This window comes from Podarcis muralis, chromosome 11, assembly GCF_964188315.1.
Source record: "Podarcis muralis chromosome 11, rPodMur119.hap1.1, whole genome shotgun sequence".
Taxonomy (NCBI): Eukaryota; Metazoa; Chordata; class Lepidosauria; order Squamata; family Lacertidae; genus Podarcis; species Podarcis muralis.
In genome coordinates, this window is record NC_135665.1 from 33,580,666 (window position 1) to 33,724,844 (window position 144,179).

Here is a 144,179-nt window from a genome sequence, read left to right on the forward strand (position 1 = left end):
GGATTCCTCAAATGGATCTAAAGCCTTCGGCTGGTGGAAAGAATCTGGATCCAGCCGCATGCCTCCAGTCTTACAGTAAGATTTCGTGGTAATTTAAGTGATAGAAATGAATATGTAAACTGAGAAAGCTGCCAACTAAACAACCTTTCAATCTTTTCACTCCACATACACTCTGTGGATATGTGGCTGAAGCTCCGTAATGCGAATTGGGTTGTCTTGATTAGCATGAATGGATCTTTCTGATGGTTTTGACTTAGAAATCTGATGAGTGATGAAGGATACAGCAAAATCACTTTAGTGAACCCTGGTGCTCACAAATCTCACTTTATCCTCTTGAACGTGACACCCATCAGAACTGAGAGAAGGTCAGTGATAAAGCTAGAAGTAGTGGCAGCTTAAATTTGGCTGCAGACCAAGGCAGGAAGAGCTGAGAGGTTTCAGTTGAGGTTATCTGGATGGGAAGCAGGCTTTCTATAGTTTGGGGGGTCCTGGTGGAGGACCAGTGGTTTTGCTGCCTGTTTTTAGGCATCTCCTTGATTCCAATAGGTTATATTTGCAGATAGGTTGCAAAACATCACCTTAAGTCTCCAGTTTTCGGTGTCTTATCCTATGGAGTCTGAATACATAACCCTACACATGGACCTCTTACCACTCAAAGAAGTGGGGAACACTTAGGTCCAGCTTCCTCTAAAGTCTCTTGAACACAACCCCCCCTCCCATCTTATATGTGCTTAATACATTACGCAGGTGAGCGGGCAAGGGGAGATCCCTGTTGAGAAAGCAAGTTGAGGACATAACCATGGCAACAACTACAGCACCAGCGAGGACGCAGGTACACGTGAATCCCATTGTAATGAAGGCTACAGGGAAAATAAACAAGAACCGCTTTCCAGAGAGCATGGCTCTTCAGAGGCAAGAGAGGGGAAGCCATTCCAGATAAGACAACCTAATTCTTCTGCATTGCTAACATGTCAGTTTGTTCACTCCTAATACAAACCAGGGGAATATTTACAAGCTAGCCCCAGAATGTTAAAGTGAGAACTTTAATTTGGAAGAGAAAAGACGTGCTGCTGTTCGTTGTGACACTAACACCTTATTTTATTTAGTGCAGTGGTACCTCGGGTTAAGTACTTAATTCGTTCCAGAGGTCCATTCTTAACCTGAAACTGTTCTTAACCTGAAGCACCACTTTAGCTAATGGGGCCTCCTGCTGCCGCAATGCTGCCAGAGCACGATTTCTGTTCTCATCCTGAAGCAAAGTTCTTAACCCAAGGTAATATTTCTGGATTAGCGGAGTCTGTAACCTGAAGTGTATGTAACCCGAAGCATATGTAACCCGAGGTACCACTGTACTATTTATACACCAGTTATCATTTCCAAGTGATCTCAAAGTGGTTCTTCTGTACAGAGCTAAGAGACAAAAAGGAGCGAGGAGGGGAAAAGCACAAATGTACAGAGAGGGAACAGGGAGCCTGGAAGTGCCAAGGGGGCTTTCTTCCTGACCCTCAACATAGACTCCAGTTGCACCCGCTACCTTTGAATTAGCAGAGATGGCCGAAGATATTTTGCTGCCTGAGGCAAAAGACAATATGGCACCTTCCCTTCCATTGTTCAGAAAGTGACTGGCCTCAGAGATTACTGAAACGTCATTGCTAGCAACAGGATAATACCACCCCCCCCCCAGCACCCATGAGGGCTGCTGGCTAGTTTACGGGGTGTAATGCAGGCCACCTGACACACCTACGTCTGCCCTCCAACACAGGGCAACAGCCAAGGAAGCAGTGCTGTTGTCACCCCTCAGCAAATGTCACCTGAGGTGGCTGCCCCCCTCTGCCACCTTGTTGTGCTGGCCCTGGTAATTCAAGGTAAGTACACTGTGTTTTGATTCTGGATTATTTTAACTGCTGAGCCTGCTCTCATAATGCTACACGATACCCTTTTCTTTCTAGATGTGTGTGGGGGGGTGGACAGGCACTAAACTAGAAGTCTAGAAGTTTCTGTACACTTTTTAGGAAATAGCTAAGCAAAACCCTCATTGGCTGTCAGTTATTGAAATAACTCAGGTAGCACATTTTAAAGGCATAAGTAATTGGATCATTTTCATTATCTCCCAAGTTTGCTTTCCACTTTCAGTATTCTGTAATTCCAGCCAAATATTCCAGCACATGTAATGCTTAATGGCAAAATAAAACATCTTCATAGACTACGAACTTTTACACATGATTGGTCAGAGCAATTGATTAATAACTTTTACAGCTAGTTATGAAAATGAGATTACAATACTTGTAAAATTAACACTGCATTTCTAATTCTCCTGCCTGTGGACAATTTGCACAACAAGCAATTCAGCCGTTCATAATTAACTAGCACATTTCAGTTTCCAGTTTAATTTTCAGTGGTGCATCTTTCTGATTCATACATTAAAACTGTGCTATTAAACCAAGCACTGAAGTTTTATTTATTTGTATTATTCCCCCTCCCCCCTTTTAATGGACTGGCACACTTTTTAAAAACAATTTTTGCTTCTGCTACTTCTAAAACTAAGAAGAGGATAACCATTGCTTTTTACAGCACTTTCATCCTAATGTGTTGAAATTGTACTTTTAGAGGCACAGATCATATGATATTTTATGATTCAATGTTATGAATCTACAATTTCAGATTCTCTTATAAGGCTGGTTCAGATAGTTGGCATATGTAACCTACAGTCATTAGACCAGTTGCTTTTGGCTCTCCCCAGCTGTCATCAACCATTCCATCAGGTTTCAGAGCAGGGCTGTTCCATTTCCTATGGCTGCCTTTGCCACTCTCAGTATTAGCAGCTGCCATTCCATCCAGCTACCTGCACTGTTTTTTTCCAGCTGACAGTTATAACTACTTTTAGCTTTAGGAAGTGGTTTCTGAGCTTGCTTCCTGCCCCCTCCTCTCTCATGGCCTTTTTTCCTTATGTGTTGTGTCTCTTAAGTTGTAAGGCTGACTTATTACTGATTTTGGTAAGCTGCTCTGGAAGCCTTTTTGGCTAGAGATCAGGGTAAAAAAACCCAAAAAAACCAAATCCCCACCCACTTCATGGCTTTGTTCCATTAGTATTCAGCCCACATTTTTATATGTGCCTTCTCAGAAACAAGCCCCACTGATTTCACTGGAATTGAATTCACTGGTACCAATTGAGGAGTCATTGGTGGTTGCCTATGGCTGAAACTATTCTGTAGTCCATAAATATAATCAGTGCTTTTTTCCTGGGGGGACACAGTGGTACGCATACCCCTAAACATTTTGTGAATCTTTGTACTTTTGTCCATTTACTGTATTTATTTCCCCCGATTTGAACTATAAAATGGTGATTTTCTTGATTCAAAATAAGAGTACCCCTAAACATTTTTTTAAAGAAAAAAGCACTGAATATAATAGTTTCTGCATGTGTGCTGAGGGACATTTCAGTATTAACTATGGATTGTAACAGATGAAACCTATATACTCAGTTTGCTCACATCTAAAAGCTGCATCATCTTTTAGCGTTTTCTGTCACATATATATTAGTTTCAGTATTTGACGGAGAGGACCATTCAAGATCTTTTCTTCATCATTTAATTAACACCAAATGGTTTATAATCTGAGATGCAAAGCATATTTTTGCATGGGAGTTTTTATGATCTCTAACCACGGAGCAAGGAAGTGACTTGGGTCGGTGGCCACACAAAGGCAATTGTGCCACAGGGATCCTAATTTTTTTGTCCAAAATTTATCCATATCCAATGGTCATTTTTACAAGCAGATTATACACAAAACTGGGCTCCAGAAGGATGGTTTTGATCTAATCCCAGAGCTAAAATGGGTACTCCAAAAGCTGGCAGTGGCACTACAACCTCAGAAAGTATTAGTTCTCAAGTAATAAAAATCCATTATAACACCTTGCCTACTCACCCCTTAAGCATCTTTTGTCCCTTGCAGATACAGAAGGCAAAAAGGAGAAGAGGAGCAAAGGACCTACACAAAATCCTTGCCTAGTTTCAAGCAACACTTTTCTTTCTTTTACTGTTTCTGTCATAGGTCAAAAAACTTGTATTTTTCAAACAGAGAGCAAGAGAGCGTTGTGTGCACTGGTGGAGATGCCAACAACAGATCTCAGGTTTTTGGAACTTATAGTGGGCAGGAAGATTCTAATTGAGAAGAGGAGACAACAGCACAGCACAAATGCATCCCAAGAAGCGCAGTTCATTGAGATAGATTTCAGAGGCATTAAACTGAAAGTGCTCATGTGTGGACAAAGGCACACAAATCTGCCCACTGGGCAACAACTCTAATCTGAATGAATGCCCTACTGTGAACACAGCCTAAGACAGCTATGTTCCTATAAATGAACTCTGATGGGATGGTAAAATGGGGCAGCTTCAAGAGATGATGGGGGCTGCACAAAAGTAGGTCAGGGTCTCCCCATCTGTGATAAAAATTAAAATACATTTAGAGTTTTGACACCAGGCCTCTTGCCCCAAGAAAACTAATGTCCGTTCAACAGTTGCACAAGGAGAAAACCACAAAGTGAAGCTTGTCCCATTACTAAAGCCATATGCATTCCATGGCTTGTCACTTTGACAGACAAGAGCTCTATCAGAAAAGAAATTTGCAAGATGGAAATTAACAGGCTGTTAACCTCTATTATTTAAACTTCCTATTTCTATAGAATTAGCACATTTACAGATACAATCTCATACAAGTCCCATTGTATTGTGTTATTTTATGCACTGTGACTTACTGTTATTTTTATTGATTATAGTTTAGCAATTATTTATTGAAATTATTAATAGTAAATTTATCTTTAATTATTGCTTGCTGATATTTAATTTTGTTGTGTACTATTATATTCTAATGGATTACAGAATATTACTTGATTTGATATAAATTGTTCATTTTAAAGTTACAGTATGTTTCTATTATGACATTTCTGCATTGGATCAGACTGTTACAAGGTGTGCGATCTTTGTTGTTTCTTCAGCTTGCAAACTGCCTTGTGCAAAGTAATATGGAAAGGCAATACAATTTAAAAGTGAAATGAACTTCCGACTCTGAGCAGACGTGCATAGGATTGTGCTATGCGTACATACTTGTCCCTGCTGAACTGTCGCTATTCTGCGCAGCTGTTCTCCTATTGCACTTTGAGATGTAACAAGAACAACATATTTTTTTTAAGGCATGGATTCTAGCGTGTTTGCTCACCGCAACATCTGTTTGAAGGGTCGGAGGAGGGTTAACCACAGCTGCAAACATATATTTAATTACCTGGGAGTAAACTGACAAAGGTCCGTATAGTTAAAGCTATGGTTTTCCCAGTAGTGATGTATGAAAGTGAGAGCTGGACCATAAAGAAGGCTGATCGCCGAAGAATGGATGCTTTTGAATGATGGTGCTGGAGGAGACACTTGAAAGTCCCATGGACTGCAAGAAGATCAAACCTCTCCATTCTTAAGGAAATCAGCCCTGGGTGCTCACTGGAGGGACAGATCCTGAAGCTGAGGCTCCAATACTTTGGCCATCTCATGAGAAGAGAAGACTCCCTGGAAAAGACCCTGATGTTGGGAAAGATGGAGGGCACAAGGAGAAGGGGACGACAGAGGACGAGATGGTTGGACAGTGTTCTCGAAGCTACCAGCATGAGTCTGACCAAACTGCGGGAGGCAGTGGAAGACAGAAGTGCCTGGCGTGCTCTGGTCCATGGGGTCACGAAGAGTTGTACACGACTAAACAACAACAAACCTCTTTGAACCTAATGGAGCTTGCTTCGGATTAAGCACATAGAAATGAGCTGTGCAGCGCCACGAAGTTAAAACGTGTGTGTGTGTGTGTGTGTGAGAGAGAGAGAGAGAGAGAGAGAGAGAGAGAGAGAGAGAGAAATCAGCGTTAACATTTATTGTCTTTGGAAAAGAGAGTGGGCAAGACTGGCAACTCTTTCTTTGCCTTACTTTGCTGTGCGAACAAGGATCGAATTGCTAAGAGAAAAGAGGAGGAAGAAGGTTCTTTTCCTCGCCTTCCAGAGAGAGAGATTACAGCCCAATCCTCTGCAGGTTTACTCAAAAGTAACCCCTACGGAGATCTACGTGGGGCTTACTCTCCCCACTAAGCATCCCCAGAGCCACGCCTCTTTCACACTGTCTAAATTCCCTCTGGCTCCCGCTACTAGCACTCCAACAAGGCACTCCTACTTTCCCCCCACTGTCGAAAGGCGGGATGCAACGCCGCTTTGCGCCCACACATAATCATGGCCAAATGATGAGCCGCTCTCGAGTGTACCCGGAAGTTCTCGGCGCGCGTTACTCTACATTTCTATCTCTGTGGTATTCTTTGTCGTTGACGCAGCAGCAAATGCCTACTCGCCATTCTTATTAACTACAATTCCCATAATTCCTCCCCCTATTGGTAAAGCGCACGCACCACCCCCCCAGGAGAGTGCGAGGCTCAAGAGACCCGGTGCAATTGTCAAAATACTCAGGTTGCGAACTGAACGGGCTGGGAAGTCGGTGTAAATAAACAGAAGATGCGCGGAGCAGAGGCGAGGTGTTTAGAGCGGCTGCTCTTTGTTCTTGCCTCGCCGATGGCAGAGCTGAAATGGAAGGGCCACCATTGGGGGGGGGGGGCTGCGCGCAAATGTCAGCTTACTATCGCGATTGGGGCGTTGCTCCGCTCTGCGCCCGAGAATTAAGAACAACTAGCCACTCAGTAATGGGACTCAACTGAATGTAGCCATCAGGGCTGGCCCGCCCTTGGAGACAAGCCAAAGTGAGGCAACCGCCTCGGACAGCAGATTTGGCTTCCAAGGAATGCACTGCCTGTTGCAGCTATTTATTTCAATGGGAGAAACAGTAGGAGCCTGTTCACTCAACGTTCAGAAATCGAGAGGACTTGAAGTTCGAATTGTTCGAATCCACTTGTTTCAAACCTTCGAGACACGGCCCGAGTTACCCGGCCACCCAGTTTTAAATCAAGTTGGGTTTCTTTTGTGCGCTCCTGCCCCGCACATGGCGGTTCCGGAAGTGTGGAGGCAAGAGTTTCTCGTACCCCTTTGGGCAAAAAGCGCTTTCCGACGCTTCTGAGGGAGAGGCGCATGCCGGGAAAAAGCCGCGGAGGTGGCCTTGGCGCGGGGCACGCCGGGAGTATCACGGAAGGGAGTTTCGCGGCGGCGGCGCCGACGGAGGAAGCGGGAAGCGGCCGTCTGTCGCTACCTCAGCGGCGCTTAGTCGGGCGCCTGGGCTCAGTCGGGTGCGGTGTCCTTGCCGCGGCCATGTACCACAGCAGCACGCAGCGGCGGCGCTGGACCTTCCGCAGCGAAGAGGAGCTGGTCCGGCGCCGGGCCGACGCCAACCGCAAGTTCCGGTGCAAAGCTGTAGCCAATAGGAAGGTAGGGCGCGGGCTGCCCAAACGCCGAGTCCTCCTGCGTGTGATTTGTATTTGTTATTTTGTTGTTGTTTAGTCATGTCCGACGCTTCGTGACCCTGCTTTTAAAGATGCTTTTGTCATTGCCTTTCTCCCAAGAAGCAGGCGTCTTTTAATTTTGTGGCTGCTGTCACCATCTGCAGTGATCATGGAGCCCAAGAAAGTAAAATCTCTCACTGCCTCCATTTCTTCCCCTTCTATTTGCCAGGAGGTGATGGGCCCACTGGCCATGATCTCCGGGTTTTTTTTTGATGTTGAGCTTCAGACCATATTTTGCGCTCTTCTCTTTCACCCTCATTAAAAGGTTCTTTAATTCTGACTACAACTTGTAACCTTTGTATGTTGGTGGCGGCGGCTCTGATTAGAGCCGTGGTTTCCAACGTGGGGCACACGACCCATGGGGGGAAATTTGATTTTTATGGGGGCAATCAAGAATGAGGTATTAACAGTTAATGGCCTTTTAGGCTTCCTCCTCTGAATAGGAGTTCACTTTTTGAATAATAGGAATTATATGTCACGGGGGCAGGGTGGCAATCAGGATTTGAGAGATGCTTAGGTGGGGCATGGCCCAAAAAAGGTTGGGAACCACTGGATTAGAGTTAAGATAATTTTTGTTCTCCCACAAGGTTCAACAGACTGACCCGTTTCTTCTTGAGCCGCACGAAGAGTTGACCATTTGTAAATACTATGAAAAAAGGCTATTGGATTTCTGCTCTGTTTTCAAGCCAGCGATGCCTAGATCTGTGGTGGTGAGTTTCTAGCATTCTCTTTGAGAAAGCAGTATTTGTTTTGGTTTTTAAGCTCTATTTTTGTAAAAATATTTAGGATTAACGACACTTTTTAACCAGGCATTTGGTTGATTTGATTGACATCCTATGCCCTTTTAAAATGTGGTTCTTTTGGGGGGGGGTATTGGTTTTTAAAAAATCATTATTATATATATATTGTGGTTTTATATTTTAATTTTGTTCTGTAAACCACCGAGACCTCCGGGTATCATACACACACACTTCATTCTTCTCAACCCACTCCCCATTTTCCCCCTAAACTTTCCCCACCTACTTTGGGGCCATTCCTCCTGCATCTAAAGTCCCTGAACTGTTATTTGTCACCAAGTAATGTTTAACATTGTTTATTCACACTAGACACAGGGAAACACTCCCTCCAGATATTCTTGTATTGTAGTTCCCATCAGCCCCAGTCAGCCTTGTCACTGGTCATGTATGATTGGAATTGTAGTCCAGTAACATCTGGAGGGCTGCATATTTCCCACCCTTCATTTATAATGCCCACGATGCCCATGCCTTCATAGCAATGCCTGTCTGCCTCTAGACACACATATTAAGGGGCAAATATGAGCATTGTAAGGAATTTTTTCACCTGGATCGCTACTGAGATGGTGCGAACAAGGAAAAACTTCCTTCAAGATTTCAATCATGTTACTGGGGTTGCCATATATACTTGCTATTCCTGGCCAGACTTTTGTTAGATAGAATGCCTACAAGGGAGGCATTTTAAAAAAACATGAGGTAGTGGGACCCAGCCTGCATGGGGACAATGACACCTCCCTTGGAGTCTTGTTCTTGGATTCCTAAGAGTAGGAGAAGCAAAAGCCAGAACTGATAAGAGCCGGTTGGATTAGCCCTTCCACTGCTGATAGCTGCTCAACCACCCAACATTTCTGTAATAATTTTCAGAGTATTATTGCAAATAGCTGGGAGAATAATGTAGCAACTGTGCTTGCCACAGCAATAATTCAACTTTCCATTCCAACTTTGTTCCCATTGCAACAAAGGGAAATATGCTTCTTGCAGCAAAAGCCCAGGGAGGTAGCATTGGAGAGGGGCATAGGGATCAGAAAAGCTGTCTTGTCATCCACTTGATCTCCACCGAAGGCCATGTTTCATTGCAGCCAGGATCCAGTGATGTGCACAAGCCAACAAAGTACCAACCCTGAATATTTGAAGAATGTAGCACATGTGAGGGCACTATAAAAGTTGTGGGCGTTATGACACTTGTGGAGACTTTCTCAGGAGTACTCTTCTTTTGAGTCAAAGAGGGACAGGAACACTAATGCAAACGAGCTTTTTAGAAGGGAATTCTAGTGACTCTGTTCAAACTGCTCCTAATAGCATCTTGAGTTTTTATAGACATGAGGTAGATTAGTCAGCACACCAATTGGAACTGGCAGTGGCCTTTGTCTTCTGCTTATCCCCTGCTTCTGGCTCTTCTAAACTTGGATTTTCTGCTGCATAAATACACATTGGGTCAACCTGTGCACTACTTTGTTTTTCAGTTGACTTGCCCAGCATATCTTGTATTTATTTGATCACGATGTGTTCTATGTGGCAGCACAGAACAACAGCCATGCTATTTGCGTGAATGAACTTTCTGATTATAGTTTCCTTTTAGGGATCAGCTTGCATGTACTTCAAGCGTTTTTACCTCAATAACTCAGTGATGGAATATCATCCTCGGATTATTATGTAAGTAATGGATACCCTTGTGGTTTAATTATTTTGCCCAAACAGAAATTCTATTATGTTGTCTAAGGATATTGTTGCCTGAACTGTTGTAAACTATGTCTCAACATTTCAACCACTTAACATTTACAGTTGTCATGTACACAAAATGTCATAGACAGAAAAAATCCTATGAAAACAAACTGAATCATAAAAATGGAGTATTTTTCAATCCCAAATATTTAAGTTACTGTATCACATGAAAAAGCAGGGCTGAAATCCACTCTGGGGTGCACTTGCAGAATTTACACAGAAGTAGAACAGCAATGTTTTTCTCCTAGTTTATTATCATCTAAATGATAGTAAACAATGTCCCCAAACAGAATTTATCAAATAGTTTTAGTTTAGTTTAGGTAAATGAATCAGGGCAAAAACAGTCTCACTTTTTTCATGCTAAAATTTGCACTGAGAAGCAGTTAGATGCCTTTCTTCTGATACATCACACATAGCTTCATTTTGGGACATTTGACCACACATTTTCCCCAAAGCTTTCTATGCCAGATTCTTTTTAAAAAAAAAAAATTTAATGTATTGGGTTAGGATAAAAACCACAGGCTTTTCCAGCAATAAGTAACACAGGGAAGCAGACAAAAGTTATCTTCTGACAGAACCCACATGGTTTTGTCTGAGACATTCTATTACCCCAGTATACAATGCAGGTCAGCTCGAGGTAAAACAACTGCTCCATAAAACTGTCTCTGTCCACTTTTTTTCTTTGGATGTTTGCTGATAGTTTGCAAGTTCTAAAAGTTTTCCAAGGATTTGGGGCTGGATTTTATATTAGAGGGAGCCTACTATTTAGGCTAGGCTGTTCAAAATACTTCCTGACTTCATATATAATGGTCTTCCTTAGAACCAAATGTGTTTGCTGTTTGTTTTTAAGGTTAACATGTGCATTCTTGGCATGTAAAGTAGACGAATTTAATGTGTCCAGTACACAGTTCGTGGGCAACCTTCGTGAAAGTGCAGTAGGACAGGAAAAGGCCCTGGAACAGATCTTGGAATATGAGCTGCTACTTATACAGCAACTGAACTTCCACCTCATAGTGCACAACCCTTACAGACCATTTGAAGGCTTCTTGATCGATCTAAAGGTAATCATTTTTGTTGCTTAACAAATGTACCTTAGATGGTAACTATTGTAAAATGTTGAAGCATTAATAGTACCAAGCACTGTACTAGAGCAGATTAGTTCTTAAGTATCCCAGCATGCCTGTTTGACGCTAAAATACTTGAGCTAGAAAAAGGAACTCAGCAATTCTGCATATTTTTCTAGACTCGTTACCCGTTGCTTGAGAATCCTGAGACACTGAGGAAGACTGCTGATGACTTTCTCAATCGGGTTGCTTTAACAGATGCCTGCCTTCTTTATACACCGTCTCAGATTGCTCTCACTGCCATCTTGTCCAGCGCATCGAGGGCAGGAATTAATATGGAAAGGTAGATAATATTCCAAGCATTGGACTTACAGATTAAGTTAGTAGGTTTTTGTGCTAACGCTGTACATCCTTCCAAAGCTCTATCTGTGGTGTTTGTTAAGACTTTGCGTCAACATGGATTAAGAGTTTATTGTTCAAGAATCATCCACACAGATTCAAACACTGATGGCCAACCTGATCAGCTGCTTAACCTGTAAATGTGTGGTGGAGGGAAGAAAAATAGCTTACTGAATCCTACCATTTCTCTATTTAAATTACTATGTTGGGTCCCCCCGCCAAGCAATAAAGGTTGTATCAACTAAATGACTCTGTGGAATGATGCATTGCAGGGGTTTGGAATAGATGGTCCTTGGGGTCCCTTCCAACTCTATGATTCTATGTATGTGAGTATAGTGAAACGTCTCTTGTCTCTCCCTGCCCCCCGGTGCACCCACAAACCTGCTCTGGGGGCTCCCCCAACTCTCTCACACAGAGAGCGTGGTGCAGGGTGGGGGTAGAGGGGAACCTTCCCTGTCAATTGTGGAAGTCTATTATCTGCACACAATGATTTAGTTGCATACAACCCTAAATCTTTTGTTCCTCCAACTTGTCATATGTCAGCTGCCTGTAAAATACTTTTACAGCTTTTTAAAACATCTATCTTACACTATCAAAAGAAGCTCATGTTTCCAGACTACTACTTCATGTTAGAATACCATTGTTTTGCTTTTGGAAGGTTATCTTTGATTCCTGGAGGGGTGTGGGGTTTTTTGAGAATGAAAGAAATTGCTGTAGAGTATTCTAATCATCATTAACTTTTAGCATTTTTGACATTGGCTTTGTATTGTTACTCTTTATAATGTGTGCTAAGTTTTTGTTTTTTTAATTTATTTTGAAAAATTCCTTCCCATCACCTAACATTTAGCTAAATGTCATTCTCTTTATGGGGTGTATGTTAATGTAAGTGTTCTTCATAGCTGTTCACTTTTCTCTGCATCCAAACAGTGGTACTGAGATCTAATTTTCACAATCTTTTGACAGTTACTTGTCAGAATGCTTAATGCTGAAAGAGAACAAAGCTTCCCTCTCCCAGTTACTGGATGGGATGAAATGTAAGTAAAGATTCTGAGAATGAGGTACCATACACATATTTATTTTAAAGTATTCTTTAAAAGTATAGAAGAGGGTTGCAAAAGCCTTTATCCGAGGGTTGCAAAAGCCTTTATCCGTTTGAAAGATTTATTTTATTTTATTTACTTTTCTGAATAATTGGGACACATATTTAAACTTGTATCCAACTGGTAATAAAAAGGAATTTAAGTGGGCATTCTTGTCCCTTCTACTCCCCCAGAAATGGTATAAAGTGACAGGAGAAAAGAAATACGGCTTAGTTCAGGTATGTTAACTAGTGACTCTCCATGTTGCTGGAATATGAGACTCATTATCCCTGAACAGTGACCATGCTGGTTGGGGCTAAATGTGAATTGGAGTCCAAAAAAACATGGAGAGCCATTGCCCATTTTTTTCTTAGCACAGTTGTATCCTCACTGCTTGTAAAACAGACTCTTAACTTCAAAGGAGGTTGCTGTAACCACCAATCAGCTGACTGTTGGGTTACAGCAACATCCTTTGAAGACTCATTCCCATTGCCAATCAGCAAACTTCACTGTTTCATCCTTCTCCCTTGAGCCTCTAAAATCTGCTCTAGGGGGTTTGGGGATTCTCTGGAACAACTTGAGTGCTGGCGCAGGAATGGGAAAATATGCAAAAATTGTCTCCATCCATGTTCCATTTATGGAAGCCCCTCTGGATCAAAGATAGTGAATGGAGATAGTGATGGATGCAATTCAATGTCTTCTAGGTCAAATGAGACCAGAATTTTCAGCAAAGCAAGGGGAATGTTTCAAATGAAGAACAAAACTTGGTAGCTGTCTTTAGCATAAGCAAGTAAAAGGGGATATTTGATAACTTCTTCTGCCTTTGACGGTGTTCATAGCCTCTAACCTGTAGTCCAGGGCACATAAAAATGTGTATTCAGTCTTTCAGTAGACTGGTGCTTGCAAGACTGTCCTTGATACTGCTTTTATGCTTGCATCAAACACAACACAGCCTTCAGTTGATCTGTATTTTGAAGACTTGAATGCAAAATGTGCCTGCGTCTGAAGGTTTCCCTGGGACAGTAGTGCTAACACTGCATTATCCATTAGCCTCCAGGAAATAAAAAAAAACCCATAATGTGAACAACTAGTTTAGTAGAGTTCTTTACTTCACACTTTTGCTGTGTCTTGACATTCCTTAGCATAAATCCTCTGATATAAGATGACAGCTAAGAGTCTTACAAATGTAATCTGAGCTTCTGTAAAGGGGGAAATAGTGTTATGTGGCAAATTTAAGCTAAGACTTTGTCTGTGGAACTTATTTCAAAGAAATCTGGAGCACATCTCAATTGTCTTTAACACTTGTTCTACAAGAGGACTTGCTTTTCATAGAAAATCTGCAAAGTATTTTACACTGTAGTCTGGCTTTTTGAGAGCTGGGTGTACTTTTTGTTAGAATGCCCCCCCTCCCCCCCCCCCACCTTTGCACAATTAATCCTGTGTGTTCATGGCTACAACTGGTCAAAATATACTATAGCTTGGCTATAGTGTTCCTCAGCTTCATGTACAACTCACAGCAATTAGATCATACTTAAACATTCCCTGTTGTGCTGTAACCTTACATACACACACAAAGCTTTATAGCCAGGTCTGTAGAATCAAAACTAGTTGGAATGTGCCATATCTAATCAGTTGGGTTTGAGTGTGAAGATGAGAGTGTGATTAGGCTACCTATATCACTAGAATTCATTTGGATCTACTTTTGATAATGTACATATCTTATTGGGGTTCAGATTAATTGGTATATAGTACACTTAATTAAAGCGTTTTGAAAGTGTTTTATTGCTCCTTTGTAGGCATGAAAAATCTGGTAAAGAAATATGAGCTACCGCATCCAGAAGGAGTTGCTCTTCTGAAACAGAAGTTAGAGAAATGCCACAGCCCAGAACTTGCTCTTAATACAAATGTGTAAGTAACAATTTAAAGCTACATCGTACCTCAGTGCTAGCTTTCCTAAAAATGATTATGACAGCATATACTGTATGAGGACCAATAAGCTAATTTTGAAAAATTTGATTACCAGGAAATCCTGTGCAAATGTTAGGATATAATCTTACTTTATCAGAGATTTGAAGCCAGGGTCTGTTCCAGTCATTGGTCAGTAATTTCTTCTCAGACAAGTATTGACTTGGATTCAAAGAAATGTGGGTGAAAGGGGGGGAAAGTAGCAATAGAAAATATATATAATGCTGTTCCACAAGCTCTTTTGGAAGCTAGCAGATGACTTCTTGCAATGTATTGGGGGCTGGATTGCAGTATAGTAGACTGCAAATAGCATATAAATTCCAGTTGAACAAAGTATTGAAGGCGTTTGTGCAAAGTCTTATATAAATAGAACTTCACTGGATTTGGAGTTATTCATGCAGCACTCTTCCACTGGATCTAAGTTAGCACATCTGTGAGTGGAAGAGCACCTGTTTGGATCATAGCTATAGCTATTGCCCATACCTGAAGTTTATTTCATCATAAGTTACAACATATATCCATGGGTGTGGAGAACAAATGTGAACCACGAGGTCAGTGGGAAATGAAAGGGGGGAAGAGCCTGCAAAGTTTAGTTGTATTCACTGTGTTTGTTTTCCATAACGTAAGCTTTAACGTAACTGTCACTAATGTGGCATACTGAACATTTTTCATCTGACCTCACTGTTCAGAATTTTATTCTACAGCATATGGATATATATGAAACAACTGAATATAATCTGTTTAAGAAGCTGCAAGACTTGGTTCTTGTAAAACAGTGTTTTATCAATAGCTCTAAGGAGCCTCTAGTGCTGAATAGTCAGTTCACTTCAAATACCAGTAAAAGGTTTCAATCGTTTATTAGATGTCATACCAATTTCTCCAATATAAAATATGAAGTTGAAGAAAAGATCTTCTTATTGGAACTGGAACATACTATCTAATATTAGTATTATGGGGTTGGTTTTAGAAAGAAGAGAAAAGGTTATGAAGATGAAGACTACGTAACAAAGAAACCAAAAATGGAGGAGGTTAGTGGATTTGTGTACTTTGAGTAACTGGACAAATCTGTATATGTTTGAGAACATAAAACTTATTTCTATATGCAAATTTAAGATAATGCCAATTAACAGGGAGCACACTTTAATCTATTTTAAAATTATTATGAAAATCTAATCAATTAACCAGCAGAATCTTCTAGGTGTACTTTTATTCCCCTTATCCACAGTTGGCCAAATCCAGTTACCTGCCTTGCTGGTTCATAGGAACCGGAGTAAAGATTGTATCACTGACAGAGTTGATAAGTAGCCTTGGTGGTTCATCAGTACTACTGTACTTCCTTGACCGCAACACAGCACTGTACTGATAGTGCTGTTTAAGACTTAGGATCCTGTAAAGACTTATTTGGTTCATGGGCACAATAAAGGGTGATGCAGAAATGTTTCACTAACCTCTAACCTGTCAAATGCAGTGATCAAGGTTTAGCTTCATTTGTGGAAGTCGCTGCTTACACTACAGCAAACAGTACATTTTCATAGGATTGGGCTGGGTTTTTTTTTAAAAAAAGTACATAATCTTACATCATCTGCTATTCATACAACAGGCAGCTGAATGTTTTAGGAGTCACCAGATAACGCTAAACTAGGTTGATACTTTCTTCTAAACATTGTTTTATTTGTTTTCTGCCTTACATCAAAGAGGACCTTAATCCTCAATAAAGGCAAGCATAGAAGCTGAGATTGTATATTTGTAATTTTGCAGTTGTTAATTTTCCCATCAGCCATACTTGATTCATACGGTGGGTTTTGTTTTTTTGCACATCTTCTAACAAGTTAAAGGATTGGAGTTCCTTTTTCTTTCGTTTAGGATGAATGGACAGATGATGATTTCATTGACTGACTGGATGTCTCCACTGATGAAATCCTAAATACTTAAATGGAACTTTAATGCCTGAGAACATGTTGCACATTCCACTACTGCAGTGAAAAAATATGACAAATGTAAATAAAGCAGTTATTTTACAGTGTGAGTGGAATATTTGAAATTACCTAAATGGTATTGCTAAAAACTGTCACTGTTCTTTTGGATTTTAATTGGCTGTTACCTGTTTTCTGGTAGCGTGTTTTGGATACCAGCCAAAAGCTGAAAAGCAATGTCAAAATATCTAAAATATAAGCACCACATATTCATAGGTATTACTTGAGATACATTGGAATTTTTTTGAAATGCACTAGTTTCTGATATTTGTGGTGATTAGGAAAACAAACTTTCAGGTGGCAATAGTTCATCCTTGGGTCTGTTGAAGGTACTACTGGCTTAATCCTTTTGGCAGAAAAGAACATCGGGGGACAGTAGAGTACTTGCTTCATGGGTTCCTCCTGCTAGTGCTGTTTTCGCATTGTATGTAACAGGCTTAACCCCTGAAAAGGTTTGGTTTGTTGACAGGGTGGGTTAGGTTTGGGGATCTTAGTCTAGCCTCTTCCTTTCCACACAAAAAAGAGCTTTATTGTTCATACTGACAAGCACTGAGACTGGATCAGAACTGATCACTGACCAAACAAAAAATAGGAAAATGCAGGCAAGACAAATCGTTTTCTAATCACCTAGAGGCACTGTATTTTTCTTCTTTGGAAATATCCAAATATTGAATCACTAGGCAGAAAAAGCAGCCAGATGTATGCTATAAAACTGTTTAATAATGCATGCATGCCTAATACAATGATCAACAAATTTACTGAGTTCAAATTATTTACTGTTGTAAACATTTTTTAAAAAGCATCATGATTTATCTGGATATACAGTCCTTGATGGAAAATTATTCAAAACAATGTGGCACATTAAAAAAAAAAGCTGACAAAATCCAGTCTGCATATTCTTTCAGCACAACTCTAAACGAGAGAAGTAGAATGGTATAAAAAGTGTACAGCAAAGATTTCCTATCAAACTCTGGAAGCTGTAAATACAAATTAAAGTGTTTGAACAGTCCTAATATAGTTGTAACCAATCAAATTACAGTAAGACGTGTGTTCTATCCAGTTATACTTTGCTGTCAAAACATTTCCTTGGCAGTTGACTCTAATTTTATCCAAAACACAGCAAGACTTTGGCAATTGGAGGTGTTGAAATAACTTTAAAGTTCAAAGAGACAGTCACAGTATTTTCTTTGTGGAAGGTGATCTGTACACCAAGGCTCAGAGGTTGTGAAAATTGGTTCCAAGTGGAAGAAAGTGCAAGTGTCCTGCACACATAGCTTAAAGCTGTTGTTATGGTCAGTCACCAACAGGTTCTTTGTTTTGTTTTTTGCATAGTTCACACATCACTGGAAATGTGAAATGTGTGTGCTATTTTTGGCAAGAGCAAAAAAGGAAGTGATATTGGTGAAAGTTGTCATGTTGGACATGCTGGAACATGCAGAAAGCTGCTACCTGATGCTGTTAGACACTGAATACTGATTTTGCTTTTGTTGAAGAAGTTCTGTAATTGCCAGCAGCTTCTTTAGCACATGCTGTTTTAAAAAGGGAGATAATTAGCACAGCAGCAATTTTTTTCTGTATGATTTAAAATAACTATACTTGTTCCTGATTGGTTCATACATTTTTTCTTGAAATGTAAACTTATTTTATTTCCCCCCTTTGTCCTTATGAATTGCATCTATGGAAAGGAAATCCTAAGTCCTGTAGCCCAGCTGAATAGCTAAATATGTTAATTAACTATTAACATATTTAGCTATTCAACTGGGCTACAGGACTTAGGAGTTACTGAATGGTAAAATGTGTTTATTTTACCATGCTGGAACTGGCTCTATAGCTTTTAATGAATCCAAGGAAAACTAGTTACTGTTTGCTATTATGTAAACATTTAAATAAGTAGGTCAGGCAGCATAACTTATGCATAAATAATAATTGGAATAATTGCACTCAAAATGCACCACCACTGCAAATACTTTTCTACTAAACTGTTTCAAAGTAGCTCCTTCATGTCTAGCACTTTGATTGCATCCTTAACATACATTCACACTTTGTGCATTCAACTGCAGCCCTATATTTTAGTGTTTATAAGTCCTCAGGGCCCTCTAATGTTGGACTCCATGAGCCCCAGTCAGCATGGCCAATAGTCAAGAGATGATGGGAGCTATAATCCAACAGCATAGGGAGGGCTGCAGCTTAAACCAACATTGCTGTAACTATCAGGAAAACCCTCTTTCTATAACAGCTCTTACCTGCATTGCCCCTCGCTCATTACTGAGTGTTCGAAGCTCATCTGAATGTGCCACACAAATTTCATGGAGGGCTGCTAGATCACGTGACAAGTCAGTTCTAGAGGGCTCTGTAGTGTCTGGAAGTTCAGGTACATTCTAGAGCAAGAATTATAACAATGTTTAGAACCATATTTCATAAAACAGTACCATGGTAGCTGAAAAAAACCTTACACTGTTTACCATTCAGAGAAGGAGTGCAGCCACTACTACTCTACTTGCAGGGAATATAACACCTAAAGAGCAATGGGAATGCTTGTTTCAAATACACAAGTAGTCCATAGGTGAAAATAAAACTGAACTTTGCAAGCCCTGCATGATGTGTTGATGATTATCACCTGACATCTTCATGGCCCCACCCACCTGTCAGTTTTGGCTTGCAAGGGATAGGGGAGTATGTCTGCAATTTCCAGTAAAGCAGGAGTATAGCTTCTTAAGCATAGAGGCCCAGCTATGCTTACTTGAGAAATGAACTAGTTTTTGGTTAGCTATTATAGCTCAGTGGCAAGGATGAGCAACATCCAGGCTTGGTTGGACTACAGTTTCTATCAATCCCAGCCAGCATGGTTAATGAGCAGGGTTGAAGGGAGCTGCAGCCAAGCAACATCTGGCAGGTTACAGGTACTCCAGATGTTTCTCCTTGACAAACATTGGAGAAAGGAGTGGAGCCATACCTCCTGTCTCTGCTCTGAGATCTTTGGGCAGGCCATTCTCTCAGTCCTGCCACCAACATAGGCATACATGGGAAGCCCTTCTCAGTGGCTGCTCCTAGACTTTGGAACTCCCTAGAGAGATACATACTGGCTCCTTCCACCAGCAGGTAAAGACTGTTTTATCTGTTTCTCAAGGAAAGGGCTTTTTAATAGTGCTGTGCTAATTATCTGTATTTTAATAGATTTGTTTTTTATATTGTTTCAATTTTATTATATTTTTTACACTGATATCTGTCTTGCTTTATTTGTGGAAGCCACCTTAAATCCTGGTCCAGAAATGGTTGAGATATGGTTCCCAAAGCCCTCTTTTTAACAGGGTCCTCCCCCTGTATTTTCTGAAGCAGATACTTACAGTCTCTATATTTACAAAATTAAGAAAGAAGTGTTCTTACCCCAAGTTCATCTAAAAACATGATCATCTGGTGCTTGTTACTCTTGATAAAAGGATTTACACCTTCCATATATGGCTCCTAAAATAAAACCATAAAATTTGTATCACTTTAATCCTACATGTGATGGCTTCTGAATTATTCTTAATGTATTTTACACCACTTTCCACAGTGCTCAAGTTGGTGTATGCTAAAACACAAATATAATTTAGACACCATGGAAAACCACAATAAAAAGCGTCACATAAGATAAAGCTGCTACAGAAAATTTAAATCCTTTTAAAGATCTGACAAAGCAGGATGTTTTACAGCTTTTATAAACTGATGACAATGTTGATATCTTCCTAACCCTGGGATAGCCAGCATGGAGTGCCCTACAGATCATTGACCATGTTGGCTGAGGCTGGTGGAAGTTACAGTCCAATAGTATATAGAGAAAACCACACTGGCTACCCCAGTCCTAACCTTTTTTAGGAGGAGGTTCCAAAGTTTTGAGATGATAGCAGAAAGGACCCTAACCCTGGCATCACCTTAAAAATCTGTCCTGGAGGAAAAGCAGACAAGAGAAGCCAGTCTGCCCCTACTGGTGAGTCGTTTAATTGAGGAGAAATGGGCCTTAAGGTAGAAAGACTTCAGGCTATGCAAGGCCTTCAAGGTTAAAAATCAGGATTTTAAATTGGGCATGGAAGCAAACTGGCAATTAGTTTATTTGTATTTCTAACTGTATTTGCACTAGCTGCACTATGTTACTGCTGACCAAGGCAAGGTGTGGCATTTTGCACCTACTTCCACGTCATCTTCAAGTAAAGTCCATTGAAGAGCATCTTCCAACAGTCAAGCCTGGATGTTACTGCTGAACTATTGCACAATTGTCACCCTAACACATTATTTCCACAATCTCCTTGATGGCTGTGGCTTTTCAGGATGAAGAAGAGCAACCACATATGGAAAGAACAAAAGCTGATATTTAAACGAGCTGCGGTAGCCTCTCTCAAACACCTTGCTAAGAATGGAGATAACTTGAGAGTTTTAAATGCTCTTTCCAAATGCTGCTGTCTGTACCGACAATATTATGTACTATATACAAAGCTGACTCTACTGTCCTATTGTATTGAAAGGGAGCCTATTCTATGTGAACAAATGAAGCTCTCCCATACTAAGTCAGTCAATGGTTTACTTAGTCCAGTCCTGTTAACTCCAACTAACAGTGACTCTACAGGGTCTCAAGCAGTCTCTTTCCTGCCTAGCTACCAAAGATCCTTTTCAGTGGTAATGCCAAGGAGTAAATTTAGGATCTCTTGTGCGCACTCTGCTATAGCCCCTCCTGTCATTCCAGACTCATACTGACTTGTACAGGCAGAGGGGGCATGATTACACATGTTCTTTCACTGAGAGCAAAGAACATGTGTGTGGGGGGGGAATTAACTTCTAAGATTTATATTTACCTTAGCTCCAAACTCAACTAAATTTGCCAAATTCTGCACAGACTTGGCGACCAGCGTCAGTGTTCTTGCAGCAGTGGGAGAAGGAGAATCTGAGATAAACAATTTGAAAATCACAATTGATGCCAACTGAGATTATAGTCTAGTACAGCAGTTGATAACCAGACTCACTGGCAGGACAATGAAGTGCAAAATACAGATGCAAGCAGCTAAAGCACTTCCTCTCTCCCTCCTAAGGCCAATTCAAGCTCCTCACCACAACCTCAAGTGATGCACTCATAGCTGATTAAGCACAGTCCCCAAACCAGAGCACTTCCTCTTCTAAGAGAGATGAAGAAAGATAATAGGGAGCATTATTCCCCATGCTCGAGGGGGTTTAGATGGAGGGGCATCATTCTGCCCAACCCTGCCCAGATCTGTTGGTCTCCACCACTGGGGGAGCAGCAGGGAATTAAAAGTTCAGTTGCTGTAAACAAGGGACTCAGGAAGGTTCAAAGTAGTGGTCTGAAGTTGATAGCTGATGGTTCATATGCAGACCAACCCACCACAAAATATTTAATACAAGCCCATTATCTTTCCCCATCCTTCCAATGGTTAGAGTCATGCCACATTAGCAATGCTTCTTTCTATACCAGAAGTGGGCAACCTGTGGCTTGGATGCTGGTTGTCAGGCACAGGGTGAACCTCTGGAACTCCTCAATAGTTCTGTACCCTCACATGTGGAGTAATGCCTGTCTGCCATTTTTACCTTCAGTGGCAGCAGGACCAACTGTGGCAGCTGCAGCAGGAAGGAATGAATTCAGCGAAGAGAGGATGGCAGCAGTGGAGGGGGCTGGCAAAGGAAATGTGTGTGTGCATGTGCAGGAAAGGTAATGAGTGGGTGATGGTTGAATGAAGGGAGTTAGTAGGGGTCCCAAAGGAAATTTAGCAAGCAAGCTGGCTGGGGGAAGCAGGTTCTGCCTGTGTGAATGTGCATCCTTGCCCACTTTAGGCTTTGATGGCCCACCACCATTATGCAGCCCTCAACCTCAAAAAGGCTACCCATCCCAGTTCTATACTAAGCAGCCAGAATTTATTCTCTCTACAGTGTATAAAGAACTAAATACAGTCAACTTGCTATCTTAACATTATAGATGGTTTTATCAATATCTAAAGAACTTACCTGAGATGATATTAAACATCCTTGGATTCAGAATGGCAGGGCAGATCAGCCGAAGGAAAACAAAACCACTGAAAGAGGGAAGCAAAAGCATGTCTTGACTTGATACTTGATCACAAACATCACTAAAATATATTTGAAAATACTACTAAGGATACCAACGATTAATAAGAACTCTATTCGAAACTCATGGTTGCCTTTTCTCATATAGTGGGTCATGGCAATTCCAATCCAAAATATTAGAGAAATAGAGGACTTTTCACCACAGCCCTGTACCTGGTATGCAATAAAATTCTCTACTACTTGGCAGGATAATACAAAAGTCCAAAAAGATGTTCAATAGGGGAGATCTTTCACACTATCGCCTTGCCAAGGTAACAATTTATCAAGTGTGAATTGATAGTAAAATTGTAATTTGTATCCACTTAGACAGCCATTTTACTAAGTAGCTACAAGCACTCATGGTAATTTACCACTTTGCAAAGGTATCCTTCCAGAGTCTTGTGGAGTAAGTAGATAGAACCTGCCCAATTTAATAACCTCCAATATGAATCTTCATGGTCTTAAGGACTTTAGATTCCATCAGGTCTTTTTTGTTTTTGCTCTCCCTGATGCAATGTAACTCCTTTACAAGGGAAGCTTGCACCACTTTCTCCTTGTTGGTATTTTGAAGGCAAGGGCATTTAATTATTTTTTTTTAATGATCTCTGAGAACCAACTGCTGAATTCTTTTCTTTACACTGGTTTGCAAGCACTGCTTGTCTTGCTGGCTTGTAGTATTACATACTGCTTATTGCTGCCGTGTTTCTTTTCAGGTTTGGTGTGGTATTTATGAGCAACAGTATGTCTCTAGCAGTAACTACGAAACAACAATGTTCTAAACATAGTTGTGAGATGCTGAAATCAGCTTTGAAAATATGTTACCACTCTGCAGCATAACGTTCTGAGCTGCACCATCTGAAGAAAAACGACAGTAAAAAATAGAACACCTTACCTAACCACTCTTGTTCTCATGGTTGTATTGGCTGGCCACTTGTTTTGAACAGACTTCTGTAAACAGCCATAAATATACCTCAATGTCCTGTCAAAATAATGCAATTAAGAACCTTAGCATATCAAATTACTTTAGATTACAATACTAAACTGTGCATTTACAGTTATGGTTTCCCATTTGTGGAATGCCTTAAAATTGGGTTACACACTGAAAATCGCTGTGGTTGGTAGAATTGTGACTCTCAGTCAATTTAAGCCTTTGATCTTGCAAGCCTGCAAAAGTTACAATTGCTAAAATAGCAAATCGCTATTCAAGTGCTACAATTCTGCAGACACTCACACCTGTAAATGGCAAATGAACAGTCTCAAGCTCGCAAATCGGCAACAAAACATTTGTTGTTGTTGTTCTGTTTTACCGTATGTCTGTTTCAGCAGTGATATTGTAAAAGCCAATTCTTGTAAGGTTGCAAATTTAAGCCACATTTTCAGTCGGAATTTGGAAAAAAGTGAGGCTTATATTCAGGCCAATACGGTACTATGAAGATTTTAGCCAAACAATAAAACTTTTTAAAAGCAGTTTTATCACAACAAAGGATGGTATAGGACTGAAATGGGAAGTTCTAAAGAGGCTTTAAAAAAAAATGTTGGTGAACTTACGGAGGCAATATTTCTGCAGCCATGAATATTTTCTCCACCAGCTCCGAAAGGATACTCAGCAGATGTGCTAAATTAGTATTTACATCTTCATTTTTTTCTAACTTTGAAGGATTTAACTGAAATGTAGAGCCGTAAGACATAAATGAAATATATCTTCAAAAGATAACCAGCAAAGTTTACTCAACGTAAAAACAAACAAACTTCTTGAAAAAGTTAGACTGATTGGTGGCATCTAGGACTCCTAACTTCAGCAGCCACCACACAGGTTGTAGATCGCAAGGAATCTCTTTGATATCACCTCAAAGCCTCAAGTAGCATGCCTATTATTTGCAAGATATATGAAATGCTGACAAAAGATAAAACCATCATTGACTACACAGTTCAAAGGCAAAATATAGCAATTGCTAGATGTGCAATGGGAAGTCAGGTTTAAAACCACTCTCAGCCACAAAGCTTACTGCACAGCCTTGGGTGATTCAGCAGTCCACACTGCACGTTGCTAAATGATATTTTAGTCTGATATGCAAGAGCAGGAACAAGTTGCAGTGAATGCAGGGCTCACGCTCCTTTCCCATGGCAAGGCAGAGGAGTGCAGAAGCTTCTGCTCCCACTTTTAGTTAGCCATAGTGTGCCACGTTCTCAGGACCTCGAAATGCAGCTGATACTAGATCCAGCCAGTTTAAATACGCCAGCTTCAAAGCATGGTTTCTGAAGATCTGTTTTAAAATTGCCATCATTAGGTCAGGATGACGTGACAAACTGCAGTTAGCAAAACCTCATTCCAGCTGTGTGGGAGGAAAAAGGGTAGTATGCAACCTGAGACTTGTTGCAACTCATCCTTCTCCATGTTTATCATATTAAACAGTGGTTTGGTGTGACCTGCAAATGCCTGACCTACATCGCAAGGTTTCTCTGTGGCTAAAATGTTGCTCTAAGCATTCTGGAGGGATCCAAGTTATACCTATTTTTCAAACATTTCAAAGATTTCTAAACTGTTTGTGGTTTAGTTCATTAGTCATAACTTCTTACCTCACAAGACTGCTTGCTCTCCATTATCTTTAAAATAGAGTCCTTTAGTGCATGGTGAACAAAACGTGTGGCTGTAGCTTTCATATACTGCTCCATAAGTGTACTTGCCAGTGTGGTGGCACGGAATAAGGTAGTAGCTTCATCTGAACAAACAAACAAAACCACCAGATATAAATATTAAATTTTCAGCTCTGTTGAATTTAAATGAGGAAATAGATTATTGAGAAGCAAATGCTTCTGGATAGTAGAAATGGAGGAGGGGAATGACCTGAAAAATTATTTTCAGTAACATACTTATACTGTACCTTCCACACATATTTCCCTGTCATTTAGTGTTCGCAACAATAATGCCTCCAGTTTTTCATGAAGAAAAATCTTCAGTAAAATGCTAGCAAGCAGTGTTCGATCCTGTCCACATACGATTGATAAAGCGTAGACCACATGCAGCTCTTTTTGCAGGACCAACTGAAAAACAGAGATGGCGAAGTACTAAGTAAACAGTAACTATGAACTTACTCCAAGAGTGTACCACAAAATAAAGAGTGTAATTATTTCCTGAAATAAATAAGTTCTCCTTTCAAAGGCTATGTAATTTATGAGGGGCCCAAATCTACCTCGAACACCGTCTGGGCAAGCTATAAAAGAGCATATATTCTTTGGAACCGCCCTTGCCCTCAGGCACTGACAGGCAACTTTTAAAGTGTTTTAATATTTATTTCAAGCCACTTTCAAATTAAAATGCAGGGACTCAATACCTCCTTAAATTCACTGTACTCTTCTTCTGGCATTATTTTCTCCATAGAATATCGTGCACGGACACGCAGAGAGCCTGGTTCAATACCTTTCAGAGGTATGTGTGAACTGAGCTGAAACCATTCATCTGTTGCCTGCCCTTTCTGTAGTCGGCTCAGTTGGCATCGCATAAACACTTGAAAGAAATATTCAGAGAGAAGTTAGTCTTTGGAGAAAATGGCATATATGAGAGTAGAAGCAAAAATGAGCTTATAAAATCCACTGGCCTTGAAGATTTTTTTTAAAAAAACAACAACTCTCATGCTGTAAGTTCTCTCAGAATAATAAGAAATGAATTGCAATGATAATTTTCATATATAAAAAGGAGCACCAGGAAAATACCATTCACTTTCTCTGGTTTCTTAGAACACGGTATTCGCCAACAAGAGCCATTATAATTTTAAAAGGAGTTTCTAAACTACATTACATTAATTAAAGTGAGAAGAAAAAGATAACAAATGATAGTACATCAGGGAAATCAATGATACAGAAAATGCAGAAATAGCTAAATGGGTAATTCTGTCAAGTTATTTATACTAATGAGAAACCTTAAGGGTTCTTGAGCACCCCATGAAATATTTTATTGCATACTTGGGCCTTCTCTTTGGCCATGCTGGATAGAAGGGCAGTGCAAGTAAACTGCAGGTAGTGAACCACCCTCAAATGAAAGAATTCAGTACATGCTTAGAAGGTTAAGGGAAGTGCCCTTAAAAACACACATAAGTTTACAGCAGTGAAAAGCTGTCATGTTCCAACAATGTGGATAGGAAAGAGATACAAACAATGACTGTTTCAACAAGTAGGATAAATATGTAAAAGAGAAATACGCTTGCACTACAACTGTAAAAACTTTTTTCAAAAATAACAGAACTTACATATATCTGGATCTTTACTCTTCTTTGTTTTGTTACTAAGAGTTATTTCAAATCTATTGATGTCAGATGAAAGATCGCTAGGAAAAAATACAGAAAAATACAATTCACATTTGTACTCCTGCTCTCACATTCTAAATTAAAATAATGATATTTTATTTAGATTTAATTTCATTATATAAAGTTACAACCAAAAGTCAGCCATTTGCTTTTCGACTGTACGATTACACATTTGTGACAAAATAAGTCATTAAAAATATTCAGTTACTGTTGCCAAAAGCAAAGAAAATAAAATTATATTATACCGTCAGCAAGAAGGACTTTAGAATTTTTCGTTTTAAATGCAACAAATTTAAGTAGCAGAAGACTTACTCAAACACAAATTCTTCTGACCACACAGGGTTCTGTCCTTCTCGTACATGCGTTTTTGCTACCTGTACACTATTCAGGTAGATATTACAGTAAGGATTAGTAAAATGTTTTGCTGGAAGTGTATGGGCTTCTTCAACATGTAGTATAAGACTGCTGACCTAGAGAAAGTATACAAAATGGAATTCAAAACTTTGTTTTATGTAGTGAGACCATGCCCAGAAGTAAATAGGTGTGGGTACTTAATTAAGTGAGAAACGCAAACCACTGGATGAAGTTAAATAAAAAGTGATTAAAGAACTAATTAGTATAGGAGGGCCTTGAATTTAAATTCTCTTTACTATCAAATTCCTTGCTTCTATATAAGGAAGGCAGAATAGCATCCACTATTTTAATACCACCAATACAAAAACAGACCATGAACCTGTGACCAAAGTCACATGTGCAGTTACACATATGGTTCTGCACCTACATACAGTTTTTTGGATAACTTATTGAAGGTACATGGTGGGAAGGCAAGCTTGGCCCACCCATGAAGCAGGATGAAGCAGCCTCCTCAGATAGCGGAAGCCCCCAAGAAAGTGCCTCTACAGGCGCTCCCCGCCCCCCTGCCCCCAGTGCTGATTTCTGGTGAGATCTCATGAAGCATGAGAGGTCTCATGAGATTTTGATGAAATCTCGCCAACAATCAGCACTGATACTGGCTCCACTTCTCTGCCAGCAGTGCAGTGGGCAACACCAGCAGGAAGAAGTGCCAGCGGACGTGGGTGGTGTGACAGCGGCAAGCCATTTCCTGTTTCACCTCCTGCAGCAAAATGAAATGCACCATCCCTGCAAAATGCCAAACTATGCTGACCCGAAAGGAGGCGGCCCTATGGGAAAAGGAAAGTAACTACTAAGCTTGCTGTGAAGGGACAAACTTTCGCAGTGTTTTCTGAGTGGCTGGTATTAGATTCAGTGAATAGCTCTATTGCTTTGGGCCCTACAGAACTACTAACTGAAGCTGTATGGTACATTTAATGTTAAAAGTGGTAAAATCTATAAGCTCATTTTGGGCAAAAAATAAAAATAAAGTAACATTATTTTATAGCATGTTTAACAAAGTAATATTTTTATCAAAGAATGCTTGATTACATGTTATCTCAGCCAACATAGAAAACAAATCCCACAATAGCCAAAATGCATTACTCTACCTGACGTAGACGTTTATTCGATGTTCCTGGACTAGTTTTTCGTAAATTGCAAAATGTTTGCAAAGCTTTCATCCAGTCCTAATAAATAATAAATTAACTTATCAATACTGTTTTGGCTAATGAAATAGCAATTATTAAACAATTATTAAACAAATTTGACCCAGTTAAAAAAACAACCACCCACATTCATTTTCATTCTTCTCTATGTATCTCCTCCCCTAACTCCCCCAGTCATCAGTCATTGGAATAATGATCTACCAATAAACACAATCTGAGTTAATAGTTAAAAGCTATTTCACTGAATATCCTGACTAAAAACACAAAAGAATAATTTGGGCTTATTAACAGATGAATCATAGAGTGACTCTGTGCCTGAGTCTGTGATTCAAGAACAGTTCAAGCAGCCCTTGTTTGTTCTCATTTATGCTGCCAATACCAAAGTGGCCTATGCAAGTTGTCCCATGTGTGATGATTGCCCCCAACTCTTGGCAATGAAATCTCCCAGCAGGAATAGGTGTTCACAGGCTGGGACCCTCCCGACAACCTGGTCTAGTTCCTCACAGAACTGGTCCTTGGTCTTTATGTCAGAGTGCATAGTGGATGCTCAAGATGTTAACCGGACCACAGATGGTTGAGAAGAGGGAGGAAAGCAAGCATTCTGAGCCTTTGATCCATGAACACATGGCTCTTCTGGATGCCATCTTTGTCAGAAAACAGTGTAACTCTTCTCTTGGATCTTGCCACTCAAAGCGAGTCTGGTATCCTGTACAGCAGCAGCTCTGTTGAGCATTTTCAGCTCACAGTCAATGATGGCTGTCTTCTGTGAGTTGTTGACCCACAGCAGGTCAACGGACAAGCCAGGACAAATGGTCCTGATGTTCTAGGTTTCTAGGGACTAGAGGGTTTGTTTCTTTTTTTTTCTTGCTGCAGTAGTTTGGTCTGAATGATACTCTAAGTTCCAAGCACTCATTGAAGCAGACAGACTGTGGCAGATCAGCACTTTATTGACCAGGGGCTGTCCAGCTTAAGGTGGGCGGTAGCTGACCAGTAAGTATGGAGACAGGAAACTATCATGGTGCAGCTTTCAGTTGCATTTCATGGCTTTCCATTGAAATCTTGGAATTGTACTTTTCGGTGAGAACACCCTAGCAAACTACAAAGGTTCAGGATTCCCAGGCGGAAAGTAGTAGCAAATCAGTTTAATTGATTATATACAATGGGACCACAACTTGAAAGAATTTTATTTATGCAATTGCAGCTTTATGCAGATTGTCAATAAATAAATAATTGGAAATGGGGCAGGAAAGCCTTGTTTGGAGGCTCTTGTGGGATCTTGTGGGAACCTTCCAGAGCCCGGTAAGCAAGGCAGAGAGCTTGAAAGCTCTTTCCACTTTAATTTTCCTGGTGTGGGAAGTTTTTTATCCCTCTGCCTTGCTTACCAGACTCTGTGATGGCCGTACATGGGGTCTGGAGGCCTTCACAATATCTTGAGGGAGCCTCCTAGAGGCTGGTAAGCAAGGTGAAAGGCATAAAAGTCCTCCACCTTGCTTATTTATGGGGCTTTGGAAGGCTTCCATAAGATTTTGCGATATTTCATACAGTCCCAATCTTACAAGATCTTGGAAGGTGGGGGCAGTTCTGGGGGTTGCTCTGACTTTGCATGTGCAACCCCCACAAAGCTAGCTATTGCGTAAGCTGCAGCCCTAACACAGTGAACACAGCGATTCCAACATGCTGCAGTAGTGTCATTTGCTGAGAAACCAACTGTCTTTGGCTAGAAAATACATAGCAGTCATCATTCCATCTGGCTAGGGCAGAGGGACAGAAGGGAAGCAGAGCCACTCAGCTGGCTCTGTTGAGACACTAGCTGCATTTGTCTATTCCTGGCAGCAGTTCCAACAACTACCTGAACAAGTTGGTTCCAGCTGGTAAATATAAACCTGAGTTTAATTTCTTTTGTAATGCCCTGATCACGCATAGAGAATCCATATGGCACACCCGGCCAAGCAGAAAGCAGTGACTCACATAATGGAGGATCCCCAATTTTTACTACTGACACCTTTCTGCTGCAGCCACCTTTGCCATATCCTACATAATTCCAAGTCTCTCCCAACCTAGAACAGCTTGTAGCGGATATAGGGTACTACAGTGGCACAGCCGAAATGAGAAACCTGTTCAATGAGCTCACACAAGTTTGGATCCAAACAATTTATAGTGCATGTCCAACATAATAACATAAGAGTAGACAATTTACAACAGCACTTTTTTTTTAATAAAAAGAAACATCCATCATAACACTCGTTAGGACAATGTTAACTCAAGGAAAAATTGCTTACCTGTGCTTGTTCTGGAGTTTCTCCTGCAAAGTAAAAGATGTAATGCTCTTCACTAAAGTGCTGAACTACTATCTGAAAACAGTTTGGCCTATTTAAAGAGAAGAAAAACAAAATAGAACAGAATACTATTAACAGAATGGCAACATTGCTACTCAGTCTTATCACACGCAATTCTTCCAAATTCACAAAGGTTTGGTATTAATTTAATTTAATAGTCTCCGACAACAAATCTAATCACAGTTACTTGGGAGTAAGTACAATACGATCACATCCTGCAGACAATTAACTTGCGTGATTTCAACCTTACACAATTGAAAGCCGGCCACTTGAAAAGCTGCAAATGAATTGCACGAAAGGTGAGGAGTTTTAAAGTTCATTTTGTTCTAGGTTTTCCCAGTGCACAAAGAGCTTACTGGGATCTGGGATGCTGTTGTGGGAACTCAGGATGGGCCTGCAAGATCTCACATTGGTTTCCTACTCGTAGGTTTATGAGTACAGTATTCATAAGCAGTATTATTATATCATTGCTACGAATGCAGAGAGAAACCAATGTACAGTGGTGCCTCGCAAGACGAAATTAATTTGTTCCGCAAGTTTTTCCGTCTTGCGATTTTTTCGTCTTGCGAAGCATGGTTTCGGAAAAGTTTTGGAAAAGCTTCAAAAATCACCAAAGTCTTCAAAAACCTCAAAAAAGGCTACCACACCGCGTGCTATGAGTTGCTCCTCGAAGTTAAGTCGCAACTGTATTAACGGTTTTAAGAAAAAGGAAACAAACTTGCAAGACGTTTCTGTCTTGCGAAGCAAGCCCATAGGGAAAATCGTCTTGTGAAGCAACTCAAAAAACCAAAAACCCTTTCGTCTTGCGAGTTTTCCATCTTGCGAGGCATTCGTCTTGCGAGGTACCACTGTACACATCACAATGAATGATGTATATTCTTCTATATTTAGGAGAATATAAAACATGGATAGTGTTCAATGTGCACGGTTACCTGTGAGCATACATTGCCAATGTGACTTTCAACTAAGGAAGCACAGAATTGGGCTGTTTTGAATAAAGCATTTTCACAGCACATTTGGTAAATTTGATATTACTTTATTTTTCGCCCTATAGGACGCACTTTTTCCCCTCCAAAAATGAAGGGGAAATGTGTGTGCGTCCTATGGGGCGAATGCAGGCTTTCACTGAAGCCTGGAGAGTGAGAGGGGTCGGTGTGCACCGACCCCTCTCGCTCTCCACGCTTCAGGAAGCTATCCACAAGCCTTGCAAGCCCGGCGGGAGGTCCTGCCGGGCGCGCAAGGCTTGGGACGGCAGCCTGCAGCACGGGTCGCGCTCAGGAGCATGCCCCGTGCTTCGGGCAGATGTCCGCAAGCCTTGCGCGCCCGGGGGGAGATCCCGCCGGGCGCGCAAAGCTTGGGGCGGCAGCCTGCAGCCTGAAGCACGGGGCGTCCTCCGGAGGATTTATTATAATGGATAAAGTACTTTGACTTTTAGGTAAAAAACTTTCCTTAACAACCCAAAAACCTAAATATAACGAATAGCACCCATACAAATTAGTGGCATGTTCAGGACATCAAATTGAAGGCAGAGGGTGGTATACAATATTAGGCATAGTAGGGCCAATGAAATTAATTGATTTAAGTAATTTCATTTCAATGGGTCTATTCAGACTAATACTGGACATCACCAAATACATTTTACGCATAATCATTTGTAACAAGGTCACTGAGAACAAAGGAAGGAATGTTGTTAAAATTAGCCCTTTTAAATGAAAGGCAAAAAATCCTTACATGCATTTGTGTTCAGAGGGTTATTCATTAACTACTCTATTAAAAAGTTCCTGACTTTTACAGCTTCATGATTAAAACTAGTAGCTTCTATCTTACCTGCCAAACAGACTATCATGAACACCATAGACAGAACACACACTAAGATCGATTAGTCCTTTGGGTTTAGTGGCTCGCTTTTCACTTTCAAAATAAATAAGTTGAGCATCATTCCCCTCTAAAATAAAATACAAGTTCTTCCACCGTTTTCCTTTACCTGTAAAACAACCAAAGTGATTTAGAGACGCATGGAGAAAACACATGTCAAATCCCTGACTGTCAATTAACTTTCCAGGAGTCAGGCAACTAAGTAGCAAGATTCCCTACCCCACACTTTTAGTGTTATGCTTTATGAACCCAAATAGAAATGAATACAAGTAAAATCACTTTTTATATTACACGATAATATGTGTTCATATTGCCAGTTAGAAGTATGCATCAAATTAGGATGAGTACATAAACATTTACTCTTTCTCTGACTTTTGATGTCAGCCAAACAAAAAACAAGCTTGATGCTGTTTTTCATTCACCACAACTCCTGGCACCTATCCTTATGAAATTTTGTAGGTTACTTTCCTAGGTCCACATCCACCTCTAAAATGCAGGCCATTTTCTTTTAAAACAAAAAACACCATTGCCCACAAAACCATATGGATGAAAGCAAATTCTATTTAGTTCTGTCCCGAATTGGAAAAAACAACAACTTTAAACCCATGTAACTATCTTTCTGATATTTGGCAGTTTTCATACCTAGGGGCACCTTTCTGATACCAGAAAACAATAGAGGAGAGTGAAAATTTGTATAAAAAGCACAAAACTGTCAAGTCTGTCCTGCAGCTATCCTTCTGAAAATTGGAGAGATTCTTCCCTTCAGAAGGGGTTACTATTGCTGTAAAGGCTCATTAAATTTTTTTTTAAAAAATCTAACATACAATCCACCCCCACACCAGAGATATTTGTCATAAATTTGGCAGGCTTCACCCACTCAGAAGGGGCAATAGCTGGAAAGAAAGAAAGAAAGAAAGAAAGAAAGAAAGAAAGAAAGAAAGACCAATAATACTGAGTGGAGTCTGGATATGAGTCAAACTGAGATGTCTACAAATCAGTTTGAAACGAATTGGGCTGGTTTTCAAACCATCAAATCAGGGCCTGATTCAAACATTGTGGTCTGTGCACCCCTATTTCCAAAAAATAAAAATAAAAAAAATGTGCCCACTTCTGTAAGTCCAACATAAAAAGAAAAACACACACAATGGATTCAAACTATTTAGAAATGTTGCAAAAAAGAAATGACACTTTAGACAATTTCAGTAAGCACAAAAACACAGGTCGTCTGTATAAGACTGCTGAAATGTGGGGACTACAAAAGAGAGTCATTATGAGACTTGTAAGCACGAGAGAGATTACTAGACTTAATACTGCCAGTGGAGCACCTTGCCATGTAAGGCCTTAATGACAGGAGATTCAGGTGTTATGGATCCACAGCTATTCCCAGAACACACAGTGGTTTACCCCACTTACTTTTCTTCAGAAGGTATCCTTTTTTAACAATATTTTTATAGAAAGCATCCTTTGTTTTACGACGGATTGTATTATAAATTTCTTTCCCATCCACTGTGTCATTAAGCACTTGTCCTTGATGCTGCAGAGGAAACAAGTAGGCATACATTTTCCAATATGAAACAAAAATAACTCTACAGTTTAACAACACTACAAGCTATTGTAGCATGCCATATGTGGGGCTCCCTTAAGACTGGTCCAGGAGCTGCATCTGGTGCAGAACACACTGGCTAGGCATCTATGTGGAGCATCTTACTGCATACATGATTATTGTGTTAAAAGAACTTGGGACCAATTATGGGGGGGGGGGACACCTTCTCCCAAACAGATCTACCTAAGCACTAAGCACTGTGACCTTCAGAATTTCATCTTGGGGTGATATGGAAGCAGTCCTGTGTGGTGGAATGATCTCCCCCTCTGCAATGTGGCAGGCACCAATGTTTGGTAGGCACCAATGTTTCCATTATTTTATAAAAAGCTATTTTTTGCACAAACATTTCCCAATGGATGATGCCAATTTTTAACAACTCTGGTACTATAATTGTGATGTTTTATTGTTTTGTTGTTTACAGTTTTATTGTTATTGTTACTATTTTATTGCTGTAAACTAACTGCCTCGGGGTTTATTTTCATGTGAAAAGCAGTATAGGTATGATTTTAAATAAATACATAATTGTACACAACATTTTCCCACAGCTTATGACAGTCCTTGGTGCTTCAAAACATTTGTTGTGAGTTCTTACCCCTTAGAACTCCTGAGACTACTTTTGAAAAGCAATGCTGCTTTTGAAAATTAAAAGAAAGGCAGATGTGAGCCCAAGTTGGATTAAGCTAACAGATCTGTGATTGCTGCAGCAGTATTTCTATGCATTTTGCTCAGCCTAAAAGCACAACTCTTTTAGTTGCCCTGTTCACCTCCACCCCCCGCAGAACTACCAGATTAAAAGCAGAATGAAAACAAGTTAAATAACAGAATGGGGTTAAACCAAGGGCTGCTTGGTTCCACATGACCCTTTCTGAGATGTTGCTGTCTTCATCGGAGGTCTGCCTATAGATCCCTCTGCTATCTGAGGTGTGTAGGGCAGTGCTGAGATACAGTCTTTTACTGGTAGTGCTCTGCATTTGAAATGCTAATGTTAGTATTAGATAGAATGCAATGTCTCACCTGCATTGGAACAGGATCTTTAAGATAGTAGCCTTCAACAATTTGCTCTTTTCTATAATGCTCAATGATGTCAGCAATACTGTTAAAAACAAAAACAAACAGGTAGCTCTGAATAAAGTAAATGCTAGTTTATAAAACTGAACATGAAATGACCGTTGAAACCCTAAACTTATTTACTTAAAAATATATTTAATAAAATATGCAATCATTGCAACTTGCTTCTAAGACTGTGCTCAGAACTGACGTAAAGTAAAAATATTCTGCCCCAAATGTAAAAATCAAACTTTAAAGCACATATTTTCTCATCCAAAAAAATCAGTACCACATCAGAAGACCTAAGTATTCAGTAAACCATTACTAGTAAAAAACTCAATAATTTTAAAATAATCAGATTTCATAACAAATATTCCAAAGCATCAGAGATCAACAAACTTTCTCCATATTCAAGAAAGGGCAAAAGAGTTCCCACCAGGCTGAAAGTTCTAAGTTTCTTAGCAGTAACTCCCTATATTTCTATGAAAGTAGACAAGATGAATGGTAATCACTTTAGCATTCAAAGCAATTTATTTCTAAGAGAGTAGGAATGTGAAATAGAGAAAGACCTTAACAGGTATCATGAAGACTGCATTTTGAAATTATAAGTAATCATGTTATATGAAGCAGTCTTAAATAGTGATGATATTTTAAACAAAATCCTGTATTCCAGATACCACATAGAGTCAGGATAGAATTACATTTTGAAGGACACAGATTGAAAGAGGTCTGGAGGAAGCCTGACATTTCACATATTTTACTCTTTTATACATCATTCTTATTAAATGAATGAACATATTGAGTAAGTGAGCAGAGTCTATTTAGACATTCTGTTCATTGCATTCTCAAAGTAAACCTCCACATGTAACAAAATCATAGTGAAAGAACACATTTTCAATATGAAATGTATATAATGTATAGAAATGTGAAGTTCAGACAACATAGCATTTCTGACCAGACTTATAGCTCAAATTACTCTTCCACAAATTTGTTACCCATGTACTTAAATATAATAATGGACACATTATTTTAGCAAATCAGAGATTAAAAAAACATTCTTCCAATACTTCTACAGATTTGGTCCAATAAATTCCTTATCTCACTTGGTTTTCAAGGTTGGTATCTACCATACTTATGCAATGCTTATTTTACAATAAGAATTTTACATACTGTAAGCTTGCTTAATAGTACAATAGTTATAACATATTTACTCAAATCTTATGCACACCTTTTTTGGCCAAATTACATTGTGTAAATTAAGGTGTGCATTAGAGTTGATAGCATATTAGACTCGAGTAAATACGGTACAATAAAGTATTTGAAGACTTATCTGAGAAGAGCTTTCTTGTTCACTAAAACATTTCCCAGTTGACTTTTTCCAATAATCAATAATTTACAAGAATGAACAAATATTACTCGATACTGCCCCTTTTCAAATTTGAGCTTAGTAATTAATAAGATTGTTTCTTTTTAAAAGTCCAAGAGTTCTTAAATTTACTAGGATTTAAAAAAAAAACACAGATTCCATGACATACTAAATGTTTGTATCATAGTTTTAAAAGTTTCCTTTTATCCACACTTCTGGTTACTTTTCTTGCTAAAGTAACTGTAACCTTAAGGATTATCAATCACAAATGTGATAAAGATACAATGAAACACCTCAAGAGACATTTGTACAACAGGAATGTTGAGGCACATAGAAAAATAAAGAAAGCAACATTACTTCTCACCAATCCATAAGACACTAGTTAAAATAGAAATGCATGTTCCACCCTTATTTGACAGTTATATCCAATATAGATTACACACTATATAACCTCTACTTTAATGTATCATATGATAATATACTTTGTAACAAAACTTTTATAGATCTGAATAGCCTTCCAGGTACTAGAATATATTTTCTCTCTGCTTTCTATGGTGGAAGTTCTGAATTACATAACAGCACATGCAAAAGGGGGCAGGAATACAGCTTTTAACTAACAAAGTGATTCCAAGAGCTACTTGGCCAGCAGTAGTTCTTTTAAAATGTAGATCAGAAAGGTATTTCTATACTTTCACAGCAACTGGTGAACATAAACGCTTCCCCTTGGCAAACAAGGGAGACACCTCAATGATAAAGTGACAGACTAATAAGGAAGAAATGATGTCACCAGAAAATCATTAACTCAAACCATTAACAAAATTATGATGCATTTGTGTGGATCAACTGTGTATTAAATCAGTAAGTAAGGGCTAGGAAGTTGAACTGAATCAAGTGGAAGTTGATTCAAGGAGTAAACAGGAATTCATCTACGTTCATAGAGCAACTGATCTATAGAAATGAGTACTTTAGAAAAATATATTTTGGTAGGGATCCAAAGAGCTTCTAAGATGGACCCAAGCTTGCTGGTGCACAGTGTTGTTGTTGTTGCTTTAAGTAGATCCTCATACCATATCACTTACTCCTTTGGAAACTGAAATCAGTTTGAAGTGCATATAGATAATCAGTTTCATCCAGAAATACCTGCAGTTGCTCCCCAGTCACCCTCACCACCACTTTTTGCCAAGAATGGGGTGTTGGTAACTGGACTATAGTTGTTACATGCCATTGGGTCCAGAGTGGGCTTTTTAAGAACTGGACATACCACTGCCTCTTTAAGGGCTGCAGGCAACATTATATCATGTAAAGATGTGTTTACCATAGCCTTGGCCCATTCAGTCACCCCACTCTAGTTTTATGCTTTTTATCTTACTGGAAAGATGGAGAGGAGGAAATAATGGGTTGGATCCAGAAAATGGAAGTTCTCTCACACAATGAGACTCTCCTCCTCCCACCTCCTATGCCTCTGAAAACAGCTCCTGAAGATCAGGGAAGGATGAGGCATAAGGGGACTGCAGCAGGAGGGGAGAATTGATGTAATTCAGGGGGCTCTCTTGCAAAGCAGACTAATGAATATTACGCAATTCCAATCCTAAGAAAATAGGATTTATTTCACTGAATAACGTAGGAGAACTTTGGAATCCTGTTCCATACATGTCACGGTCTTCTAATGGAAGGCTTATACCGCCATAACCCTAACAAACTAGGTAACGGGCAAAAGATAGTTTACCTTTACAAAGGCTGCTAGCTGGATTTTCAATGAGGATGTCTGGAGGCCAGACAGATTTAATGAAGAAGGTACTCAAGTAGCTTGTATGTGGGCTATGCAAAAGGATCCAATTTTTAGCCTCACAGCATCTTCCACTTGAAGTCCTATGACAGTCCAATGAACTTCTCAGCTAGGAGAACTTGATACTTTCTCAGTCACACCAGCTGCAGGATCTCTAACCATTTCAGAAGCCAAGCTGGAAGCGAGAGAAATTCTCGGTTGGGATGGATATAAATTCCCTGGTTCAGGTTTGGCAATTTCCATCATCTGTGGGTTAGGCAACAGCCCTCTCCTTTGGAAGAGGGAGCTAAACTCATCACTACTAAGAACAGCTCTTCAGCACATTAAGCTCTAGGTTGTCATGTCTTTTAGAACTTAAATTATTAATATAAAGGCAGGCATATATTGGTGCAAAATACTGTCCATCCTAAATTTATGTTCACGTTAAAAGATAGGTTCTATGTTATCCAACAAGAAAATTCAATGGTTATTTTTTCCAGAAACATGAGATTGTTTTCCCCACTAGAATCTCTGCTATTGTATCAACAGACCAGGCTTTCTTTATAACTTATCATGAAAGGTCTCAGAAAGAACATATATTCTTGTTCATTTTTTAAATATGCACACACAGTTTCTATTTCACTTGTTCCACGTGTTGAACTTTGAATCTCCTAAATTCATAATGAAAACTATACACAATCCAGTGTTGATTGTACTACAAAGAAAAGACAGAGTTAAACAAAAAAAGTAGCAGCACACATGACAGCACCCAACTTGTAGACTATCAAGGCCTGTTCACAACTTACCTGTTATAGTACCTGCCCCCCATCATAAACTGGTTGTTTGGTGTTGGGCATATTTTAAAACGCTGTATGTTTTCACTGGTTCGAAAGTAGAGAGAGTAATCCCCAGGCGTGTTATCAGAAGGTCTCACAAGAAAACTTGATACTTGGCCAACTAATTACAGAAAGGAAAGGAAAGAACACTTAGCTCCTTACCAATATTTTACTTTCTCAGTGTTAATATAGCAGCTTTACTCAAGTTATCTGGAATTTGGTATGCAAACTAACAATTTGGCCAGTTGCAGAAAGCCAGCTTAACAGTTTGCACAGTGTATGGTCTGTTAATCAATGCCAAGTTACAAGAATCCTTCCTGAAAGATAAGACAGGCCTTACTGCAAATGATCCCTTCCATATCCTGAAGTGTACTGGCACTCAGAAACAAAACCTTTACTAATATAAGTAAAGTGAATGTCCTTGGTGTGTGTGTGGAGGCAGTTGGAGGATGGATGGTGGCTAATGGATTTAGGTTGAATCCTGACAAGACAGAAGTACTGTTTTGTGGGAGCGGGGGTTGGGGGGACTCCCTGATCCTGAACGGTGTTACTGTGCCCCTGAAGGACCAGGTGTGCTGCATGGGAGTCATTTTGGACTCTCAGCTGTCCATGGAAGAGCAGGTGAATTCTGTGTCCAGGGCAGCTGTCTATCAGCTCCATCTGGTACACCAGCTGAGACGCTACCTGCCCGCAGACTGTCTCGCCAATGTGGTGCATGCTCTGATTATCTGCTGCTTGGACTACTGCAATGTGCTCTATGTGGGGCTAACTCTGAAGATGACTTGGAAACTACAATTAATCCAGAATGTGGCAGCTAGACTGGTGACTGGGAGTGGCCGCCGGGACCATATAACACCAGTTCTAAAGGATCTTCACTGGCTCCCAGTATGTTTCCGAGCACAATTCAAAGTGTTGGTGCTGACCTTTAAAGCCCTAAACAGGCTTGGCCCGGTATACCTGAAGGAGTGTCTCCACACCCATCATTCAACCCAGACACTGAGGTCCTCCTCTGAGGAACTTCTGCTGGTTCCCTCACTGTGAGAAGTGAAATTGCAGGGAACCAGGCAATTGCAGGGAAATTGCAGGGAACCCAGACACTGAGGTCCCCCAGACACTGAGGTCCTCCTCTGAGGAACTTCTGCTGGTTCCCTCACTGTGAGAAGTGAAATTGCAGGGAACCAGGCAGAGGGCCTTCTTGGTAGTTGCGCCCTCCCTGTGGAATGCTCTCCCTTCAAATGTCAAGGAGATAAAAGAACTACATAACTATTAGAAGACAGCCTGCTTAGGAAGTTTTTAATATTTGAGATTTTACTATGTTTTATATATGCTGTAAGCCACTCAGAGTGGCTGGGGAAACCCAGCCAGACGCGTGGGGCATAAATAATAAAATTACTACTATTATTATCATTATTACTAAGATGAACTTTTATAGTAGACCATCTAAGCAAATACTAAAAATAAAATTGCTTTTATTTGCCTTAGGAATGGTTTTTTAAATCATTTTAAGCCCTGTAACAGCCTTTCTTCTTAAAATATTACGCAGTTAAGTAGTGAAGTTAATGCAGAAGTGGTGTAATACATATTCTATTAAGTACATTTACACATGACATACCTGTCATCAGCAAGCCGTAAGCCTCTTGTTTAGAAATCTTCCCATGGAACCATCTTAGAGAATCGGATAAATGAGAAAATATTAGAAACACCATGCTTAAATTAGTGAAGAGGAACCTTTTTCAGCTTGAAAGCTTCATTACTTCATGGGTAACCTTCTGGGGATAGAATGCTAATGGCGGGCAGGGTCAATGCACAACAATAGATGCAACTCTTACCTTTGTAGAGTAGGCTGCATTTCAGCCATGCAAAAGCCGTAGTTTTTTACACACACACACACACACTTATCCATCCAGGCAAGCAATAGGCATCATCACAGTTCAAGCAATCATCACTCTAGCACATGGAACAAAGCTGGTGAAGGGTACAGCTAAGAGATGGGGGCATGGTGTGGTAAGAGTCCTGAGGGCTGTACAAAGAAGCCTGCGGACTGGAGGTTCGCCAATTCTGGCTTACATGATAGTACACAAGTGCACTTAGGAATGACCTGTATAGAATCATAGAACTGTAGCATTGGAAGGGACCACAAGGGTCATCTTGCCCAGGCTTCCTCAACCTCGGCCCTCCAGATGTTTTAAGACTACAATTCCCATCATCCCTGACCACTGGTCCTGCTAGCTAGGGATCATGGGAGTTGTAGGCCAAAAACATCTGGAGAGCCGAGGTTGAGGAAGCCTGATCTAGCCCAACACCCTGCAATGCAGGAACCTTTTGCCCAATGTGGGGCTTGAACCCATGACCCTATGCATTTCTATTTTTGCTAATATGTAACAATGTTTAAATTCAGATGATACAGGTGGTATGTGTGTGTGCATTTATGTGTGTATGCGTGCGTGCACCCCCCCACACACAATTATTCATACCATTAATAAACATTTTCTGTAAAACCAAGTGTTGTAAATATCAGCAAGATCTGGTAAGCAACAACTCAAATGCTTCAATTCTTTGCCCTCAGTCAAATAAAATTGAAATTGCTTTCAATAACTCACTATATCACCAAACTGTTCAGGAAATATTTCAAAAACTATGGGAAAATATCCCTTGCTCTTCTTTTATCTACATTAACATATTCATATTCCTAGACATTTTAACATCCTTGTAGTTGTTATAAATCCTTTCAAAATCGTGCACATCCATTTTCAGCTATTGTGTTCAGAACTGAACAGAGAAATCCAAGAAATTCTTACAAGTCTAGATAAAAGTAGTACATTTTGTCAAGGGTCTTGAAAACAATGCTACTCTCCTCACTTTAATATAGTACTGGACTTTTGGGACACAGCATCAAAGTATCTTACTTATTATGTGCATCACATAAATCCTGAATATTAAGATCAACTGGAATAATGCATTTTGCATATTAAGAAATCAGGGAGTTCAATTCTAGAATAACACTTACAGTATTCAGACCCTTATGATAAGTCATACTTTATTCCAGAAGACACACTTACATTTTTCCTTCATGCGGATCTTCTTCTCGACCCTAATGAAAACACACAACTGTTACCAACACAAAAGAGTGATACAGATAGTGCATTTCCTAAAGTTTACAGAATGTTGTAAGCAATATAAAAATAATTTTGAAATCTGAACCATTTCGGATTTCTGAAATCAATATGCAACCTATTAAATTTCATCACGATCAGTGGGATTTGCTCAAAAGAAACTGTGCATAGAATTGCAACCTACAACGCTAAACTATTTTATGTCTGCCTCAGAAAACAAACCATGCAACTGAAAAAGGCTTGCTCTCAACTTCCAGAAACTATAGGTAGAATTTGGAAGTTTTGACATACACACAGACTCTCTCTCTCTCTCTTTTTCTGTACCCCAAATGCCACTGATGAGTACCCTTACTGAATGGTTTCTAAGCTCACTTACCCATAGCATACAAAACAGTATCAAATTTTCAGGATTCTTCTCCCTCAAAAATTACATTAAAAATGATCCAGGCTGTAGTCATGAATCTGGCCACACATATTAAATTTACTGAGTCAGTTCACACACAATGCAAAATCACGGTCTGGTAATATGAACATGAATGCTGAGCTTACATACCCAATTCCATAATGCACTCTGCTTAGTTCATTACTTCCTGATTTGTAGCAAAGCACAATTTACTATTTCATCTGAACTAGGAAACTATGGTTTTAACTCACCCTGCAAACCAGGATCAAACCCTAGGTTGTAGAGCAAACACAAACTATAGTTTGCCAGTCCAGATGTATACTAGTAATACCCAATTAAGGAGCATGTGCCAAAGAAGATGGAAGCATACCCAAGTCTTGATTATAAACTGACCCATAGATGGAAATAAGACAATATATATGATCTCCTTTTCAAGACACAGAAATAACAGACTGGAGAATCAGTTGCATTTGTTCAGTACTTTGCTGAGTAAGCCAGCTCTTACATACTTTTATTATTGTGCTTTTATCTTAATGCTAAGACACTCCTTGTATAAAGTAACTTACCACTTCCTCCACTAGGTCTTCTACTATAAGTCCTTGCTCATCTGTACGTAGGTTTGTAACCCACATCCATCCATCATCTAATTCATTGTGGACAATAAACATGTCTCCTTTAAGGAAGCTATATGTAATTAAGATAAAATTATGAAACAGATTCCCATTATACCAAGTCTGGCACATTAAGTTATACACTTACAAGTATTCCCTGATTTTCTCCAATGTCTCTGGAAATTAAATGAGCTCTTCAAAATAAATTTTAGAATTATACTAGAACATCACCAGATTCTTAGGCAAAGAATCAAACTCAATGTGAAACCAAACACCGAAACCAATTCAGAGACGTTTTCTTTGAGTCATGACTTAACTTGAACTTACAAATCATTTAATTGCCTTGAACACAAAATGGAAGTGAATACCTAAATATAACTGCTTCAACAACTCAGGAGAACTTTTAAGTTCTCTCTCTTCCTACTGAGGCAAGAAACTGCTAAATTTTCTGGAAACTGGAGAAAATGAGGGAGTGGGGAAGGAAGAGGTTTTCTGTTATTGACATTTCTTCTTTCTCCATTTATCTTCAAAGAACTGCTTGTTTCAGATGAAGGGAGAAATCCCAACTAACTAAACCAGGCTGGAAACTTTTATTTCAAATGGTCAATTGATTATGACTGCCTTTTTATAATAAACACACACACAAAGCAAGAGCCACAAATGTATTGGTCCCTACATGGACTGTTTTATCTGTGAACCTGATATCAGTAAAAACAAAAGAAACATACTTGTTGGATAATATAGTTCAGCATTTTCTCCCAGGAGTAGTCATCTACAGACTTTAAAAAGTACTACGGAATCTTAAACACAAGCAAATTAGTTGCCGCTTCAGCTTTTGTCGACTACAGCCATTTTGCCAAATGCATGAAATGTTACTCTTAATTGGCAGGTTTATCAATGCACATGTAGAGAGGCAAACCAAAACCAAAAAAACAAAGAAACAGGAAATATTAAGAGTCAGCAGCAAGTGTGGCACATTTGTATGCAAAGCCAAATTTATCTTCTATATATCTGTAGCTATACAAAATGTGGCACATCTGTTGCTACCCATTTAATTTAACAGCCTTTTGAGGCCATTATTTATTAGTACCTTTACTCTGAAATCATGTATGCATCTATATAGATAGATAGATAAATGTATACATACACACACACCAAGAAGGAAAGCATTTCATGCATTTTACAAACCCTACAAAAGCTTCTGTTACGGTTGGTTTTTCTAGTCTCTACAATACCACAGGTTCTGTGTTTTTAACCAGAGGATGTATGTTTTACTACTACAGACTAGCGCTCTAAACTATAAATGTCTAGACACTAACATGCAAGGCATGGTAGCAATCAACAGGGCATGCTTCAGATTCAAGACCCCATTTAATTATCCTGACTAGTAAGACTTTTGTACACCTATTCCTCCATGAATTTGTCCAATCCTTCTAAAAATCATATAAAGTGGCAAGTATCACCATATTGTGTGGTATGTACTATTGAAGTATTTGTTTTTAATCTGTCTTCCTGACCATACTGAATCATCTACCAGCAGTCTTTCTTTCCACTACAGGTGAGGGGGAGAGAGACCTGCAGTATCTGAAAAATCTGCAACTTTTGCCTTCTCTCCACATTTTTCTATTCCAGCTGGTCATTACAAGAATGATGTAACTAAGAGCTAGTGCCTGATTTTGCTTTTGCCTTCACCCTTCTCACTCCTTTTCCTTTCTATAGTGGTATATCAATATTTTGTACAAATAAATAATTTCACCCCACGTAGGATTTGTAATTCTTATGAAATATACCTTATTTCATCTGTTTCTGGCACTTTAGTGTATGGCAGAATGGCTCGGACTCTCCTGCGGTCCTCCACTGGCTATAAAAAACAAAGATGTTCTGCTGTGATGCAGGACTTAAAATCTGGACTGCAATGTGAGCAATACGATTTCAAGACAAAATATCCACTATACTAACTGGATCATATTTTGCAGCAAAATAGGATCTCCGTAGACTGCTGATTACCTCTAATAACACAATTAGATCCAGTAGGCCAATGCCTGGATGCTTTTTAAAGTCACAATATTTAGTCAAATATTTAGACTAACTGCTTATTGAGCAATAATAAGTTCAAAATATGGATCAGAGTGGAACAGAAGTCTCTTTATTTCAAGTTAATTAAAAATGGATTTAGTTTTAAGTTTGAGTACACTAAGTAGCTTTCTAGATTATGGCGTAACTTGAACAGACAAAATATTATCACTATTTGTGTTAAGATACTAACATGAATTAGTTTTGTGTGAGTGTGGCATAAGCACTAGCTTTATGGCAAAACTGTTCTGCCCTTAGAAAGTAAGCAGAACGTACTATACTGCTACTACCATATTTTTTATCATTACTTATTTTTATTCAAACTTGAGCTCCCATATCAGTGGTATGGGTTGGATTCAGGCTCATTTCCACAAATTGAAAGGCTTCTTCAGTTTAGGAGATGGTATTATGTTTACTAATTCCCCCTGGTGCTACCTCCCACACTGTTCTGAAGCATCCCTGATCCTCCACAGAGGTTGTTCAGGGGGGCACAAGGGACGGGTGGAGAAATTGGCAGAAATGTTGTTGTTCCCCCCTCCTCCAGCAGAGCACCCCAAGGGTAGAATTTCACCTATGGAAAATCTAGATTCAACCCATTAAATGAGATCTACCATCACTTCCATTTCCAATTTTCTACTTGTGGTCAATGTGCCCAAAGCACTCATAAGCAAACAGTAAGATCAGAGGTCTTTTACCAACACAAGGCTTTCTCTTCTATTCTTTTAAGATCAGGCAGGGTGGGCTTTTTCACCCTTTTCTCTCATCATTTCCCACCAGGGTGGGAAGAAAATATGAAGGCCCTGAGCTTCAATCACGCTGAGAACTTAGATAAATGTTGTTATTTGCTCTATAGTGCTTACCTTCTCTCCCAGAAAGAGAGAGAGAGGAAGGGATGGGAGCTGATCCCCCCCAGGCTATTTGGAACCCAGCAGGATGAAAACTTTTCTCCTCTGCTTCCTGCTTTCATGCACGGAGGAAGAGAGGCAAGCGGATTCGTTTCAGAGGTTTCTGAACCAAGTATCCAATCGTATTTTTCAACCATACAGTGTATGTCACAGTACCAAATTATTTCTCTAATACAGCAAAGTCTAAGTTTCTAAATAAATAATCTCTTCTATGATTGAATACTAATATATAGATTTGGATGGAGCTTTATAGTATCCAGTTATCCATCCACAAATATGTAACTCATTTCACATTTCCAAATTAAAATGGGTATTTCTGTAAAGATGATTTTAATAGGAGCACAGAAACATTTGCTTTAAAAAAATAGTACATACCTCTGGAGGTGCTACAGGAAACAACAATTTTTCCCCCTTAAGCAAACAAGATACATGGCTGTAATAACCTATTAGGTCAGAAAGTGAAGAAAACCGTCTCCCGCCAATATAATAGTCACCACACATTGCAATAATCCTGTTAAGAAAGATTATGACCTACATTAGTAGAAAATATTAAGAATTATAGCATGAATAAATTCAAAAATATATACTTTGGTATTTCAGTCTTTCTGGAATGTTAGTTTTTTAAAACTTGAAAGAATAAATATTAAACTGACTGTGTTTTTAGGATATTAAAGGATGTATACATATTCACACTGACAGCAGTTCGGTCTATCTCTACTTAATAGAACAAAAGAGAAACCCCACTTCCTAACATTCCCAAGCCTTATTTGAACAAACATCCATCGTATAAAGTAGGGATTGAAATCTGTGGCTCTCCAAATGTTGCTCTCCAGCTCCCATCAGCCCCTGCTAGAATGGTCAATGGTTAGAGACAATGGGAGTTATAGTACAGCAACATCTAGCGGGCCAAAGATTCACTTTTCATGTAATAAAGAATATGTTTCATTCAAACCACAAATACAGTGGTGCCCCGCTAGACGAACGCCTCGCAAGACGGAAAACCCGCTAGACGAAAGGGTTTTCCGTTTTGGAGGCGCTTCGCAAAACGAATTTCCCTATGGGGTTGCTTCGCAAGACGAAAAAATCTTGTGCGTCCCCGCGGGTTTTTTTCGCTCCCCCCCCCCTTTTCCTAAGCCGCTAAGCCGCCTATCAGCTGTTCCGCTGATAACCCGCTTAACAGCTGATCGCGAAAAGCCGCTAGACCACTGTAGCGCTAATCCGCTAAGCTGTCAATGGGCTTGCTTCGCAAGACAAAAAAACCGCTAGACGAAGAGAATCGCGGAACGGATTCTTTTCATCTTGCGAGGCACCACTGTATGCTTGAAATAAATGCCGGGGGGGGGGGGGGCTCAGATACGTTTTGACTACTATTTTAGAAAGCTCCATGCACAATTTGATAAAATTAAGCCTAAAAACCTAATTTAAACACTATATCCAGAGCAGTTTCCAATTTGCCTGTTTGTGGTGTGAAGCAACTGTACTCATCAAGCAGCCAAACGGCTGTAGTTTTTGAACTATGTTATTTAGAATCTATGCCAATCCCTATTGATCTGCAGATGCAGGGGGATGGCAGGTATATAATACTGAACAAATCAGTCAATGCTGGCTACCTAGATTGGTAAGAACAGCTGCAAGAAGCCAGATGAGTGTTTATCCTCTTTTCCAGCCTTTAAGAGCTATAAGAAAGCTATCAAGCTGCAGATCAACTTAGCCCTCTGCTTCTCTGGAAGGTGGGGAATGAAAAGCTGTGAGCACTATCTCCAAAACTCAGGCTTACAAAACAAAGCTACATTCAAGGCAGAGAGAGAAATGACAGCTGTGGAGCACATGGTCAATGCCGTGGCAGCTGCCAGTTTCCAAGCAGCAACAGCAACCCTGCCTGGCTCTCTCTGTGCTTTCAAGTTAAGAGTATACAGTTTAGAAAGCCACCATTGCTTAGAAGCTACCAGCCACTTAAGTATCTACCTTGCATACTCCAGACATACATTCCCCCTCTGCAGAGGAAAAGGTAACTGAATGCCACAGAGCAAGCCACTAGCCAAATGGAAATAAGTCAGGCTACTACAGCATTTCACCAAGGAAGTAGCTCTCCACAACTCTACCTTTTAGTCCTGTTCTCTTAAGTATTGTGAAAGATGAATGGCGAGGGAGGGAATGGAAAATGGGGTGATTTAAAGCAAGGAACGGTGTTGGAGCAGAGTAACAGGAAATATAACAGAGGATGAATTACAAGCTAATGCAATCTCATCTGAATTGCAGGAGAATGTTCCAGGCCATATCTTCAGTTTTTGCAGCAGGAACACAACTGGGCCCAATGGACCTGGCCCGTACCCTGAATGAATAGAACATGTGCCCAGAATTCTGTCACATATAGGGCTTCCTGGATAATCAATACGTAAAGTGTCTTCTGAAAGAAGAAAATGCCAATTCAGTCGATGATGATGCCACTTTGAATTTTTCGGGGGAGGAAAGAGAGTCTCTCACTCTAACTCATTCACAAGACACCTGCTAAGCTTCAAAACCCACACTTTAGGCATACATCTTTAAACAGCTTTTTCAACAATATTAAATCAACACTCACCTAAAGTGATTAACAACATTGGTTTTACTAAGGAATGAAAGCACAAATGATCCGGGCCTTCGATCACTCTCTCGGATAAGATAACTTCCAGGTTTCCCTGCTTGCCGAAGGCGTTCTTCTGCAATTGTTCTGTCAAGCTTCCCATGATACCATCTGGAACACAAAGCATAAAAATGCTGCATGTAAGCTTCAACCAACTGAATAAAGTGAAAAGCATGTGGATATAGACATCTGGGTTAAAAAAACCCCACAACTATCAGCCATGAACCATCACAGCATAGTCTGGAGCAAAGATAAACATTTATAAAAATGAAGGGGCTCAGTTACAAGCTCTACAGAAGGCCTGTGGTGGCTGCTTCCACAGTAAGTCAATCTTCCAATGAATTTCTATACTCCCATGGTCAGTTGCAAAACAGTTGCAAAAAAGACACAATTCTACAAAAGTTAACAAAACTTCCATGTATGACTATTACTGAAGTCCTCTGCATTCATTAAAGCCTTGTTCTAGGCAAAGTTTTCGTTACTTGACTTCTGCATGTGGACTGCCCAAGCAGTCAAAGTCTGGGGGGAAAGACTCTAAAGGAAGCACTGCAAACATAAGCAGAGCAGAATCCACAGAGAGTGGGCGTTAAGTTTGGAGATGTTCCAGAGAATACCTAAATGTGTGCTGTGGAAGTTGACTTTACTTAAGCGGGCTGGGGCAAGAGCAAGCAGCAAAGCCCCATGACCCTTTCATAGCATGGAGTCTCTTCACATGGAATAATAAACAAAGGGAGCTAGAATCGTAAGTTAATACGATTTAACACAGGCATTGACTGTGTGTTGTCACACACACAGTTCAATGCAATGTTTTTGTGCTTTGTTAATAAAATGTACTCCATGCCTCATTTCTCCACAGGATGTAAGGAGTACACAAAACCTACAAAAAGATTGTCCAAAATGGAGTTCAACTTAAAGAACAGAGCATTCAATGAAGAAATGACCCAGAGGCTATGGAACAGACTTCCTCTACTGGGTGGAATCCAATTGGTGTTCTTGTGCTCACCAAAGGGTTTTTGATCAAGCAGACACCTCTGCTAATGGAAGAGGAAGAGAGGAGGAGTTTTGTCACTTTCCCCTACAAACCCCACCAAGACCACCTTCGACCTTGTTCTGGAAAGTCCCCCAACCCTCTTGAGTGATTTTCAGGAGGTGCTGCGGGTATGGAGGCCTGAGATTGTCTCCCTTCTTCTTCTGTTGAAACGAAATACCTTCTGTAAATGCAAGTCCACCAACTAGATTCCATCCATCATCTCCCATGATGAGAGGTCACTAGCAAAAGGTGAATCTTCTCAAGAAATCTAAGATAAAGTTTGAAAATGTCCTCAAACATCAAAAGGCAACCTCCTATGCTCGAGTCCATGCTGCACAGGAGAATGACCTTCTAACTCTAGAGATTACTCAAGGTAATCGACCAAGGGTGTAACAGATTTCCCTAGGAAAGGCCACACAGTATTTTTCCCCTCCGAAGACATCAGTACAGAGTAATGCAAATGTAAGCTGGTGTCAATTAATGCAACAAACATGAAGCCATCCTCAATAAAAAAAGGAGGGGGAGAAATTAAAGGTAAAGGTACCCCTGCCCGTACGGGCCAGTCTTGACAGACTCTGGGGTTGTGCGCCCATCTCACTTAAGAGGCCAGGGGCCAGCGCTGTCCACAGACACTTCCAGGTCACGTGGCCAGCGTGACAAGCTGCATCTGGCAAGCCAGCGCAGCACACGGAACGCCGTTTACCTTCCCGCTGGTAAGCGGCCCCTATTTATCTACTTGCACCCGGGGGTGCTTTCGAACTGTTAGGTTGGCAGGCGCTGGGACCGAACGATTTGAACCGCCGACCTTTCGATCGGCAAGTCCTAGGCGCTGAGGCTTTAACCCACAGCGCCACCCGCGTCCCGGGGGAGAAATTACAGGTCATCAATTGTGGTGTGGTGCTGCCACAGGAAGAATGAAGGTTGACCTGCTGCACACATCTAGCCACCCCACTTTCTGGAACATACAGCCACTTGGGTAGAAATGTGGCACTAAATAGGAAAATATTGTCACTTGTTGCACTGTCTAGCATTATCTCTTGCCTGTAGCTCCTGCAATCACAGTTGCCCCAAGGCAGCCTGGTAGAGGCAACAGAAAGATAGAAATAATAAATGGTTTATTTATCAATAAATTAAAGTTTAGTCAAATATAAATAAATTCAGAATATCTGACGAGGAAGGAATCACCCAATGAGCTACTATGCTGGAAAGTTGTTTCTGTTTAATGGATAAAGTTAAACCTCTACAGTGGTACCTCTGGATACACACACCTCTGGTTGCGTATCCTTCAGGATGCGAACGCAGCAAATCTGGAAGTATTTTTCCAGATTTTGCTGCATGTGCATGCGCAGAAGCGGTCCCTCCAGTTGCGGAAACCCCGGGATCCGACTGGAGCTCCGGAACGGATCCCATCCACAGCCGGAGGTACCACTGTATTGGGTCTGACAGTTTAACCCAGGGACAGAATGAGCCACCTAATTTTGATTCCAATCGTAAACCTGCTCTGTCCGATTGTTTTGAAAAAAGAATGAAAAACCCCCACTTTTAAATTGTATGCATTTTGCAGGCACTTTGTACAGATTTTTTAGAAATGCATTTTCCTCATAAAATAGGGCAAGGGAAGACTCGTGCTTTCATCCAGTTTCCAGCATTAATCACCTGTAGGAGGGTAGTGTGATACTATCTATGAATCTTGGGAATTACACTCACATTACAGTCACATAGGCAAGGATCAAGCTGGGGAAACAACATGCATAATTTAATTTAGTGCAAGGCAGCCCCCTTCTAGAAACAAACCCTATTGTAAAAAAAATGGTTTCTGCGAGCAATTCACCTTTGCTTGATAAAGCTGTTAATGCTCTATGGAAGAAGCTATAAATGATGTGGCAAGAAATGTTACACACTAGTTTTTTATTTATTAATGATTGGGTTGTTACGAAAACTAACCAATGTGTTTGGAAAAATAACACCAGGTGTTATATTTCTCTATTCTATTCTATTCTATTCTATTCTATTCTATTCTATTCTATTCTATTCTATTCTATTCTATTTCCTATACTGCGCTTCATCCGAGAATCACAGGGTGGTTTACAATATAAAAACACAAAAGTACATACCATAGTGACAAAGAAAAACAATAACCCCCACCAACACAGTTTAAAAAGCCATAGATTGTTTAATTAGCAAAAGGTCTGGGAGGAGAAGAATGTTTTTGCCTGGTGCGTAAAGATATGTAATGATGAGGAGAGCATTCCACAAGCAAGGAGCCACCGCAGAAAAGGCCCATTTTGCCACCCTCCAGACTTCTCATGGAGGAAGGGCCTCAGATGATGACTGCAAGGTCCAGCTCAGTATACATGGGGAGAGGCAGTCCTTGAGATATTGTGGTCCTGAGACATTCTCTATATAATAAAATAGAATCCTGCTGTATTTTTATTTTCTTACATTACTCATGCAAGCATGCCTTGGGATAATTTCGGCTAAAAATTCATTGGAAAAGTAGAATAGACCATGGAAGTAGGTTATACTTTGCAAACATGGCAGCACACTGTTCTAGCAAATATCCTGAGGAAACTCCTGTAGATAACACACTTCTCTAGAAAACAGGATATACACTGAAATGCCAGCCTTTGAAACTTTCTTTGGTAAGCAAAGTTCTTTGGGGGGGGGGTGAGGGAAGTGAGGGGCAGCTTCATTTCTGAGACATCAAAATAATACAACAGTGCTGGAAAGCTACAAAATAAGATTGGACTTGTGACAGTTTTTCTAAAACTTAAAACATAATCCTAAACATGCTTTTATTCAGAAACAAGTCCCCCTGCCTTCAATGGCACTTCCTTCCAAGTAAATATACACTAGATCACAAGCTATCAGCCCAATCCTAGCCAGATATGAATCCAATAAAAGCATTAAGATAGAAAGATATATCTGATTAATATACACACATACACGCACAGAGAGAGCGCTATATGGCATGGAAAATGTTCATTGCTGTATCCCCCACTCCAATTTTCCAGGAAGCACTGGTACCACTAGTAAATATATAACCACCATTTGAGTTTAGGGAATATACACAAAAGCTCACATAGGTTTGTGTCCATAATTCATAGTAGGTAGTAAAATAAAAAAATCCCACTAGCACTACCATACCTTTCCCTTTTCATTTTAGGAAATACTCTTCCTCTTAGGAAATCCAGTTTTTACCGTGGGACATCACAATGCTTGATTATAGATCCAAATATGTGTCATTTGGATATAAATATTTTGTTACAACTAGCCCATTAAAAGTAATTTATAAATAAAACTTTGAAATCATTAAAAACCACACTACTTCAATTTCAATTATTTTTGGCTGTTAGAATAGTTATTTAATATATACGGCACATAAAATATAAAGGTAAAGGTACCCCTGCCCGTATGGGCCAGTCGTGTCCGACTCTAGGGTTGCGTGCTCATCTGGCTCAAGAGGCCGTGAGCCGGCGCCGTCCAAAGACACTTCCGGGTCACGTGGCCAGCGTGACAAGCTGCATCTGGCGAGCCAGCACCAGTGCAGCACACGGAAACGCCATTTACCTTCCCGCTATAAAGCGGTACCTATTTATCTACTTGCACTTAAGGGTGCTTTCGAACTGCTAGGTGGGCAGGAGCTGGGACCGAACGACAGGAGCTTACTCCGCCGCGGGGATTTGAACCGCCGACCATGCGATCAGCGAGGTTTTACCCACAGCGCCACCCGCATCCCTTACATAAAATATTATTATTAAATATGTCAAATAAACATGCTACAACAGATCTTAATTTAAGGGCAGAGAACAACTTTGTAGAAATTTTTCTGGGAAATCCACATACAGTAGATGCAATGGAAACCTAGCATAGAAAAACCCAACTCTGGACTGACACTATTAGTTTTCTGGAAGTTCTCTTACTACATCATGTAGCTAATAACTATTCTCCTTCCCACAGTCTCAGCTCCATGTAAATAACTTGAGGGATGGACGCTACAACCTCATCTTTTATGCTGAGGTTTGAAGAAGCAGAAAAGACTTGCACCCCTTTTTTCTTTCACAGAAAATCTGGTACAAAGTGAGGTGAAAAGATGCTCCCTTTGAGCATATAAGGCCAACCCTGGCCTGGCTGCCAATTAGTTTCGGGGCCCAATTCACAGTGCTGGTTTTGACCTATAAAGTCTTAAAAACAGTGTTAGAAATCCAAATATATAATCCAGGGGCCAAATGGCTTCTTAAACCAAGGTTACAGTCATCAAAACAGAACGTCTAGTTGCCATTTTGGGGCAAGTCGGCTCTAAACTGTTATTTTTCAAATGACAGACTGACTGTGGTTGATTATCAGTTAAACACCTGGCTAGTTCAGACAACCTGGAGCTTGGTTAAAAATTAAGAACCCTGAGACCTTAAATAAGAAAAGTCACTATCTAAGGACAATCCACATATATACTAGCCTATCCCTAAGTCTTTTTCTTAATGGTGACACAGAGCATTCATAATGTAAGAAAATTCTTCACAACTGTGAGCAGGGCAGTAGGTGGGGTAGGTGAAGACAAGCAACAACAATTAACTATAATGTTGTTCACTGCTCCTACTCAGGCTGCACAGAAAAAGCATTTTGGCTCCTAAAATTCATTCTGCTTGTGAATATAAAATATACCGTATTTTTTGCACCATAACACTCACTTTTTTCCTCCTAGAAAGTAAGGGGAAATGTCTGTGCGTGTTATGGAGCAAGTGCCTGCGGGTGGCGGAGGGGATCTGCTGCAGTCATGAGCAGAGGATCCATGGTTCCCCTTCCTTCCCTCCTCCGTGGCTCGCTTTGAAACAGCAAAGCGGGAGAAGAGCCGCTGAGTGGGGAGGAGAGAGGGACAGAGAGCCCGCTTCTTTAAAGGAGCAAAGCGGGAGGGGAGAGGAGCCTTCTCCCCTTAAACCCCTCTTCTGCATTATTAGCAGCATCCTTCTCCACACACCCCACGTGTGTTCCTTCTCCCCTTAAACTCCTCTCCTGCATTATTAGCAGCATCCTTCTCCACACACCCCACGCGTGTTTCTTGTCCCTTGAGTGCTTTTCCTTCCTTCCCCACTTAAAACGTGGTTACAAAGCACGGATCCACATGGATCCTCAGGATTTTTGCACTGGGTCACCCCAAATTCACCATCAGATCACATAGCATGTCCATGGCTACATCTTGCACCAAAAAAAGCATGCACCCACTGTTGCCTGGGGCCGCAGTGGTGCAAAAACGTGGTTACAAGGCATGGATCCACATGGATCCTCAGGATTTTTGCATTGAGCTACTCCAAACTCACTGTCAGATCACATGTCTGTGGCCACAGCATGAACCACAAAAATCATATATCCACTGTTTCGTTTAGAATATATTTTTTTCTTGTTTTCCTCCTCTAAAAACTATGTGCGTGTTATGGTCTGGTGCATGTTATAGAGCGAAAAATACAGTAACTAACAGAATTCTATAGGATGTGATACAGTGGTACCTCGGGTTACATACACTTCAGGTTACATACGCTTCAGGTTACATACGCTTCAGGTTACAGCCTCCGCTAACCCAGAAATAGTGCTTCAGGTTAAGAACTTTGCTTCAGGATGAGAACCGAAATCGTGCTCCAGCGGCGCGGCGGCAGCAGGAGGCCCCATTAGCTAAGGTGGTGCTTCAGGTTAAGAACAGTTTCAGGTTAAGTACGGACCTCCGGAACGAATTAAGTACTTAACCCGAGGTACCACTGTATTAGCTTATGAAAAAGGTCAAGATCCAACAATCCCCAGGCATGCACCTCCAGAGAGCAGGGATGTCAAGCGCATCGTGGCGCCCAGGCATCTTTACTCGGTCACAAGTGGCCAATAGTCAGGTGCAAAATGTGCCTGGCTAAGTTTGAACTCTGCTTTAAAAGGCTGAGGACCACAACTCCCAAGCAATCTGGACCCTGCAATCATCACCTGAGGCCCTTCTTTGTGTGCCTCCTCCACAAGAGGTCTGGAGGATGGCAAGACGAGAATGGGCCGTTTCTATGGTGGCTCTCTGTTTATGCAATGCTCTCCCCATGGAGGCTTGCCTGGAGCCTTCATTACATATCTTTAGGCGCCTGGGGAAAACATTTCTCTTCAACCATTCTATTGCCTTTTTAATGTGCTTGTGGTAGTGGGGTTTTTGCTTTCTCTTTTATTGTGTATTTTGTGTTTTCATTTAGTATTTTTATGTTGTTAACTGCCCTGTGTTCTTCAGATGGGCGGTATACAAATTTAATAAATAACAACAACATGGCAGTATTAAGAGTAAAAAATATCAATAATGTATCAATAAAACTAGTTGTTTTTTTAAAAAAAGTTTCAATATTTATTTCAATATTTAGAAATAACACCTTACTGTTTTATTCTATATGTAGCATATTTCTTCAACCTTCTCAGCACATTTTCACTCTAATGTTTATGTACCTTTAAATAGCACATAAAAATCATTTTAATATGCTTTGATCAAGTTAATAGTTAAGATAAATTTTACTGACTCTGGCATTACACAATAAACCCAGACTTGCACTAGCATGTTAGCTTGCTTTAAGTAGTTATACGCCTGCTGGTTTCTGTATAACTTTCTGCTACCTTTACCTTCTCCTTCCAGAGGAGGGGGGGGGGAAATCTCTCTCTCTCTCTCTCTCTCTCTCTCTCACACACACACACACACACACACACACACAGTATGTGTGCTCTAAGCATCATTCTGGTGATGTGATCAACAAGCCCTGAAAGTTTTCTCTGAGATGCTTAGCTTTGGCTCACAAGATAAATATTTACATCACGTTCCAAGTATAAACACTTTTCATTTATTCTTCTTCTAATGAATACTTTGGGTTTTATATTGAAACAGTATTTCAACCTCACCTTCTAAAAGGTTAACTTTTGTTTTGCATATTGCCTGTACCCATGTATGCACATGTATCAACCAGAATACTCCTATATTGTAACTTTTTTAATTTATAAAAATACTTATATATCACTAATTCATAAAGATAATATCATGGTTCACAAGTGTACATAAAACCATATAATGAAAATGTTAAAATTAGAAGTCAGATAACTATTCTGTAATGTACTGTTCATTGCTTGCATAAGCCTGATGGAACAGGTAAGTATTCAGCAGGTGTTTAAAAAATTGAAACAGGAGGCACCTGCTGAATCTCTGTTAGAATCTCTGTTAACCCACATTAATGGGTTGATGAAACTAAAGGCTAGGTTCCTTATTGTTGTCAAATGAGCTTGCCAACTCAGGGGATGACAAGCAACACCCTGGGAGACTATCTCAGTGACTGAGCTGGAACATAAGGGTTCAGGACCTATGCTGTTCCAGGCTTTGTAAATCAATACAAGAACCTTGATCCTGGGTTCAGTAGAAGATGGGAAGCCAGTACAGTGTCTCCTGTTGTCGGCCAGATGTCCCCAGAAGCATGACATTTTGCCTGGAATCAAGAAATCTCTGCCCCACAGCATTATTAGTTTGGATGACATGAGAGCCATTGGGAAAATGTCAATTATCCCTTCATGTAGATTGTTTTTAAAAGCCTATCATTAGTGTCTTGATTATATCATATTCCAACTACCTTTAAATATTTACAACATAGTAGGTATTCTAACACACCCACTATCTGAATTAGCTAGACCTGTTATGCGACAAGTCTAGTTACACACCAGACAGACACAGGCGTTATTAGCAGTTCCACTGCTTGAAGAAAAAAGATGTGATGGGGACCCACATGAGGAATATGCAAGTTCAATAACTGAATAGATGTTGTTTGGTTTGTAGTAATGATTAATCAAATCCTCTGCACAAGAAGAATCCAACAACTAATCAGGGGGGGGGGGGGCGGAAGGGAAGAGACAGAATCTTAACCAGCTTTCACAAACCTGGTGCCCTCCAGGTGTTCTGAACTATAATTTCAATAAGCCCCAGCCATCATAGCCAATGGTTAGGAATTATGGAAATTGTTTACACAAAGAGGCTCTGAGTTATATGCAATTAAGTCATATTCTGAGTAGACTCACTGAAATCAATAGTTGATTGATTTCAAGCTCTATTCTGAGTACTAGTTAGCCAGACACAAACTCCTATTTTTTAGGGTTTCCTACAGTATTTCCAATGTCCAGAAAGTACAGCAGATTTCCTGTTTCATTAGCATACATGTGCTTGCCTACTGTTCTTTTCTCACGTTGCTCTGGAAAGCAGGACTGGGAAAGAACTACTGAGTCAGCAGTAACGATTCCCAATTCATAATATAGTAACATAACCAATGGTCATCAAGAACAGGATATACAAGAGAGAAAGAAATATGCAGGAAGGGCCAGAAGGAGTTCTGCAGGTTTGATATAGTAACCTACAGCTGCCTTCTCCTGGTACTGCAATAAAACATTCTACATTTAACACCATAATTTTAAACACAGCAACTACTGAGGAAGGGCATAGTCAATTTACATCAAAGGTTTATTTTTAAATGTTTTTATACCACTTTTCACTTAAAAATTGAAGTGCTGTACACCAAAATTACAGTAAAATCAACACCTATGCAATAAAAAACAACAACAAACAGTAAAATCCAAAGCAAACAAATTAAGTAAAGACTGGTATTAACTGACAGCAAAGGCTTGGGAGAATAAATAAGTTTTCAGAAGGTACCAAAAGATTTAAATATCTCAAAAAAGAAAAGAAAAAGATTAATAGCCATCAAGTTAAAATGTATTCACAAAAGTAAACAGCGCATACAGTATTTGAAAATCTTCAGTTCTTGCTGAGCAGCCTTCATTTCTTCCTCACTAAATTACTTCTGAAGGATGTTAGCAAGCAGTGGCATGCCCTAGGCAGGTGAGGAAGGTCATTTAAACAAAGAAGTTGAAACACCACTTTAAATATTATTTTCAAATATTTGTTTGTTCAATTACTTCCCATTTGTTTTGCAAACAGATATATTCTTGTCCTTGTGCTAAGTGTACTGGAATGGGAACTAAAGTGCAAGGGGGGCAGAGACTCACAAGCTACAGTGGTGCCTCGCAAGACGAAATTAATTCGTTCCGCGATTTTTTTCGTCTTGCGATTTTTTTCGTCTTGCGAAGCACGGTGTCGGGAAAGTTTTGGAAAAGCTTCAAAAATCACCAAAGTCTTTAAAAACCTCAAAAAAGGCTACCACACCGCGTTCTAAGAGATGCTCCTCGAAGTCAAGTCACAACTGTATTAACGGTGTTAAGAAAAAGGAAACAAACTTGCAAGACGTTTCTGTCTTGCGAAGCAAGCCCATAGGGAAAATCGTCTTGCGAAGCAGCTCAAAAAACAAAAAACCCTTTCGTCTAGCGAGTTTTTTGTCTTGCGAGGCATTCGTCTTGCGAGGTACCACTGTAATTCCCTTCCCAGGTTTCTGATCTGCGGCAGCCAGTTTATTACCACATCCGAAGTGGGCAAGCTGCAGTTTGTGAGGGAAGGAATCAGCATGCAAGTCCAAGGATCAGATTTGATGGTCAAACTATGGTTTGGATGAAGTATATCTATGGCTCAGTTCAAATATTTACATAGATGACCAAGGATATGGTATAATATTAATTCCCCAAGCAATGACTACTCAGAAGGAGTACAACACCATGCATGTTTTGTATAAGGTTTTATTTCATGCATGATCCTCAAAGGCAACAGGACTATTGCTAATCTGCCTCCCAGAATTTCTTTTTCTTTCTTTCCAGGGCTGTTGTGATTGAATATCTCATTCCACTCAAGGGTACAAACTATGATATCTTACTGGTAACTGAAACTGTCAAGAAGCAACAAAAGCAGTTGTATAATCGGTTTAGTTCAGAGCACTCAAAGAATAGAGTTTACCCATGTAAAACCATGTTGGGTTTTTACTTTGCTGGGGCCAAAGCAGGCAATATGTTACAAACACCCACTGTCCTAAAATTCTAAGGCAGAGAAAACTTCAAAACATAATCCTAACAGATCTCAAATACCTGCTTCATATGTTTTATTAGATTCCAGTACGGTAAATATCTGGATGAAGGACCAACTCTAAATCAAAACCACACAGTTCCATAAATATTTATTCTAGTTTGTATGGATTACTCTAAAACCATTACAAAACGGTGGAAAAGAAAAAACATATGAAGCATCTCTTTAAAACATCTTGGTACCAAGTACCTAAAGGATACCACCCCGCACATATACGTGCCCGGACATTAAATTCAGCATCTAAGGCCCTTCTGCAAGACCCTTGTAAACTGCTTTGAGAGTTTTGCCTAACAAGGTTAGAAATTTATTAAATAAAATTTATATACCAGCACTTTCAATCCATTGATCTAGCATGCATCATGGTGCAAATAACATATACAGATTGTAGCAAAATGCTACCAGAAGTGACAGCAGGAAAAGAACACAGAAAACTAGTTAGCAGACTTCCTCTATGCAGTAAACGACAGTACAGTATATAGAACTGCACTCCTGTCTCTTTGCGGAAAAATGCAGATTGTTTTCCCCCACACCACAAAGGGCAATCTACCACTACCACTAAGCACCCCATGGGATATACCGGTAAAACAGAGCAAAAAGGACAGGCAAAAATGTCACCAGAGCCTACTCCAGCCAGACTGCCCTCCTGATTGCCACAGAATCACCTACTACCATAGGCATTGGATGTGGGCAGGCCCTGGGTGCTCCAGCCCCCACAACATTCCCCATGAAGGGGCTGGGCGCCCACAATTTTTTGCGCCACGGCAGCATCCTCGTGTGGCACTGCCCAGCCGAGGAAAGGGGCTGCAATGCTGCCGCGACTCTCCTCCTTCTCTCAGGTCAGACCTGACCCAGGAGCAGAGCTGTGGCTGGACACGCACAGCCCTGTACAGGAGAGAGGCAACACAGCTTATGCTGCCTCTCCCCCACTCCGCCCCTGGGTCAGACTGGCCTGGGAGCAGAGCTGTGGCTGGGCAAGAGCCAGGCTCCAATGAAGTAGACTGTGGGGAGGCTGCCTGGTCACACACCCTCTCAAAAATGCGTTCAGGGCCATGGAGGGCGTGCTGATATCAGACACATGGAAAGTGAAACAGAAGGTTCTTCAGTTACTGCTTGTCAGCACTCTAAATACAGCAGCATACCACTGGCTAAAGCAGGGGTTAGCAAACTTTTTCAGCAGGGGGCCGGTCCACTGTCCCTCAGACCTTGTGGGGGGCCGGATTATATTTTGGAAAAAAATAATAATGAACGAATTCCTATTCCCCACAAATAACCCAGAGATGCATTTTAAATAAAAGGACACATTCTACTCATGTAAAAACACACTGATTCCCAGACTGTCCGCAGGCCGCATTTAGAAGGCGATTGGGCCAAATTTAGACCCCAGGCATTAGTCTGCCTACCCATGGGCTAAAGCATACATTCTTCAGCTGAAAGAAAGGTAGTGGGGCATCTTCAGTCACTGCTCCATGGTGGAGCCTTTAGGGACTTCAGCAAGCAGTTACTGAAACCAGAATGCTCACTGCTTCTCTTCCCCACCCTCTACAATAGCAATGCAGAGCTTCCACGGTTGCAGTTGAGCAATCTCCATCTTCCAAGACGGGAAAGAAGACAGGGATGAATTGGCAGCCACAATTTTTGGCAAGGGTCATGAGTAGATAAGGTTCCTACTTGCTCCAAACCACTTTTTCCCCTTAAAAAAAGTCAGATTTTGCATACCAGCACTAACCTTTTCTATAGCTACAACTCTATGAAGAAAAACATATGAAAATCAATTTACCCTGTGAATCTTGGAAAGAGCAAGAAGACTCATAAAATCAAATGCTTGTCTGATGGCATTAAAATAATTCATGTACAGACTGATCTTATGCATCTTTTCTCAGAAACATATCCCAACAAATTTAATGAGATGAGACGTCCTTCCACATAAGTAGGATTGCAGCCTAAAACATACTGAAATCTCAATTCTACTGTAAGTCTGTATTACTATGACTGTTACATATTTTAAACATCCTTCTGAATAATGTAAGGCAGTGGTCTCCAACCAGTCCAGGCCTGAGACCTATGTCCGATTCCCAACCAGGAGCATGGGACCCACTGTTGATTTAAACTTAACAGTGTTAGCACCTCACCATATATTAGATACAACAAAAAACAGCACTGGAATACTATTTTTTCAGTACAAGCGAACCATTATTTCATGTATTATTGGTAAAACTTTTGAACTCTTTTAGTAGTTGTATCCTCTTTGATTTCCGGTGGTTTTCTCTTCAGTGAAGCTTGTGGTTGAAAGTGAGCAAGAGGGCAGGTCATCATCACCATCTATGCCTTTCTATCACTTCCTATAACTTTCACCACCTCCTTTCCATTTCTGTGACTCGCTGCTGCCCTTTTCTCTCCCTTCCTTCTTGCATTTCTACCCATTCTTTTTCTCACCTTATTCTACTTTAACTTGCTAGTAATACCTTTCTGTCTTCATCTCACATTCCTTTTCACTCTGCTCCCTTTCTTCCAGCTTGTGTCACCCTCTCTACACTTTAATTCACCCCTCTGTGCTCTTGCCCCCTTCTAATGGCAACCTGCTGAAATAAAAATGAACAAAAATTCTTGGAAAAATTCATCATCCCCAGAGCCCAATAGAGGCAGCAGCTGTTTTCTGTTGCCCCTTTGTAGGATGACGATGTTTGAAGAAACTACTCTTCAGATTCTCCCACACTAAAGTAACGTATAGTTGTACTTCCAAAAAAAGAAAGTTTATTCCTTTTAGTTTGCAAAATCTTGGCATTTTACTATTCCTTTAAAAAAGCAATTAAATAAAACCAAATTGCATTCCAAATCAGTACTGAATATTAAACTGCAGTCTTGTGCACACTTACTTGAGAGAAAAGCTCCGTCCATGGCTGAACCCAGGGAAAGTTACTCCCAAAGAAGAGCACAGGAAGAATTGGGTTGCAAGTGGCAACAGTACAATGCCTATTCATGCACTTTAACATGGGAGTAAAAAGAAAAGCCCTGCCATGGTTGAACCCAAGAAGCCTTACTACTGGAGTAAATTCCTCAAGAAATCCAGCAATTCAACAGTAGAAACAGGAATTCCTTTCCAGACTGGAGTGTTTGTGTGTTGGAGTGTGTGTTTGTGTGTGTGAGTGGTGCCAAATTTAGACATCACACGGGGCACTGCTGAAATTTTAAAGCTCAAAGACTGCCACTGCTCTCACAAATCTCTGTGATTCAGTGAAATAACAGAAATAAGATGAATAGCCCCCTTCCAAGCTAAACAGTATGTTCCCACCAGGGAGTGGGAAGGTGAGAGCAAGGCTGGAGAAGACCAGGTCAATGTGAGGAAGCTTGGCTGAGGGTTAAATGGCAGTAATAGCTTTGCTGCAACCCACCTGTGGATTCGGAAGAACTGGTCAAAGACTTATTGTAGGGTGTTAAAACTAACCCATACAAAATTTATCTTCAGTGTGCATATTTAGAATTTCTTGAAGTACAGCGGTACCTTGGGTTAAGAACTTAATTCGTTCTCATCCTAAAGCAAAGTTCTTAACCCAAGGTACTATTTCTGGGTTAGCGGTGTCTGTAACCTGAAGTGTCTGTAACCTGAAGCATCTGTAACCCGAGGTACCACTGTATGTTAATATTTCCCTTTCATTTATTTTCAAACACACACCCCATATGTATATATTGTGGACTTCAGCTTTTATCTGAGTAAAAGGTGTCTGAAAAGACAGGCTGTGTCATGACAGTCTGTGCCAATGGCATCAGCACTATTTTTAATGCCTTTTAAAAGGACATTCAGAGAAAGCAAAAAGGGTGACCACAGAAATACAAAATATGACAGCATTCCTTTACCTCTGACAGTTATGTCAAATTAGGAATTTTGATAGCTACAACTTCTTCTTCTAACACATATAAGCATCTGCAAAGAGGCTCTCTCTGCCATAACTAGGAAGCTCAATGGCAATGCTTTGTGTGCAGGAGGTCCTGGATTCAATTGCTAGCATCTCCAGATAGGGCTTAGAAAGCCAGGAAGCCATGGTAACTTGCTCCTAAGCAGAAGCACCTTCCTATGTACTAAAGGATAGAAGGGTATGAATATTTTCTATAGCTGCAAATAAAGGAGTACAGTGGTACCTTGGTTCGACTCCCGAAACTGTTAGAAAACCAAGGCACAGCTTCCGATTGGCTGTAGGTTTGCCTACTGAAAAACGTTCACAAGCCGGAACACTTACTTCCGGGTTTGCGGCGTTCGGGAGCTGATTTGTTCAACAACTAAGCCGTTTCGGAACCAAGGTACCACTGTACCTGGCAAGGTAAAAAGAAACGGAAAAGGGTCAAGATTAAAGATGTGTCTGGCATGGGGAGCGGGGATGAAGATAATCGAACTAGAGAAAATGGTTGTGAAAAATATGGCCACGCATTTGGGAAATGTGCACTTAGGGGCACTTTTGAGCAGTGCCTTTTTTCTAGGGGTACTCAAGGGTATGCAATACAGCCACCTTTTTTTCCTAGAAAAAAAGCACTGGTTAGAAATCTGGCACTTACTGTAACAACTTCATGGCGAGTACTGGCACCTTTTCATTTTTTCAAGCAGAAAAGCACTGCTTTCGAGGGCTCTGAAGGGCTGCCTCCATATTTGGTGGCGAGTCGATTATTAGCATTTATTTTAGGGAGAAGGGAAAGTGTTTTTTTAGTCCCAAGTTCTCAGTTTTTCCAAGCAGAAAGCAGGCAGCTGACTAAGCCAACCAAGGAGGCTGCTTCGAAGGGGATGCGGGAGGAGGAAAAGAGGCGGGCGCAACAGGGAAACTTTCAGGAGTTGCCCGGAGTTTGACACACACGCACCAACGCCGACTTCACAACTGGGTGCGGTGCCGGGGCTGAATCAGCCGGATCCCCATTCCTGGGATTTGGGGGGGGGGGGGGAGAGAGAAAGGGGATCGGGTTGGGGAAAAGAGAGAGAGGAGGAGAAGGCGCTACTCACTGGTTCGTGGGGGGCGCGTTCAGCGGGATGGCCACCTCCTCCTCCTCGTACTCGGGCCCGTCCAGCGAGTCGCCTTCGTCCACTGTGCTCAGCCCTCCGGCCGGAAGCGGCGGCTGCGGGGGCGGCGGCAGCGGAGGGAAACCGCCGGCAGCGGTACCCCCTCCGCCGCCGCCCTCCAGGAGCGGGATCGCCGCCGGCGGAGACAGGCCCTTGGACATCTCCGCAGGAGGGGCAGGCCTGGAGCCCACCGAGGGGAGCGACGCCGCGGGGCAGGCGCCGCTTGGGCCCGAGCTGCTACCCAGGAAAGCGGCGGCGGCGGCGCTCTTGTTGCTCCGTGAGGCGGCGGCGGCGGCAGCGGCGGCGGGAGGGCAATGCCCGCTGGGCTCTCCGGCCGCTCCCGAGCCGCCCTCTTCGCCACCCGCTTCGGCCGCCGCCATCATGCTGCTCCGGCTCGCCCCACCCCTTCCCCGCCCCTGCTGCTGAGGCAGCGCGCGACCGGGAGGAGGCGACAAAGGGACAGAGGGGGAGAGAGGCGGCGGGAGGGGAGACGACGGACCAACGGCCTCCTTCTACCTCGGCGGGGAGGAGCTTCAGGAACAGCCGCCGCCGCCTCTTGAGGCGCTGAATGGGAACAATGGGAGCGCCCGCCCAAAGACCTCGCCGCCCGCTCAGTCAGTCCTGGTGCGCTGAGGTAAACACCCGGCGCGGCGTTTCGTCCCCTCCTCAACGGCTTCGCACGCGCTCACCCGGTGGGCGGGGGCAGCGCCTCCCTTGTTCCTCAGCTGCCAGTGTCGCCGCCGTCTCGTTTTACCCCCGACCCGCTAACTCCCCCCTCCTCACGGTCGCCGCCGCCGCCGCCTCTTCGGAAAGCGCATGCGCGCCTGTCCCTCCAGTGAAGGTGCTGGCCGCTTTCCGCAAGCGAAGGCTCTTTGGAAGGAGGCGGCTCGGCAAGGTAGCGCTCTCTTCTTCCCTCGCGCTCTGCCTTGTGTGCCAGGAGGGCGACCGAGGGTGGGTGCCTGTTCTTATGACACACACACACACATTGCAGTGCTGCCAGGGCTCCTTGACGGCCCCGGAACTCAGCACACGTTTGCGAAAGAGGCGGGGGGACTCGGCTGCGCGACCCTCTGCGCGCGTCTATGCCGAAGTTCACTCCTGTTGCGCTCAGAGGGGTTTGCTCCCTTTTAAACTTGCTGGCCGTAGTAAATGCAGCCTGAAAAAGACTTTGTAGGCATCAGCTTTCATGGAGTCGAGCCCGCCAGCACATGGATGCATGAAGCAGACTAGAGTACGCAAAACTGCGTCCCACTGTTGTTGTTTTTCAAACTCTTTTTTAAAAAAAGATATCACAAGATTCTTTTCTTACTGTGTCGTTTTCTGTTTTTTTGCTGCTAGGAAAGTCAACAGCATCTCCAAGTATTCGAACCGATATCGTCTCAAGTGCCTCCGAGTCTATCGTTATACATCAACATCCATGAATAAATAACTTTATTGGAGTTTAGATGGCCATTGTGTTATTACCTAGCATTATTGTTTACTAGATTTAATTAGTGCTCTCAAATAGTATTCTTGAGGTTGATTTGCACTGGGAGCTGTTTTATGATGCTTATTTCATTCATGTATCTTCAGACTGAAAGTATTTAAAGGCCTTCTTTTCTTTTATCTCTACTCTTGCCTGAATAGCCTGACCCCGAAACTACTCCAAATGCCACACCTTGAATTTTTAATTCATATTTATGATCAGCAAATTGGAGTGGAAAGTGGTATTTCATTCCAGAAGCACCCTGTCATTGCTAAGCAATGGCATTTCCTCAATATATTTTGTGCATAGATAAATAAAGAAAGAGGAATATGATTCCAAAACCGCAAACAGAACTGCCAAACATGCAACTCTTCAAAATAGGGCAGGGTTGGGAGATTAGATTTTTGGTCTATTGGAATAATTGCACAAGAAAAGAATATTTTATAGGAAATGTTAAAGCTTAACAAGAATAACAAAACCTGCGTTATACTCAGGATTAAATTATGACTTCGTATAACAATTAAAAAGTTAATTGGGCATGAACAAAGAAAATTGAGAAACAATGGAGGGAGACACAAATCTGAAGCACTGTAGAACTTGTTCTTGTACCTAGAAGATGAATTATTTTCTCCACTTGGGTTAATTTGATGGTTATTTGTAAATTTACATGAATGGAGGAAAAGTACTGAGTTGAAAACGCCTGGCATATTAGTGTTTTAGTACAAGCATGGGGATGAAATTTGTACTCTGAAAATTCTATCTGTGTGTGTTTGCAGATGGATAAATATGCAGTTTATTCTGCACCAGTAGCACAGTAGACTCATAATCTGAGTACTTTTAGCTTTGTTGATATACAGCACCTTGACATGTAATATTCAACATTGCAGGGGAAATATTGTGACTTCAAACACGTTTTTTTTTCTACTCCAGCCTCCTAAGTACATAACTAGTACAGTTGTATAAAGAAAAGCATGGGCCAGTGTCCACACATGCAAACTGTAGTGCTAAAAGAAAGGGCAACTGAAGAAGCTGGACAGTCACAATACAGCAACATGCTTCTTTCTTTCCTGTCTCCTTTTGATGTGTTAGATGCTGTCTGACCTAGATAGTGTTAGATTTTATGACAGATGTCGCAGTAGATTAACTGTTGCCCTGCTTAGTAAACAAAATAACTGTCAATTTATAAGAGCAGCAGCAGATTTTGCAGGAAGGAGGATCAGGCAAATAAATTTTGTAGGTTGGCAAATTTCAAATTCATCTAGTATTCTGGTTACACTACAAAAATTATGCAACACAAGTTGGTATTTACTATGTTTCTTCAGTCTCAACAGAGTTCACACATTAAAAAGAAGAGGGTATTGTTACATATACAGCATTTGAATGAATACTGTTTTTTTTTCTGAGTACAGTGGTGATGGTATTGTGTCTGTCTTCATTTTCAGTTATTTCCCCTAAGGCAATTTAAAGGAATCAAAAAATATGTATTTTAGAAACGCTATGTAAACTGCAAAGGTATGGTATCGGCAGGCAGGCAACAGTGTGGATACATTTATTTACTGATTCACCGGCCCCCTTGGTTCTGCCACAGTCTACTAAAGGGTACGTCCTGTGGCACCAAGTAAGTCATTTTTTCTGCTCTTGCACTTCATTTATGGAATTGCCTCCCAAATGACAAGATTGGTGCCACAGTGATGTCATTTCACCACATGCCTAAAGTACACCATTTCCCCCAGGTCTTCTCTGATCCTTAACATTTCACTGTAGTTAAAACTGTTTTGGTTATTATCTGCTTTGGCTTAATAGAGTTGTTCAGAAGTGGCTCGCCCAGTGGGATGGAGCTGCAACTTTCTGGCAGTCATGTTGCTGCCACTTACCGCAAAGAAGAGGATCCAGGTAATGTGAAGGTCAGCATGGTGCAGGACCACCGATATGTCCAAACTGCCAGTGCCACCTACCCCTCTCCAATCAGCCAATTTGCACCAACCCAACTCATTTCTCTCTTTCTTCCCAACTTTAGCCTGGTTGCAAAATATGATTTATTGATTCACACAGCAACGCCTGTTATGATGAAAGACAGTTTAACAAATATTTTAAATAAGTAAAATATTAACTGGCTGGCCGCACGTTTTTTCTTTCCAACAAACCCAGCACCACCTAATATAAAACAAAAATGTTCACTCTATAACGTATATGGTAGCCCAATAATATACACAAAATAATATACAGTACCATAGGTCACAAAAATTTAAAAAATACTTAGCAACAGGGGTCTCCAAGCTTTTCTGGGCCCAGGGGCACATTTGGGAACCATTGTGGGTACCACAAAATGTGTGTTTTACAGAAGAAAACTGGTGATGCTCACTCTCCCCAAAAAAGCATGCAACACAAAACACACATGTCCGTAACAGCCGCGAAACAAACAAAAGGTAAACTACCCTCAACCCAAACCAGCAAAGTCAAAAAAGCAGGTAATACACATCCTAAAAAGAAATATCCAGGAAAATAATTCCTTCTCCCAATAGTCAAAGTACCCTTCTTCCTCTCCTCCAAACTTGCCATTCAGCAACAGGAACCATTTTCCTTTGTGAAGGGTTTCAGCAGGGAACTGAATGTCAAGGACCATGCACCAGTTTTTCTGCCTTCTTTGTTTCCAGTGAAGAATACTGAGCCTACATAGAGCCCCAGGGCATTCTGGGAGAAGGGGAATGGGGTTGCTTGATGCCTTCATTCCACATTCCAATCAACCCAAGGCTACTCAAGGTTAAAACAAACAAACACTAAAGGGTATCTGAAGGTAGCATGTTACCCATGGGTGTCACGTAGAGTACCCCAAAAGTACAAATTTAAAATGCAATACAAAACAAAGTGGCATAAACTTGGATGTTTACATAAGATTGAGAGGCCCAGATGAAAAGCAGAAGTTTAAAAGGCTTGGTCGTAGAAACATGTCTTCTTCATCTGGCACCAAAAAGACCATGAGCATGGCACCTAACATTGTCACTCATCAAGACGTTTTCCTGTAGCAGCTCTTCTCCACTCCTTTGAAATTCAGCGGAGTGTAAAAGATAACTTGGGGATACGGTAGATGGGTGTGTTGGAAAATACTGTTAAATGCTGATACAGGCTTGGTATGTGTCCATGCCCATATCACACACACACACACATCTATCAGCGACATAAAATCTCTTCTCAGAGCATGAATTAAAAAGTTGCAGACTTATGTTCCATGTGTAATGCTACATTGGCTTTCCACATGAGTATATATATATATATACATACACACACACACACACATACATACATACATACATACATATATACACCAAAAAAAACCCGAAAATGAAAAGTAGGGAAAACACATGCACACATATATATACATACACACACACATATGTAAAATATAATATATGCACACTATACATATGATATATATGTATATGTATATATATATATGTATATATGTGTGTGCGTGTGTTTCCCCTACTTTTCATTTTTGGGGGTTTTTTGGTGGGGGGCAGTGGTCACTAACACTAAGCTTGTTTGCCCATTCTGCTCTGAGAACTGCTGTTAGAATGAGTAAAATATATTGCCTATTAAGCCGTACGTTGATTGTTAGCAATATAACCACTCTGATTTACAAAGATGCATTATTTGCCTGTAGGCTTGTTTTTCTTGATTCTTCCTTTGGTTGCGTGTAAAATATTAATGCACATACCATTATATTTAATCATACCCCTACGGTACCATTAAACTTTCAAAGCACTAAACACTTGTGAGATGTTATTAATTATGTTACAGTTAAGTTGTGGTCCATTTACCGTTCTCTAGAGATCCAAAATGGCTGTTGTCACATGACTTCCAATATATAATGTAGAGTGCTTGACTCAATTCAGGTAGTGTAAAAATACTGTATAGCAAGAAATGAATTCTTCATGAGATGCTATTTTAAGGTACAATATACCATGAGCTTTTAAATACAAACTTTACAGGGAGAACTTTGGAAAAGTAAGAGAATGTACCACTAAAAATACAATGAACACAGCAATTTGCAAAATAAATGCCGGTAAGTAGGTTATGCTGGAATACTGCTGTTCGAAAACTGAAACAATATAAAATGATTTCCTTAACATTATGACAAATACATGCATTAACTTCAACAAGTATGCACAAGTCTATTGGCTAGGATCCAAATAACTGTAGCTTGGTCCATCTGCCTTAGAGTTCTCTTAAAAGTCTTCCCCCATGTCAAATAACACACTGCTTTTGAAAGTGAGGGGGGGGGGATCAAAAGCAGTTTGGGATATAGTACTGTACAGAGCAGGGGGTCAGCAAACTTTTTCAGCAGGGGGCCGGTCCACTGTCCCATAGACTTTGTGGGGGGCCAGACTATATTTTTTTTGGGGGGGGGGGGGAATGAACGAATTCCCATGCCCCACAAATAACCCAGAGATGCATTTTAAATAAAAAGACACATTCTACTCATGTAAAAACACGCTGATTCCCTGGACGGTCTGCGGGCCGGATTTAGAAGGTGATTGGGTTGGATCCGGCCCCCGGGCCTTAGTTTGCCTACCCATGGTATAGAGCTTTGCTTGCACTGTCAAGGAAAAACAAATCAGAAATACCTATATGTATTCCCATATCAGGAATCTGGAAATAAAAAGGGGCTTTTAAACCTGCAGCCTTCTAAAGGTAATATAAAACATTCAAATACTACGCTATACCTTATGTGCTTCTTGTTATTGCCATTAAAAAAAAAAAAACTTTAAAGGACTTGTGGTTGCTTACCTTATGTAGGATGCAGGGCAATACAAATAAAGGTAGATAAGATTCAGGAGAGAAGAGAAGTTTAATTATCAGACAAAGGTGATATTCTTATTTTCTTGGCATACAAGTTAAAGGAGAATACTTCCTTTCAAATGCCATTCTGTTGCAGCTGTGACTGTCCTTAATGAGTGTTTTACTTAAAATAGACAGAAACTGGGAAGGCTTAAATGGGCATGATATCAAGAAAACAGACTAACGGGGCAGATGGTGCATGTTTCCTAGAGGGGGAGGAAAATCTGTGAACGAGTCAAATTACAGCAATTAACAGAAAATAAAGAGACATGTGGGAACATTTATTATACTTTTGCAAAAAGCTCTTTCCACCCTACACACATCTATGCATGCATATATAATGGTATCTGATAGACTGGTTGATTGTTTTTGGTATGTAACAGCTACGTTTGCCATTCATCATCATCAATTTTTCTCTTTAATTTGATGCCCAATTTTGTGTTTTTCAGTATAAAATAATTCCTAAAGTGCAGTGTGAACGAAGAATGAAGTTTGAAATTGTACACATCTTTAAAAATCCATCAAATAGCAGCAACATTTGACCTCTTTCTCCATAATATCTAAACATAGCTCTAGCTCGACTCCCCAGTTCCGCTTTTTCGTTCAACACAATGCTTGGTCCTCCATTTAGATTCCTTCATGTTTTGCTGTATCCTACCTCTCTCACTTCCTATCTCCCACATTAAGTTGTGTTTTCACAGGCCAGACTGGCTACAGCCATTTGTGTTAGAGTGTTCCCGTCTGTGTTTCCAGGAACACACAAGTTCCCCAAAGAGGAGCAAGCAGCCAGACGAGGCATACAGTGGTACCTTAGGTTACATACGCTTCAGGTTACAGACTCTGATAACCCAGAAATAGTGCTTCAGGTTAAGAACTTTGCTTCAGGATGAGAACAGAAATCGTGCTCTGGCAGCTCGGCGGCAGCAGGAGGCCCCATTAGCTAAAGTGGTGCTTCAGGTTAAGAACAGTTTCAGGTTAAGTATGGACCTCCGGAACGAATTAAGTACTTAACCTGAGGTACCACTGTATTGACCAGAGTATGGCTGTAAGAAGGCATCATTACCCATGCCACCCTGTATTTGTCTCACTCATCACTCTTTTCTGTTCTACTGAAGTGAGCTCTCTAGAGAGGAAACAACAAAACATGCTGCTTCTTAAACAATCTTGGACTTGTATCAGCTTGATATGTTTTGCTCCCGGAGAAGTTCTGCACAGATAATTCCAGCAACTACCACTTCTCTCAACTTTAAAAGCAAGAACAACCTGCTGGATCCAGCCAATGATTCAGCTAGTCCTTAGCAGCCATTGGTAGCCTTAACCTCCATGAATTCGTCTAAAGCCATTCATTGGTGGCCATCACTTCTTTGGGGAGGGAATTCCATAGTCTATGTGCTGTGTGAAGAAGTCCTGTAATTTGTCTGTCCTGAATCTTCCAACATCCAGCTTCATAAATGTCCCCAAGTTCTAATGTTATGATAGTGGGAGAAGCTTGTTTATCTCTCCACTTTCTCCATGCCATGCATAGTTTTATATAACTCTGTGATGTTCCCTTTTGCTCAATTTTTCTCTCAGCTGAAAAGCCCCAAACCTTTTGCTTTCCCCTCCCTCGCCTCCTCCCTTTCTGAAGGTCTTCTCAAAATGGGGAGCTGTGATACAAAGCTGATGCCAAATGTGTTTTGTTTCGAAGTGTTGTGACCCAACATTCCTTTGTACTGATTAAAGACAGGAGAGATTCAAATGGTGTCTAATTCACTGGCACCTCACAGAGGCAGCACATTCTTTTAATAGCAGGCAAGTGTCTCACCATTTAAAAATAACATTAATTACGCTTGACATTTAAATTGCAGTTCCAAAAACATACTTCGTGTTTCATCTTGGATTTCTGACTTTGCCAGCTTGGGCCTATTGCATCCTTCCATCCGTATTCAGAATTCAGTGTTTTATCAAAATACTTATGCAAGTTATAAAATTCCTTGAAAATATAAACATTACCACATTATGTATTGCTGTTCATTATGTATAAATGACAAAAGTGGCATTGGGATACTCCGAAAACACTTCACTCTTCATTTATGGCTGTGAAAGGAATGCCAGCAAGAGCAAGTTAAGCACGGTCCAAAACTGGACCAGGTAGAGAACTTCAGACCACTTCCTAGAAGAGATTTGGAGTCTCCAGTTACTGTTACATGAAGCAAGTACAGCTGGTGCTGAGCTCTATTCTTCTTCTTTTGCTTCAGAGGGGTGGTGGAGTAGTTATCAAAAAAACAAAAAGCAAACCAACAAAACCCCACTGCTGGAGGCGCATGGTGAAAAGAGGAAAGGAAACCAAAGAGATGGAAAGAGCCTTCATATTGTTCCTTCCACCCACCCTTCATTATAGTAGTAAAACTTTTATACTTTTATCCTGATTCTTATTCCTTATTGAAGACCAAAATTCCACATCTTATTAATCCTTATAGTATTCCTGTAAGATGGCTCATCTCTATTCCCACTTTACAGATGGAAAGTTGAGGCCAAGGTAATGGTACTGTTGTATATTAGAGGTATTGGCCTGACAGATATCTCAAGCAGCTTCCTGCCCCAACCCTGCAGTCTCTGGTTGTTAAAAAGAGAGAGAGAGACTCCACAGCCCTGCTTTGCAAACTAGATGGACATACGCAGGTGATTTGTTGCTATTGAAGCTATTGGAAATCCTTCTGGAAAGGGACATGCTTTCCTTCATTCCCTCCTCCCCTATCTGGGGAGATATCACTTAAGTATATCAACGTTATGGAAAGTAAAACTCCCAGGTGGCTATCACCAATGGAAGCTAAAGAGACAAAAAAACTTAATATGGAGCCCAAATGGCCAAAATATTGTGAAATTTTAGAGCAAGATGGTGAAAGGGTCAAATTACAGAGTTATGACAAATTAAAGTCTAAAGTACGAGATTGGTTGCACTACCTTCAGATAAACGAGGTATTCAAACAGGACAGGAAAATAGGTTTTCAGATGGAGAGGTCGAAATTGGAAACAGAATTGTTAGAACCCAATACTAAGAACTTGTCAAGAATGTATAATTTGCTGCTGAAATGGAATACACAAGATGAAACAGTAAAATCAGCTATGATTAAATGGGCACAAGACATAGGCCATGACATTATGTTTGATGACTGGGAAAGGTTATGGAATACTGGTGTTAGATTTACGGCTTGTAATGCTTTGAGAGAAAACATAATGAAAATGATCTATAGGTGGTATATGACCCCAGTCAAACTTGCAAAAATTTACCATTTGCCCAATAATAAATGTTGGAAATGTAATGAAACTGAAGGTACTTTCTATCACCTTTGGTGGACCTGCCCGAAGATTAAAGTCTACTGGGAAATGATCTATAATGAAATTAAAAAGGTCCTTAAATGGACATTTTCTAAAAAACCAGAGGCTTTTCTCCTGGGCATGGTGGGCCAATTGGTGCCAAGGAAGGACAGAACTTTTTTTATGTATGCTACCACAGCAGCAAGAATTCTTCTGGCAAAGTATTGGAAGACGCAGCAGCTACCTACTCTGGAAGAATGGCAAGCGAAGGTGATCGACTACATGGGAATGGCAGAGATGACCGGCAGAATCCGTGACCAGGGGAGTGAGACAGTGGAAGAAGATTGGAAGAAATTTAAAATATACCTTAAAAATTGTTGTAACATTGAGGAGTGCTGAGATGCTATGGTGTTAAGAAACAGAGAATTGCAGCTGTATATCATAAATTTAAGGGAATTATAATGAAGATGAGTTAATTAATTGAATGGAGGGTTGCTGTCAAAAGGGAAAAATAAGGATGCAGAAAAAGGGAGGTATGGGGAAGTCCGGGAAATAAGGTGAAGGAAAAGGAGTTTATGAAATTATACATGTTTATTTGTGTGTATGTTTTGTTTTGTTTTGTTGTTTGTTTTTATTACATGTTTGGAAAACTAATAAAAATTATTTAAAAAAAAAAAAAGTATATCAACGTTAAAGAGAACAATAGTCTGACAGTCCTGGAATGAAATTTGACAGAGGTAGAGCCTTGATGTCTTCTCTGAGATACCAATGCTATGGCCTTTTTTGGTGGGGTGGGGTCCCCAAGAAGTCTGCTAGGGAGCAATATCTGTTGGAATTAGCACTGTGAACCCCCATCCTATTTTTCACATATGTAAATAAACCTTATCTCACCATAATTCTCCTATGACCTTCATCCCAAGAAAACAGAGCCTGGTTATATGCTGTGTCCCTGGTGTTCTCAATGCTCAAGTGGAAAAATATTTTTACTGAAGTCTCTAAGGTGTAAGCACAATTCCTTGACTACTGGTTTAATCACACTACACTATACACATGTGACCATTCTGCTATTTCTGGTCCTAAAAATACAGACTTCTGGCCTTTGTACCAAACAGATTTTTGCACATGTTCTCTCCCTACCCCACATGCATTCATTCAGGATAAAAAATGAGGAAATGGCAGTAGAATGTGCAGGATAGACGAGATTAAGACAATGAAATGTTGAATCATGTATCTTAAAGAGACTCAAGTTGCGGGCATGACCTTCATTTCATCATAAAAGTGGATTCCTGGTTTCTCAAGCCACAAGCCACTTGCATGCATTTAAGAAACAATTGCTAACACTACTTAAACAAGCTTTTGAAAAGAACATTATACATTGCAGATGACATATCTAAATACAAAAAAAGATCGGGATATTTTCGAAGGAACCAATTGCAGGCGGATGCTTTTCGGGTTTTGGTTTCCCCTCCCTAAAGCTGGAGGTAAGCATTTTCCAGCCATGTATCCCACCAAATGAAAACTGTTTGAACGCTAGCCCAAAGTGGTGATTGTGATTCTCAGGACTGTGGGCTGAAGTAGCAACTTTGCTGAAGTGATCTCTGGATTGTGACATCAGGGTGACATCCCACCGATACCAATTGTATTTGATTGTATTCTGTAGGATTGTTTCCCAACTTTTACTCTGACGTGGTCTTTCAAAGGCAAGTACATAAATGAAATACATAGCAAATTTAGACAGTTTTAGAGGAGATAGCTTCTGATCTGCAACAATTCACTAGCCCAGGCAAAAAAAAAAGTGCTGACATTTTAATAAATTCAAGAAGCTAGATATCAATTATTGAAACATTTTTAGGTATATCTTTATATTAATGGTAGCTTTTTATAGTTGACAGGTTATGTCCCATCTTGTAAAACACTAGTCTTTTCTCCCTCCCTGTGTCCAAGAGCAGTAATCATGAGGATGGTGTAAGAGTCATACAAATTCCCTGTTCACGGAAATGAAAAAGAAAAGGAGCCTTAGGCATTAAATTCACATCCTGCATTTCTCACTCTCCCTGCAAGACAATGAGGTGACAATTGGTAATATCATAATAGGTGTACTTTGAGCCTCGGGTCTATCGCTCATGACACTTGCACAGTTTGAAATTTCATTCTCAGTAACTCACTGGATGGGGGGAATTGATACATAAGAAATGAAATGAGACATTTCAGATTCGAACATCCTTACGGAGGGACGCAATAAGATTTTGCACAAACAAGTGTCTTCTGGGAAGTGGAAAGAAGAGTAAAACTTATGCTGCTTGAAAATTGTCTTAAATAATGGATTTTATGATGCAAAACAGCAGGAGTGAGGAACCTGTGGCCCTTGAGATGTTGCAGGACTACAGTTCTTATCATCCCTGACTGATGGGAGTTGGAGTCCCACAACATGTGGAGAGCTACAGCTTCCTACCACTGCTATACACGTTGAGATTTATATTTTGGATGAAGCATCCTTGCCCTTTCTTGGTGAAATTTGCAAATAATGATGATGATAATGATGGTATTGATGATAATGACAATTATAATGTTGTTGTTGTTGTTTAGTCATTTAGTCGTGTCCGACTCTTCGTGACCCCATGAACCAGAGCATGCCAGGCACTCCTGTCTTCCACTGCCTCCCGCAGTTTGGTCAAACTCATGCTGGTAGCTTCGAGAACACTATCCAACCATCTCGTCCTCTGTCGTCCCCTTCTCCTTGTGCCCTCCATCTTTCCCAACATCAGGGTCTTTTCCAGGGAGTCTTCTCTTCTCATGAGGTGGCCAAAGTATTGGAGCCTCAGCTTCATGATCTGTCCTTCCAGTGAGCACTCAGGGCTGATTTCCTTAAGAATGGATAGGTTTGTTCTTCTTGCAGTCCATGGGACTCTCAAGAGTCTCCTCCAGCACCATAATTCAAAAGCAACAATTCTTTGGCTATCAGCCTTCTTTATGGTCCAGCTCTCACTTCCACTTATAATGTTAGGGGAGCCCTATCTGAGGACCTTTTGAATAAGTGCTTGATTTAGAAAAGGTTCTACAAGGTAGCTATAGAGTGGAGTTAGATGTATCTATATTGTGTGTACTCCACTTCTCAAACCAGTGATGGGAGGGCACTGGATGCAGAATAAACAGGAGTGTATACACAGCCTTCCATGGAAGAATGAGAAATAGGGGAAAAGAAAAGGCAACCAGGAAAGGACACGCTATTGGTCAAAGATTGTTTCTGATGAAACACATTCTAAATTCATGGTATCCTTTTAAAATGTCCAGCAAATCTTGCCTGTTAGGCTTCACCACCTCAGAATATGTAAATAGAAACATCTGGGTAAAGGACATCAGAGAATGTCAACCATGATAACTTTGCTGCATAAAAATGAAGTATATTACGGGCAGGGATTTTTCTATTATTAATGAAAGAGGTTGCTTTGAGGAAATGTATATTTAAAAGAGTAATAGCAAAGTCATGAATTAAACAGCGGCTTAAAAGCAGGAGTCATGATGCACGATACCTTGCTACTAAAGTTTATTCACCTGGGAGTTCTAAGACAACGATCGCTGCTTTAAAAGAGGATGAAATCAGGGGGAAATTACCTCATTCTCAGTAAGCCTTATGAGAACTGACATCCAGAAAACAGCATTAGCTAGAGAAATCCTAGTCTTTTCTTGACCTGATGATACACTTAAATGACTATTAGTTTTAATTTGTAAAGACTGTTCTCTTCATTTCAGGTAGATGACATCTACTATATGCTAGTCAGTGTTCCACACTAATATTCATTCAAAACATTCTTATTTAATAATATGTGTACAAGCAAATAACATGACAGTAAATTTAAGTCTGTCACTAGACAAAGCTGTGTTCTATTACATGCACCTTCTTGCCACAGAAGTCTATTTTGGGCATCAAAGTTCAATCATGTGCTTGCTTTTGTGTATATTTGGAAATACAAGATTTTCAGGAGATTAGCTCTGATTCAACAAGATTTTCAGGAGATTAGCTCTGATCCATTCACCACAGCAGGCCCTGCATGCAGAACCTCTTCCAGATGAGGCCCTGAACCTCCCAAGATGTTCAAGTGCGGGGAATCTGCACCCTTGCTAATCAAATAGTCAAAATATTATTTGGAGCAGAGATCTTCTCTCTAGATCCCCAATGCTGACGAGACAAAACAAACAAAAACCCCATTGATCACATGTTCAAAGGTAAAACTCTCATATACGTTCATAGATTCCCATTTCCTCTCCGTATGGAGATTTGAGGCACATCATATTTAAAATTAACCAAGGAGATGCCTCTGAAAATGACATCCTTATGGCGAGTTCTCCCCCTCCTTGCTGTAATATCTAGGAATACTCAGCATGTGACACAGCCTGGCCACATTGTTTTATTTCCAGTAGAATTAGCCAATGGTTAACGGGAAGATTCAGAACACAATGACACTGTGTTGCCTGGTGAACACTCACAGCATTTGAGATGGGAGTTGTGGGGAAGGAAATAGGTTGGTTATGCTTCAAATCAAGCCAAATTAGACTGTGACTGCTGAAAAGAAGATGGATTGTTTTAGGTCTGCCTGAAAAGAAGCCAGGATGGCGTCTCACCCTGCCCAACTTTGAACACTGCAGACTCTCCAAGTGTCCCTATTTTCCAGGGAGGTCCCTGAGTCAGAGAAGCCATCCCTCTTTCTTATTTCATCCCAGAATGTCCCGCTTTTACTTAGGATGTCTCTATTTTCATTGGAGAAATGTTGGAGGGTATGGATTTATCCAGCCCCTGAGCTGTCTGAAGGCAATCCTGTATACGGAAGGTATTCTTTTTAATGTTTAATGTTTTATTATGTTTATGTATGTGTTGGAAGCTGTCCAGAGTGCTGGGGCAACCCAATAAGATGTGTGGGATATACAGTGGTACCTCGAGTTACATACGCTTCAGGTTACAGACTGTGCTATCCCAGAAATAGTACCTCGGGTTAAGAAATTTGCTTCAGGATGACAACAGAAATCGTGCTCCAGCGGCGCAGCAGCAGCAGGAGGCCCCATTAGCTAAAGTGGTGCTTTAGGTTAAGAACAGTTTCAGGTTAAGAACGGACCTCCGGAACAAATTAAGTACTTAGCCCGAGGTACCACTGTACTGTAAATAGTAAACTTATCATTATGGAATGGGACATCCCTATTTGTATCAAAGAAATGTTGGAGGGTATGGCATTGCCCAGGGTTTATGACAGAAAGAGGGAGAATGTGCTGCTTAGATACCACATTCCTTTTTTTCTCTGTAGGAAATGTGTCATCTGCAAAATGGACCTCTCTAATCTACCTTTTGGTGCTGTTTACAAATAGAAAGCTCCTGCTAAATCAGGCTCATGGCCCACATGGTTCAGCATGCTGATCTTGAAGTGGCCAACCAGAAGCCTTTGGGAAGCCAACAAGCATGACCTGAGTGCAAGGGCCCTATCCATAGCTGTCAACTTTTCCCTTTTTTCAAGGGACATTCCCTTATTCCGAATAGGATTCCTCGCAAGAAAAGTTGATAGCTATGGCCCTATCCCAACTTGTGATTACATCAGAACCTTGGTTTTCGAGTGTCTCGGAAGCCGAACGATTCAGAAGCCAAATGCCAAAACCCAAAACTTCCATTGTGGAACAGCTTCCAAGGTGCGTTTCTCCATTTTCTCAATGGAATTTGCCAACCGCCCATTGCGCCTTGTTGTCAAACGTTTCGGAAGTCAATCGGTCTTCCGGAATGGATTGCGTTCAACACCCAAGGTATCACCATATCAGCAACTGGTATTCAGAGGCTTCCTGCCTCTGGCAGTGGGTAGAACACAGCCATTGTGACTAGCAGCCACTGATAGCCTTATCCTACATGGCTGCATGCCATTCTTTTCTAATGGAAATAGTTATTTTCATAAGATGTCTGAACTGTAGTTCCTGGACTTTTCCAACAAGTTGATTGTCAATGGTTACGGCATGAACAATGACATAAAAATCAACTTTAAATGTAAAGCAAACTAGTTTTTCCCCAGGTAGCCTAGAAACACCTGTAGGCTAAAAAAGAAAGAAAGAAAGAAAGAAAGAAAGAAAGAAAGAAAGAAAGAAAGAAAGAAAGAAAGAAAGATGAATTCTAGGTCACAGGACTACAATGCATTTCCTCCAGGTTACTATCCTCTCCAGCTGAAAGATAAAAAATGATTGTCATTATATTTGTCATATGAATGATATGTTGCTGTTTTGTCTTTTCAGTTGTTCTGCTGGTCTTCATCCCTCATCTGTGGTGACATTTCCAGTGTGGGCTTGTCGTTTGATTCTCCTTCTCCACCACTCACCTTTTACATATTATATTTATTGCAGGTGGAACTTTGTTTCCAGACATGTAGCGATGCTGCAATGTTTAGGCAGTCTAATCCAAGTTATTATTGTTATTTGCATAGCACAACCGATGTGCCTCAAGCTCTCTAGTGTAACAACAAAAGGGGGCATGTCTCTGTCCCAAGAAGCTTGCAACCTAGCTAAAAAATTGAAAATATTAAATGGGCATGTAGAATTAATTCTTGTTAAGTAAAATAAATATGTCATGGGAACATAGGGTTTTGGTGACAGTGACTTTGGCTTTACACCCACTCACGAGTCATTATATATCATTATATATATTTAGGCACTAGGCAAAAACATTCCTCTTTAACCTCTTTGACCCCTTACTAACCATCTGTAGCCTCTTTGAGAGGGTGGATTTAAAAAATATATATTATTTTAATGTATTTTGGCCACAGCTTCTGCAATAATACAGTGGTACCTCGGGTTAAGAACTTTATTTGTTCTGGAAGTCCGTTCTTAACCTGAAGCTGTTATTAACCTGAGGTACCACTTTAGCTAATGAGGGCCTCCTGCTGCTGCTGTGCCGCCGGAGCACGATTTCTGTTCTCATCCTGAAGCAAAGTTCTTAACCCAGGGTACTATTTCTGGGTTAGCGGCGTCTGTAACCTGAAGTGTCTGTAACCCGAGGTACCACTGTAAATGAATTGAACTCTTAAGATGCTGATGAAAACAGTCAGAAAAATGAAGTTCCACCCCCCCTGAGGGGAAAAAAGGACTCTGATTGCAGTTCTGGTACTTAGGATGCTTAGATCCAATGAAAGTTTGCGAGACAGGACAGTAGCCAGGAAAATCAGCATCTCCAAATTATTTGCTTTAAAGCAGCAAAGTGAGCCATCAAATTGATGCAGAAACATTCAATTTTCAAGTTTCAGAAGATTTCCCCACAAATTTAAATATTCATTGCCTCACTTCTGCCACTTGCAACAAATGGCAATCATACAAAATATGTGTTTCTAAAGGATTTTTGCACGGAAAGAGCTCATCCTATCACCATGTTAAAATACTGTCTTTAGGACGGATGAGCACTTCAGAGCTAGATAACTCTAAGGCTGTTGAGAAACTTTTAGCAGCTTCAGCCTTCACAGCAGGAGGGAGAAAAATAGTTTTTTATTCGGTTCATGCCTGCACTTAAAGAAGCAGAAATAATGTGATCGCTGCTGCTGCTAGATTGAGTGATAACATTCAGCTTGAAGGTGAGAATATTTTGAATTTTCTAAGAAGTGCAGGCACCAGACTTTGACATCAATCTAAGGATATGCTGAAAGGGTGACTCTTAACCGTTTTAAAGATGTTTGCCCAAGACGGGCACATCTCATAATATATGTATGTGCAGTCATGGCCGGTAACATTTTGACTTGGTAGGATTGCTATTTTTAACATTGCTGTTTTCATCACAGTAGGACTTGTACATCACTTATTTAGGAAAGCGTGCCATTACACATCTGCAGAGTGCTATTGTCTTCTCTTAAAAAAAAACAAAACAATTATTCTCTGCACATCTATGGGCATGGAATGAGCTTCCCTTTCAGAGGACCCAAATATTATTTTCAGACTCCATATCTCTTATTTAGAAACTGAGCCACACCACATAACATGAGTTTTTCAATTCATGTATTTCATCGGTTGCCAAAAAATCTAAACACACTCTTTTAAAATGTGAGGGAAACCTGCTTCCAGCTGTATATAGTTTTCCTTCCTCTCATTATCCAAAGCACCTTTTGCTCTAAGTTAAAAGAAGAAAGGACTGTGACGTCACCCACCCCCAGGCTCCTCATGATCTTCACTCCTTCCATCTCAACCTTCTGGATCCCTACCCCTCACTAGGTTCAGTAGCAAGTCCCAGGTGAACGTGTGCAGGATCCCAGCCTGCCTGCAGGACTGAATGAGTCACAACAATCATTTGATCTAGCAAGGAAATGCTTCTGTTCTTTGGTCTGCGGCAGACTGACCAAGCCTTTTTCCTTCGCTTGAGTACAAAGCACTTGTTTTCTTATCTTCTGAGAAAAATAGACCTGTAAAGGAGAAAAAAAAGGGATGTGGTGTACCGCGTCTGAAAATACTTCATATTATATTTCCAGACTGCTGTATAGGTGCTGCTGTGGGTTTCTAATAGAGCTAGGCCTAACCTTTGTGCATTGTTTTCAGTGTGAAAGTTGTCATTTTCCAGGTACTGAACCATTTGCTAACATTACTTTTCATGTTGAGCAACAGCTGCTCCGAGTTTGGATGCTTAGTCAATAATTCTATACACACTAACCTAGAAGTAAGCCCCATTGAGTTCAATTACAGTATTCTTATTTATTGAATAGGTATGAACTGGCTCCCCCCCCCCCAGTTTTTCAGTAACGTTTTGGGTTACTGCAGTAGCTCTTGGTGAGACTGTATCTTAGAGAAATGCAAACAAATTCATTGACTCCTACCACAGGAGTTCCACTGGGTGCACACAAACTTGCAAGAGGAAATTTTGTTCACAAATACGACCAGACGGATAAATAAGCATTTATAGGCATCAACTAGGATATTTTGTTTTAAATTATATACTTATCTTGTTATGAGCAGAAACAAAGTGTTCCATAAGCTCCTCACCCCACCCGTTTTTGCTGTTATCTGACCAACTTGGTATTGTGTGTAGAAAATCGACCGAGAAAATCCATATGCTTCCTGCTGAAGTGTGTTTCTAGGTGAAAGGTTCTGCCTTAGAAAATTGTGGAAGTGTGCATTGTACTTGTTCATGACCTTTCCTGATGAATAAATCTCCAAGGATTTGGAGAGGGGGCAGGAATCAAATACTGCATTTGAATGATTTGAGGAAAAAGCGGACAACAATGTCTAGCTAAGTGGGAAGGTATTTGAGCCCTTTAATCTCTAAACTTAAAAGCACAAATAGTGTGACTTATATTACAACGTTAAACATGTCTATTCAGCAGAAAACCCCACTCATTTAAATTGGGCTTTCTCCCAGGCAAGTGTATGAAAAGTTGCAGTCTTATTCATTCTTTTGGAACAACTGCTTATATTTTTATTTATTTATATATTTTTGTTTAGGGGCGCGAAGGCTTTTATTACACCAAGGATTTCCCCATGGGGAACACTAAGGATTTCCCCATATATCACACACTCACACCCCATCAATTCAGGTACCTTATTGCAAGACTTGTTGCATTACAACAAAAAGCACCAGAACAAGTATATCTAATACTGTTTAATGGGCAGGTTGTTTGTTTTTAACCTGTTCCAATCATTTCGAATGTACATCACACTGCATACCCGGCAGGGTGAAGACCCAAACTAGTGCTAACTATCCCATGTTTCAGTGAGCCAGGGGTGGCCTATGTCATGCCCTCCAGATATTGTGGACTCCCACCCGCCCAGCAACACAGGCAGCATGAGCAATGGTCAGGGACAATGGGAGTTTGTGTCCACAACATCCCCAGGACATCATGTTGACTACACTTGCACTGGGCCATAAAAGACATATGCTGTCCTGCAAAGTGGATGCTGATGGTGTAGTGGTTAGAGTATTGGATTGGGACCTGGGTGACCAGGGTTCAGATCTCCACTCAGCCATGAAGCCGACTGGGTGGCCTTGTTCTTTCAGCCTAACCCACCTCACAGGGTTGTTGCATGAATAAAATGGGAAGGAAGAGAGCCACACACACCACCCTGTGCTCCTTAGAAGGGGGGATACAAATGTAATAATATTAGATATACTTCTCAGCTGCAGTCTTATACCCCTTTACTTAATGAGCTCAGTGGGGCTTGCATCTGAACAGACATGCACAGGATTGTACTGTAAATTTTGGGGGAACCAGAGAGGCACATCAATTTAACAAAATCTCATAAAGCAGCTTTTGGGTAGCTCATCCCCTTTTGTTTTTAGAGTATGTCCCACAGAAAACACCGAAGAACTGCTGGTGATATTTTGCAAATGGCTTCAAGAAGCTAGTGAGGTCATACCTCTCACCAATCTGTCTTAGATATGAATGTGAATTAAGACTGAAGACTGGCCCTGAGAAACCATCTTAGGAACAGAATACTGAAATAAAATGACACTTCTAATTTTATGGCGAGTCTGCTTCACAGTGACAAAGAAAGCAGCAGCCATGATTTGGATGGCACAGGTCAAGGCAGATACCAAGATGAGAGAAAATGCATTTGGGGGAGCCTTCTGCAAGTTGACATTCGCAGCCTCTCTTTGAGCAGCTCCTCTTCTTTCTCTTCAGAGCAGATTGATACAGAAGGACTGCAGAAGTGAAAGAAATTGCATGTCAGTTCTAATTACTCACAGCACACTACTAAAGTCCAGAAATTATTGCCTGAACAAGGGTAGAAGAAGGGAAAGTAGAAGTTTATTTTAGAACCAAATTAAACTTGCTTGTACTGAGCTGGGCGTTTAAATAAAAATAAAGCACCTGATTCTGCAGTTTAAAATAAAATAAAATGGTGGTGTTAGTGTTCTTTGTCATGGAACAGGGAGAGAAATAATTATCTGGTTTTTTTTTAAGGCACATAACTAACCTGTGGCCTCCTAGAAGTTGTGGGGCTATAACTCCCATGGGAGTTGAAGACCAGCAATATACGGAGGCCTACAGGATAGATATCCCTGATGTAGCAAAGATACTGATCCAGTCTCCAACCGATTGACTGTGGTCATATCTGCACCATACACATGGCTCCCTCCTAAAATTATTGGAAACTGTAGTTTGTTAATGGAAGCATAGCTCTGTGTGAGGGTAAACAACAGTTCCCATGATTCTTTTGGAGGAAGCACTGTGCTTTGAATGTGTGGTATGGATATGACATGCGTCTCCAGCATTTGTGCCATGAACTGGCAGGACAACGGGGAGGAGGAAGGGGATCCTGGCGAGGGGTGTAGCCAGGACTGGGACACTCAGGGGCAAGCTAGGGTTGGGGAAGGAAAGGTTGGTCTAGGAAGTACTCACAAGGTGATGGAGGATGATGATGGGGGATTGGGGTCAGTGCACAGGAACCAGAGGAGCAGGACCCACCACTAGAATCAGAGGAGCCCCGGTCTCCATGAAAACAGCGGGCTCTAAGGCATAGGGAACAGTGGGTGGGACACTCCAGGAGGCTGAGGCAGGCAAGGGCCCACAGCCGAGTTCCCTAGCTGGCCAAGTGGGACTCACTAACTCTGGGAGGAGGGGTGTGATCCCTCAGCTGAGGTAGGCTTGGAACAGGTGAGGGTCACATGCTTCATCAAGCCCAGATTCTGCTGTCAGTATGCAAAGTCTAAAGGGAGCAGAGCTGAGGTGCTGTGTCTGCTTAACTATCCGTGTTCATGGGCCTCAGCTTGGGTGTTCCAGGATCTCTGTGGGACTGTGCTTTGGTTTGGACTTTTGACACATGGAATGACCCTGGTCTTGAAATACTGACTTGCTGCCAGGGAGGTCAGGGGTTCAGGACAATTTGTATGGATGGTACAAAGTTACTGGTTCAGTTTAGAAGTCACATGATAATAGCCCCTTTCAAGGCATTACAAATTAGGGGAACAGAAACACACAAGAGAAGTATTTGTTACCAAGCACAATATATTTTAACTATGCATATGTAGGATTTATAGCATAATATTTTTCAAGAAGCTAAATAGAGGTTTTATTGTGATATAATTATTCAACATATTTTATCATATTTTGTCATGTATAACCAAGTATGCTTTGTGTGATGTTAGGTTGCACTGTGATTATTGTAGGGGATGTCCAAGGTACAATCAATTCTTATCATAGGTTTTCTCCATAGTGTGTTTAAAAAAATAATACCGGTAATTATGCATTTTACATATCTTAGTACATCAATTATACAGTTGTCGTCATTTATCTTACACTCTTTGACTTCCACACACATCCCTCCATGGGGTCTTGTTAAGCTGCATCTCCTTAGTTACCATCCCTCTTCTGCTTATTTTTAACTGCTGCTCATATATCTAACCCCACTTGGAAGTTGTATCTGATTGTTATATTTCTTTAAATATTCGCCAAAGTATTCCCACTCTTCTTTTATATCCGACTCATCCTGATTTCTTATCTTTGCAGTCAACATTGTTAGCTCCGCGTATTCTATTAGCTTCTTCTGCTAGTCTACTCTTGCGGGACTATTTTTGTCTTTCTACCTTTGGGCATAAATTATTCTGGCTGCTGTTATTGCGTAAAGGAAAAGACTAAGTACTTTTTGGGGTATTAGGGTTTCTCCATTGTGTTTAATGCCTATGGATTGTATCCAATGTTACGCCTACTCAGAGTATATCCACAGAAATTAATGGACATGCCTAAGGGATCCATCCTAAGTCACATACAAAGACACAGTTCTATTTAACAACTACAAAAAGTGCTGGAAGGCAAACAACTGTAACGGCAATGCATCGCTAATAAGACGTTTACAATAAAGTAGAGAAAAACACCATTGTGGTTTCAGACCATACATTTTATCATGGCTTATAAAGAACCATACACAAAAATAATCATTGTACTGAAGAATGCTCTAAGCAATTGGCAATGACAGCCTTCCGGGATAAGGTCCATTTTCGAAGACCTGCCTCAGATGATAATTGCAAAAAACGTTCCCCATGAGGAATTGACAAACATTCATACTGCCAATGGCCTTAGTTGCTGAAGGAGGTAGCCACATGGCAACCCAAAAGTCACCACTTCAAAAGTGCTTCAAGGCCCTGATTGCTGTTTTCTGAGCTGGAAGGAATTTGGGAATGTTTCTCTCTCTAAATAAGTTACTAAACATAAGGCAAACAGAAGTATAATTATCTTATTCTTGTCTAGAGGGTATGATGACAGATAAAAACAGTCCAAACCTCAATTCCAAGAGGATAATACCACTAAGGGTACAAAATTACTACATGAATGTTGTTGGCACCTGTCTGTCTTGAGAGAGAATGAAGTGCGCTTCTGAGGATGAAATCAAACCACTGGAGAATCACAGCGCCTGCTGTGGCTGAAATTGACCTATTTCCCCACCCCAAATGCACTTCTATGTTTATAATTATCTGTATTATGGCTCATTTATTTATTTTTATGTGTATTTTTTCCAGCGCATCTTAGGAAGGTTGTTTTCAACCAAAGCACACTGCACTTTTGGGCATTTAAAAATTCTACATTGATAAAGATTGATTCCTTATATTTGGAGGCTCTACCTCTTCCTTTGCGCTCTTGGGGTTTTTATAAGCATATGCCCAAATATGCCCAAATCAGCACTTAAGAGACAATTGTTTCTTCAGAAAATACTGGCTATTTTTGCATGATGGAACATCTAGTATGTTTCCTCTAATTCCTGCATCAATCACAGGCAGGAGATATAGGTTAGCACATGGTACCCTCCCTTGCCTTTCATTGGAGCATACTTTGTAACTTTCCTGCCAATAAATTCATACTCTTCCTTTTTCCTGTTTTGGATTTTCATTGTATTAGGCTAAAAAATAAGCTTCACACTTCACAGTTTCCTTCTGTGCCCTTATAGTAATAATAATAAAGCAGTCTTGTTGCCAAGTCTTGGAAGGAGATACAAGAAATGATATCATTCCATCCTTGCACTTAGAGAAAATTAGAAGAGGAAGGACATGGGAAAAAAAGGTACAATTTTTTCATGGCATCTTTTCAAAGTGAAGATATATTGAGGGGGTTTTGTTGGTTTTAAAGCCATGTCCATTTTATTATGTATTTGTCGCTGAGAGGAAGGTTAGGCTGAGAGGAAGTGACTGGTCCAAGGTCACCAAGTGAGCTTCATAGTCGAATAGGGATTTGAACCCTGTTCTCCCCCGTCATAGTCTGACACTGTAACCACTATACCACAGATAATAGATAATGAAGATGACATATTTTGAACACTTCGAAGTGCAATACAAAGGTTAAGGATTATAATGATCTTATTTCTTGAACATGTTTTTGCTGCTGTCCCCAACCTTGACCCTTCATGAAATAGTTGGGTTCCTTTTATCCTTCTGTTCAGTCCATAGATCATTCCTTCTCCCATGGTGCATCTTGCAAAAAGCCTTTTATAATAATAATAATAATAATAATAATAATAATTTATTATTTATACCCCACCCATCTGGCTGCGTTTCCCCAGCCACTCTGGGCGGCTTCCAAAATAATATTAAAATACTGTGATACATCAAACATTAAAAGCTTCCCTAAAGCCTTTTAGGTTTAGCATGCCTCTCAACCCTTTTTGTTTTATGCTGCTGTACGTACGTAAGCCTTCATTTTGTTCTTCTTTCTAATTTGAAGGAAGGCTGAAAATCTAATTAAATAAATGCTTCCTTAAATATATTGAACACACACACACAGTATGCACATGCAGGAATTTATAAGCATCAAGGCTTTCTTTTTAAAGGAACAAAACCCCTGTGTTCTTAGGTAAAAAGCAATATATTCCATAAAGTGGTCTGAAAGATGGAAATGGAAGCCAACAACTGACACATTCAATAGAATATTACTTAGATATAATTTTAAGCAAATCCCACATCCTGCTAGCTGAAAGTCAGTTTTGAATGAATGTGGCAGGTGCTGCCTTTATAGTTATTGTGAGAGTACCTAGAAACCACACTGGATTCCATGCAATTTATTTCTATTTGCAGTTTTCGATTATTCTCTACAGGTAGAACAGTAGGAGGGAGCTGTGTGCAATCCAAATCTATTACAATCAATGGTCATTTTGCTGCTGACTGCAATGGGATGTGGGTTACATCCACTGATCTCATTTATTCAGGAGTTAGTTGGTACCATCCACTCGGAATGTGCCTCACATGAGCCATATTTAAATTAATGGGAGTTGTGCCGCATCACAGCTGTAGACTTGTGTTCATTCAATAGGGTTTGTACAGGAGATGACCCTGCTGTCTTCCCCTCCTGCCTGCTTTCAACTGAGGCTGATGTGGGGATTACATTTTATTTGGGTTTCCCCCCTCAGTTGTAAACTTGTTACAGACTAGATAGAGATGGGTTCATGAAAAACACTGGTGGGTCGAATAGCTACCTTGTCTGTGTCCTCTAGAGAGGTGTTTCCCAACCTTGGGTCTACAGTTGTTTTTGGACTACAACTCCCATCATCCCTAGCTAACAAGCCTAGTATTCAGGGATTATGGGAATCGTAGTCCAAAAACAGCTGGGGACCCAAGTCTGGGAAACGCTGCAATAGAGCATGTGAGGTTTTCATCATGCTTGGTTGATAATTCACTTAACACTGCCAGCTTGCTTTCAGAGAGTTCCAAGTGGGGTACAAGCAGGGCTGGTTCCATGTTTGAGAGGGTGCTCAGGAATATATGCCCTCTGTGGGTTCCTTCCCAAGATGGTGGACCCCCCAGCCATTAGCTTGTCATTTAGTTGTTTAGTCGTATCCGACTCTTCGTGACCACATGGACCAGAGCACACCAGGTACTCCTTTCTTCCGCTGCCTCCTGCAGTTTGGTCAAACTCATGTTGGTAGCTTCGAGAACACTGTCCAACCATCTCGTCCTCTGTCGTCCCCTTCTCCTTGTGCCCTCAATCTTTCCCAACATCAGGGTCTTCTCCAGGGAGTCTTCTCTTCTCATGAGGTGGCCAAAGTATTGTAGCCTCAGCTTCAGGATCTGTCCTTCCAATGAGCACTCAGGGCTGATTTCTTTCAGAATGGATAGGTTTGTTCTTCTTGCAGTCCATGGACTCTGAAGAGTCTCCTCCAGCACCATAATTCAAAAGCATCAATTCTTCGGCGATCAGCCTTCTTTACCTGGTGGCAACTACTGCAGGGCACTGATTTAAGGAATATTAAGGTGGTGCCAGCCACACAGTGGGCCATTTTTATTTTCCCGAAAGCCCCAGGGAAGTATTATGTCAGGAACTCTCAGGGGGAAAATCCTAAGTGGCAGTTGATAACTAACCTGATACAGGCGTCAACTGCCTGAGAGTGTCAGGTGCAGAGAGAAGGAGGAGGAGGGAATCTTTCTTGTAGAATTGAGACGTAGGAAAAAGAACATTCCTGTTATGTAGCTGATAACGGATCTTCCGCAGGCAATCTTTTCCAAACATGTGAATAGAACAACAAAAATGATAACTGGAGATTACTAATGACGATAACACTACCTGCTACTGAAACAATTTTTTTTTTTTACATTTAGAGTTTTGATAATAGGTAACAAAAACAAATTTTCATCTCACCTTTAAATGCAAGGTGGTCAAATGTCATTCCTGTGGACAGGGATGGACATATCTGGCAATTCCCGTCTCTCTTAATTTCTATTTGTTTTCTATTCTCAAGTTTGCTTTGGTCCATTGCAATTAAAATAAAGTCTACAAGAAATTCTGTATGCATTCCCCTGCACATTTCTCCTAATATACATTTTAAAAATATAGCTGGTATGCACTTTTTAATATAATTTTCACAAAAATTGTCTCCAGCATTCTTTGTCTGGAGAACTGCATTGCACAATTAGGAGTGAACATTTTAATGGCAAGGTGCGTATATTGATACTGAAACTGTGAGTTTGGGACATTTGTGTTCAGGTGCAAATTAAATGAATTTCCCTGCTCATGGGGCATTCTGCCCAGGAGTGAAGTTTGGAGGCTGAAAGCAAGCAAGCAAGCTGCTGCTTGAAAGGGGTGGCAAGGTTTGTTGTGATTTAAAAGCAAGTCAAGAGGAAAAAGAAAATCCCAGCTTGGGTGGTCTTCAACTAAGTTTTACTCAGAGCAGACTAACTGAAGTGAATGAACATGACTAAGTCAGATCCACTGATTTCAGCAGGTCTGCTCTAAGTAAAACATGGTTGAGGGTCACACCTTGTATTTAACGGAAATAAAAAAATATTAAAATTCACACCCGCATCACCCCATGAAAGGGTGAGTATTTGGCACAAGTGAAAACAAAGTTGCAGCCTGATCTTAAATAAGTAATGCTGAGTAAATTTGCTTAATTCATTTATTTAAAAATACTTATTTGCTTCCCCCCTTCAACGTCTTTAATCAGAGTAATGTACTGGGGGGGGTGTTACTGATTTGTTTTTTGTTCATGTTTTTATCAGGTATTTAGTGTTTTTATTTTGCATTTTTTCATTGTGAACCACCCTAAGATCTGCGGATGAAGGGCAGTATACAAAATTTAAGAAGAAGAAGACGATAAGAATACAACATAGAACCAGTAAAATGGAAGCATAAAAGCATACTTTTAAAAGGAATTCAGGGAATTAAACAAATACTAATAATAATACAATAATATAACATGAAACCCGTAAAACGGAAGTATAAAAGCATACTTTAAAAAATTTAGGGAATGCTTACAGACAGAACCAGGGTCCAATCTTATAGCTCAGGGAAACCCAAGCAAGAAGATATGTCCTTAAAAGATGCCTGAAGCAACCATTGGTCGCTGCTTCACATATGACAGAGGGCAAGGCATTCCACAACAGAGCGGCAGTAGTGGGAAATGCCCATTTTTGGGTTGCCACCCTATGAATTCTGTAGGGTGCAGTACCACAATTTTCCCCAGATGCTCCAAGTGACCATATAGTCAGTAGAAGTTGGCAGGGTGGTGTGAATGGGGCTGCGTTACTAACCTGGCTTCCCAACAGTGCATGATAGTTCCTGAGAGGAGGCAGGGCCAGGCAGCCGGAAGATGGACACTGTATGGATGCAGCCACGGAACTGATGGATTGGCTCCACCACTGTGCCTGCACTTCAGCAAGCTCCCCACTGCCTTGCCTGCCTCCTCTGAGTTACTGGCAGTGACATGCACCCTTGGCAAGCCAGATCAGCAACACAGCCCCACCTGGGCCACCCCATCAGTCAGGAGCATGTCTAGGTCTCTGAAAGAAAAAGTAGTCTTTCAGGTAACCCGCTCCTGAGGTTTTACTCTCAGGCTAGTGTGTGTAGGATAGAAGTCTGGGTAGATGAATTTGTTGACCCTATGCTTCACTTTTAGGAAGAAAAACAGGCAGAAAGAGAAATAAATGAATGTATTTTAATCTCTACAGTGATGACATTATCTAAGCACCAGTATTAATGCTGTCTAACAGTAGAGTTCCACCGATATATGCATTCTGTTCCTTCCATCAGAAATAATAATGCTCTGTCTGCCTTCTTTCTTTGCCATTTACAAGACTCACAGATGTGAGGAAAGAGGAAGCTTAAAACACGCATTCTTCCCCCGCCCCACAGGAAAAGCTGCTTCAGCAGGTTAAAAAGGAGACTCTGCTAAATGCTGATGACTTGCACTATTTATAGACAGCCAACTCTGACAGCAATCAAATTGAGACTTACTCATATGTAGATTCATGCTGAATACTGAAAGCAGAGCTGACCCAGATCGAATAGAACAAGAACACTTCCCTACCTTCTGTGATTCAGAGAATTGTCCTTAAGTTGATGCCATTGCATTAAATTATTAAGTATTGATTTTGACAACAAAAGCAGTTTTTTTAAAAAACATTTCCATTAAAGCACAGCTCATATTAATTTAAACATATTTTAATTAGTTGCTACCATAGTTGTTCTGTTAATTTATTGTTTAATAACAACTAATTCAAATAAAAATGAATTAAAATGTAGTCCAAGGGTTCATCCACACTTTTGCTTGACCCATATCTTGACTATATGGTATGCTGATGAATTCCCCCAGGCCCAAGAGCTTTTCTTGTTGTTCTGTGGCTGGGCTTTGTGAAAATCCAATCTTACCTCTGAATCAGATCTTATCAGATGCACAGCAAATTGTGAGTTATAAACAAGTCATGCTGCTGCAGGTCCTCCACCAGCTGATCTTAGGTTGGGAATGCTACACTCAGTGCAAGGCCAGCCATGGCATTTCAGATGGAGAGTGGATGGGTGGAGACTCCAAATAATGGGGTAGGAGAGCTGAAAATAATGTCAATAAACTTCATGTCTGCCAACCAATGCACCCCTTTGGTTTCAGATATTACATGGATGTTGTTTCGTCATTTAGTCATGTCCGACTCTTTGTGACCCCATGGACCAGAGCACTCCTGTCTTCCACTGCCTCCCAGAGTTTCATCAAACTCATCTTAGTAGCATTACATGGGTAGATGAGTCTAAAAAGCCCGGGAGTTGGGACACAAATTTTCATGGCCCTCAAGCAACTACGTTGGCTCATTTACCGGAAGTAATGTATTTAGGGTTAACTATGGAAGTGTACAGTATCCTCAATTCTCCTAGAGGCTTAGTTTGGTCAGAATCAAGTATACACTTCTAGAGTTAACTCTAAATACATTACTTCAGGTAAGGGAGCCTCCATAGCTGCTAGAGGGCCCTGAAAATTTGTGTCCTGGGCTTTTTAGACTCAGCTACCCATGTACCATCTGAAACCAAATTGGTCCATTGGTTGCCAGATGTGATTTTCCCCCCAGCTCTCCTGTCCCACTAAAAGCAATTGATAGATTTACAGAAAATCATTGGTTGCTGACGCTTGGGTGATTTAAAAAATAAGCAGTGTATCCATTTGTTGCATAATTATAGTAGTAGCAGTGACAGCAGCAGCAGCAGCAGCAAATGTTGTAATTTCTTTTCCTTTTTGAGCAAAAAGTATTTGAAATCCTAACTTAGCCATGAAGTTCACTGGGTGACTTCAGGCCAGTCACTGTCTCTTAGCTTAACTTACCTCTGGGGGTTATTGTGAGGACAAAAGAAATAGTGGGAAAACTACCCACCACACCTTGAATTCTTTGGAAGAGGGATGGAATATAATTATATAATAATGAATGTAACAGCAACAACCCATTTAAGTGTTTATACCAGCAACAACAACCCACCCCCAAGAACCCCCATATCCCCCTCCTCATGAGAAATCAATCTTCCCTGCACAATCAATTTAACTTAGCCAGTCTCTTCCCCATTGCATTTCCCCATGTGTGTGTGTGTGGGGGGGGGGGGGGGAGAAATGCAGCAAGGCATTGAATGACAACACTTCAGCTGTGAAGCACACAGCAAACATTTCCCACCATTCCCCTGTTATATTCTTGGCACGCTCGGAGTAAAAACTACAGCAACATAATATTGGATTACCTCAACAGCTATCTTACTATAATTTGTAATATAGTCATACCATTGACAGGTTAAAATAGGGAGAGGTGATGAGACATTGGAAGTCAAAACACATACAGTGCCAGGCATCTTCGCCCCCATGCTTTGATTGATGCCTACCATATCTGGGTTGTTGTTTTTTACAGCGAACAAAACAAAAAACCAGTTTGGCAACTACGCTCTGAAAAGGTGCAGTTTCACATTTTAAACTGATTTAACTCATTGTTGTCTTTTCTCACTTCCTGCCTTGGGCCAGCCAACCACCAGTCCAACCTGCCACACATAGCTTGTGAAGATACAGAAAGAGGTATGAAATGGCTGCAAAAGGAAATTTAACACTTGTAGGATGGACATCAGTTTTTGCTACCTTTAGCCAGAGTGATGCATCTTCCTATTGCAATGAACATGTTTCTTCTGTCCCTGCAGTACAGTGTCAAGACTTCAACCGGTCTTAATCTGTTGTATATTCAGATGCATAAATTCCACTGGTGTTCAACTAAGCTTAATCCCAGGTTGGCGTGAACATGGAACCTTTCTCTACCCATGAACCTTTCTCTGCCCCTTTCCCATAAAAAAAGTCTGGGCTGCAATCCTGTAGCTGGGAGTAAGCCCCATTAAATGCCAAGAAACTTACTTCGAAGTAGACATGTATACCACTGTACTGTAAATTAACCACATGCTGAATTCATTACGAGTGCCCAGACTTTAGGAGACATGCCAAACCTCTTTGCAAAGTTTTCCCATTTTGAAATATGGCAACTTAGAACATAACACAGATGAAGAATGGAACATGAGAATAGCATGATGACTGCACTGACAAAACAATCAGAATAATATGAATAAGAATCCTAGGCTTTTATTTCCTACCCTAACTGAAGATTTAGCTCACATAGAAATACCCCAAAGGATTTCTAAATTCCCTCACTAAGGCACTTATTTGCTGAGCCAGTGTTGTGGGCCAAGTTTCTGTGGTCTCCAGCTGGGTGAGACAGTAGGAAAGTAGGGAAAAGTGTGTGTGTGTGTGTGTGTGTGTGTGTGTGAGAATACATCCACGAAGTGTGTATGATACTTTCAGATGGGAGTTTATCCTGCATTCAGGGCTTCTCATGCACACAAGTTAAGCCCCATTCCCCAGTGTCCATGTGACATTGTCATAATAATAATGCCAGCCTATGCTTTTTATCTATTTTATCCAGGCTTCCCCTTACCAGTGGTGGACCTACATTTTTTGGGCCCTGAAGCTTGAAGTGTCATGGGGCCCCCTTCACAATAAGCAACACAGTCTGGGTAACAACAACAACGATTTTATTATTTAGACCCTGCCCATCTGGTTGGGTTTCCCCAGCGACCCTGGGCACTTCCAGCGCATATAAAAACATAATAAAATGTCAAACATGAAAAGCTTCCTGATAGGGATGCCTTCAGATGTCTTCTAAAAGTTGTGTAATCCTTTATCTCCTTGACATCTGGGAGGGTGTTCCACAGAGAGGGCACTCTTCTTCAAAGGGGTTGTTTCATGACAGGTCACCACACCTTCACAACATCAGTTGTAACTTTGGGATTGTTGAAATATATACAACAACAAAAATAACCAATTTGAGTCGTGCCAGTCAGCAACCATGTTTTTGCATGGTGCTGACTGGGACACCCCTTGACTCTATTGCCATTTCCTGTCAGTTTCTGGTAAGCACAGGAACACTATTTCTATTTCTACTAGTTTGCTGCTTCACCAGATATTCTGGTATTATATGCATACTTACACACATACACACACACACACACTGTTGGTGTTTCAAAAACTGTCTGGCTCACTGGTGGCTGTGACACTTAAGAATGTCGTGCTTCAGTTTCTGTTCTCTGAGGAAAGCAGAGGAAGAGAATAACCAGGATGTTATGTGTCTCAGAAATGCGAGGTGGATGTGGTTAAACACATCCTCACTCTGTCAGAAGCGCTGAGTTCATAACACCTTCAGAGAGCTAAAGTCTTCTGCCTCAATTTCTGTTCTCTGGCAAAGAATGACCAAAATGAACTGTATCTCAGAAATGAGAGGTGAATGTGGTTTAAATTTAAGTTTAGTTTCATACCATTCTTCCCCATAGCAGGTCACGCTAGCTATGCTAACTTATTATCAAAATGCATAACACCCTCAGTGTGGTGTAGTGGTTTGAGTGTCAGAGTAGGACCTGGGAGACCAGGTTCAAATACTCCTTGCCCATGAAGCTCACTGGGTGACCTTGAGCCAGTCACTGTCTCTCAGCCTAGCCTACCTCAGAGGGTTGTTGTGGGGATTAAATGAGATGGGGGGAAACCATGTATGTCACTTTCTGCTCTTTGGAGAAAAAGTTGGCATGTAAAGGCAACAAATAATAATAAAAAAATTAGTGTCCACATAATAACCTGAAGTATCTGTTATTTTTGGAGGTAATTTTCCTCTTTTGTTCTCTTGATTTGAGAAAGAGAGAGAGAGAGAGAGAAATAACACATCACACGACTGAATAATTGAATATACCTATCAAGGAGGAAAAGTTAATTGTGTTGATTTAAGCTTTTGAAGAGCTAGATAAAATGGCTTTGATGTAGGCTAATCCTCTATTCCAAACCACATATTTGCTTAATAGCTTTGTGGAGAACTGTTTTTAATGGTTTTTACAAGTGCCAAAAGGCTTTCTCATTTCTTTTCACCAGTAAGACCTCTTCTATTATCAAGCCACCTGGTGGCGATATTTGACAAGGAATCAAGGCTGGACTCTTCTGGGCAACTGACTTGTAGGCACTGGCCAGGCTGCAATAAGAGATGGCTTCAGAATGTCTTGCGTGTGGTGTTGGGATTTAAGCCACCTTCAGCTTTTGTGCTTACTTGGAGCTGACCTTAGACGCCATATATCCCCAAAGTCCATGACTACCCTGTAAGCACAACTTCCAATCAGACTGCTATGTTATACATTTCACATTAGGTTTTAGCAAAGCTGCAACTTCAGGCCTGTTCCAGGCCACTCTTAATGCAAGGCTCAGTTTCTGCAACCACTCTTTGCATGTTAAAACCAGACTGAGTTGTGTTGACTTTAAAACATTGACCCTGCCTGGTGATTATGCCACCATGTCTCTGTATCACAACGTAACATTTTCTCTCTTTGATTATGGAGCTTCACAAAGTACGGTAACATCAGTGAAAGCAAAAACATGTCAGGTCCCTAGCACAAGGAGTTTACAAACTAAATTACAAAAGACTGGAGGGAACTTAATGAGGCACACTGGCGGAGGAAGAGGAGTGGGGGCGGGGGGAGCGCACCGTCCCTGGCAGTGCAATCCTGGTAGGGTGCCACCCCCCGCCCCCGGGATGCACGCCAGCCCCACCCCCGCCTGCTCTCCGCCCCCCGGTGCTGGAGCATGAAGCTCTGCCACTGATGAGGCAGCCACTCTGGGCAGCTTCCAACATAATAAAAACACAGCAAAACATCAAACATTAAAAACTTCCTGATACGGGGCTGCCTTCCGATGTCTTTGGAATGTTGTATAGTTATTTATCTGCTTCACTACCTAGAAAGCCCTCTGTCTAGTTGCCTGTAACTTCACTTCTTGCAGTGGGGGAACTACCAGAAGACCCTTGGAGCTGGACCTCAGCTTTTGGCCTGTTTGATGGGGGTGGAGACGCTCCTTTAGGGAAGGTCAGTTGTTGAGTAAGCAATTTTCTAGTTCACAAGAAGTTCTTGTTGTTTAGTCATTTAGTTGTGTCTGACTCTTCGTGACCCCATGGAACAGAGCACGCCAGGCACTTCTGTCTTCCACTGGCTCCCGCAGCTTGGTCAAACTCATGTTGGTAGCTTCGAGAACACTATCTAACCGTCTCGTCCTCTGTCGTCCTCTTCTCCTTGTGCCCTCAATCTTTCCCAACATCAGGGTCTTTCCCAGGGAGTCTTCTCTTCTCATGAGGTAGCCAAAGTACTGGAGCCTCAGCTTCAGGATCTGTCCTTCCAGTGAGCACTCACAGCTGATTTCTTTCAGAATGGATAGGTTTGATCTTCTTGCAGTCCATAGGACTCTCAAGAGTCTCCTCCAGCACCATAATTCAAAAGCATCAATTCTTTGGCAATCAGCCTTCTTTATGGTCCAGCTCTCACTTCCATACATCACTACTGGGAAAACCATAGCTTTAACTATATGGGCCTTTGTCGGCAAGGTGATGTCTCAGCTCTTTAAGATGCTGTCTAGGTTTGTCATTGCTTTTCTCCCAAGAAGCAGGGGTCTTTTAATTTTGTGACTGCTGTCACCATCTGCAGTGATCACGGAACCCAAGAAAGTAAAATCTCTCACTGCCTCCATATTTTCCCCTTCTATTTGCCAGGAGGTGATGGGACCAGTGGCCGTGATCTTAGTTTTTTTGATGTTGAGCTTCAGACCATATTTTGCGCTCTCCTTTTTCACCCTCATTAAAAGGTTCTTTAATTCCTCCTCACTTTCTGCCATCAAGGTTGTGTCATCTGCATATCTGAGGTTTTTGATATTTCTTCTGGCAATCTTAATTCCAGCTTGGGATTCATTCACCCCAGCCTTTCACATGATGAATTCTGCATATAAGTTAAATAAGCAGGGATACAATATACAGCCTTGTCATACTCCTTTCCCAATTTTGAACCAATCAGTTATTCCATATCCAGTTCTAACTGTAGCTTCTTGTCCCACATAGAGATTTCTCAGAAGACAGATGAGGTGATCAGGCACTCCCATTTCTTTAAGAACTTGCCATAGTTTGCTGTGGTCGACACAGTCAAATGCTTTTGCGTAGTCAAGGAAGCAGAAGTAGATGTTTTTCTGGAACTCTCTAGCTTTCCCCATAATCCAACATGTTTGCACTTCTGGGAGTTCTCAGTCCACATGCTGCTTAAGACTGCCTTGTAGAATTTTAAGCATAACCATGCTAGTGTGTGAAATGAGTGCAATTGTGCGGTAGTTGGAGCATTCTTTGGCACTGCCCTTCTTTGGGATTGGGATGTAGACTGATCTTCTCCAATCTTCTGGCCACTGCTGAGTTTTCCAAACTTGCTGGCATGTTGAGTGTAGCACCTTAACAGCATCATCCTTTAAAATTTTAAATAGTTCAGCTGGAATATCATCACTTTCACTGGCTTTGTTATTAGCAGTGCTTTCTAAGGACCATTTGACTTCACTCTCCAGGATGTACCTGGGGTGTACAAGACCTCCATATCTTTCTGGTATATTCTGCTTCTGTTAGGTCCTTTCCACTTTTGTCCTTTATTATGGTAATCTTTGTATAAAATGTTCCTTTCATATCTCCAATTTTCTTGAATAGATCTCTTTTTCCCATTCTGTTGTTTTCCTCTATTTCTTTGCATTGCTTATTTAAGAAGGCCTTCTTGTCTCTCCTTGCTATTCTCGGGAAATCTGCATTCAATTTCCTGTATCTTTCACTATCTCCCTCGCATTTTGCTTGCCTTCTCTCCCCCGTTATTTGTAAGGCCTCGTTGGACAGCCACTTTGCTTTCTTGCATTTCTTTTTCATTGGGATGGTTTTCGTTGCTGCCTCCCGTATAATGTTACGAGCCTCCATCCATAGTTCTTCAGGCACTCTGTCCACCAAATCTAAATCCTTAAACCTGTTCCTCACTTCCACTGTGTATTCATAAGGGATTTGATTTAGATTGTGTCTTACTGTTTGACAGCTGTCAAAATAGCTGTCAAAGCTGAAAAAAGAGAACTTTGTTTCTGTGGTCTCTGCTGGTTATATTTGTCACAATTTGGTTATAAATTGTTGAAAACAAGGAAGAACTGATACAAACTAACTTGACTTTTGGATTTGAACTGGAAAGAATATTAAGCAACCAGAATCCCTCTAGAGGGGTTTTTGGGACATTACAAGAATGGCTGAAGGAGGAAAAATTCAGGCTAAATTGGACAGAGTGTTTCTTCTCTTGGGAAAGTTACAAGGCCAAAGTGATGTTTTGGCTACAAATGTTGCAACCCTGAACTCAACAGTAAATAAACTCATTGAATTTGATAAGGATTTGACTCAGGAAGTTTATGCAGCTGGACAAGAAGAGAAAATTGAGAACTTTGAGAGAGTGGAGAAAGAGATATATGTTGTTCCGGAGGAAAGGGAAGGAGGAGCTGCAATGCTGCAGATGACAAAGGAGAGCCAGAGGCCTGTCAAGATGGATATAAAGGAAAATAAGAACTGGATGATGAAAATCTGGTTTGAGCTGGAGAATGAAGAATGGAGAGATCTCCTTATGGGGAGATCTGAAGACCTATGGATTACAAATCTGATCAAGGTGGAAGCTGGAGCTTTTGGGACATTTGGACTTAAAAGGAACAAGAAACAAGATTTGGGCTCCACTTTTAAATATGGATGTCTGGCTGGAAGAAACATGGACCCTATTGGGACAGAGCTTCTCCGAGATTTGGTGTTTAATATAAAGGACTATCAAAAAAACCGGCAGAGAGGAATTGAAAGAGAATTAAGAGCCTCGGATGTGAGGTCTCCAGGCTGATAGCAGATAGACTGATGGACACTCGTTGGGGATTGAAACCGGGAAAGGGGGGGTGGGGTTTGGGAATCCAAAGGGTGTACAATTATATTCTGATTTTTTTATTCTGTTTTGTTATTAGTATAAAAATTGGGGAATTCATGGAAGGGAATTTGGGTCGACTTTAGAAAAGGGTTTTAAGAATGAGCACTGACGTACAAATATTGATGTTTATAAGTTAAAATTGGTTAACTAAAATGAATTAAATATAATAAGGTTAAAAATTGGGGACAAGAACTTGTTGAACTAACAATTTGAACTGGAATACAAGAAGGGGAGGTGTGGGGAAGTCAGGTAAATATGTTATTGAAAATAAGGATTGCAAACTCTAAGTGTTTTTAATTTTTTTGTTTTCTTCTTTTTTGATTTTTTTAATGTATTGTGGAAAATCTCAATAAATATTATTTTTTTATAAAAAAAATAGATTGTGTCTTACTGGCCCAGTGGTTTTTCCTACTTTCTTCAGTTTAAGCTGGAATTTTGCTATAAGAAGCTGATGATCTGAGCCACAGTCAGCTCCAGGTCTTGTTTTTGCTGACTGTATAGAGCTTCTGCATCTTTGGCTGCAGAGAATATAATCAATCTGATTTCGATGCTGCCCATCTGGTGATGTCCATGTGTAGAGTCGTCTCTTGTGTTGTTGGAAAAGAGTGTGTGTGATGACCAGCTTGTTCTCTTGGCAGAACTCTATTAGCCTTTGCCCTGCTTCGTTTTGAACTCCAAGGCCAAACTTGCCCGTTGTTCCTTTTATCTCTTGACTCCCTACTTCAGCATTCTAAAGTAGCATAATAGTACAAAATGGCATGCAATAGGTTAACACTGTGAAACGCTTCCACCACTAAGAATAGAGTAGCTGTTCTGTTAGAGGGCTGTCACAACCAGGCATAATCCTAGACGTTTTATTTATATCCCAAGATTCACGGAGTTCACTGACAGCAGGACATGTCCCTGGTAATTTCACTCCCATAATGGTCCATGGGAGGGTGTTGGTGTTGGGAAGGAGGAACCAGAAATGGCTAAAAAGAGAGAGAAGAGAAATAAATTCTACATCCCACCCTGTCCACTGTGAGCTGCTAGGTCTTGGATGTGTTGGAACAACCTCCACTGAATCTCCTCTCACCCTATGATAGCCTATACTAGAACTGCCATACGTCTGGTTTCCCCCGGACATCACCAGGAAAGCTCAACAATTTTGGGGATGTCTTGGTTTTTACTTTTTGAAATATGGCAACCCTATCCTACACCTACTTAACTGGGAACATCAAACTAAGCATAGGAGTCAACTCCTAGGGGCCAATGGGTCTTTGCCCTCCCATAAAATAATTGAGGGGGCCAGGCCCCCACAAAGTTGATGGACATTGTCATTCAGATTGTGTGTTTGCACCATGTCATATGATGGATTATGTGGGCGCGGGGCTTACCTGCCCTCCCCCATTGTTTTGTTCAAGTTGGCACCCCTGGAACTAAGTAGGGCTTGTTTTCGAGCAGACATGTTGCACAGTAAGCAACAAACCACAAACACAAAGTGGATTTTGAAAGGCTTGGTGTTTTTTAAAAAAATAGAGGTGGAATTACATAGATGTTCTGTGAAAGGCAAATTCATGGAGGATAAGACTCTCATAGTTATGGCAACTATATACTACCTCCAGGATAACATGCCACATGCCTTGGAACACCAGTCACTGGGAGAGGGCCGTTGTGCTCATGTCCTGCTTGCGGGCTTTCCAGCGGCATCTGCTTGATCGCAGCGAGAAAAAGGATGCTGGACCAGACAGGCCTTTGCTCTGATGCAGTGGAGCTCTTTTTAGTGGCATTAACTTCTCTGTGGACTTTTCAGCAAATTAACAACAATAGATGAAGCGGGAGCATCACCGAGGTGTCCTTCAGATCCAAATGTAATGGGTGTTCACTCTGCCAACATTTCTCTGGATCATGCCCAGAATGTGCAGCCTTCTAGGTATGTATTGACATAAAAGAATGGCTAGAGGTGTTAGCAGCAGAAGATTCATCTGTGGAGCTGGCTCTCTAAGGGCTGGCACATGTTCGCTACGAAGACGAGTGCCAAAGAACTGAGGCGAGGGTGGGGTAGTTTTCATATCTGCAAAATCTGCAAAGCAAAACAGCACGCAGTGCAATTCACAACATACTTGGCTATGTAACTTGGCTGAGACATCACAAATTACATCCAAAATTGTGTGCAAACAGTAAAATTAAAATGAAAAGCACAATGCACATCTTCTAGTTGTTGTTGTTGTTGGGTTGTTGTTTTTTTCACACAACCCGTTAATAATGTGGCTTTTTAAGATGTGGAAAACCACAGCAATAAACTAGTTAGGACTCCTTTCCCAAGCCACTGCCAAGTGTAGCTGTAAAACAACCATCCAACAGCAACATTTTAATAATCCGCATTTATAGCATTCTCCATGTTCAATGCTGGCTGTTTAAAAGAGTTGTAAAACGCCTTCAATGGAGAGCATTGTAGATTGGTGCAGGTGTGGCTGCGGTTGGGTGCTGCTAATGTCTGTGTGTATTGATACTTGGGGGGTTAATATATCAGTGCAAAAGCCCAAAGCACCTGTAAAAATACAGAAAGGTGACGGAGCAACAAGGGGAAAGGAAAAAGAGAACTTTGTGTGGGTTTTAAGAATTGCCCTTCAGAAATGCCTGAAATGCACACGAGCCATGTAATACTGGGCTGCACATTAATATGAATCCAGCACAACTCCTAATGTTACATATTTGATAAATCTGCAGTAGAACTGCATATGGCTGCTCACAACCACACCCGATGAGCAAAGAAATGTGCCTTGCAGATTTGTACCCTTTTCTGACCCTCAGTTATCACCACAGGATACTTTACAACAGAGGTGGGAAACCTCTGGCCTATGGACCTAAGGAGGCTCAGCATGGATCCCACTTTGCCCAGACAACACCTCCCGCCCCACACCTGACACTGTATGCTGCATGAGGTATGGAACAAGTAAGGACGCAACTGCAAAAGAAAATAAAAGCCAGAGCTTAAAGAGCCATATACAGCTTAATCAAGCAAGTATGCTGCTTACTTCCATGGCGTCACATCTACATGGGGACCATATCTGCACTCAGGATGTGAGAGAAATCCATTGAAAATGGACTCTCAAGCAGATTTCCTTCTGTCCTCCCATTTGACCCCTATCACAGAATGGCCTTTTGCTATGAATGCTTCTCACCTTAGTTCTGTGCCATGAAAGTTAAAAAACATGCACACAGTATTTGTAAATATAAGGGCAAATCACTTGGCTATTTACATATTCACTATTGCTGTTTTAACAGAAGGGCCATTGCTTTCCTTTGTGTTGTTAGTGGATTTTGCATGCATATTAGTTGCTACTTGCCAGAAGCAGCCTGTAGGTGCTAAGGATGCAATCCTCCTCAGAAATATGACCCATTGTGCTCAGGACAGGATTAGCCTTTGGCCCTGATTTCCTGTATCCTTGACCCTGTGTGCTCCCATTTTGATGAGACATTGGCCCTGATCCTTGATCCTTGATTGTCTTTTGGCCTAGACTTGGTCTACAGACCTGACTTCTGGTTTGTTCCTTGCCTGCACTTCCTGATTTGTCCTTTGGTTCTGACTACTGGCTTTCATCTCATGTCTCTTGGCCCCTACTCCCTTTTCTTTGTTCATTGAATGTGTATGTGAGAGAGCTCATGCCCTCCAACTTTCTGGTGATGGGGCTGCAAAGGGAAAGGGAGAGTCATACAAAAGTATCACTCTGTTTCTGCTGGTGGGATAACCTCATTAGCAGAATTCCCCTGACAGGATACTCCCACCTAAATTAGGTTCTAAGCCATTATCTGAGGCCTTCCTTATTCTGATTGATGCCAGGTAGGTGAGCCTTATGTCTACCTGGCTGTGGTCTAATCCTGAATGGAAATATAGGCTGGATCCTAATGCATTTTAGCAGGTACAAGCTGCAGAACTTGCTAATCACCAAGTGTGAGTTTCTCCACATAGTTTAAGTTGCACTATTTGACTTGCAGTGTGATAAAACACTTAAACAGGTTAAAAACTGGCAGTGTTTCAGCCAGTAGAGATGAAAGGAATAATTGGCATATAATTGCAACATACATCTTTAGATTCAGAGTGTTGGAAAAGTAATAATAATAAAAAATAAAAAGGAAAAAACCCCCCACACAAGCAACCCCCCTCCCAGTAATTAAAGGATTGATTTTTTATAGCCTAAAACTTCTCTGCCAGAAAATTTTGTGCAGTGTTTAAATAGCCCAATTAAGGGAGAAAAAAATGCCCTTAAGCATCTAACATCTACTAAAAAATAAATTATCAATTGATTTCTTTAATTCCAATCGCAAGATGCATGATTTAAGTTCCGATGTATAATCAGCTAAAACTGATAGGGGACAAATTAAACTAAAGATCATGTACAATGAATGTGAATTTCTCTTCTGCTATGAGAAAGCCTAGTACCTTCAGTGTCGATCCATATAATGAAGGGCTAGTATGCTGGCAGAGAGAGAGGACTTATGCCAGCATTGTACCCCTGTTGCAAGTCTGAGCCTCCCATTAGGTAAAGTGAGGCAGCTGCCTCAGGCAACAGATACTGAGAGAGTGGTGGCAAAATGATGGAGGACATCACCTGCCCTTGCATCTCCTTAACTAATCTGCTAAGCCTGCTGCCCTCAGGTGCAGTGGAGGATACTGACCTATCACCAATGTGATATTCAGTCAGCTTCTGTCAGTAAATGGAATGGGGCCCCACCACCTTGTCCTTTGCTTAAGGCAGCAAAATGCCTCTGCTCAGCTTTGCACTGTTGCACCAGCATCATATCATGACTAGGGATGGAGGAGAAATTCAGTTGAGTTCACATACCTTAGATGAAACTACCAGACTGACAACATCCACACTCATGCCACGTGGATAGTTTTCATTGTAGCACTGGGCCAGGAGGAGGCGAATATTTCTTCTCAGCCCAGCCCTGAGATGGAGAGGGCAGCCCTCTACTTGCCAGAGGTGTTAACTTGGGCCCCAGGTTCTGGGTGCCCAATGGCACCCGTGACATAATGTGACATCATAATGTCGTGACATTGAGGCGGTGGCACAGCAGCACTTTCTGAGGCCTCATGGGGTCTCGGAGGTCACATCCAAGGCCTCGCGACACCTCTGATGTGACTTCCGATAGAAACCGGAAGTTGTGTTCCAAGGTTCACAGGGGCCTTGGATGTCATCTGGGAGGTCGCCTCGGGGTTCCCATATTAAATTTTGTGAGTGCCCTGGCACCAAGGGCCCCCTAGAGCAGGCACCTATGATACTTGCCTTGTAAACGTACCTCTTTCCCCTCTTCTGAAGTGACATTTTAGGAAGTTTTAACACAAAGGAGTTTTCTAAGTGCTAAGTCTTTTTAGCTGTAGCACCATGAAAGATGAAGCGCTCAGTTTTGTAAAGAGTTGGCCAGTCACTTGAAGTGGTTTGATGGGCCTCTTTTGGGCTGTGGCTATTCCACCCCCACCGCCCCGTACACACTTAACTGGGAGTGAGTCACACTGGTACTGCACAAGAGTGTTCTCTAATTCAGCTATTTAACATGCTACGCATTCTTGGAGAATTTGTTCCCATTATCAGCTCCTCGACTTCAAAACAGAATTTATTGTGGGATTGTGAAGGAAAATTTCTCATTAGATACTTCCTATCAATATATTAGGGACGCGGGTGGCGCTGTGGGTAAAACCTCAGTGCCTAGGACTTGCCGATCGTATGGTCGGCGGTTCGAAGCCCCGCGGCGGGGTGAGCTCCCGTCTTTCGGTCCCAGCTCCTGCCCACCTAGCAGTTCGAAAGCACCCCTAAGTGCAAGTAGATAAATAGGTACCGCTTTATAGCGGGAAGGTAAACAGCATTTCCGTGTGCTGCGCTGGTGCTGGCTCGCCAGAGCAGCTTCGTCATGCTGGCCACGTGACCCAGAAGTGTCTTCGGACAGCGCTGGCTCCCGGCCTCTTAAGTGAGATGAGCGCACAACCCTAGAGTCGGTCACGACTGGCCCGTACGGGCAGAGGTACCTTTACCTATCAATAAATTACTGATAATTGCAATACTTTCTAAAGGTGAATATTGGCTTTCGGGCAGACTCCAGATTCCTAATCATTCTGGACATGCTTGAGTTAGTCATGAATCTTCCAAGCTGGCTAGTATGATGGATGCACTGTGGTCCCATGGGATGTAATAACAAACAGGAGGCCTTCCAAGTCTGAACTGACTGTTTCAAAATCACAATTCCATACACTGATCTCTTTCCCGTCATGTTTGCAAATGCAGAAGGTCACCAGTGAATACTTCTCCAGCTTTGCTTTTTAACATTGTCGGTCAAAATGAGATCCCTTGGATAGGTGGATATTAAATATTAACTGTGTCTGCAACTTCGGGGCTGTCTCCATGATGCAGAGCAGACATGCAATCAATACTCCTGCTCAATTATAAAGTAATTTCCCAAAAAGGTTCTCTTTGTATAGTTCCTGTATTAGAATGACTGTGCATTATTGATTAGTTTATATTCTGGAGCTTGGCAGGAGTAGAATTCTCTACCCAAAAACTGCAAGCATTTTCTTTGTGAAAGTTCTTTGACACTATTAGATTTGCACAGTATGGAGGCTACTTCTTTCCTGGATCAAATACTCCTTACCTTTCCTTCCATGCCCTCCTTTTGGTGGTCAGGGATAGCAGGAACACTGGTTTCTCCCAGATGTTGTTGGATTACAACTCCAACCATCCCTGGCCATTGGTCTTATTGACTGAGCCTGATGTGAGATGGAGTCCATCAACAACTGGAGGGTACGTATCACATGATGTCTGTGGTAGCTGTAAGGTCTTCCCTTTTAATTTCCCCACTCCTTTTGCCTGTTCTTACCTCCTTTATAGCTTGCAAAGAGATTTAAGGTGGGTGGGGAGAGAGAGAGAGAATGCAGAAGCTAGCAACTGAAGATTCTGGAGCCATCATGTACATTACGACCTCATTCTGTGGAATGGCCTGGGGATAGCTAATAAATTTGACAAACCAGGATTCAAAATGATCTCAATAAAATGAGCAGCTAGGAAGACAGCTACAGTTCAGCAATGGAGAATGAAAAGCGATATACGCAGGGAAGTAAGGCTAAATGCAGACAGAGCTGGCTTGAACCCAACATCTGGATCTCCTACTCATTTTCTAAACATCCCTAACACACCCTTTTCTTTTTTCTTACTATCTGCATTAGAAATGGGGAATGTCTCTAAGATAGTGTCAGGAATGCTTATTGTGCAGAGATCTGAATTTGAACAAGTTCAAATCTTTCCAAATATTAAAACAGCTGTTTTAAGAAAGGCTTAGGTCTGGTTCTCATTCTATTTTTAGTAGTATGTCCAAGTACCAAATATATACAGGCTGCATGAAATATGAACGGAGCCTATATATTGTTGCACACCATCCCAATCTCTGAGCGGTGCAAAATTCCACAGGTTTCAACACTTACCCAGGGTTTGGTTCTTTGGAATGCGGCACAGCAGAGACTGTGGTGTCCTTAGGATATATGGTTTATTTACATATATTTGTGGGAATGTTGAGGATAGTAGGAGAGGATATATTGATTAAATATTATCCTTCCTCACTCACGCTAGTGAGCTAGTAACAGAGCACATTCCCTTGCACATTGCTGGAAGCTAGTTGATGGATTCGATAGAACCATTCGAATTAAGCAATCCAGTCTGGCTTGTCCAGATTGGATTGTTCCTGGTAAATCCCCTTTAAAAAAGGTAAAGGGACCCCTGACCATTAGGTCCAGTCGTGGCCGACTCTGGGGTTGCGGCCCTCATCTCGCTTTATTGGCTGAGGGAGCCGGAGTACAGCTTCCAGGTCATGTGGCCAGCATGACTAAGCCGCTTCTCAAAACCCAGAGCAGCACACGGAAACGCTGTTTACCTTCCCGCCAGAGCGGTACCTATTTATCTACTTGCACTGTGAGGTGCTTTTGAACTGCTAGATTGGCAGGAGCAGGGACTGAGCAATGGGAGCTCACCCTGTCGCGGGGATTTGAACCGGCGACCTTCTGATCGGCAAGACCTAGGCTCTGTGGTTTAACCCACAGCGCCACCCACATCCCAAATCCCCTTTAGTTCCCTCTTAAAAACAATAATGACACAACAGTTTTCTTTTAAAAGTAATGATAAGGTTTATCTACATTCAGTTCGAAGTATGGTCCTGAAGGCAGCTTTAGCTTGTAGTTACAGAGAAAAGTGTGTGTTCAGCCTCTGTGAGGGATGAGCGCATGTGATGCTGGCTGAGAGCAGACAGCAACAGGCATCAAGAAGAGATGGGATCAAGAGAGTCAAGAGGAAGATGGCTGCATGACTAGCCCCTTTATAGGCTCTGCTAGGGTCATGCCCATCTACCTGGTCACATGCAGGGGGAGGATGCTCCAGACCAGGTGTGACAGGAAGTTCTCCTGGCTGAAGCAACATTCTCCTGTGTGTCCACTCTGGGCAAACAGGAAATGTTGTATTTGATTGCTTCAGTGATACTATATCCCACAATATTTACAATCTGAGCCTATGATGGAGCATTGACACCCCAGATGGCCTTGCTTCTCTCATAGCCACAGCTTTGGCGTCAAGCAGAAATCAAGAATGACTCTCATTCTCAGGCTTCTGCCTGCTTATTAGCCCAGCTCTCTCACACACATCCAACTCTGGCTTTTATCCTACTAACTAGCCAGGTGAGGGGCGGGGCCCACCCATTTGCCCTCTGGCATAGAGCCACATCCTTTCTTATACTGATGACCCATACTTAAGGCCATTATGGTCCTTGCCTGGCTATGTCAAGTGTGCGTGCAGGAGCCAGGCCCTGTGACCAGGACTGGGGCCTTCCTAAGTTTGTTCTGAAGAGGCAAGGCGCAGCCTCACAGGTGAGGCCGCTTGGTAACTCACAGCACCTGGTGGCAAGAGCTGGGAAGGGATATAAGGTCAGCATTTCCCTTCAGCTCTTTGCCAAAGCAACACGTTCCCTGCCTTGGGTTCCTTGACTCCTTGCTCCTCGAACCTTTGACTCATGACCCCTTGCTTCTTGATCCTCGGACCCTTGACTTTGTGACTCCTTGCTTCCTGACCCTCGGATCCTTGGCTTCTTGACTCCCAGCTCTCTGACCCTCAGACTCTTGGCCTCCCTACTCCTGGCTTCTGGACTCCCGTTCCTGCTCCCACCCCGCCATCTTGCCCCCAGCCCTGACGTCCCCTGCCAGGACTTCGATAGCCCGTGAACCAGACCGTGACAGGCTAATTCAACAATGGGATCTTCCAGTAGAGTCCGCACACAACCCAAGTCACAACACTATATAATTTATCACCTCCTTCCAAATACATATGGGTGGGCCTATGCCTGACGCTACTTGAACTTTATTTTCTATTAAAAAAGAAAAGAATCTGATAGTCAGAGGCCTTTTCACTGCTAAATTAACTTTTGGGTCTTGCTTATTTAAAAAGAAAATTAACTTCAGGATCCAAAGAACTATAGATTTAGTTGCAAATGCTCAATGCCATTAAAAAAACCCTTACTTTTTTTGGGAAATGCAGGCTCTCATTCTTTATGAAAACCATTTTGGAAATGGAAAGAAGCTCTAAAAATGAGTGATATGATAAGGAGAACTGGTGTTCAAAATTGTTTATTCAAAGCTACCCTTGGATTGGATGCTAGCCACTATAAACAGGCTTTACTTCCTTTATTTCCATTCTTTACCAAATGCAAAATTACACACATAAAAAAATAAAAGTCCCATATGTGCACAAATATATATATTTCCTGCATCCTTTGCCATCCACAATTTTAAACTGGTAATTAAAAACCTACTGGACTGCTGGCATTTAAAATCCACGAACATCCACAAAATGTATCCTGGAACAATTTCTTGGCTCAAAAGTGACCAGTGCTGTATTTGGGGATTCATCACATCTCTCATATAATTTGAAACAATAAACTGTGCATCTTAACTCTCAATATGTTGGGGAAGCCATCATGGGAGTTTAGACTATGAGGATGATTTTGAAAATCAAAACCAAAAATACCCTAGTCATTAACTAAATAGTTTCCATCTTGTTCTCTGGATTACAGCCCAAGTGACTACAAATGTCTGTTAAAAAATAATTACTTTTGTATGTGCATATGCACATGTATACATATCCATATGGTCCAATATGGGAAAACGAGTTGTAAAATGTGTACTGTGCTCATTTAGGAAGGCAAAAAGATTCAGTTGTTAGGGAAACTATCAATAATTGCATACATGCTTAGCAAATTTGCTGGGGTTCATGGTAAATATATATATATCTAGTCCCTACCTACAAGTATCCCAGCTCTTTCTCTAAGCCTCTGTCCTCCAAACACTTCATCAGGAACATTGCTAAGGAAATAAAAGATGCAGGGCACAGGGCATGACACAATTATTTTGTAATTTTATGTTGTGAACTGCTCTAAGAACTACAGATGAAGGGTGGCACACCAATTTAATAAATAATAATAATAATAATAATAATAATAATAATAATAATAATAATAATAATAATTTGCATATGCAGTTTTAAATGTACACATGCAAATGTAAGTCTCTGAGCAAATTAAGATTGCATGTGGCTGGAGTCTCACTGGAATCAAGCATGCAGCTGACCACAAGGTTATCCTCTGCAAATTTCATTGAAATAATACTCCTCAAACATCATCATCATCATTAATTGAATGGGGCGGGGCGATATGGGATTGGGGGGGCAACTCCCATCTCTTGCGGGGGCGCAATTAGTGCCAGCACCGTCCGTTAAGAGTTTGGGTGTAATCTTCGACACCTCCCTTTCCATGGAGGCGCAGATTGCAGCTATAACAAAGGCGGCATTTTTCCATCTCCGCCAAGCTAAGCAGTTGGCTCCTTACCTCTCTCGCCCTGACCTAGCCACTGTGATCCACGCGACGGTCACCTCCAGACTGGATTATTGTAACTCGCTCTACGTGGGGCTGCCCTTGAGACTGACCCAGAAACTCCAGCGGGTGCAGAATGCTGCAGCGAGACTCCTTACGAGGTCTTCGCTGCGAGATCACATTCACCCGGTGCTATACCAGCTGCACTGGCTCCCGGTGGAGTACAGGATCAGGTTTAAGGTGCTGGTTTTAACCTTTAAAGCCCTATACGGCTTAGGACCCTCGTACCTACGGGACCGCCTCTCCTGGTATGCCCCACAGAGAAACTTACGGTCTTCAAATAAAAACATCTTGAAGGTCCCAGGCCACAGAGAAGTTAGGCTGGCCTCAACGAGAGCCAGGGCTTTTTCGGCTGTGGCTCCGATCTGGTGGAACACTCTGTCACAAGAGACCAGGGCCCTGCGGGACTTGACATCTTTCCGCAGGGCCTGCAAGACAGAGCTGTTCCACCAGGCCTTTGGCAAGGGCACAGCCTGACTCCCTCCTTCGGCAATCTTCGCGGAGCTCTGGCCCAATGGCTGCCAGTGGCTTGAATTAATTAATTTTAGAATGAATGATTTTAGAGTGTTGTTTATGCTGTACTTTTGTACTGTTTTATTGTTGTTAGCCGCCCTGAGCCCGGCTAAGGCTGTGGAGGGCGGGATATAAATAAAATTTATTATTATTATTATTATTTATATACTGCCCTATACTTGGAGGTCTCAAGGTGGTTCATAGAAAAGATCAATATAAAAACCACAATATATATAATCAAAATAAAAACAACCCAATAACACCCCTCCAAAAAAGGAGCCACATTTTTAAAGGGCATAGGATGTCAATCAGATCAACCAAAGGCCTGGTTAAAGAAGAACGTTTTTGCCTGGTGCCTAAAGGTGTATAATGAAGGTGCCAGGTGAACTTCCCTCAGGAGAGCATTCCACAGATGGTGAGTCACTGCAGAAGGCCCGTTCTCGTGTTGCCACCCTCCGGACCTCTCGAGGAGAAGGCACACGAAGGAGGGCCTTAGAAGATGATCTCACATTATGCCCAATATTCCTTCTCCCTTAGCAAACAAACCAAGACTGTCGCTTGACAGATGTAATCAATGGCATCTGGCATGGAATTTTTGTAGGTCTTTTAGTTGAGTTCTGCAAAACTATTGCGGTTCTCATGGATAAATTTAATATTCCTTAAGTCAAATTACTATGTGGGATTAGCTTTAGAGACACAGATGCTTATTACATCAAAGGATGCCAGACTACACTATACAACATCACTGGGCGGGTGTGTGTGTGTGTGTGTGTGTGTGTGTGTGTGTGTGTGTGTGAAATTCCCGCATCTGTTTAAACATCTGGGCAAATTAGCGGTTTGGGTGAATGAAAATGCTACTAAACATGGTAGTGTGGGAATGGCAAAATATCAACAAGGATTTCAAACTGGGACTGCGCACAGGCCCTCTTACCCGATCGAGGGCTCAATCAGGTGTTTCAGAGCATGAAAAGGCAACACACTGGTGGAAAGAGGGTGGTTGAGTTGTGCTAAACCCCACCCCTATTTCCCTGTTGCCCTCCATAAGTTGAGGAATGGGAAATAGTGTTGCCATATTATATGTCAAATTTGTTGAGCTTTCTTGGGGGGGGGGGGGGGTTCTTTGATATTTTTTTTACCAGAATTTTTAAAATAAAATAGCCCAACTTGCCATATGTCCAGGTTTTCCTGGACATTTGGCTGGTTAAGCAATAATCCACCATTTTGCTGAGTGTATGGCAGCCCTAATAAGAAACATCTCGTTCATGGGGCCTGCTGCACTTGTGGAGATCTCTGTGTGATTAGAACTCAGCCAACTCCTAGGGTCCGAGGTTACCCTTCACACCCTCCCCCACAAAATATTTGAGGTGTCAGCCCCCCCCAATGTTTATGGACATTGCCATTTAAATGGTGCACATGCGCCATGTCTTGTGATCAATTATGTGGGTGGGGTTCACATGGCTGCTCCCCAATGTTTTATTCAAGTTGGCACCCCTGGAGGAGAATGTTTAGCATGCTAGTCACTGCTCTCTCTGCATGCATGCTGCTGTTTCACACAAGTAGAATGCTTCAAGAGGTTTCATCCTGCCATGCGGTACAGATATTTTTTTATCATCATCATTATAGCTCATCTAGCAGTGTGGTAAAGCAGTCATCTATAAACACCTATCATGCTTCAATCTACCCTTCATACCCACTGACTGTACAATTTAAGTGTTCTACTTTTCTTTTTTGGAAAATGCATCTCAGAACGATATGTATTGAAACCTCCTTGAGATACTACCAGGGAAAGCTCCAGACAGTGCAAGATACTATCATTGCCCTTTATTACTCTGCATCTGCAATTATCTGTGATTATTTCTAGATTTCAAAGGCCTGATTGCTTGGCCTCTATTTCTTTGAAGCCGATAGCAAACTATAGACTCAAAAAAAATTGCAGTCCTGGTCATTATCCAAGATGCTTAATATCTTCATAGACCTCTTGGAAGTATTAATTAACTTTCACTATGTAGTGTTTAAGCTCAGGATGTATAAAATTGACACAAATACTTAGAGCCTGTGAGAGCAGAAACACACAACTGTGTTTCTGTATTTCTCTATTTCAGGGATGGGGATCCCATAACTCCTCACTTGTGGGTGCTCTCGAACTCCCATCAGCCCCAGCTCCATGCATCACTAAAAGGGGGGGAACCAAAGATCCGCGGTAATTTACATAGAAATATAACTTACCTAGGGACGCGGGTGGCGCTGTGGGTTAAACCACAGAGCCTAGGACTTGCCGATCAGAAGGTTGGTGGTTCGAACGGGTGAGCTCCCGTTGCTCGGTCCCTGCTCCTGCCAACCTAGCAGTTTGAAAGCAAGTCAAAGTGCAAGTAGATAAATACCTCCGGCGGGAAGGTAAACGGCGTTTCCGTGCGCTGCTCTGGTTCGCCAGAAGCAGTTTAGTCATGCTGGCCACATGACCCGGAAGCTATACGCTGGCTCCCTCGGCCAATAAAGCGAGATGAGCGCCGCAACCCCATCTCCGGTTTCTGTTCTTATGGTTTTGTTTCTTTCAATGGGACTTGTACAGGACAGACCTTCAAAAAGAGCACTAGTCTCTGTAGCTAGGGCGCATCACATGCCCACCCGAGAAGATGCTCTGCCATTTCCAGTTTGTGAATGAGGGGTGTGTGGTGACTGCATTGTCAAGACTCTGAAACTGCATGTGTCTGTTGTTCTGTTCATGATAACTGCTTCACTCTTCTCTACCCACTCTTGGCATCTCCCAGCATGGGGGGAAACGCCACCAGAAGCCTTAAGCATTAGCAGAAGCTCCCACTGAAGCATGTTTGCATGCTGCAGGGCAAACCTTGAAGCTTGAGAGGCTTCCTGTCAGTCAGTGGCTTCTGCTGAGAGCAAACAATTCCCGTAACAACCCATATTTCATACCGAGAGAAGGAGCTGCCCTAGGCTGGGGTGGTGACTGTGAAGGTGGCAGCAGGCCAGTTCACAGAACCACTAGCTTTTCGGCTTGTCCGTTCAGATAGATTGTGCCTATGGAGAACATGCGTGCGAAGCTACATTTCATCACAATTACAGCTCTTGCTTTGATGAGCGTTTCAAGGTGGTTTCAACTAGTACAGTATTAAAATAACTCCATTCGGTTATCCTGTTGGTGCAGCACTGGAGTGAGGCAGCAGCCCTGACCTTTATTGGGCCAAATAGTTGCCAGGGAACAGCAGAGTGGGCTGCGCATGACTGGGGACATTCAGTTGCCAACCCCACACATCCAGTGGACATGAGAGTGACTGTGTCTGTGTGGGATTATTGGTTTGCTTTTGTTCTTATTTTTATTATGTATTTTGTGTCTTTTATATTTTAATTTTATGTTGTGACCTGTCTAAGATCTATGGATGAAGGACGGTATACATTTATAATAATAATAATAATAATAATAATAATAATAATAATAATAATAATAATAATAATGGCTACACCATGTTCACATGCAAACCAACATATATCTGTGAAGGATCTCTATGTGCAAATGTTAGCATGTGTGAACAGACTCATCATATGCTGGCTGAACACTTGACTGGTAGGAGGTATGACACATGCAGATGGAAGTAGTGGCAGGGTCGTAACTCCCAGGTGCAATCCTCTACTTCATCACCATATAAGGGGAGTTTATAGGAACATTCCTTAAGTCTGTCTGAGTTGGCAGCTTCCCACAGTGAGCAGAAGTATAACCTAAGTTCGGTTCCATCTGCACTATACAGATACTGGTTTAATCTTACCACTTCAAACAGTCATGCAGTGCCAGATTAAACCCTGTGGAGGCTCCTAGGCAGTCAAAATATTTTTTTTTTAAAAAATATTTTATTTTTCATTCTCACTTTTACACTTGAAACACTAACAGTACTTCAGGTACAAAACACACAATTGATATTCCATGGTTCATTTTGTTAATTTCTTTTCCACTCCATATTCTAATTTTCCCCATATCTTATTTTTTCCTCAGTTTTATATCTCAACATTTCTTACTGCTGAATTTATTCTTTTACTGTTAACTTTTTAATGTGTTTACAGTAAGTTTCCAAATAATCTAAAAAGCATTTCCAATCTTCTTCGCATACTTTTTTATCCTGATATTTTATTTGCCAATCCTGGCATTTCTATATATTCTATTAAGTTCATCTGCCATACCTCCACCTGCCATTTGTCAGTATTGTATCCTCCTCCCACTTCTGAGCATACACCAGTGATGGCCAAACTTGGCCCCCCAGCTGTTTTGGGACTACAACTCCCATCATCCCTAGCTAACAGCGCCAGTGGTCAGGGATGATGGGAATTGTAGTCCCAAAACAGCTGGAGGGCCAAGTTTGGCCATCACTGGCATACACCATAAGGCCTGCTGTAGTTGCATACATAAAAAGAGATTTATGATCCCTAGATATATTTGCATCAATTATACTTAAAAGAAATTTTCCCCCCAGCTCATTATATGCCATCTCCCAGAAGTTCTTAACCTTTTTGCATATCCACCACATATGATAAAAAGTACCTTCTTTTTCTTTACATTTCCAGCAGATATCTGATTTAGTTTTGTACATCTAAGCTAATTTACTCAGTGTCAGATACTACCTATGTATCATTTTCAAAAAATTCTCCTTCAGTGTGAAATATGCTATAAATTTTAAATCTTTTTTTCCTACAGTTTCTCCCAAGCACTCATCTCTATACTATGACCTAGGTCTCTTGCCCAGTGAATCATAGTTGATTTTACCAGTGATGATCTTTTGTTTCCCATTCTAATAATAGATTATACAAATTTTGGAAATCACTTTTTCTTTACCCTGGGCAGTCGAAATCTTGGACCTCCCCACTCTAGTGGGCTAACATTGAACTAAGAAAGCTTGATTGTAATCTTCTTTCAAGATAAAATCAATATTATTTTGATCCGTTGTCGCAGGACCCTTAAAAGGCCTTAAAAGGCAGTGAATAGAACCCAAAGGGAACTCTCAAGAATAAAATTTTATCCTCAGGCTGCAGCTCGTACTTCCTTCTCTCTTGCTATGCTTGACTGACAAGTACAAATTACCTACAGCCAGGCTGACTGAACTCCTGGTAGTGTTCAGTAGTTTGCATCAATTTGCACTAACCAGAAGGGCACAGAGGAGTAGGGGGCATACAATCTTAACTGTTGTAGGAGCATAACACCTCCCGTTGGAATGTAACAGCACAGCAGGGTAAGTCTTAGTAGGAAGAGGAAATGTACAATGTAGATCATAATATTTTGTCAAGGGCATCAGTGAATGTGTTGAGAACCGCAGTGCACCTCAAGTCCTTCTGTTTAGTTCTATCATCTATGAAAGCTAGGGGTGCTTCCTTGTGACAATCATCCCGATTCCACGTTTTTGGTGGGTGATTGCTATTTCAGATAACAATCTTCCATCTAGGTTTGACTTCAAGGGAAATGGTTTTGGCTAGTTTGAGCTACATCCAAACAAGACAGAGGAACTCCTTTTCTCACTTTCTGTCATTTGCTTCTCTCTCTCTCTCTCTCTCTCTCTCTCTCTCTCTCTCTCTCTCTCCTGCCATCTTTCCCCCCTTGGGCCACAGGTTGTCAACTCCCAGTCCAGAGCACCCACGCTTTCTGGGTTCCTTATCAACATATTATCTTGTTTAGCCCTAACCTTCTTCTACTAATGAGCTATCGTAGTACAGCCGTACCTTGGAAGTTGAACGGAATCTGTTCCAGAAGTCCGTTCAACTTCCAAAACGTTCAGAAACCAAAGAAAGGCTTCTGATTGGCTGCAGGAAGCGGAAGCCCCCTCGGACGTTTGGGTTCCAAAGAACGTTCGCAAACCGGAACACTCACTTCTGGGTTTGCGGCGTTCAGGAGTACCAAAGCGTTTGGGATCCAAGGTGCGACTGTACTACAAAAAAGCATCTAGCTAGTTCATGTGCTTTGAAGCTGGAACTGTTGTGCCCTGTACTGTAATTACGACCTCCCAATTCAGACTCTGAGCTGTGCATGCTTATTTGGGACCCAGTTTGTATATGTTGCACCAGCAATTTCACCGGTATTTCCAGCAGTATGAATAAAGATGGCTTGGTTTTAAAAGAAAATGTTCAATAAATAAGTAAATGTTTCTCAATGTATGTAATACACACACACACACACACACACACACACAGTATATACACACAAGCATTATTATTAATAATATTAATAATAATAATAATTTACCAAAGACAGGAGTGCCTAGCGTGCTCTGGTCCATGGGGTCATGAAGAGTCGGACATGACTAAACAACAACAAAATAATTTACCATCTTTCATTTCAAGAAGAAATAACATGGCAGTTCACAAACAAATAAAAATAAACAGCAAAATAAAAAGAACAAAACTAGTTTATAAAGGTATAACTGCCGACAATTAAAATACATAGTAGTACAACTACATTAAAACACCCATAATTAAAATATATAATGAACCAGCCCATTAAAACAGTATAACAGTTAAGGCAACAATTGAAGCTGGAGATTCAAGTCAGGACATTAGGGCAATGTTTGTCTTCAAGAGCTGCCGAGATGTCAGTACTTCATTGGCTGCCACTGGTAGGGACAAGGAAATGCTCATTTTAATGAGATCAGGACAGGCAGTGAGCCACATTGCATAATACATCAGGGGTATCCAACATCAGGGGTATCCAACAGCCAGATATTAAGAACTGCAACTCCCAGAATCCCATGCTGGTTGGGGTGATGGGTGTCATTGTCGAAAACATCTGGCTGGCACCTGTAATACTAACCTTGTAATACAGAGTTGTCAGTTTGAAATGGAGTGTTTGTTTGAGGAACCTTCCCATGTTTCTTATAATTTGTAATTTGACTGTATAAATCATTTTGGCACCTGGTTAGAGAACTTGCCTTCTTTGATCAGTTTTGACAAGAGAATCCAATTCTGTCCTGAATATCCAAACTTTGAACATTCTCCAGTGAGATTCCAAGATGCATTTTGGATAGGGAGTGCCTTCTGGTACTAAATTATTCCAGTTGGACTATTTATAGACACTTTCAAAGTGGGATTGGAATCATACCATGGGTGCAAAAAATAAAAATAAGGATTGTGGGCTTAAGGCGGCCTCCAACCCCACACATGGGCTTGCATTCTCTGTAAATGAACTAGAATGGGAAATGGGAAATAATTGTCTCAGGAAATGGTTAGGCTGTTATAGCACATTTAACATGCTGTGTACTGATTTATTTTACAGTGCTTGTGCATATCCTGGTATATTGTCAAGATAGAAGCTGACTTTTATTGTTATGGCTGTCTGTGGTGCTGCATTTTGAAACAAGACCCAAGCGCCCTGCTTGTTTAAAAATGTTTCTTGATTAAAAAAATGTGCCATACAGAAACTGACCACTTCAAAGGACACCTAAAATAAATTCCCAGTGAAGAAATATTTTCAAAAAGTAACATCTGGCACTTTTTTTGAATAGAAAACAGTTACATTTATAATCACAAGCACCGATCTATAAATGGCCCTGCATATATATATATACTGTGTGTGTGTGTGTGTGTGTGTGTGTGTGTGTGTGTGTGTCTGTAGACATTATAGCCAAACAAATTTCTGATGATATTCCAACTTTATTGCATGTATACATTTTGAATGTTATGGACTTTTAACACTTAAAAAACTTAGAAGAGAACAAAATACTTTGTCATCCAAAGACAGTCAGATAAATCGCCTGTCAAAGTGAAAATGCAGTCATTTCGGAGTTCTGGATGGCTCAAGTGAAGCACAGATACTGTCTCTGGCAAAAGTGAGTTATATTTTAAATGGAAATACAGCACATCTCATCCTGCTCAGTCTCCTGTCCAGGTTCTGACTGTTGGTGAATAACTTCAATGGCTTCTGCTCTCCCTTTTAAGGCTCTTTATCTTTAAACTGGGCTTGGACCAGACATCCATTCAAATACAGACCCCTTCCAATAGGAGATTGACACCCAGAGAACAGCACTTCAAACAGAAATATTTCAGAATAAAGCAGGTGTTCTGTAGGCTAATGCTAGTGCTTTTTGCCCTGATTTGACTCCTGTGGTTCTTTTACACAAGGAGTTTTCCATTCAGTCTGGTTATGTTGCAATCAAGCAAGGTTGTGCTTGAAGGCCTGGCTATGTATTGTTTTCTCTCTGCATTCCAACCCAACAGAGGAACACATGACCACCATAGGAAAAGATGTCTAGTTTTACTGAAGCTTGGAGCTGGAACTTGACAGGAAGTGTGAAGGGTTCAGCAGTCCACCCACTAACTGATCCTGATTTTCTTACCCTTTGTTTCCATACAGATACAAGCTCACAATAGCCCACAGTTGGACCCAAAATATAGGAGTTCCTGCCAATCTGCCTTCATAGTCAAGGATGCAACCATAAACAGCTTCAGTTCCTTTCCAGCTTCTGAACTAAGGCAGTTTTGAAGAGAAGCCAGGACACATCGAAGGGAAAGCCAGAAACAAGAACGAAGCCAGTTGGCTCAATCAGGATTTGGGACACTCACAACTGGCAACAAGCATCTGGGCAATTAACGCCACTCCTTCCAGCTGACAGCAATTTAATTACTGGAAGAGCAGCATATAAAACTGTCATCGTGCTGTCAAGCTGCAGTACGATGTTTTTCTTATCGATCATTTCAGCTGACAATGTAATATTGGGTCCTGTTTTCAAACCAATGGGCATACAAGCTAGCAGAATGGATTCAGTTTGGATTCACAGCAAGGAGCCATGAGCAGTACCCACGGAACAGATAGAACTTTTCCAATGAAATATGGAGCAAGCATTCTAGGAGGGTGGCAGGAATGGAAGGGCTTCCTGGCCCCCAATAACCATTGCCACTCTTGGCAAAATCTATGAGCATAAGGTGTACTTTCAGGTAAACACTTTTGAAACTGAAGCAGACACTTGGCTAATACAACGGGCAAAATTCAGATCCCACAGTGAGGTATTGTAGTAGAAAACTATCTGCTACATTTCCATTATATCTGCCCCAGCATGAAGACAGCTCAGTGGAGTAACAAGGTGAGGGTTCCTTGTCTGCTAATCATCACTGGCATGCAGACTCCTTGACACAATCATGGCATTTATTGAACAAGATCAAGGGCAGATTGAATTCAGCAGTCAACACATAGAAATTGTTCTCCAGTCAAGACATATAATTGGCAATTTCTCTGTCCTAGCAGGGCTGCTTTGCCTCTAACAGGTACAACAGACAGCTGGGTAATCAGCACCTCTTTCCCCATTGTTCCGAGTAGTGATACTCATGAAATCATGAGCAGCGGGGCTCATATCCAAGCCACCTTCAATTCCCAAAAGGCGTGCTCCATCTCTAATCCACTTCTAATCCAGGCTTCTTCAAAGTGGAATTTAGCAACTACCACTGAAACTTCTAGTCATTTCCTACTAGCACTATCCTCTTCAACATTAACATTAACATTAACATTAACATTAACAACATTAAATAGTAGTATACCCCACCCATCTGGCTGGGTTTCCCCAGCCACTCTGGGCGGCTTCCACATAATGAAACATCAAACATTAAAAATTCTCTGATACAGGGCTGCCTTTAGATGTCTTCTAAAAGTTGTGTAGTTCTTTATCTCCTTGACATCTGATGGGAGGGTGTTCCTCAGGGAGGGTGCCACTGCTGAGAAGGTCCTCTGCCTGGTTCCCTTCAACTTCCCTGTAACTGCCAGAAGGCCCTCGGAGGTGGACCTCAGTGGCCTGGCTGAACGACGGGGGTGCAGATGCTCCTTCAGGTCTACTGGGCCGAGGCCACCACCATGACTTACAAAGATCATGGGGGCTCAGGCCAGGCACATGCCCATCTGTTGGACTCTAAATTGAAAATAGCAGTTCTTCCCATGTTAAGGGGGTGCCATATTCAGCTTTGTGTCAGGCAGATAGACACATGTCTAGGTCCATCCCCCTTCCATGTCTGTTTACACCCTTCTGGTGCACAAGGGATATGCTGGTAAAGTGAAGGGATATTGTTCAGGGGGACCACAGAGAAAGAGGTGGGAGCTGTGGAATCTTTGTTTCAGATGCTCACCAAACCATAGGCGCACACATGAGGATTATGCTGCTGCTGTGATTATTTATTGAAACCATGACCTTGATCTAATGAGCAGCATTACGTGGAAAGTTGGGCTCTGCTGTGTGCAGCAGACTTTGAATACAGTGGTGCCTCGCAAGACGAAATTAATTCGTTCTCTGAGTTTTTTCGTCTTGCGAATTTTTCGTCTTGCGAAGCACGGTTTTGGAAAAGCTTCAAAAATCACCAGTCTTCAAAAACCTCAAAAAAGGCTACCACACCGCGTGCTATGAGTTGCTCCTCGAAGTCAAGTCACAACTGCACCCTGGGTATTAACGGTTTTAAGAAAAAGGAAACAAACTTGCAAGACGTTTTCGTCTTGCGAAGCAAGCCCATAGGGAAATTCGTCTTGCGAAGCAACTCAAAAAACGCAAAACTCTTTCGTCTTGCGAGTTTTTCGTCTTGCGAGGCATTTGTCTTGCGAGGTACCACTGTACATGTCTCCTTTAAAAAGCAACAATTATTCTGCACGTGGTTTTCAGAAGTAACTATCTACTGATATGGAATTCAACCTGTTCAACAACAACTCATTGCACATGGGGATCTTGCCAAATTCTTATTTAAATTGAGGTCCACATGTATGTATGAACAATGCTTCCTGCAGTGGCAGCGTGTCAGTTATCACAATACTGTCAATGCAGATCATCCTGACAGGGCAGCAAAGGGAGATTTATTCACTAGAAGCCACAAAATAACTAAAAACTGAGTAAAAAAAGAGTTATTCCAAGGTCTATATTGGGCTTGTGTTCTCAGACCAAAGTCAATGGGCTGTGGCCATGTGATCATCTAACAGGGTTGAGGTCAGGGCTGCTGGGATTATTCTTGTTTGCAGACAGTGGAAGTTGTTCTGGTGCACTACTGAACATTACATCTATGTACAAGCCAAGGAGTTTGCCAGATGGTTTATACACTGACACTGGAGACTCATGGCAGAAATTGTGCAGGAGCAACGTTTGTTACTTTAGACTTGTCTGAAGAAATTGTCAATTGTCGGGACGTGAAGATTCAATGTGATGCCCAACTTTTCTTTTCAGATGTGTCTTACAGCACAGTGGTTACTGTGCTGTTCTAATATTAATACCTTTCAAAATCCATGATGTCCATAAACATAAAATAAACTCAGACCCTGCAAGTGTCTCTATTTTCCAGGGAGAGTTCCAGGTTTACAGAAGCCGTTCTGGTTTCTGATTTGATTGTGGAATGTCCCTCTTTTCCTCAGGACGTTCCTATTTTCATTGGAGAAATGTTGGAGGGTATGGAGTTATTTGACACTCCAGCCATCTGAAGGCAGCCCTCTATAGGGAAGGTTTTTTTTAATGCTTAATGTTTTATTATGTTTTTATATATGTTGGTAGCTGCCCAGAGTGGCTGGAGCAACCCAGCCAAATGGGTGGAGAATAACAACAACAACAACAACAACAACAACAACAACAACCCCTATTTTCATTGGAGAAATGTTATAGGGCACACAAACTTTATTAACTCTTTACAAAACAATGTGTCCCTGTTAAAAGAAATAACCCAGAGGTGCATTTTAAATAAAAGGACACATTCTACTCATGTAAAAACACGCTGATTCCCGGACTGTCCATGGGCCAGATTTAGAAGGCGATTGGGCCAGATCCAGCCCCCGGGCCTTAGTTTGCCTACCCATGGTGTACATTGAGGATAGGGTTGCTCTTTTATAGCTGGAACACAGTTTCTTCATTTCAGTCAATCCTGATCCAAGTTTCACTTTGTAAATGCGATTTGAGGCAATTTACCATTTTAACTTGGATATTTTCAAAGGCTGTCTCAGTTAATGCAGTGCCACATTTGCTATACAGCCATGCCCGTTTGACTGTGATTAATGCCCAAGAATGTTCTTGTTCTTGTGGGGTTGCATTTTGAAACAGGACAATATTTGGCAACATTCCCCGCTAAACAGTCACACATCACACACGTCCAAAACAGTTTACATGAAGACACACACACAACAATAATTGTAGAACAGGTTCATGAGTACATCACCCACCACCACTAGGAATAGTTTAAAATCATAAAGAAAACAGAACTAAACAAAGATTTCGTTTGTCTAAACTTTTTTAAAAGCATGCCCCCAAATTCTTATATGCTATATATGTATTTTTTCACCATTTTTTCACCTAAATAGGTGAGATGTAATGAAATAACAACATTGGAAGTAAGATCTGTAGTGATAGATTGGGGGTTATATCACATGTTAGTCCTACTCAGAATAGACCCAAAGGAATTAATGGGCATTGCCAATTTTGGCCCATTCATTTTAGCAGGTTTGGAACTATGTTTGGGTGGAGATAGGAAGAAATTGGGAAAAAGAGAACTGATGGGGTAAGGCATCAATGATTCTTTCCTGGTTCAGATTTTGTTCTAAGCCAGATTAGAACCTGAGGGCTCTAAAAACAACCCTCTCACTTTAAGTAGATTTCTGTGAGCCCCTGAACTTTATTTCTGAGCTTGTCTAAAGAGAAATATTCTGGCATCTCAGGTTACCATAACCATTCATTGGGAAAGGGAATCTTGGGGAAAGCACTTTGATTTGCATGTATGATTCTTCTTCCCATTGGGGATAGGAATAGGTGGAAGTTTGCTCTCAGTTGCTTCTAGCTGGATCTGGGTATTTGCCTTAATCCTGTTCATGATCACAGTCATTTTCCAATTTAGCTATTGATGAATGCCAGCTTACCTATATCTTTTACAGTCAATACTTGCTTTTAAGAAGTGTGCACTCTAAGAGTGTAAATAGGCACTCTGAATATTGCTGCATTGTATTGAGTACTCTGAATATTACTAGCACTTGAGAAATACATCTTTGAGCCATAAACTAAAATTCCATATGCAGCAATTTATTTTGCATCTGCTGAGCAATACCGATATGGCTTCATACTGCATTACCGTTATAATAAACAAATGCCGCGAGTCATATTTATGCTGCTGTCAGCAGTGCTATGCTAAAAGGATATTGTAAATTGCAGTTAATGACTTTGTCACTGTTGTCTAGTAAAAGGATAAGTTTTCATTATGTACCACCACTAATCTCAAGTAGGGTGTTTTCCTTCTGTATCTAGACGGTGAGTCATCACTCCATCATCAGTTAACACAAAGCTCCAACACAGAAGGAGCTGCACTTTACCCCTTAAAGCAATTTCACACAAAAGTGGAAATCAATAAAAATTAATCAAAGGGACCACTAAAAATAGCACTTGCACTGGGACATAAATTTATTCAGTTTATACTAAGGCAGACATGATGGGCCACATGTCTAATGAAGGATAGATAGGTTGAGAAAACTGGTAAAAACACTCCAGAGAAAAGTGGTTAGGGCGGGCAAGGTTTTGCAGACATATTTCAGCATCCATGGGTTTAATGAGTTGGTGCTACATCGTATTACTTTGTCATTTTAAAGGCAATATTTATACCCATCTGCCAAGTTAACTCTGGGCTGATTCCAACATGTTCACCCTGAGAGTAAGGTCTCTGGCATACTAATGCCAGAGCTGAGCAATGCATCTGCCTTGTGTAGCTTGCTGACCCTGTGTTAAAGGGTTTGAAGACAGATGGCAAAATTATTATTATTATTATTATTATTATTATTATTATTATTTAGATTTACATACCACACTTCATCCGAAGATCACAGGACAGTTTATACATACAAAATGAAAACACAAAATACATATCATAGTAAGAACAGGAATAACAAAAAGAAAAGTAACAATGGCAATAGCAAGAACAAGAAATTGATTACTGCTGAGTCTGGTAGATAAGTATGATCAGCACTACACACACACACACACACACACACACACACACAGAAATCATTCTGAACTGCCTGTGAATCATTTTTAATGAAGGGTGATTCATATGCATCTTAGATAAATAATCATTTCTCCAAATAAAAGAAAAATAATGATGGAAGAAGCTAGAGCTGGATTTAGGTTTGATGAGGCCCTAAGCTACTGAAGGTAATGAGGCCCTTTATATGTCCAGCTGGTCTTTGTCAACAACAAATTGTCACTGTTTTTTGTGTTGAATATATGCTATATGGTAATTTATGGACCTGATAGGTATCTAAAGCCATTTGCACATAACAAAATATATATTTTATCAAAGTAATTGTTGAATTGAAATGCAATTAAGAAGAATTATATTAATAGTGAAATACAATTAAGAAGTGTATATTTTTTGGGGCGGGGCAAGAGAGTGGGGCCCTAAACTATATCTTGTTTACCTTATACGTAAATCCGGCACTGGAAGAAGCACAGGAAGAAGGCCAGTGCAATGCATATCATTGTCTGAGATGAAGATGGTGTCTTCCCCATTCTGTGTACAGATGCCAACTAGACTGGTAGTTGAATCTTACTTTGCACATTGATGTTGGGACAGTGTTGTCCAGAACACCTGAGAGTGGCACGCTAACTTGAAGTAAGCTAAGTGGCACACACAGTTATGTGCTCCAGCACCTCATTGTCACTTCAGCAGCAGCATCTGTGGCCTGCCTAATAGTAGGGCCAGCCCTGCACAAAGACTAAACATTTGGAACTGACCTCCATGTGTACCAACTTCATATCTGACCCAAGTCTTCACGCTTTCAAAGGGCCTAAGCTAAGTTGGCAAAGAAAGAGGACTCTTCATTACCAATCTTGTGTTGTGCTTATCCACTAACCATGTGGCAAAATGGTGGCTGGGTTTGGTTTTGTGACAGGATAGTAGATGCATATGAGCAATCGTTGTTGTTCTGGGCTCCTTCAGGAGGGATATAAGTTCATTAAATAATTGTGTACAATTTCCAGATATAACCTGTGCTTGTCCACCATTTAACTACCATTTCACCCAAAGGTCCCAGTGTGGAAATACACAAAATTTTGACATCATGAAAATGATGAGCTGCAAAATAATTCTTGGTGGTACCTAATGAAGTCGTTCTACTAGTGCAAGGACTTCTGGCTGCACAACAAAACTCCCCATCCCTTTTCTCTCCCTGTGTGCCCACTCTGTTTTGGGGTTTTCACCTCCCTCCAAAGCAGATTTGGGGATGGTGCTGGATACTGCCCAATAATGCCCCTACCGATCTTCAGGAGGAGGGGGGGTTGCGGGCTCACGACCCCGCCCACTCTCCCGCGGGGCTGGCTCCAGCCTCGCGGGAAGCTGGGATTCCCTTAATTTGCATCCCCCGCCGCGCCAGCCAATCGGCTGGTGGCGGGGGCGGGCCTTCCCAAGGCCACTTAAGGTCGGGGCAGCCCTTGGCTCGCCCCTTTTCTCCCTTGCAGCTGACGCGGTTTCCCACCCACCCGCCCTTTAGGTCTGCCATTGACTTTGCTATGGGCTTCGGCTGGTCGCTGCAAGGGGCCTGGTAGGAGTTTTTCCATTTGGCTAATTGGCTGGTTTTTGGAGCCACTTGATTTTTTCGCCTACCTCGTAGCAAATCGTCACAACTTCCTCGGTTTTGGCGGTAGGCATTGGCCGGGGTATTGTCATGCAAATGAGATCAGGGGGGGAGGAATGCCATCACCTCCCCCAATGCTTGAAGGGTAGTTCATTAAAGGACTCCGAGGGGCGACGCCTCGTCCGAAACCTACGGAGGCTAGGGCCTAAAGCGCCCCCCCGAGCGGTAACCCCTCGGGGAGCGCCTAGGGATATGCATCTCGGGTGGCTCCCCCTGTTGGTGTTTAACCCTTCCCGGTTAGACCGGATAGTCGGTTAGGGGCCAATGCCTAAAGCCAATACCCTTCTTACCTGTAATCAATAAAGTTGTGGCCATTTTCGCCCATTAACCATAATGCTCGTGTCCAGTGTCTTTATTTATTCCACCTGTGGGGGGGAGGGAATAGCCACGCAACTTTTAAATAGCTACATTTTACTCCCCCCCAATCACATGCAAATTGCATGAGTGTAATTTTGTGATATTGGTTCCATTCCAGGGAAGGTTTGGAAAAAATTGACAAATTCCAATGAAATCAATAGGTCTGGCACATGGAACTTCAAATTTCACTGATCCATTGCATGCAGTACTATAAAATTAAAAGGTTCTATTGAGCTAAAACAAAATATTCGCTTTTCTACGGATAAATTTTAATGTGTGCTGAACTCCACACTATAAGAAAAAGGGACTTGAATGTAGTTAAAGGTAAAGGTAAAGGTACCCCTGCCCGTACGGGCCAGTCTTGACAGACTCTAGGGTTGTGCGCCCATCTCACTCAAGAGGCCGGGGGCCAGCGCTGTCCGGAGACACTTCCGGGTCACGTGGCCAGTGTGACATCGCTGCTCTGGCGAGCCAGAGCCGCACACGGAAACGCCGTTTACCTTCCCGCTAGTAAGCGGTCCCTATTTATCTACTTGCACCCAGAGGTGCTTTCGAACTGCTAGGTTGGCAGGCGCTGGGACCGAGCAACGGGAGCGCACCCCGCCGCGGGGATTCGAACCGCCGACCTTTCGATCAGCAAGCCCTAGGCGCTGAGGCTTTTACCCACAGCGCCACCCGCGTCCCAATTGAATGTAGTTACTTCTGGTCAAATGTTGCCCTTAAATTCTTTTTAAAATGGAGTTGGGGAATAGTTTTAAAAAATCTATTAATTTTATACCACCTTTTAGTAGGATCTCAGACCTACAGGTGCCAATCCTAAACATTCAAATTTACTTCTGCATAAACATGTCTGTGATGAATTTTGTAAAAGCTAGAGATCATTTGTAAAAGCTAGAGAAATTATTGTGCGTTTGTATCTCCCTATCTACCCACTTAAGCTGCATTTAAAATGTCAACACTGATTTTAACATCAGTAAATTTTCCTATGCAAGACCCTATCAGAGTACAATACCAGTGGCCAATATTTCTTTTAAATATATGTGGCTTGATTTCATTCTCCGCTTCTCCAAATTTCATGATCCTTTCATCAGTACTGTATGTTCATTCTGATGGGAGAAGTCTCATTATAATTTGAAATAAAACATGCTGCCACCAGGTGTCACTAGTAGCCCATTGCTGTGTGCTACTGTGATTACTCACAAAAATATTTCCTGTTTCCCCACAGTCAAAGCTATCTAGGCATTCATTTGGGAGACTTGTTAGATGGTCTTTTGTAATTCACTGGGGTGATGCAGTTTTATTTGTAAGAATCGATAGGTAAAACTTAACCTGCTGTTTTCTAGCAGTTCCATGTCCACCCTAACCATACATCTGTGGGATAACCAACCCATTGTTCCTTTTCTGTCTACCTTAGAAGCTCAGAGGGTGAAGAGGTTCTGAGTGCGTTGCTCCAAGCTCAGACCACATGGCTCTAGCAAGCCTTCATTGAGCTCCTGTACCAATAATTTAGGAACTTTCACCGCTGTAACTAAGCCAAATTTTACTGCCTGTGCAACTTTTTTCCTGAATGCTGTATGGAAAAGCACATTAATCTGACCTTTGGGAAGTTTGTAAGTTAAACCATTTTTTAACTTACCAGATGCATCATCCTTTTATGCTAGAGGAAGAGGGGAACTTTGGGAGGAACTTAAAAGGGCATATTTTAAAGGTCTAACACCCTATATTTCCATGCTTTACTGCTGCATAAGTTGTGATTTTAAGTCTCTGCTGGGGTTCTCTCACCAAAGAGTGTTTGCCTCAAACCTGGATCTTGGCATCCAGGGATTTCTCCTTCTATACTTATATTTTTTTCCTTGCCACCAACAGCATACAGTATTCAGAAGTCCCAGTGACTTCCATGAGACTTCCATGGAAGAATCCTTAGGAGGCTGCACATTTATAATTTTTGCAACTATCTGAATCATCTGTGGTTTGTCCTCTGATGCTCTTATCAGATTTTAATAACTTCAGCTCTACTCAGTAGTGCTATTAAACCCATAATAAAATATACACCCTTGAATATTACTATTTGCTCATGTTTATTTGCTTAGTTGAATCCACTCAACCCATCGCCACTAGATGCCAGTGTGACTCAAGGAATAAGGAAAGCTAACAGTCTAAGATGATATGCTAAGGTGAAATCATCTCAGAACAAGTTCCTTTGGCTCAGACAAATTGCTACTCCATTGTACCCTTTCAGCCAAGCACAACATCCATGCTGTTGATTTAAATACTTCAGTTTTAGCCGGGATACCTTTTGTGTTTCTAGAAGTGCGCATAGAAGACCTCTCAAAATTCTCCACCCTCTTTTGCGTAGAGAATGTGGGTGAACCATTTATCCAGGCAGCAGAGAAATTCTCCAATAGTTTCTTGTGGATTGTATCACCATTAGCAGTGGAACAAGCAAAGCCTTTTTGTCATCCTTTGTGTGTGGAGGTACTTCAAAAGGCAGCAACAGCCACTGTGTTCGCAATGTGGCTACCATTTTGTATTGTTCTCCCAGGGCATTGTGGGGAGGAAATGGTAGCCACAGCCACAAAATAAATCTCAGAAATTTTCTCAGAAGAATATGTCTTATGAGGAATTTCAGCTCAGCTCCGTAGTAGACAGATGATCAGACAAAGGTTTCATCAAGAAAGCCCTTTTGCCTGCAGCACAGTGAAATGTCCCCGTTAACATGTCTGATTTTATGTAGGAAGGCAAAGGTGCTAGCTTCTCACCGTCCCCCCCTTCCCATAAAAGAACAGCAGCTAATACATTTGCAGCAATATTTCCTGTCAGCTAGCTAACTGGCCTTTTAAATTTGTCAGTTAGGGAGCTGACAGAGTCCTATAAAGGACAAGATTTCAGAGTATGGCAAAGATATCTATCTCCTCACAGCACATCTAAGTACAGTTATGGAGGTCTTGTGACACAATTCCCTACACAGAGAGAAATAATGGGAATACATAGCAATAGCATTTATCCTGTACTGTTGAGGAAATATGTTTGAAGACAGAAGAACATGGCTTAGGGTTTTGAAATTGCAAATCATTAGTTTCCTTAGCTAAGATGGTTATCATACCAAAAAATGCAAAGGCAGTCATGGGGGGGGGGCAACCCCGTCATACACATAAAGCAGTTTGGCAATATATTTATTTGGACCAATGCATGATCTACTCAAGGCAGAAATAAAAGCTTCTCTGCCCACATATAGTTTCCTCAACACTAATTTGTTTACAGACTCCAGAGCAACTTTTTGTCTCTTCTACTCCATGCAGACGTTTATATAATCACTTGCCAAAATGCCCCAAAGAAAGTAAATAATAAATGACTTATTCAGATTTACTGGGGATAAAGAGTTCTGCTCTGTGCAGGAAAAACGGCAGCAGCAGGGTGGATGCTCACAGAACAACCCCAAAAGTTGAGCACAGGCAGAATAATCAGAAGCAATTGTTTTATGTCTATTGTGGGAAACACAATGAAGGCTTCTCCATTGAACAGTTCGGTCTCATTATAGGTCTGAGGCTGATCTGCTTGGAGAATGAATAAGCTGAAGCATTCCAAGCAAAGAATGGATGATTTAATCTATGATTTTTAAATATACAGAGTCCTGTAGTGATTTCATGCTCTTTATTGCAGCTTGTAAAACAGTGATTGAATTGCCCTTCAAACCTCAGGCTTTTATATACATTATTTACGCAATAAGTCCCGTCTGATTGGCTGATTCTGCTTCCCTCCTGGAGCCTGATTGGTCTTTCCCTGCAAGCCAATCAGTTGTTGCATTCTACAATCCTACCAGCCTAATAGGCTGATTAACTTCCTCCTGGAGCCTGATTGGTCTTCTCCTGCAAGCCAATCAGTTGTTGCATTCTAGGATCCTACTTGCCTATTGTTCTAGGATCCAAGCTTAGTACATAACAGATTTCCACTGAAAATAGAAAAGGGAATGGGTGTGTCATGAAAAGTGTGAGCAATGCACAACAATTTCAGTAGGGCTGCAGCCATTGCGCTATACAACTGTGGGTAGCTGTTCGTGTAAGCATTTCTCTAGCAGGAACAGATAAGAGGTCTCTTTGTGTGAGTGTGTGTGTGTTTGCAGAGTCACTTTGACACTTCTAAAGCTTAGAAATAACGTGGTGGTGAGGAGGAGAGAAAATTTCGTGCATGGGGGGTAGGAAAGGTAATTGAGCAGCGATTCCATTTTTGGGAGTGGTGGATATGCAAAGACTGGTGAATGGCTGGGAACTGACTCTAGTTGACCATGGTGATTCATGTAGTCAGGGCCAGCCCGAGACATTTGGACACCTGAGGAGAAGCACAAAATAGCACTCCCCATCCCACCAGGGAAGTAGGAGTGAGTGAAGATCTACATTAGGAACAAGAGGGAATAAAGACCTACACCAGGAACAGAGAGCAGGGCATCAAATCAACCTTACCCAATATTTGAAGTGGGAATCAAATGGCAGGGAGGGAAAGGAATCCACTCTAAATCACACCAAACGGGTGCAGACCCAGAAGACCCCAGAGGGCAGACCCTGCCATTTCCTCCCTCACAGTGAGAGGAGATCAGCAGTGCCTCCTATTCACCAAGAGGCTGCTGTAGAGGTGGCATTGTGTGTGGCATGGGGGGCGGGACTGACACGGAGATGGCAGATCCAGCGTCCAAGGATTGTAGCAAAGCTGTCCCTGCCAGCAGTAGGCAGTGCATAGCTTGGAGAATGGATCTGCTGGTGCTGGGGATCCTGGGATCCTGGCAATATGCCATCCTGTGCAAGGTCAACATTTGACATCCTTATGGCACTGGCTTAAGCTGGGCATTGGCCTTGGGAAGGAAGTGTGAGGCTCTGGCAGGGTCCTAGAGCCCTCCTACCTCCTTCCCAAAGGCGGGGAAGCACTTAGTTGTGTGCCCAGTGCAGCCACACCACTCACACTGTCCTCTGGTTTCAGCTTTCCCCTGCAATGGGATTCCTTTCCCAGCCTGGCCCGACACTTTCCTTCTCATTATGGGCTTTGAACCCTGGTTCCACAGAAGCCTTTCTATTCCCTCTGCAGGCGTCAAGGCAAGGAAGCTATTTGGCATGTAATTTCTACTGCCTCTTCCTTCTCTTTGTGTTGTGCCATCAGAACGGAATAAAACGAATGGGAAAGAGGTGTACTCAGTGGCTGAGTACACACGTCGCTTATTTATCTTGCAAAATGCATGCCACGTAATAAAATCTCTGAGGGGTTTATTCAGAAGCTCCATAAAAAGACAGCATCCTTCAATAAAGTTTCCTAAAAAACTTGATAAAAATGAGATAAAAACAAAAAGCAGTCGTAGATCACAAATAAAACTCAGCAGTCTATAAAGAATAAGGATAAAATAAAATAAACATTAGGAGAGTCCAGGAAAGCTTGATTAAAAAAGCACTTAAAGGTAATTACTTTCTCCACCTCACAAATTACCAAAGGGATGCATTCTATAGGATACTAAATCACAAAGAAGGCCAGCTTCTGTGTTATCACAAAGGGCTCATCTTGACTTCCTTTTGCACCACACTTTCCTGGCACAGATATGTACTTTAACTCTATATCTGAATGGTTTTATTTTTGTCTCAGCCAAGCAGAAGCTGGGACAAAGCGGGAGCTCACCCCATTGCGTGGATTTGAACAGCCGATCTTCTGATTGGCAAGCCCAAGAGGCTCAGTGGTTTAGACCACAGCACCACCTGCATCCTGCACTGTTTGTAGAATGGCCACCAGGATTTCCTCAGAAGATGGTCAAGATCAGCTTGGCCTGTAACAGGGGAGGTTTCCAGAAAGCCCAACCTCAGTTCCAAGCAGATGATTTGCGTTTTTGTACTTATTAAAAGTCATTTCATGGATTCTCATTTTTTTGAAAAGAAAACACTAAAATGCATATTTTCAGATAACATCCATTTAAGTGTATGTTTTAGGTTAATATACTTTTAGAAGTGAACATGTTGAGATAAAATATGTATTTAAATACAATGTGTGTGCATGCAGACTTTTGATTTAAATTTCACCAATTAATCTGGAAATGGGATGGAATGGATTTATGAACGAATGCCCATGAAACTGACATGGACCAAAAATAGACTTACCTGCCCACCACTAGTGAGAGGTCCATTGCAACTGGGACATCTTGTTTGTGGAACTTCCTACTTTTTTTAGGGATTCATTCTGCAATTTGAAACTAACTTCTGTTTTGTTTCCCTTAAACTAGTGCTTGGAACAGAGCACAGATCAGCAGTTTTGTCAGCTGATCTGCAAACCTTTCCCTTGCACAGTTCGATTGCTTACATTTTGAGGAGGGCATCTGAGAACAGCCTTTGCCGCAAATATTTTCGTTCTCGCTTTGTAGCCTAAAGCTGCTAAGCAAAGCTTCAAAGTCCAGCACCTGCCGCATGCTCCAAGAAGCACCTGGGCTCACTTCTCTGCATGCTGTGATAACAGCCAACCTCCACCATGCCCATAATTAATTAAAGGCAAATCAGAGGCATAGCTGTGCACTGTGCATTAAGCATAACATGCAGCTTGGTCATGTGTTTTTATCTTGTTCAATCTTGCCCTTTATGTGCTACCTACAAATTACCAGCATATCTGATGCAAGCCCGCTGTTCCTTCTTTATATTTAACTGGATGGAAGATATCTAGATAGGAATACTCTGAAAGACCCTTATAGGGTGAAAAAGATTCCACACCCCACCATAGAGGAATAGCATGCTCAGCAGTGGTGGGTGAGGCGGTGCTGCTGGTGCCCATTCCTCTCCTGGCTTCCCAATATTGGGCCACTGGTGCGTTCTGAAACAGAGGGCTGAAGCATGGGGATACCACCACTACGCATAGTGGTGGAGCCGATCCAATGTTCCTTCTCTACCACACCAAACAGTGCCAAACTCTCAATGCCTTGCTCCTCCGTTCTCCCTCTCAGTAAACACCAGTAGCCCACTGTCTTGGAGAGCTAGAAAAGTGCTGTTTTTAGATGTAAACAGGTCCTGGAAGATCTCTCTTCTGTTGAATAGCCTGCCTCACTGAAACCTTCCCACTTCATAAAGGATCGTTTTTTGTACACATTTTTGTACAGGTTACTTTGCTGGAGAACTGCATTGCAAAACTTGGAGAAGTGTGAATTTTGGAAGACAACTGTGTTTTGGTTTATATATTGGTTTGAGAAGTGCAAATCCGTTAGTTTCTCATTATAATGCAAGATTGCTTTTCTCCCCCCATCCTCAGATGTGTAACATGATAATACCACTAAGATTGCTTTTTGTGTGGTCTTTTTAACATCTGTAGTCTTGCTGTACATTGGAACCATACCTATTTGTGCATTTGTTCCAACAACTCTTTTTAGCAGACCTAAAAAATAATGCCCTCAAGAGTCCTGGCTCTCCTTTAAACGAATCCTTGAGACAAAAAGACAATTTTGACAGTCACAGAAAAGCTGGGCTTTATTTATTTCTTTATTGTCAAAATTATCACAAATCCCATTCCCGCTTAATTCCTGGTCTTGCTTAAGACAACTGTGACAGGGAAGAAAATTAGGAACTGACTATCAAAGAACGATAGGAGAACAGAAAAGCTCTTCAGCGAAGCAGTGCTCAGGAAACCCTGCAGTCACGCAGCTAAGTTCTGCTTTGACAGTCTCTTGGGAGTTTCTTTAAAAAGCTTTTAGTTTGATACAATTCTTATCACATAAAGCCAGGACAAAACAAGAACAGAAAGAGACAGAGCAGTTCCTTGAAGAGAAGCAGGCTGAGGAGAAACCAGCCCCTTCCCATTGAGAGAGAGAAAAAAAGAGCAGAGAAATTGCTTCTGTTTATTTTATTTTTTTAAAGTTATGCTCCTTGATTTCTGGTGAGCCCTTTCTTCTAGCCTGTACTGTTCCATGCCCTGTTTGTTGTTAAATGGAAATGCATTCCCTTATCTAATAAAGAAGCCACATTGAATAGTGGCATTGAGGAATACCAAAATACCAAGCCGACATTTCTGAGAGTATCACGGAAGATTTACAGTTATTAAACTTACTTACAGCGCTTAAGAAGACTTCCAATGGGAATCATACACAATAAAACAGTTCCATTTTATTTCCGTTTAGGACAGATAAACTAAGAACTGGCTCATAAGATTACCTCTTTGTTATGCTACAGTACAACATATCAGCTTAAACCAGGAGTGAGAACAACTCTGCTTCTGAGAAGCTTTTCTTTGGTCTAAAGTTCCCTAGTTAGAATTACTGTTCCGTGTGCTTTTTCTCTATCTGCATTACCATACATTTAAACAGTGCTCATTTTCTCGAAAAAGAGGTGCTGGAACTCACCATGAATGTCTCCCTTTTTCTCTTAGAATGGCAATGGCATCTGCCTGAGAAGTTCAGGAGAGCTGCCAGAACTGAGCTCTGGTGAGTTCCCCCTGGAAAAAAGCCTTGCATCTAAAGCAATTTTATGCCACTTGAACAGTCACGGCTTGCCCCAAAGAACTCTGGGAACTGCACTTTCTTAAGTGTGCTGGGAAGAGTTAAAATACATTTTCCAGCACCATTAACTACAGTTCCCAGGATTTTCAGAGGGAAAGTTAATGTAATATAAGAGTGCTTTCGTTTTGTCCTTTCCTAGACACAGCAAACATATAATACGGCATTTATGTCCTCAAAGTATGTGTGTGTTTCCAAACAACAACAAAGTATTGCACGCAAATACAAGAATCTTGGATTGACTCAGCTACGGTAGGTCTACTGAAAGTAAGAAGGCTGCTACAGTGGTACCTCGGGTTAAGAACTTAATTTGTTCTGGAGGTCCGTTCTTAACCTAAAACTGTTCTTAACCCGAGGTACCCCTTTAGCTAATGGGGCCTCCCGCTGCCGCCGTGTGATTTCTGTTCTCATCCTGAAGCAAAGTTCTTAACCCGAAGTACTATTTCTGGGTTAGCAGAGTCTGTAACCTGAAGCGTCTATAACCTGAAGCATCTGTAACCCGAGGTACCACTGTACTCCTTTCTGTTGTGTGGCAGATCAAAGTGGAAACCCACATAGCTGTAGCACTTAACCTCCAGAAATGTGCACAACATATTCCACCAGGAGTCTTCTTGAGTCCTTAGTTCTGGCAACTTGGGAGGAGGTATGCAGGATACTCCTTAAAAAAACAAAAACAAAAAAACCCCACACACCATATTAAGTAGATACATTTATTTTATTTATTAATTTTTGTTTTATTAAAATGATCAATCTGAACTCTATGCTTGAAAGAATAAAAAAAGTCATATTGTAAACTGCTGGTCAATTTGCTTTATACTGAAAGGATAACAGTATGGGCCTCTTCCCCGGGAAGAACATTCCAACAGTGGCGTAGCGTTGGGGGGTGCAGGGGGAGCCGGCTGCACTGGGCGCAACATCTGGGGTTAGGGCAAATCCATAGGTTAGGGGGCGCAAATCCACGGGTTAGGGGGCGCAAATTACTTGCCTTGCCCCGGGTGCTGACAACCCACGCTACGCCACTGCATTCCAAAGATGGGGCACTACATCTGGAAAGCTTCTCTACCCAGTTGTCACCTGCCTCAGGTGGGCAGGAGTAGGACACCAAAACAGCAGAAGAGGTTAGCATGGTCTGGGCGCTGCTGCAGAGCTAGCAGGCAGACCTCAGCTCCAGAACCTTTTGTTTCATTTAAGAATTTAAGCACAGATTACTGCTGAGGGATGAGTCCATTGCTGTCTTTAAAAAAAAATTACTTGGAAGAATATTAGAGGTAAGGATAATGAGAAGCAAGGGTTACACATACATATCCTTGTCCTACTTCCGTGCATATAAAACAAAGAATAGAAACTGCAGTCTTCCTAGAAGTACCTAGACTACAGTTTCTTATATACACAGTAGCAGCTAGTTACTGCCACCCATTTCCCTTTAATTCCAGGATGATTTTGTACAACTAGGTCACGCACAGAACTTGTACAATAGCATACAATGGATTCTGTGGCTATGGAGTTTCAACAAGTGAATGAAGCTTTCAACAAGGGTGAAATCACTGTAAAATGAATTAATGGTAGCTGTGTAGGCATCTTCTTTTCAGTGGATGGTGCCCTTTGTTTCTGTTTGGGTCAGAACTGGAAAAGAGAAGGAAAAGAAACACTCCCTAGAAGAGGGGGAAAAGAGAGATAGCAGCAATTTATAAAAAGTCATGTAATGCTCCAATTTTCAAAAGGCTTGGTATATAGGAAATTGCTTGATGCTGAGTCATACTATTATCCAATTTAGTATTGTCTACAACAGGAACGGGCTTCCTGTTGTTCATCTCTCATCTTCTTTGACCATTGGCAATGCTGACTGGGCTGGTGGGAATTGGATGTTGGGGTGCGTGCTTATCTTCCTCTTATGCATCTTGTTCTCTGTGTACGTGCCATGGAAGCTTCAGTAAAGTGGTAAAGCTCACCAACATTAAACAGTTGTTTTTAGAAGTTGTTTACTTGGCACACACAAAACACATGCTCTGTATTTACACACACACTATATACAGGTTACACGAAGGCTCCCTCCCCCCTCTTCCCAGAGAGGGTTGTGTACAATGGTACCTCGGGTTACAAACACTTTGGGTTACAAACTCTGCTAACCCGGAAGTAGTACCTCGGGTTGAGAACTTTGCCCCAGGATGAGAACAGAAATTGTGTGGCGGCAGCGGGAGGCCCCATTAGCAAAAGCACACCTCAGGTTAAAAATGGTTTCGGGTTAAGAACGGAACTCCGGAACGAATTAAGTTCATAACCCAAGGTATAACTGTACTTTAAAGTCCTTCCTGAGCCAAAGCCCATTAGCATGTTCTAGGTCCAGTTGCTCAGAGTCCTGCATCTGACAGATGTCTCTGAGTTCTGAAGTCTGGCAATTCTTCAACTTCTTCTCGGATGATCTTTTCAAAAAGTCTTCACATGAATCCTGCAATATCCCATCACAATGCACACTGTAGGTTGTGATCTGAGCCCTTTTATACACAAAGTTACTTGCCAAATCTCCCCAGTAACATAGATAAGAAAGTCACCAGATTCAGCCAGGTACATTGTGGGGGCATGAGTGTTAGGTATAATTGGTTTAATTGACACTGACATGGGAATGCCTGTGTATTGGTGAAAAGGTTTAACATGGGGAGATTCCATTGAAGCTTTGGAAGAGCAAGAAGAGCACTCTGAGCTCTTGCTGAGTTGATAATTAACTAATTGCTTGCTAACATGTGAGTGTTGTAACCTTAGATCAGGTGACAGAGGTATTGGCTGCAAATCTCCTTTTTGAAGGGAGTCTTGTTTCAAGACAGAAAGCGACCTTTGCTTGTAGGTCTGTTTGGATTATTTCATATTTTCTAAGAGGCTGAGCTTGTGCTGGACAGCACAAGATATTGTATGGATAATTTTGAGGTACATCTGATATTTTAATTCTGTTACGAAGAAAGTTCTGCGAGTTAAAGTTTGAATAATATTTTCATTCTGCACGAAGATTTCTTCCAAAAGGAGTCAGTTCTTATGCTTCCAGTTGCTTCAAACTGCACAGTATTAATATTTGCAATAATGAGCCAGCAACTCATGTGAAACTAACCCAATAAACACTTTCCTTAACATTGGAGTCTAGCAAGGCCTGGATAGCCACAAATTGCCTTGCTCCCGATAGACAGGGGCTGGCAGTGGTCCCCCAAGGTTCCAGAGAGGAGCCTGGGGTGTTTTACATGCATAGCATTTGCTCTGCCACTGAGCTACATCCTTTCTCCTAGATACATTCCTATCAGATGTAACTTTCCATTTTCGAGACTGACTGACTGATGAGCCATTTCAAACCAAGTACGTTTAGCACGTTGATGAGAAGATGAACCCCATGCTTAAACAATTAATGACTTAGACAAATAGCAGCTCAGCAGCAATGGCAGAGGAAGGGGTGTGCGGTGGGTGCGGCCCGCCCCAGGTGTCATCCCTGAGCGGTAGTGACATTGCTGCCCCGCCCCCCTGGGCGGCTAGCCCTGCCCCCATGTGCACTGCTCAGGAGTGGTGGGAATCTTCTTGGAGGGGTAAAAATTATTTTTGATTCAGTTTCCACTGGCCCTTTGTTCATTTAAATGTCTGCTTGCTTCCAACTGCAATAATAATAATAAAATCTAAATTCAAAAGCCTCTCTGTTCTGAAAGCTGGGGCTTGCCGCTCCTGTTGTGTCTTTGAACACAGTCAGGGATATGAAAAATGACAGCAGTAGATTAAAGCAAATGGGAAAACAGCAAACTTCTGAAATCTAATAGGAATGTGGCACTTGCCCGTCAGAGCCATTATTACTGACACTCCTCACTGGCATTAAAACTCAAACCACATGTCAGAAACAGAGTCCTTTTTAAACTCCACAGAGAACCTCACTTATGTTTATCTTCTGTCTGAGTGCCTTTTCTGCCCACACATTTCCCAGTATGAGAACTACTTACTGGACAGTGTGTTGGCAGGAGTGTCAGATAAAATTCAGACAGGCAGATACATGGTTTGGCTCGAGAAGACATAATAGTAGTTAATAGCATGGTTGAAGAATAGGGACAGTCAATACTGGGAGATTACAGAAACCTTTCATCTGCAGAATGGGGAGAAAAGAGCTACTGAAAAGAACGAGAGCAACATTTTTAAAGAATCTGTTTTCAGACTCTTTGGAGTAGTGTTTGGAGAATTTGTCTAAGTGCACACAGCCAATTCCTCCTCATCTAGTTCATCATGGTGCTATGTCTATTCAGGGTTTAGAATATGAAGGAGATATACAACTGGCAACTTCTGTACCAGAAATGGAAGTTATTTCTTAGGAGGTGATTTGGGCCCCATCTGGACTCCAATTGTCCCTTTTCAGCCTTGTTCTTGTTCCTGATGTTCCAATAACTCCTTTTTGAGCTGAATCTTGGTCTTGGGGCAGGCCTGAATCCATCTACACATCAAAGTGATTCTATTTTTCTCCCTACCCTAAAAATGTAATGGTTCAGAAAGGGTGAACTTCCCTGCAAATGTTATCCAGACCCCCCCCCCCGGGGGGGGTGTTAGGAGACTGTTTCTCTCTCTCTCTCTCTCTCTCTCTCTCTCTCTCTCTCTCTCTGTGTGTGTGTGTGTGTGTGTGTGTATTGTAAAATGACATTGCTGTGGTGTTGAGCACAAATACTCCTGGACATATTTGCTTGCTCAATCTACTTAAAGCACAGCTCTTCTGCCTCTGAATTTCATCAGCTTCTGTGAAAAGGTGCTTTTGGATTTTCCAGTAGGGAAATGGAGCAGATCCCCAAACTGCAACATCTGTCCTTGTAAGAAAACCCCCGTAGCTTTCTTTCTGAAATTCTGAAATCAAACTCCACCAGTTTACAAGTATTCAAGGAATATTCAGCAAATACCTGCATACTTGGAAAATATCTGGCAAATGCTCAATAACAGTATTTGCAAATTACAGTTTTGAATAATATATTTATTGTGCTTCTGTTCTGAGCAATTCCCCCCGCCAAAGCTTAAAAAACTGTGCATTGTGATGGTAAAAATATCTTCAATTATTTCCAGAGCTGAACTAGTTACCAGCCCTCAATTAGATTGCGCCCATTTGGTTCTTCCACTAGAGGTTTTGTCAGGAAAAAAAAGGAAAAGAGAAAGGAAACCAAGAGCAACATGAAAAATTGATTTCAACCTTGCTAATCTGTCCAGAAACACTCCTGCTAAGTGCAAAAGGCTTTTGATAGCAACCCATGACATCAAAGTTCCCATTAAAATGTCGGCATTGCATTTAGTGCGATTAACTCCTATTTCAATAAAAATGCACGGTTTGCCACAAATATAAATGGCACCTGGGTGATGAGAGCTCTGCAGAACCAACATAAAACATCAAGCCCGTTAAAATGAGGTATACAGACCCTTCAAGTGTCTCTGTTTTCCAAGGACAGTCTCGGATTTACACAAGCCATCCTGGATCCTGATTTGATCCCAGAATGTCCTGCTTGTTCTTAGGATGTCCCTGTTTTCAATGGAGACATGTTGGAACATATGGAGTTATATGACCTCTAAGCCAAGGTGTTAAGTAACTATACAACCTTTAGAAGACGTCTGAAGGCAGACCTGTATAGGGAAGGTTTTTAAAAAAATGTTTAATGTTTTATTATGTATGTGTGTGTGTGTGTGTGTGTGTGTGTGTGTGTGTGTGTGTGTATATATATATATATATATATATATATATATATATATATATATATATATATTGGAAGCTACCCAGAGTGTCTGGGGCAACCCATTCAGATGGACATGGTATGTATGTATGTATGTATGTATGTATGTATAGAATAGGATGTCCCACTTTCCATTAGAGAAATGTTGGAGGGTATGTGTATAGTGCTCTAAATTAGCATATTGGCTTGGCATCTAGGTGGGCATAAGGTAATTTTATGTGCCTGCGTTATATATAGCTTTTTAGTTTTTGTGAACTGTACCTCAGATAGTGCAGTTTGTGTTTGCATCTGGGCTGACAACAGCTTTCATCTAAGTTATGCTAATATTGTAACACCACACATTTCAGAGCCGTCTGCTTTTCATAAACCATCATTTTGTATGTCGTAAACCTCTACAGACAGCACATTCTGACAATGTATTATTGCTGTATATTTTCCACTTTGGAACGTGATACCTATCTGAGGAATTTCATTTGAATCTTGAGAAGAAGAAGAAAAGATATGGAAATATGGAAAGCAGGTAAAAGTTATGATAAAGTCATAAATGTTGCAGAGCTTGTCAACATGAATAACTTGCTGAGCAGGAAATTTATTTGTCACGTTTATGTATTTTTGTTTCTTCATTCCTTTGACTTGGGTAATGACAATTTGCCACAATAAAAGCAGGATGCTTTGCAGTCATCTGCTGGTAGGAATACTGAAGAGGGATGTTGTGCTGGGGCCCACAACCAAAGAATAAATCCCCAGGTCCTCATGAAACTCTTGTTCTTTTGAAAACAAAAAGGGCTGAATGCAGAAAACCTTTGTGATTCCTTCTACAAATGCTAATTAGTTCCCAGTCCTTTTACCCTATTTTTCCCATTTAAAAGGGAATGTGAAAAGAAACAAACTTTTTTTTTAAAAAAAGAGACTTAATATAAAAATCAGCAAGAAT

At 41.3% G+C, this 144,179-nt stretch overlaps 2 protein-coding genes and 1 long non-coding RNA gene across 5 annotated transcripts; 2 read left to right on the plus strand and 1 right to left on the minus strand.

The window, feature by feature from the left end:
- Positions 1–7,118: 7,118 nt before the first annotated feature.
- On the plus strand, positions 7,119–17,232 carry CCNH (cyclin H). Its single transcript, XM_028749318.2, has 9 exons — positions 7,119–7,390; positions 8,052–8,174; positions 9,838–9,911; positions 10,831–11,041; positions 11,224–11,387; positions 12,407–12,477; positions 14,319–14,430; positions 15,455–15,515; positions 16,351–17,232. Exons 1-9 carry the CDS (start codon positions 7,274–7,276, stop codon positions 16,381–16,383), a joined length of 966 nt encoding a protein of 321 aa, XP_028605151.2. The 5' UTR covers positions 7,119–7,273; the 3' UTR covers positions 16,384–17,232.
- On the minus strand, positions 17,161–65,411 carry RASA1 (RAS p21 protein activator 1). 3 transcript variants are annotated; one of them, XM_028749316.2, is made up of 25 exons: positions 64,972–65,411; positions 48,919–49,071; positions 46,713–46,848; positions 45,150–45,220; positions 43,315–43,432; positions 42,292–42,323; positions 40,845–40,897; positions 39,203–39,353; positions 35,233–35,311; positions 34,029–34,149; positions 32,568–32,724; positions 30,684–30,771; positions 28,348–28,425; positions 27,158–27,315; positions 26,789–26,865; positions 25,877–26,049; positions 25,427–25,586; positions 25,122–25,264; positions 24,093–24,208; positions 23,437–23,523; positions 22,446–22,513; positions 21,287–21,375; positions 19,845–19,922; positions 18,704–18,838; positions 17,161–17,989 (listed from the first exon to the last, which is right to left on the minus strand). In XM_028749316.2, the coding sequence occupies exons 1-25, from the start codon at positions 65,409–65,411 to the stop codon at positions 17,906–17,908; spliced, it is 3,045 nt and encodes a 1,014-aa protein (XP_028605149.2). In that variant the 3' UTR covers positions 17,161–17,905. The 3 variants fall into 3 exon arrangements, with proteins under 3 accessions (XP_028605149.2, XP_028605150.2, XP_077792360.1); XM_028749317.2 differs by lacking the exon at positions 19,845–19,922; XM_077936234.1 differs by lacking the exons at positions 17,161–17,989; positions 21,287–21,375.
- A 115-nt stretch (positions 65,412–65,526) lies between these two features.
- On the plus strand, positions 65,527–66,472 carry LOC114606768 (uncharacterized). Its single transcript, XR_003708971.2, has 2 exons — positions 65,527–65,662; positions 66,367–66,472. It is a non-coding gene; the product is annotated as an uncharacterized LOC114606768 (long non-coding RNA).
- Positions 66,473–144,179: the final 77,707 nt, after the last annotated feature.

Coding starts and splice junctions, on each gene's coding strand:
- CCNH (XM_028749318.2), top strand. CDS start 7,274: ATGTACCACAGCAGCACGCAGCGGCGGCGCTGGACCTTCCGCAGCGAA. Junction 11,042..11,223: donor GCTTCTTGATCGATCTAAAG/GTAATCATTTTT, acceptor ATATTTTTCTAG/ACTCGTTACCCGTTGCTTGA. Junction 15,516..16,350: donor AGAAACCAAAAATGGAGGAG/GTTAGTGGATTT, acceptor TCTTTCGTTTAG/GATGAATGGACAGATGATGA.
- RASA1 (XM_028749316.2), bottom strand. CDS start 65,411: ATGATGGCGGCGGCCGAAGCGGGTGGCGAAGAGGGCGGCTCGGGAGCG. Junction 40,898..42,291: donor GATCCGCATGAAGGAAAAAT/GTAAGTGTGTCT, acceptor CGATTCTCTAAG/ATGGTTCCATGGGAAGATTT. Junction 21,376..22,445: donor GATGTTTAATATCATCTCAG/GTAAGTTCTTTA, acceptor TGTTTATCTCAG/ATTCTCCTTCTCCCACTGCT.